At 45.5% G+C, this 138748-nt stretch overlaps 14 protein-coding genes across 26 annotated transcripts in view; 7 read left to right on the forward strand and 7 right to left on the reverse strand.

Moving 5' to 3' along the window:
* Positions 1-622: 622 nt before the first annotated feature.
* Positions 623-3799, reverse strand: LOC118240647 (ribosome biogenesis protein NSA2 homolog). The gene is made up of 4 exons (XM_035521718.1): positions 3794-3799; positions 3048-3227; positions 2554-2746; positions 623-1476 (listed from the first exon to the last, which is right to left on the reverse strand). Exons 1-4 carry the CDS (start codon positions 3797-3799, stop codon positions 1409-1411), a joined length of 447 nt encoding a protein of 148 aa, XP_035377611.1. The 3' UTR covers positions 623-1408.
* A 1633-nt stretch (positions 3800-5432) lies between these two features.
* Positions 5433-10612, forward strand: LOC113590040 (torsin-1A-like). Its single transcript, XM_035521719.1, has 6 exons — positions 5433-5441; positions 6685-6757; positions 7016-7281; positions 7419-7594; positions 8277-8404; positions 8794-10612. Exons 1-6 carry the CDS (start codon positions 5433-5435, stop codon positions 9039-9041), a joined length of 900 nt encoding a protein of 299 aa, XP_035377612.1. The 3' UTR covers positions 9042-10612.
* Positions 10613-11770: 1158 nt separating this feature from the next.
* On the reverse strand, positions 11771-14808 carry LOC118240648 (ribosome biogenesis protein NSA2 homolog). Its single transcript, XM_035521720.1, has 4 exons — positions 14803-14808; positions 14057-14236; positions 13562-13754; positions 11771-12628 (listed from the first exon to the last, which is right to left on the reverse strand). The coding sequence occupies exons 1-4, from the start codon at positions 14806-14808 to the stop codon at positions 12561-12563; spliced, it is 447 nt and encodes a 148-aa protein (XP_035377613.1). The 3' UTR covers positions 11771-12560.
* A 1632-nt stretch (positions 14809-16440) lies between these two features.
* On the forward strand, positions 16441-21568 carry LOC118240649 (torsin-1A-like). The gene is made up of 6 exons (XM_035521721.1): positions 16441-16449; positions 17692-17764; positions 18023-18288; positions 18426-18601; positions 19284-19411; positions 19749-21568. The coding sequence occupies exons 1-6, from the start codon at positions 16441-16443 to the stop codon at positions 19994-19996; spliced, it is 900 nt and encodes a 299-aa protein (XP_035377614.1). The 3' UTR covers positions 19997-21568.
* A 1162-nt stretch (positions 21569-22730) lies between these two features.
* Positions 22731-25752, reverse strand: LOC118240650 (ribosome biogenesis protein NSA2 homolog). Its single transcript, XM_035521722.1, has 4 exons — positions 25747-25752; positions 25001-25180; positions 24506-24698; positions 22731-23572 (listed from the first exon to the last, which is right to left on the reverse strand). The coding sequence occupies exons 1-4, from the start codon at positions 25750-25752 to the stop codon at positions 23505-23507; spliced, it is 447 nt and encodes a 148-aa protein (XP_035377615.1). The 3' UTR covers positions 22731-23504.
* Positions 25753-28184: 2432 nt separating this feature from the next.
* On the forward strand, positions 28185-32566 carry LOC118240079 (torsin-1A-like). 2 transcript variants are annotated; one of them, XM_035521447.1, is made up of 5 exons: positions 28185-28453; positions 28974-29239; positions 29377-29552; positions 30235-30362; positions 30756-32566. In XM_035521447.1, exons 1-5 carry the CDS (start codon positions 28273-28275, stop codon positions 31001-31003), a joined length of 999 nt encoding a protein of 332 aa, XP_035377340.1. In that variant the 5' UTR covers positions 28185-28272; the 3' UTR covers positions 31004-32566. The 2 variants fall into 2 exon arrangements, with proteins under 2 accessions (XP_035377340.1, XP_035377341.1); XM_035521448.1 differs by having other exon boundaries at positions 30783-32566.
* Positions 32567-34057: 1491 nt separating this feature from the next.
* Positions 34058-38652, reverse strand: LOC113590041 (NSA2 ribosome biogenesis homolog (S. cerevisiae)). Its single transcript, XM_027029994.2, has 6 exons — positions 38496-38652; positions 36927-37114; positions 36378-36528; positions 36020-36199; positions 35524-35716; positions 34058-34590 (listed from the first exon to the last, which is right to left on the reverse strand). The coding sequence occupies exons 1-6, from the start codon at positions 38496-38498 to the stop codon at positions 34523-34525; spliced, it is 783 nt and encodes a 260-aa protein (XP_026885795.1). The 5' UTR covers positions 38499-38652; the 3' UTR covers positions 34058-34522.
* A 194-nt stretch (positions 38653-38846) lies between these two features.
* spout1 (SPOUT domain containing methyltransferase 1) lies at positions 38847-43006 on the forward strand. The gene is made up of 12 exons (XM_027029986.2): positions 38847-38939; positions 39148-39187; positions 39681-39800; positions 40097-40256; positions 40386-40475; positions 40800-40849; positions 40947-41077; positions 41414-41483; positions 41654-41752; positions 41993-42095; positions 42238-42385; positions 42914-43006. Exons 1-12 carry the CDS (start codon positions 38892-38894, stop codon positions 42983-42985), a joined length of 1131 nt encoding a protein of 376 aa, XP_026885787.1. The 5' UTR covers positions 38847-38891; the 3' UTR covers positions 42986-43006.
* A 78-nt stretch (positions 43007-43084) lies between these two features.
* st6galnac6 (ST6 (alpha-N-acetyl-neuraminyl-2,3-beta-galactosyl-1,3)-N-acetylgalactosaminide alpha-2,6-sialyltransferase 6) lies at positions 43085-54730 on the reverse strand. 3 transcript variants are annotated; one of them, XM_027029988.2, is made up of 7 exons: positions 54472-54730; positions 53596-53657; positions 52928-53122; positions 47451-47860; positions 46606-46713; positions 46170-46352; positions 43085-43165 (listed from the first exon to the last, which is right to left on the reverse strand). In XM_027029988.2, exons 2-7 carry the CDS (start codon positions 53617-53619, stop codon positions 43135-43137), a joined length of 951 nt encoding a protein of 316 aa, XP_026885789.2. In that variant the 5' UTR covers positions 53620-53657; positions 54472-54730; the 3' UTR covers positions 43085-43134. The 3 variants fall into 3 exon arrangements, with proteins under 3 accessions (XP_026885789.2, XP_026885790.2, XP_026885791.2); XM_027029989.2 differs by lacking the exon at positions 54472-54730 and adding an exon at positions 54043-54462; XM_027029990.2 differs by lacking the exon at positions 43085-43165 and having other exon boundaries at positions 45747-46352; positions 54472-54727.
* Positions 54731-56917: 2187 nt separating this feature from the next.
* st6galnac4 (ST6 (alpha-N-acetyl-neuraminyl-2,3-beta-galactosyl-1,3)-N-acetylgalactosaminide alpha-2,6-sialyltransferase 4) lies at positions 56918-60015 on the reverse strand. Of its 2 annotated transcripts, none has more exons than XM_027029991.2 (5): positions 59489-60015; positions 59106-59246; positions 58486-58895; positions 57996-58103; positions 56918-57641 (listed from the first exon to the last, which is right to left on the reverse strand). In XM_027029991.2, the coding sequence occupies exons 1-5, from the start codon at positions 59504-59506 to the stop codon at positions 57443-57445; spliced, it is 876 nt and encodes a 291-aa protein (XP_026885792.2). In that variant the 5' UTR covers positions 59507-60015; the 3' UTR covers positions 56918-57442. The 2 variants fall into 2 exon arrangements, with proteins under 2 accessions (XP_026885792.2, XP_026885793.2); XM_027029992.2 differs by having other exon boundaries at positions 59373-60015.
* A 172-nt stretch (positions 60016-60187) lies between these two features.
* Positions 60188-72474, forward strand: miga2 (mitoguardin 2). Of its 5 annotated transcripts, XM_027030001.2 has the most exons (16): positions 60200-60718; positions 61046-61363; positions 62730-62940; positions 63104-63210; positions 63314-63434; positions 63852-63970; positions 64143-64260; positions 64380-64486; positions 65365-65477; positions 66019-66091; positions 66353-66439; positions 66596-66694; positions 67157-67291; positions 67495-67548; positions 67920-68036; positions 68811-72474. In XM_027030001.2, the coding sequence occupies exons 2-16, from the start codon at positions 61268-61270 to the stop codon at positions 69033-69035; spliced, it is 1782 nt and encodes a 593-aa protein (XP_026885802.2). In that variant the 5' UTR covers positions 60200-60718; positions 61046-61267; the 3' UTR covers positions 69036-72474. The 5 variants fall into 5 exon arrangements, with proteins under 5 accessions (XP_035377318.1, XP_026885802.2, XP_035377316.1 ...); XM_035521425.1 differs by having other exon boundaries at positions 60188-60269; positions 67495-68036; positions 68811-68898; XM_035521423.1 differs by having other exon boundaries at positions 67495-68036; positions 68811-68898.
* A 1237-nt stretch (positions 72475-73711) lies between these two features.
* Positions 73712-82042, forward strand: dolpp1 (dolichyldiphosphatase 1). 2 transcript variants are annotated; one of them, XR_004775495.1, is made up of 9 exons: positions 73712-73861; positions 77414-77514; positions 77975-78059; positions 78644-78743; positions 78842-78940; positions 79029-79157; positions 79260-79349; positions 79441-80604; positions 80713-82042. XR_004775495.1 is itself a non-coding variant. In XM_027029983.2 (8 exons), the coding sequence occupies exons 1-8, from the start codon at positions 73759-73761 to the stop codon at positions 79475-79477; spliced, it is 744 nt and encodes a 247-aa protein (XP_026885784.2). In that variant the 5' UTR covers positions 73712-73758; the 3' UTR covers positions 79478-82042. The 2 variants fall into 2 exon arrangements, 1 of the variants encoding a protein (XP_026885784.2); XM_027029983.2 differs by having other exon boundaries at positions 79441-82042.
* A 3821-nt stretch (positions 82043-85863) lies between these two features.
* setx (senataxin) lies at positions 85864-105273 on the forward strand. Of its 4 annotated transcripts, none has more exons than XM_035521387.1 (25): positions 85864-85975; positions 87622-87810; positions 89400-89607; positions 90034-90143; positions 91734-91947; positions 92278-92397; positions 93188-93362; positions 93517-93610; positions 94193-97804; positions 97950-98046; positions 98170-98343; positions 98655-98878; positions 99162-99344; positions 99971-100112; positions 100560-100661; positions 100868-100980; positions 101489-101560; positions 101973-102122; positions 102227-102334; positions 102588-102754; positions 102994-103086; positions 103656-103805; positions 103960-104055; positions 104140-104227; positions 104334-105273. In XM_035521387.1, exons 2-25 carry the CDS (start codon positions 87628-87630, stop codon positions 104892-104894), a joined length of 7236 nt encoding a protein of 2411 aa, XP_035377280.1. In that variant the 5' UTR covers positions 85864-85975; positions 87622-87627; the 3' UTR covers positions 104895-105273. The 4 variants fall into 4 exon arrangements, with proteins under 4 accessions (XP_035377280.1, XP_035377282.1, XP_035377283.1 ...); XM_035521389.1 differs by having other exon boundaries at positions 93191-93362; XM_035521388.1 differs by lacking the exon at positions 85864-85975 and adding an exon at positions 86489-86943.
* Positions 105274-111924: 6651 nt separating this feature from the next.
* Positions 111925-138748, reverse strand: part of LOC113568351 (netrin-G2) — a 71642-nt gene continuing 44818 nt past the window's right edge. Inside the window, exons 6-8 of the mRNA XM_035521429.1 lie at positions 118932-119099; positions 117694-117828; positions 111925-114338 (exon numbers count right to left, since the gene is read on the reverse strand). Of these exons, the coding sequence (XP_035377322.1) occupies positions 114115-114338; positions 117694-117828; positions 118932-119099 (527 nt within the window). The 3' untranslated portion in view covers positions 111925-114114. The remainder of the gene's footprint in view (positions 114339-117693; positions 117829-118931; positions 119100-138748) is intronic.

Genomic DNA, 138748 nt, shown 5'->3' on the forward strand with positions numbered 1-138748 from the left:
CATTTAATCCCAAATGTGTGTTCATTTTCTTACCTCCACTAAATATGTGAAGGTTACAGTCCAGCCACCTAAATCCTCTGCCCAGCTCCACTTATACTACATAACATGTATTGGCCTTAAATGGAGATTTATTGAAGATTCCATGCGGTCAGAACTTTACAGAGCACGGTTGCCAGCTCTCGCTAACCATGCATAATTGTTTTCTCTCTACTTCTCAGCCTTTTATTTTTATTTTCACCATTTGCTGGGTGATATTTATACTTTTTCATTCTTTCGTTTTACATCTTTGCTGGATTATTTGGGTTGTTACACAAATTAAAGGGAGTGAAAACATCAAAGGCCCAAAAATGGGCAGCGATGAAAGAAGCCCCACCGATGCCCAGACGACTGACGGGCAGCACTGACGTCCAGACGACTGACGGGCAGCACTGATGCATACGACTGACAGGCAGCACAGACGTCCAGACGACTGACAGGCAGCACTGACGTCCAGCACTGACACATACGACTGACAGGCAGCACTGACGTCCAGCACCAACATCCTTTAATATCTTTGCCAGTGGAAAATAATCAACTTGGTGTTTATTTTATGTATTTAAGATTTATGAACGAAGATTCAACCTAAAGATCTAAAGGCTTTTATATTTATTATATTGCTGTTTTCATATTACATTGTTTCATAAGTGATCATTAATGAAACCTTGAAAACATTAAACGAATATTATAATATTAAATTATAACATCGTAAATTCTCTACATCGTAATTACTTGCTATGTCTCAGCCACTCATATTGGCTTTAGTGAATTACCTCGTCAAATTTGGGCTTATTATTTTTAATGATTGTATAAAAATCTTAATGTACATCCCCAACTCCTGCTTAAATGTGTCGTTAGTTCTGGATTCCCGGCAGAAAGCAGCAGGCTGAAACTGGACAGACGCATGAATCCCACCCGGTGAAAACGTGTTTTATTGAACCCGCTGCTGTTTTAAACTGACGCGCGCGCACACACCGGTGTAAAGCCCAGGGTCTCTCAGGCCCGTCCTGCAGGGTTTAGTGTCTGCCCTGCTTCAGACAGACGGCAGGCTGAACCAGGCAGCCACTGCAGGAGAAACACTAAACAGTGTGTTTCAGGACCCACAGCTCTAAAACACTGATAACGTTTGTGTTATCCATCCATTCATCCATCCACCCACGCACATGTTATCCATCCATCCATCCATCCATCCATCCAACACACACACACACACACACACACACACACACACACACACACAAAATCCCAAGTTCCAAAGTATCCCAACTCAGGTCCAGGAGTGCAGGGCTTCCGTATGCTGGATGGGAATGCCGATATTCTGTGTGGTCTGGCCCAAGGCTGTGATCAGTACATTAGGTGGTGCAGAGTTCTGTTATACCAGCAGCACTGCGTTAATACAGCCATCGTTCTCCGGGTTGTTTGTCACCTGGGCGTATTTCCCTGGAACAGGCACAAAGGTACACCAGCATGTTACCAGCACACACTCTGTATGTCTTTCTGAATACTTTTTCATTGTTTTTTTTAAAAACATATTTGCTGTACTATTTAGGTTGTTACTTGTTTTATGTCAGTCCAAACATGAAGCCCCGCTGACATCCGGCACTGACACCCAGACGACTGAAATCCAGCTGACTGATGCCCATGGTTAGCCAGATTTACTTTTTTGAGCCAAACTAGTTTTTTAATATTTTAATTCCAGTGGTATTCAAACGCGGACCTCAAATCCAAATTCAGTCCTGGATTCTGTAATCCCTTGTAATTGATCAACGTATGTGTTTGGGCACTTTGTTGAAACACTGACTCCTAGGGAGGGTGGAAACCCTATAGGTCCTGGACCTTGAGGACGGGGAGCTATTGAACACCTCTGATCTACACCATCAGTAACTCTCAATGCAACATCACAGGACACTGCCCCTGGACTGACATCATCTCAGTGAAAAAAAGTTCAATGAAAAGCTCAGGTGATCCTCAACACTCCAGCCAATCAGACGAAACATACTTTGCATATGAGACTTTTGACACAATTACTACTTTACTTTGTAGTTTTTGCTACACCCTTCTACTTCTGGGTAGCACTCAACAACATTACTAGCCCTTCCCTTGGGGTTCATCCAGATCAACATGGTCTTCTGACAGGACTAAACATTTAGCTCAGATCAGGGCTGGAACTAAACTCTGCAGAGACTGCATTACTGCTCCTTCGCTCAGAGACCTTCAGAAGTCAAGCCTGGTCCCTGAATCCGAATCCACTCAGCAGTTGACTCCTCTGACTGTCCATTTTGTCATCACACCTGACCAAGTCAGGGCTGGAACTAAACTCTGCAGAGACTGCATTACTGCTCCTTCGCTCAGAGACCTTCAGAAGTCAAGCCTGGTCCCTGAATCCGAATCCACTCAGCAATTGACTCCTCTGACTGTCCATTTTGTCATCACACCTGACCAAGTCAGCATGGAAAACCAGGAACATTTGAGCCCGTGTGTGTGTTCGTGTGTGTGCGTAACAAGTCACTCACTCACCCCAGATGACTTTGCCGCCCTGGGTGACCAGGCCAAGCTCGCTGACGTTGACCTCGATGACCGTTCCCTTGGTGATGACCCCGAGGGTGGTGTAGAGAGGGGAGGAGGGGTTCTTTTTCACGCCCAGAATGGGCAGGCAGAATGTGGCCTTCAGCTCAGGGTGAGTGACGTGTGCCTTCTTGAACCTCAAACCCTAAAGGCCGAGAGAGGAGGCGAGCAGCAGCACATTAAATCCCTACTACTCCCTTACAGATGCTGAACAGGTTAACCCTAAACCCTAAACGCAAATCCCTAACCCCTAAAACCTAACCCCTGACCCCTTAGTTCAGCACACGCAATTTTAAGTGGAGAAGAGTGCCGATGAGAAAAAGCATGTGCGCTAGAGCAGAAAACCCTCCTCAGCGGGAACCACTCTGGTTTAAGTGAAGCTGTGTTAGACATTTTAAGTCGAATAGATTCCCCCCCCCCCATCCCGTGAGCATGCTCTGCCTCACCATGGGTCTGATGAAGCGCTCGTATTTGGGCGGTTTGCGCGTGAAGCCATCTCCGACGAAGCAGACTTTGGTGACCATCCTCTTCCAGGCCTTCTTCTGCCTCTTCCCCGTGCGAACCACCTTCAGCACCTCCGTCTCGCCCTGAGCACGCACCTTTGGTACGGGCACCTCCCACTTCCCCTAATACCCAATCAAAAGCAAGCACTCTAATTGTTAGATGGAGAGGAAGGAATAGCTTTCAAATCAGGTGAAGGGGCACAACGAGCCTTCTCTTTTAAAAGTGGATTCATGAAGGACTGTGCGTGCCTAACTCCTTCTTTTTAAGGAGGATCCAGGTGCAGTAAGTAATTGCAGGTAGTGTGAAACAGTTAAAAATACATTAGTTATTTTTAATGACCTTGAGAAATGAATGGTCATGCAGAGATGATGACCAGATTGTCTTTTTGTTGCTGCTGTTAAACATTTCATCGGTGTTAGCAGAATTTGTGTCTAAATAGAAAATACAACACAATGCCATATAGTGTCAAATATACATGCCAACTTGGGATGACCTTTTTAATTTTTTTAGAAATCTTTTTATAATTTTATGAACCAGGGCTCTGAGTCATCACCTCAACAGATACGTTGTCATGTGATTCCAACCAATGATCATTAAATGAAGATCAACCATGGACCAAATGATGGAGACTCACCTACATCACTTTTTGTTTTCTGGTAGCACTGCAAAAGAATCTAGTAAAAGTTGCCTGCATGGCGTTTTCCCATGCAGAGACGATGCTCAAATCACTGCAGAGTTTGTAATGATCGTTTTTTGTTGTATGAAAGTGATATATAACTGTCAAAAACAGGTTTTATGAAAATGCTTTTGATTCATTTAGGGTGGACTGGTGAAATCTACTCACACTAAACACTGATATTTATGGGCAACTCCAAGCATTTAAATCAGATCTCCATTTAATCCCCAAAACATTTATGGACTTCCTGTAGATGTAACTGCCAACCTTTTTAAAGGAGTGGTTCACAAAAAATCCAATGTAAACAATTTTCTTTTTGTGTTTATGGATTAGTGAGGCCACGTTTACTATCCAATGTTTCCTTTGTTTGGGACTGGATTTATGAAGTTAATCTAAGCAATTCTCCCAAATCTGATGTGTCCTGTTAAGTAATGTCACACAGACTTAACATTGTGATTTAGGACACAGTCTGACTTTGTATGATTTTCTGTAAAAATACACAACTACACAGAAGAGGTGAAAGCTATAATCATATCAGTAATGGACATCTAGAATCAATTTTATTAAGTTCCTGGTATCTTACAAAATTATTTTAAAATGAAATCACAGTTTTATAATATCAATGGAAATAAATATAGGGAGTTTTGATTAAAATGATTTACACCACTTGCTAGCTACACTAGCCTAGTAGCCCCAGCCTCAAGCTGAGGAAGGAAACATCGGACACCAAACAAGTGCATTTGGTGTACAGTTGATAAAGCCCAAATTAAACTAGCAAGTAAAAAATTATTAAATTGTGTGAGCAGCACTGTGGGTTGGACTGACGAGGTCAACTGAAGTATGAAGAGACCAAGAATCGCAGCTGTAGAATAAAAGATTTAATTTATGCGCAGTTTGCTGGCTCATGCTTTGAAAATCATAGACTGAAAATTAATGTTTCTTGGGGTACATGAATAGAGAAACTACAGAAATCTATCATAATACACTAACATTAGAAATGGTTGCTTGACAACAGCTTCAGGCGAAACATGACATTTTTCTGATAACGGAACCAAAAAAGCAGGTAGTCCTTTTGGTGTCATCACATACTCATGGAAATTCTGCTGAGAAGCTCATCAAAAAGGGGTCGTAACAGGAGATGTAAATGTGCTGGTAGATGTACCACAAAGGACAGATGGGGGTGTTGGACTTTCCATTGAATACTGTGGCTGCCCTTGTGGATTTTCTGAGGAATATGATTTCTCTGATTTGGTCAGGTTGTTTAGCCACACTAGTTTCAGTAGAGCACTTTTTACGAGTGTTGGTGTGTGTCACTAGTTTCACTATAACACGTCCTACTTGTGTTACTGTGGGTCACTAGTTTGTTGTAAAAACAAGTTAATTGCAAAAAGTCTTTCAGAGGGATGCAGCACTCTTAAAATTGCTATGATATTGTGGTATGATCACAAAACCATCAAGTGCTTTGTTGCAAATAGTCAACAGGGTCACAAGAAACATGTTGAGAAAAAAAGATGCAAATTAACTGTCAAAGATTTGAGAAGAATCAAACGTGAAGTGACCATGAACCCATTAAGCTCCAGTGCTATCATATTCCAGAACTGCAATCCTACTTGGAGTGCCCAAAAATACAAGTTGTTCAGTACTCAGAGACATGGCCATGGTAAGGAAGGCTAAACCTGACCACCAGTGAACAAGACAAATAAGGTGAAATGTCAAAACTGGGCCAAGAAATATCTAAAGACAGATTTTTCAAAGGTTTTATGGACCAATAAGACAAGAGTGACTCTTGATGGATCAGCTGCATGGGCACAGAGCTCCACTTCGACTCAGACACCAGCAAGGTGGAGGTGGAGTATTGCTATGGACTGGTATTATTAAAGATGAACTAGGTGGACCTTTTCGGGTTGAAGATGGACTCAAAATCAACTCCCAAACCTATTGCCAGTTTTAGAGGGCTTTTTTTTTAAAAGCAGTGGTACAGGGAAAAGTCTGCATCTTTCAAAAAGACCATGATTTTATGCAGGACAATGTTCCAATGCATGCATCAAAGAAAAACAACTTTGTAGCCCGATCACTGTAGACTAGCCTACGTATTGAAAGCCTGTCGGCCTTTATCCTTTTAGATTTCGCTAACCACTGCGTATTTTAACGTTACATGTTTACCCAAACGTTGGAACATTTTACTTGCGGTTAGATCAGCTAAGCGCTGCTGGCGTTGAAGAATGTTTAGGGCTAAAGTGATCGGGGTTAGATGGCATGATTTGGGTATTTATGGTCTAATGAAGGTTCTGGATTTAGAGATGTTGTGGCTTGAATTTATTGGGCATTCCGGGCACACGAACTGGACATTTAAACAATTCATATAACTGTTGTTCAACTCTGAAACATTGATCCCACCCCGGTTCTTGTTTCTGCGCGTCGCAGGAAACTCGCGTCACTCTCTAGCGAGATCTTCAGGAAGTGCCGGTAGTTGAAGCCACTCACTGTTGTTTATATGGTTTCATTAAATGTAAACATACACCTGTGACTTAAGTTTAAAATGAAAGAAACGTTCTCAGCGTTGTTCCATTTTATACTGATATCGAGTGTTGTCGTGCATGCTTTTGAACCAATTTCTACAACCATTGTTGCCGGACTTGGCACCTTAGGAAAGAAATTGTACAATTATTTATTTGAAACGTGTGATGACAACTGGATCGGTTTTAACGCAACCGGTGAGCGAATCCTCCAAGTCGGGGATTATGAATGCGAACACGTTGGTGTCGATTAGTGAGCTTTACGTCTGGGAGCCAGTGGCTGCACTTGCCTGAACTACTCAGTTTACTTTCGTTTCAGGTTCCTCTGGATTTCAGCTAGCTAACGCTCCCGATGCTGCACAGCCATTAAACTAAACAGCATTGTAGAGGTTTCGGTTCATCACTGCTTTATTTGTAGCTGCTGCTTCGCCTTTTAAGGATACATTTTGTGAAAGCGAAGGTATTAGGTGGATTTGCCTGTTATTAAGGCCTCTTGTTATGTGTATGTGAATATGCATTATTACACCGTTCATAACAAAATGCGAACAATTTAGCGCCTCGCATGACAATCTCAAGATTTCCAGCGAATCATTGGTGCCCTAAAATCAGTTTTCTGTCTTATCCATTTATTGTCTTCAGCGCGACTTGTTTGTGCAGAAATTTTATGTGCTTGTCCCACGCGACCTGTTTGTGCAGTAATTCTCTGCTTCTCTTGCAGGTCTCCAGGAGGACCTGGAGGAAAAGCTGTTCGGCCAGCACGTGGCTTCGCGGGTCATCCTCAAAGCAGTGACTGGGTTTATGAACAGCGAGAACCCCAAGAAACCGCTAGTTCTATCCCTGCACGGCTGGACTGGCACGGGGAAAAACTTTGTGAGTCAACTGATTGCGGAGAATATTTACCAGAAAGGAATGGCCAGTGGGTTCGTGCATCTCTTCACAGCTACGGCACACTCTCCCCATAAGGTGCATTTAGAAACATACAAGGTAGGCGGTGCCATCAAAGTTAATCCTCAAACTGCTTTGTCAAAAAGAATTCATTGCCACACATAAAACTCATAACTGTTCTGCTTTCTGTGAGTGAAGATGCTAATGCCCCTGTCTACGTGCGCTGTCTTTCTCAGGCACAATTGCAGCAATGGATAAAAGGCAATGTGACAAATTGCCCACGTTCCATGTTCATATTTGATGAGATGGATAAGATGCACCCCGGCCTGATTGATGGCATAAAACCATATCTGGACTTCTATGAGAGACTGGACGGAGTGTCCTACAGACAGGCCATCTTCATCTTCCTCAGGTGTGTAGTGTCACTGGGAAATACATTAATGCAGGGTAGGTTAAATTAGGAAACATTCCAGACCTGTGTTGACATTGAGATTAGTGGTATGCTGTACTGTCATTTGCATGTTGTTTGTTTTTCAGAAAAATCTTGAATATTTTATATTGGCATTTAGAAGGATAAGAGGGTTTCACATGTGCAGTTGTATGATCAGGTGTTTCCTAACCTGTTCCTCATGCTAATCTGTACAGCATATCTGTTTATAACTGAGTGGTCCCTCATGTTCAGCATTCCCATTTAAAGTCCCACCCCTTTATACACACACACACACACACACACACACACACACTCTCAAAGGTATCGATCTACACTCTTGGAACTGTAGAACCCCATGGAATGAATGTTTAGGGGGGCAGTGATAGCTCAGTGGTTACGGTACTTGACTAGCGATCAGAAGGTTGCCGGTCCAAGCCCAACCAAGTTGTCACCATTGGGCCCCAGAGCAAGGTCCTTAACCCTCAGTTGCTCAAACTGTGTTCATTTGGGAAAAAATGTTGGCTAAATGCTGTAAATTTAGCATATATTTGGGTATCACCTTTCTACTGAACTAGGGATGAGGTCATCAGCCTTACAAATCACCAACACACTGGTAGTGTGTCTCAGTCTCTTACTCTGTGTGTTCGTGCGTGTTTCACCATAGTAATGCCGGAGCTGAGGAGATTGTGCATGTGGCTCTGGATTTCTGGACGTCGGGAAGAGAACGAGAGGAGATCGAGCTGAAGGATCTGGAGATGGCTCTGTCCCTGTCTGTCTTCAACAACAAGAACAGTGAGTATCAGGCACATGTAATGGTCAGTAAGGACAGTGAGTAGCAGGCGTGTGTAATGGTCATCAGCCCCTTCTCCATCTCCAAAGGAACTTGTCTTATGAGAGAAATTCCTGTGATGTTGACTGTGGAAATTCTCTGGGTGTACTTTGTGTATAATGTGAAAGAGTTCAAAGTTAAAACTGTATCACAATAGAAGTGTACGATGCATGTGAATCTATAAGCGTCTTACACTCTTTCCTTTCCCCTTCTATTAAGCCATTTTTCTCCATTTATTGCTCATCTATCTATCTATCTATCTATCTATCTATCTATCTATCTATCTATCTATCTATCTATCTATCTATCTATCTATCTATCTATCTATCTATCTATCTATCTATCTATCTATGTGGTCTCTGGCACTCCAATTTAATAGATAAGAACTTGGTGGACTTCTTTGTGCCTTTCCTGCCGCTGGAGTTCAAGCACGTGGTTCAGTGTGGCATGGCAGAGATGGCTGCCAAAGGCCTCACCCCCGACGCTGCCGTGGTGGACCACATGGCGCGGGACATCAACTACTTCCCCAAGGACGAGCGTGTCTTCTCCATGAAGGGCTGCAAGGTGATCTCCAACCGGCTGGACTTCTACATCGACTGAGATGCGCCACTTTCCCCTAAAATGCAGCCCCCAAATATACTTCTAACACTACTGCTGTCCTCGAGGGGTTGTGGACTATTTTGACGGAGTCACTTGTGTTTATATGGAGTGGCAGGAATAGCTTTCAAATCAGGTGAAAGGGCACAACGAGCCTTCTCTTTTAAAAGTGGATTCACTGGGCGTGCCTAACTCCTTGTTTTTAAGGAGGATCTTTACTTTTTATAAATCTTTATATAATTTTATGAACCAGGGTTCTGAGTCATCACCTCAGCAGATACATTGTTATGTGATTTCAACCAATGATCATTAAATGAAGATCAACCATGGACCAAATGATGGAAACTCACTGACATTTGTTTTCTGGTAGCACTGCAAAAGAATCTAGTAAAAGTTGCCTGCATGGCATTTTCCCATGCAGAGGTGATGCTCAAATCACTGCAGTTTGTAATGATCATTTTTCTTTTATGAAAGTTGTCAAAAACTGGTTTTATGAAAATGATTTTAAATTATTTAGGGTGGACTCACACTACTCGTACTAAACACTGATTTATATGGGCAACTCCAAGCATTTAAATCAAGTGTCCATTTAATCCCAAAAACATTTATGGTCTTCCTGTAAATTTAAGTGCCAACCTTTTTAAAGGAATGGTTCGCAAAAAAAAAAAAAAAAAAAAAAAAAAATCCAATTTGCACAATTTTCTTTTTGTGGATTAGTGAAGCCACGTTTACTGTCCAATTTGTTTGGGACTGGATTTATGAGGTTAATCTAAGCAATTCTCCCAAATCTGATGTGTCCTGTTAAGTAATGTTACACAGACTTAACATTGTGGTTTAGGACACAATCTGACTTTGTATGATTTTCTGTAAAAATGCACAACTACACAGAAGAGGTGAAAGCTATAATCTTAGCTGTAATGGACATGTAACAGGACTCACGCTCGTTCCATGCTGACAAACAGCACAGTGATAATGCAGCCAGTACATGTAGTTGTCTTACATTTTTCAGGGTGGCCATCTATAGAGGGAATTGCTAAATTAATGAATATGTGTGTATATATGTTTATTGTAATAAGGTAAAGGGAGTTTGAGTCCAAAGAGTACAACTACCTGTTTTATCCAGCTGTCGTAAGGGTGATGAGGGGATTTTCCAAGTAAAAAGGGGAGGACAAAATCCTCTGTGTTTGGATATGTTTTTTTATTTTAATAAGGACATTTTGGATAATGGGAAACTGTTTTAAATAAGCTTTTATTTTGAACAATAGGGAGGAAATGTTATGAACTTCATAATTTAAGTACCAGAAATGGTCTGGTCCATGGGACGAACAGTATATATAAGAAGTGGGCTTAGGCAGAGGTGTGGAGGTAGCCAGTAGATACGTGCTGATATACTGGTGCAATTGGAATGCACATGGAGTTACATTTATTTGTTTTGTTGTTGTTGTTGTTGACTGATTTTATTTCCTTCCTTTGGTAGTTTTCTTTGAAATGCTATTTATTCTTTGTCTGCTTATGGTATCATGTGCCTGTCACTGGACTTTTGGGAAAATAAATCACCATCATTTGCAAATCTACTACCTGTATTGCTCTGTTTGATCTCCCCGCACTGTCCTGTTACAGGAATCACTTTCTTTGAGTTCCTGGTATCTTACAAAATTATTAAAAAATTTAATTACAGTTTTATATCAATGGAAGGAAGTATATGGAGTTTTGATTGTAATGATTTACACTACTTGTTAGCTACACTAGCCTAGTAGCCCTAGCACCAAGCTAATAAAGGAAATGTTGGACACCAGATGGATTTGGTGTACGGTTGATAAAGCCCAAATTAGCAGCACTGTGGGTTGGACTGACGAGGTCAACTGAAGCATGAAGAGACCAAGAGAAGAGACCAAGAATCGCAGCTGTAGAATAACAGTTTGTTGGCTCGTGCTTTGAAAATCAGTGATCGATGAGGATCACTAGTTTCACTATAACACATCCTACTAGTGTTGGTGTGGGTCACTAGTTTCACTATAACACATCCTACTAGTGTTGGTGTGGGTCACCAGTTTCACTATAACACATCCTACTTGTGTTGGTGTGGGTCACTAGTTTCACTTATGTAACTCATGATGTCATTTAATCCCAAATGTGTGTTCATTTTCTTACCTCCACTAAATATGTGAAGGTTACAGTCCAGCCACCTAAATCCTCTGCCCAGCTCCACTTATACTACATAACATGTATTGGCCTTAAATGGAGATTTATTGAAGATTCCATGCGGTCAGAACTTTACAGAGCACGGTTGCCAGCTCTCGCTAACCATGCATAATTGTTTTCTCTCTACTTCTCAGCCTTTTATTTTTATTTTCACCATTTGCTGGGTGATATTTATACTTTTTCATTCTTTCGTTTTACATCTTTGCTGGATTATTTGGGTTGTTACACAAATTAAAGGGAGTGAAAACATCAAAGGCCCAAAAATGGGCAGCGATGAAAGAAGCCCCACCGATGCCCAGACGACTGACGGGCAGCACTGACGTCCAGACGACTGACGGGCAGCACTGATGCATACGACTGACAGGCAGCACAGACGACTGACAGGCAGCACTGACGTCCAGCACTGACACATACGACTGACAGGCAGCACTGACGTCCAGCACCAACATCCTTTAATATCTTTGCCAGTGGAAAATAATCAACTTGGTGTTTATTTTATGTATTTAAGATTTATGAACGAAGATTCAACCTAAAGATCTAAAGGCTTTTATATTTATTATATTGCTGTTTTCATATTACATTGTTTCATAAGTGATCATTAATGAAACCTTGAAAACATTAAACGAATATTATAATATTAAATTATAACATCGTAAATTCTCTACATCGTAATTACTTGCTATGTCTCAGCCACTCATATTGGCTTTAGTGAATTACCTCGTCAAATTTGGGCTTATTATTTTTAATGATTGTATAAAAATCTTAATGTACATCCCCAACTCCTGCTTAAATGTGTCGTTAGTTCTGGATTCCCGGCAGAAAGCAGCAGGCTGAAACTGGACAGACGCATGAATCCCACCCGGTGAAAACGTGTTTTATTGAACCCGCTGCTGTTTTAAACTGACGCGCGCGCACACACCGGTGTAAAGCCCAGGGTCTCTCAGGCCCGTCCTGCAGGGTTTAGTGTCTGCCCTGCTTCAGACAGACGGCAGGCTGAACCAGGCAGCCACTGCAGGAGAAACACTAAACAGTGTGTTTCAGGACCCACAGCTCTAAAACACTGATAACGTTTGTGTTATCCATCCATTCATCCATCCACCCACGCACGTGTTATCCATCCATCCATCCATCCATCCATCCAACACACACACACACACACACACACACACACACACACACACACACACAAAATCCCAAGTTCCAAAGTATCCCAACTCAGGTCCAGGAGTGCAGGGCTTCCGTATGCTGGATGGGAATGCCGATATTCTGTGTGGTCTGGCCCAAGGCTGTGATCAGTACATTAGGTGGTGCAGAGTTCTGTTATACCAGCAGCACTGCGTTAATACAGCCATCGTTCTCCGGGTTGTTTGTCACCTGGGCGTATTTCCCTGGAACAGGCACAAAGGTACACCAGCATGTTACCAGCACACACTCTGTATGTCTTTCTGAATACTTTTTCATTGTTTTTTTTAAAAACATATTTGCTGTACTATTTAGGTTGTTACTTGTTTTATGTCAGTCCAAACATGAAGCCCCGCTGACATCCGGCACTGACACCCAGACGACTGAAATCCAGCTGACTGATGCCCATGGTTAGCCAGATTTACTTTTTTGAGCCAAACTAGTTTTTTAATATTTTAATTCCAGTGGTATTCAAACGCGGACCTCAAATCCAAATTCAGTCCTGGATTCTGTAATCCCTTGTAATTGATCAACGTATGTGTTTGGGCACTTTGTTGAAACACTGACTCCTAGGGAGGGTGGAAACCCTATAGGTCCTGGACCTTGAGGACGGGGAGCTATTGAACACCTCTGATCTACACCATCAGTAACTCTCAATGCAACATCACAGGACACTGCCCCTGGACTGACATCATCTCAGTGAAAAAAAGTTCAATGAAAAGCTCAGGTGATCCTCAACACTCCAGCCAATCAGACGAAACATACTTTGCATATGAGACTTTTGACACAATTACTACTTTACTTTGTAGTTTTTGCTACACCCTTCTACTTCTGGGTAGCACTCAACAACATTACTAGCCCTTCCCTTGGGGTTCATCCAGATCAACATGGTCTTCTGACAGGACTAAACGTTTAGCTCAGATCAGGGCTGGAACTAAACTCTGCAGAGACTGCATTACTGCTCCTTCGCTCAGAGACCTTCAGAAGTCAAGCCTGGTCCCTGAATCCGAATCCACTCAGCAGTTGACTCCTCTGACTGTCCATTTTGTCATCACACCTGACCAAGTCAGCATGGAAAACCAGGAACATTTGAGCCCGTGTGTGTGTTCGTGTGTGTGCGTAACAAGTCACTCACTCACCCCAGATGACTTTGCCGCCCTGGGTGAACAGGCCAAGCTCGCTGACGTTGACCTCGATGACCGTTCCCTTGGTGATGACCCCGAGGGTGGTGTAGAGAGGGGAGGAGGGGTTCTTTTTCACGCCCAGAATGGGCAGGCAGAATGTGGCCTTCAGCTCAGGGTGAGTGACGTGTGCCTTCTTGAACCTCAAACCCTAAAGGCCGAGAGAGGAGGCGAGCAGCAGCACATTAAATCCCTACTACTCCCTTACAGATGCTGAACAGGTTAACCCTAAACCCTAAACGCAAATCCCTAACCCCTAAAACCTAACCCCTGACCCCTTATTTCAGCACACGCAATTTTAAGTGGAGAAGAGTGCCGATGAGAAAAAGCATGTGCGCTAGAGCAGAAAACCCTCCTCAGCGGGAACCACTCTGGTTTAAGTGAAGCTGTGTTAGACATTTTAAGTCGAATAGATTCCCCCCCCCCCCATCCCGTGAGCATGCTCTGCCTCACCATGGGTCTGATGAAGCGCTCGTATTTGGGCGGTTTGCGCGTGAAGCCATCTCCGACGAAGCAGACTTTGGTGACCATCCTCTTCCAGGCCTTCTTCTGCCTCTTCCCCGTGCGAACCACCTTCAGCACCTCCGTCTCGCCCTGAGCACGCACCTTTGGTACGGGCACCTCCCACTTCCCCTAATACCCAATCAAAAGCAAGCACTCTAATTGTTAGATGGAGAGGAAGGAATAGCTTTCAAATCAGGTGAAGGGGCACAACGAGCCTTCTCTTTTAAAAGTGGATTCATGAAGGACTGTGCGTGCCTAACTCCTTCTTTTTAAGGAGGATCCAGGTGCAGTAAGTAATTGCAGGTAGTGTGAAACAGTTAAAAATACATTAGTTATTTTTAATGACCTTGAGAAATGAATGGTCATGCAGAGATGATGACCAGATTGTCTTTTTGTTGCTGCTGTTAAACATTTCATCGGTGTTAGCAGAATTTGTGTCTAAATAGAAAATACAACACAATGCCATATAGTGTCAAATATACATGCCAACTTGGGATGACCTTTTTAATTTTTTTAGAAATCTTTTTATAATTTTATGAACCAGGGCTCTGAGTCATCACCTCAACAGATACGTTGTCATGTGATTCCAACCAATGATCATTAAATGAAGATCAACCATGGACCAAATGATGGAGACTCACCTACATCACTTTTTGTTTTCTGGTAGCACTGCAAAAGAATCTAGTAAAAGTTGCCTGCATGGCGTTTTCCCATGCAGAGACGATGCTCAAATCACTGCAGAGTTTGTAATGATCGTTTTTTGTTGTATGAAAGTGATATATAACTGTCAAAAACAGGTTTTATGAAAATGCTTTTGATTCATTTAGGGTGGACTGGTGAAATCTACTCACACTAAACACTGATATTTATGGGCAACTCCAAGCATTTAAATCAGATCTCCATTTAATCCCCAAAACATTTATGGACTTCCTGTAGATGTAACTGCCAACCTTTTTAAAGGAGTGGTTCACAAAAAATCCAATGTAAACAATTTTCTTTTTGTGTTTATGGATTAGTGAGGCCACGTTTACTATCCAATGTTTCCTTTGTTTGGGACTGGATTTATGAAGTTAATCTAAGCAATTCTCCCAAATCTGATGTGTCCTGTTAAGTAATGTCACACAGACTTAACATTGTGATTTAGGACACAGTCTGACTTTGTATGATTTTCTGTAAAAATACACAACTACACAGAAGAGGTGAAAGCTATAATCATATCAGTAATGGACATCTAGAATCAATTTTATTAAGTTCCTGGTATCTTACAAAATTATTTTAAAATGAAATCACAGTTTTATAATATCAATGGAAATAAATATAGGGAGTTTTGATTAAAATGATTTACACCACTTGCTAGCTACACTAGCCTAGTAGCCCCAGCCTCAAGCTAAGGAAGGAAACATCGGACACCAAACAAGTGCATTTGGTGTACAGTTGATAAAGCCCAAATTAAACTAGCAAGTAAAAAATTATTAAATTGTGTGAGCAGCACTGTGGGTTGGACTGACGAGGTCAACTGAAGTATGAAGAGACCAAGAATCGCAGCTGTAGAATAAAAGATTTAATTTATGCGCAGTTTGCTGGCTCATGCTTTGAAAATCATAGACTGAAAATTAATGTTTCTTGGGGTACATGAATAGAGAAACTACAGAAAACTATCATAATACACTAACATTAGAAATGGTTGCTTGACAACAGCTTCAGGCGAAACATTACATTTTTCTGATAACGGAACCAAAAAAGCAGGTAGTCCTTTTGGTGTCATCACATACTCATGGAAATTCTGCTGAGAAGCTCATCAAAAAGGGGTCGTAACAGGAGATGTAAATGTGCTGGTAGATGTACCACAAAGGACAGATGGGGGTGTTGGACTTTCCATTGAATACTGTGGCTGCCCTTGTGGATTTTCTGAGGAATATGATTTCTCTGATTTGGTCAGGTTGTTTAGCCACACTAGTTTCAGTAGAGCACTTTTTACGAGTGTTGGTGTGTGTCACTAGTTTCACTATAACACGTCCTACTTGTGTTACTGTGGGTCACTAGTTTGTTGTAAAAACAAGTTAATTGCAAAAAGTCTTTCAGAGGGATGCAGCACTCTTAAAATTGCTATGATATTGTGGTATGATCACAAAACCATCAAGTGCTTTGTTGCAAATAGTCAACAGGGTCACAAGAAACATGTTGAGAAAAAAAGATGCAAATTAACTGTCAAAGATTTGAGAAGAATCAAACGTGAAGTGACCATGAACCCATTAAGCTCCAGTGCTATCATATTCCAGAACTGCAACCTACTTGGAGTGCCCAAAAATACAAGTTGTTCAGTACTCAGAGACATGGCCATGGTAAGGAAGGCTAAACCTGACCACCAGTGAACAAGACAAATAAGGTGAAATGTCAAAACTGGGCCAAGAAATATCTAAAGACAGATTTTTCAAAGGTTTTATGGACCAATAAGACAAGAGTGACTCTTGATGGATCAGCTGCATGGGCACAGAGCTCCACTTCGACTCAGACACCAGCAAGGTGGAGGTGGAGTATTGCTATGGACTGGTATTATTAAAGATGAACTAGGTGGACCTTTTCGGGTTGAAGATGGACTCAAAATCAACTCCCAAACCTATTGCCAGTTTTAGAGGGCTTTTTTTTAAAAAGCAGTGGTACAGGGAAAAGTCTGCATCTTTCAAAAAGACCATGATTTTATGCAGGACAATGTTCCAATGCATGCATCAAAGAAAAACAACTTTGTAGCCCGATCACTGTAGACTAGCCTACGTATTGAAAGCCTGTCGGCCTTTATCCTTTTAGATTTCGCTAACCACTGCGTATTTTAACGTTACATGTTTACCCAAACGTTGGAACATTTTACTTGCGGTTAGATCAGCTAAGCGCTGCTGGCGTTGAAGAATGTTTAGGGCTAAAGTGATCGGGGTTAGATGGCATGATTTGGGTATTTATGGTCTAATGAAGGTTCTGGATTTAGAGATGTTGTGGCTTGAATTTATTGGGCATTCCGGGCACACGAACTGGACATTTAAACAATTCATATAACTGTTGTTCAACTCTGAAACATTGATCCCACCCCGGTTCTTGTTTCTGCGCGTCGCAGGAAACTCGCGTCACTCTCTAGCGAGATCTTCAGGAAGTGCCGGTAGTTGAAGCCACTCACTGTTGTTTATATGGTTTCATTAAATGTAAACATACACCTGTGACTTAAGTTTAAAATGAAAGAAACGTTCTCAGCGTTGTTCCATTTTATACTGATATCGAGTGTTGTCGTGCATGCTTTTGAACCAATTTCTACAACCATTGTTGCCGGACTTGGCACCTTAGGAAAGAAATTGTACAATTATTTATTTGAAACGTGTGATGACAACTGGATCGGTTTTAACGCAACCGGTGAGCGAATCCTCCAAGTCGGGATTATGAATGCGAACACGTTGGTGTCGATTAGTGAGCTTTACGTCTGGGAGCCAGTGGCTGCACTTGCCTGAACTACTCAGTTTACTTTCGTTTCAGGTTCCTCTGGATTTCAGCTAGCTAACGCTCCCGATGCTGCACAGCCATTAAACTAAACAGCATTGTAGAGGTTTCGGTTCATCACTGCTTTATTTGTAGCTGCTGCTTCGCCTTTTAAGGATACATTTTGTGAAAGCGAAGGTATTAGGTGGATTTGCCTGTTATTAAGGCCTCTTGTTATGTGTATGTGAATATGCATTATTACACCGTTCATAACAAAATGCGAACAATTTAGCGCCTCGCATGACAATCTCAAGATTTCCAGCGAATCATTGGTGCCCTAAAATCAGTTTTCTGTCTTATCCATTTATTGTCTTCAGCGCGACTTGTTTGTGCAGAAATTCTATGTGCTTGTCCCACGCGACCTGTTTGTGCAGTAATTCTCTGCTTCTCTTGCAGGTCTCCAGGAGGACCTGGAGGAAAAGCTGTTCGGCCAGCACGTGGCTTCGCGGGTCATCCTCAAAGCAGTGACTGGGTTTATGAACAGCGAGAACCCCAAGAAACCGCTAGTTCTATCCCTGCACGGCTGGACTGGCACGGGGAAAAACTTTGTGAGTCAACTGATTGCGGAGAATATTTACCAGAAAGGAATGGCCAGTGGGTTCGTGCATCTCTTCACAGCTACGGCACACTCTCCCCATAAGGTGCATTTAGAAACATACAAGGTAGGCGGTGCCATCAAAGTTAATCCTCAAACTGCTTTGTCAAAAAGAATTCATTGCCACACATAAAACTCATAACTGTTCTGCTTTCTGTGAGTGCAGATGCTAATGCCCCTGTCTACGTGCGCTGTCTTTCTCAGGCACAATTGCAGCAATGGATAAAAGGCAATGTGACAAATTGCCCACGTTCCATGTTCATATTTGATGAGATGGATAAGATGCACCCCGGCCTGATTGATGGCATAAAACCATATCTGGACTTCTATGAGAGACTGGACGGAGTGTCCTACAGACAGGCCATCTTCATCTTCCTCAGGTGTGTAGTGTCACTGGGAAATACATTAATGCAGGGTAGGTTAAATTAGGAAACATTCCAGACCTGTGTTGACATTGAGATTAGTGGTATGCTGTACTGTCATTTGCATGTTGTTTGTTTTTCAGAAAAATCTTGAATATTTTATATTGGCATTTAGAAGGATAAGAGGGTTTCACATGTGCAGTTGTATGATCAGGTGTTTCCTAACCTGTTCCTCATGCTAATCTGTACAGCATATCTGTTTATAACTGAGTGGTCCCTCATGTTCAGCATTCCCATTTAAAGTCCCACCCCTTTATACACACACACACACACACACACACACACACACTCTCAAAGGTATCGATCTACACTCTTGGAACTGTAGAACCCCATGGAATGAATGTTTAGGGGGGCAGTGATAGCTCAGTGGTTACGGTACTTGACTAGCGATCAGAAGGTTGCCGGTCCAAGCCCAACCAAGTTGTCACCATTGGGCCCCAGAGCAAGGTCCTTAACCCTCAGTTGCTCAAACTGTGTTCATTTGGGAAAAAATGTTGGCTAAATGCTGTAAATTTAGCATATATTTGGGTATCACCTTTCTACTGAACTAGGGATGAGGTCATCAGCCTTACAAATCACCAACACACTGGTAGTGTGTCTCAGTCTCTTACTCTGTGTGTTCGTGCGTGTTTCACCATAGTAATGCCGGAGCTGAGGAGATTGTGCATGTGGCTCTGGATTTCTGGACGTCGGGAAGAGAACGAGAGGAGATCGAGCTGAAGGATCTGGAGATGGCTCTGTCCCTGTCTGTCTTCAACAACAAGAACAGTGAGTATCAGGCACATGTAATGGTCAGTAAGGACAGTGAGTAGCAGGCGTGTGTAACGGTCATCAGCCCCTTCTCCATCTCCAAAGGAACTTGTCTTATGAGAGAAATTCCTGTGATGTTGACTGTGGAAATTCTCTGGGTGTACTTTGTGTATAATGTGAAAGAGTTCAAAGTTAAAACTGTATCACAATAGAAGTGTACGATGCATGTGAATCTATAAGCGTCTTACACTCTTTCCTTTCCCCTTCTATTAAGCCATTTTTCTCCATTTATTGCTCATCTATCTATCTATCTATCTATCTATCTATCTATCTATCTATCTATCTATCTATCTATGTGGTCTCTGGCACTCCAATTTAATAGATAAGAACTTGGTGGACTTCTTTGTGCCTTTCCTGCCGCTGGAGTTCAAGCACGTGGTTCAGTGTGGCATGGCAGAGATGGCTGCCAAAGGCCTCACCCCCGACGCTGCCGTGGTGGACCACATGGCGCGGGACATGAACTACTTCCCCAAGGACGAGCGTGTCTTCTCCCTGCACGGCTGCAAGGTGATCTCCATCCGGCTGGACTTCTACATCGACTGAGATGCGCCACTTTCCCCTAAAATGCAGCCCCCAAATATACTTCTAACACTACTGCTGTCCTCGAGGGGTTGTGGACTATTTTGACGGAGTCACTTGTGTTTATATGGAGTGGCAGGAATAGCTTTCAAATCAGGTGAAAGGGCACAACGAGCCTTCTCTTTTAAAAGTGGATTCACTGGGCGTGCCTAACTCCTTGTTTTTAAGGAGGATCTTTACTTTTTATAAATCTTTATATAATTTTATGAACCAGGGTTCTGAGTCATCACCTCAGCAGATACATTGTTATGTGATTTCAACCAATGATCATTAAATGAAGATCAACCATGGACCAAATGATGGAAACTCACTGACATTTGTTTTCTGGTAGCACTGCGAAAGAATCTAGTAAAAGTTGCCTGCATGGCATTTTCCCATGCAGAGGTGATGCTCAAATCACTGCAGTTTGTAATGATCATTTTTCTTTTATGAAAGTTGTCAAAAACTGGTTTTATGAAAATGATTTTAAATTATTTAGGGTGGACTCACACTACTCGTACTAAACACTGATTTATATGGGCAACTCCAAGCATTTAAGTCAAGTGTCCATTTAATCCCAAAAACATTTATGGTCTTCCTGTAAATTTAAGTGCCAACCTTTTTAAAGGAATGGTTCGCAAAAAAAAAAAAAAAAAAAAAAAAAAAATCCAATTTGCACAATTTTCTTTTTGTGGATTAGTGAAGCCACGTTTACTGTCCAATTTGTTTGGGACTGGATTTATGAGGTTAATCTAAGCAATTCTCCCAAATCTGATGTGTCCTGTTAAGTAATGTTACACAGACTTAACATTGTGGTTTAGGACACAATCTGACTTTGTATGATTTTCTGTAAAAATGCACAACTACACAGAAGAGGTGAAAGCTATAATCTTAGCTGTAATGGACATGTAACAGGACTCACGCTCGTTCCATGCTGACAAACAGCACAGTGATAATGCAGCCAGTACATGTAGTTGTCTTACATTTTTCAGGGTGGCCATCTATAGAGGGAATTGCTAAATTAATGAATATGTGTGTATATATGTTTATTGTAATAAGGTAAAGGGAGTTTGAGTCCAAAGAGTACAACTACCTGTTTTATCCAGCTGTCGTAAGGGTGATGAGGGGATTTTCCAAGTAAAAAGGGGAGGACAAAATCCTCTGTGTTTGGATATGTTTTTTTATTTTAATAAGGACATTTTGGATAATGGGAAACTGTTTTAAATAAGCTTTTATTTTGAACAATAGGGAGGAAATGTTATGAACTTCATAATTTAAGTACCAGAAATGGTCTGGTCCATGGGACGAACAGTATATATAAGAAGTGGGTTTAAGCAGAGGTGTGGAGGTAGCCAGTAGATACGTGCTGATATACTGGTGCAATTGGAATGCACATGGAGTTACATTTATTTGTTTTGTTGTTGTTGTTGTTGACTGATTTTATTTCCTTCCTTTGGTAGTTTTCTTTGAAATGCTATTTATTCTTTGTCTGCTTATGGTATCATGTGCCTGTCACTGGACTTTTGGGAAAATAAATCACCATCATTTGCAAATCTACTACCTGTATTGCTCTGTTTGATCTCCCCGCACTGTCCTGTTACAGGAATCACTTTCTTTGAGTTCCTGGTATCTTACAAAATTATTAAAAAATTTAATTACAGTTTTATATCAATGGAAGGAAGTATATGGAGTTTTGATTGTAATGATTTACACTACTTGTTAGCTACACTAGCCTAGTAGCCCTAGCACCAAGCTAATAAAGGAAATGTTGGACACCAAACAGATGGATTTGGTGTACGGTTGATAAAGCCCAAATTAGCAGCACTGTGGGTTGGACTGACGAGGTCAACTGAAGCATGAAGAGACCAAGAGAAGAGACCAAGAATCGCAGCTGTAGAATAACAGTTTGTTGGCTCGTGCTTTGAAAATCAGTGATCGATGAGGATCACTAGTTTCACTATAACACATCCTACTAGTGTTGGTGTGGGTCACTAGTTTCACTATAACACATCCTACTAGTGTTGGTGTGGGTCACCAGTTTCACTATAACACATCCTACTTGTGTTGGTGTGGGTCACTAGTTTCACTTATGTAACTCATGATGTCATTTAATCCCAAATGTGTGTTCATTTTCTTACCTCCACTAAATATGTGAAGGTTACAGTCCAGCCACCTAAATCCTCTGCCCAGCTCCACTTATACTACATAACATGTATTGGCCTTAAATGGAGATTTATTGAAGATTCCATGCGGTCAGAACTTTACAGAGCACGGTTGCCAGCTCTCGCTAACCATGCATAATTGTTTTCTCTCTACTTCTCAGCCTTTTATTTTTATTTTCACCATTTGCTGGGTGATATTTATACTTTTTCATTCTTTCGTTTTACATCTTTGCTGGATTATTTGGGTTGTTACACAAATTAAAGGGAGTGAAAACATCAAAGGCCCAAAAATGGGCAGCGATGAAAGAAGCCCCACCGATGCCCAGACGACTGACGGGCAGCACTGACGTCCAGACGACTGACGGGCAGCACTGATGCATACGACTGACAGGCAGCACAGACGACTGACAGGCAGCACTGACGTCCAGCACTGACACATACGACTGACAGGCAGCACTGACGTCCAGCACCAACATCCTTTAATATCTTTGCCAGTGGAAAATAATCAACTTGGTGTTTATTTTATGTATTTAAGATTTATGAACGAAGATTCAACCTAAAGATCTAAAGGCTTTTATATTTATTATATTGCTGTTTTCATATTACATTGTTTCATAAGTGATCATTAATGAAACCTTGAAAACATTAAACGAATATTATAATATTAAATTATAACATCGTAAATTCTCTACATCGTAATTACTTGCTATGTCTCAGCCACTCATATTGGCTTTAGTGAATTACCTCGTCAAATTTGGGCTTATTATTTTTAATGATTGTATAAAAATCTTAACGTACATCCCCAACTCCTGCTTAAATGTGTCGTTAGTTCTGGATTCCCGGCAGAAAGCAGCAGGCTGAAACTGGACAGACGCATGAATCCCACCCGGTGAAAACGTGTTTTATTGAACCCGCTGCTGTTTTAAACTGACGCGCGCGCACACACCGGTGTAAAGCCCAGGGTCTCTCAGGCCCGTCCTGCAGGGTTTAGTGTCTGCCCTGCTTCAGACAGACGGCAGGCTGAACCAGGCAGCCACTGCAGGAGAAACACTAAACAGTGTGTTTCAGGACCCACAGCTCTAAAACACTGATAACGTTTGTGTTATCCATCCATTCATCCATCCACCCACGCACGTGTTATCCATCCATCCATCCATCCATCCATCCAACACACACACACACACACACACACACACACAAAATCCCAAGTTCCAAAGTATCCCAACTCAGGTCCAGGAGTGCAGGGCTTCCGTATGCTGGATGGGAATGCCGATATTCTGTGTGGTCTGGCCCAAGGCTGTGATCAGTACATTAGGTGGTGCAGAGTTCTGTTATACCAGCAGCACTGCGTTAATACAGCCATCGTTCTCCGGGTTGTTTGTCACCTGGGCGTATTTCCCTGGAACAGGCACAAAGGTACACCAGCATGTTACCAGCACACACTCTGTATGTCTTTCTGAATACTTTTTCATTGTTTTTTTTAAAAACATATTTGCTGTACTATTTAGGTTGTTACTTGTTTTATGTCAGTCCAAACATGAAGCTCCGCTGACATCCGGCACTGACACCCAGACGACTGAAATCCAGCTGACTGATGCCCATGGTTAGCCAGATTTACTTTTTTGAGCCAAACTAGTTTTTTAATATTTTAATTCCAGTGGTATTCAAACGCGGACCTCAAATCCAAATTCAGTCCTGGATTCTGTAATCCCTTGTAATTGATCAACGTATGTGTTTGGGCACTTTGTTGAAACACTGACTCCTAGGGAGGGTGGAAACCCTATAGGTCCTGGACCTTGAGGACGGGGAGCTATTGAACACCTCTGATCTACACCATCAGTAACTCTCAATGCAACATCACAGGACACTGCCCCTGGACTGACATCATCTCAGTGAAAAAAAGTTCAATGAAAAGCTCAGGTGATCCTCAACACTCCAGCCAATCAGACGAAACATACTTTGCATATGAGACTTTTGACACAATTACTACTTTACTTTGTAGTTTTTGCTACACCCTTCTACTTCTGGGTAGCACTCAACAACATTACTAGCCCTTCCCTTGGGGTTCATCCAGATCAACATGGTCTTCTGACAGGACTAAACGTTTAGCTCAGATCAGGGCTGGAACTAAACTCTGCAGAGACTGCATTACTGCTCCTTCGCTCAGAGACCTTCAGAAGTCAAGCCTGGTCCCTGAATCCGAATCCACTCAGCAGTTGACTCCTCTGACTGTCCATTTTGTCATCACACCTGACCAAGTCAGCATGGAAAACCAGGAACATTTGAGCCCGTGTGTGTGTTCGTGTGTGTGCGTAACAAGTCACTCACTCACCCCAGATGACTTTGCCGCCCTGGGTGACCAGGCCAAGCTCGCTGACGTTGACCTCGATGACCGTTCCCTTGGTGATGACCCCGAGGGTGGTGTAGAGAGGGGAGGAGGGGTTCTTTTTCACGCCCAGAATGGGCAGGCAGAATGTGGCCTTCAGCTCAGGGTGAGTGACGTGTGCCTTCTTGAACCTCAAACCCTAAAGGCCGAGAGAGGAGGCGAGCAGCAGCACATTAAATCCCTACTACTCCCTTACAGATGCTGAACAGGTTAACCCTAAACCCTAAACGCAAATCCCTAACCCCTAAAACCTAACCCCTGACCCCTTAGTTCAGCACACGCAATTTTAAGTGGAGAAGAGTGCCGATGAGAAAAAGCATGTGCGCTAGAGCAGAAAACCCTCCTCAGCGGGAACCACTCTGGTTTAAGTGAAGCTGTGTTAGACATTTTAAGTCGAATAGATTCCCCCCCCCCCCATCCCGTGAGCATGCTCTGCCTCACCATGGGTCTGATGAAGCGCTCGTATTTGGGCGGTTTGCGCGTGAAGCCATCTCCGACGAAGCAGACTTTGGTGACCATCCTCTTCCAGGCCTTCTTCTGCCTCTTCCCCGTGCGAACCACCTTCAGCACCTCCGTCTCGCCCTGAGCACGCACCTTTGGTACGGGCACCTCCCACTTCCCCTAATACCCAATCAAAAGCAAGCACTCTAATTGTTAGATGGAGAGGAAGGAATAGCTTTCAAATCAGGTGAAGGGGCACAACGAGCCTTCTCTTTTAAAAGTGGATTCATGAAGGACTGTGCGTGCCTAACTCCTTCTTTTTAAGGAGGATCCAGGTGCAGTAAGTAATTGCAGGTAGTGTGAAACAGTTAAAAATACATTAGTTATTTTTAATGACCTTGAGAAATGAATGGTCATGCAGAGATGATGACCAGATTGTCTTTTTGTTGCTGCTGTTAAACATTTCATCGGTGTTAGCAGAATTTGTGTCTAAATAGAAAATACAACACAATGCCATATAGTGTCAAATATACATGCCAACTTGGGATGACCTTTTTAATTTTTTTAGAAATCTTTTTATAATTTTATGAACCAGGGCTCTGAGTCATCACCTCAACAGATACGTTGTCATGTGATTCCAACCAATGATCATTAAATGAAGATCAACCATGGACCAAATGATGGAGACTCACCTACATCACTTTTTGTTTTCTGGTAGCACTGCAAAAGAATCTAGTAAAAGTTGCCTGCATGGCGTTTTCCCATGCAGAGACGATGCTCAAATCACTGCAGAGTTTGTAATGATCGTTTTTTGTTGTATGAAAGTGATATATAACTGTCAAAAACAGGTTTTATGAAAATGCTTTTGATTCATTTAGGGTGGACTGGTGAAATCTACTCACACTAAACACTGATATTTATGGGCAACTCCAAGCATTTAAATCAGATCTCTATTTAATCCCCAAAACATTTATGGACTTCCTGTAGATGTAACTGCCAACCTTTTTAAAGGAGTGGTTCACAAAAAATCCAATGTAAACAATTTTCTTTTTGTGTTTATGGATTAGTGAGGCCACGTTTACTATCCAATGTTTCCTTTGTTTGGGACTGGATTTATGAAGTTAATCTAAGCAATTCTCCCAAATCTGATGTGTCCTGTTAAGTAATGTCACACAGACTTAACATTGTGATTTAGGACACAGTCTGACTTTGTATGATTTTCTGTAAAAATACACAACTACACAGAAGAGGTGAAAGCTATAATCATATCAGTAATGGACATCTAGAATCAATTTTATTAAGTTCCTGGTATCTTACAAAATTATTTTAAAATGAAATCACAGTTTTATAATATCAATGGAAATAAATATAGGGAGTTTTGATTAAAATGATTTACACCACTTGCTAGCTACACTAGCCTAGTAGCCCCAGCCTCAAGCTAAGGAAGGAAACATCGGACACCAAACAAGTGCATTTGGTGTACAGTTGATAAAGCCCAAATTAAACTAGCAAGTAAAAAATTATTAAATTGTGTGAGCAGCACTGTGGGTTGGACTGACGAGGTCAACTGAAGTATGAAGAGACCAAGAATCGCAGCTGTAGAATAAAAGATTTAATTTATGCGCAGTTTGCTGGCTCATGCTTTGAAAATCATAGACTGAAAATTAATGTTTCTTGGGGTACATGAATAGAGAAACTACAGAAAACTATCATAATACACTAACATTAGAAATGGTTGCTTGACAACAGCTTCAGGCGAAACATTACATTTTTCTGATAACGGAACCAAAAAAGCAGGTAGTCCTTTTGGTGTCATCACATACTCATGGAAATTCTGCTGAGAAGCTCATCAAAAAGGGGTCGTAACAGGAGATGTAAATGTGCTGGTAGATGTACCACAAAGGACAGATGGGGGTGTTGGACTTTCCATTGAATACTGTGGCTGCCCTTGTGGATTTTCTGAGGAATATGATTTCTCTGATTTGGTCAGGTTGTTTAGCCACACTAGTTTCAGTAGAGCACTTTTTACGAGTGTTGGTGTGTGTCACTAGTTTCACTATAACACGTCCTACTTGTGTTACTGTGGGTCACTAGTTTGTTGTAAAAACAAGTTAATTGCAAAAAGTCTTTCAGAGGGATGCAGCACTCTTAAAATTGCTATGATATTGTGGTATGATCACAAAACCATCAAGTGCTTTGTTGCAAATAGTCAACAGGGTCACAAGAAACATGTTGAGAAAAAAAGATGCAAATTAACTGTCAAAGATTTGAGAAGAATCAAACGTGAAGTGACCATGAACCCATTAAGCTCCAGTGCTATCATATTCCAGAACTGCAACCTACTTGGAGTGCCCAAAAATACAAGTTGTTCAGTACTCAGAGACATGGCCATGGTAAGGAAGGCTAAACCTGACCACCAGTGAACAAGACAAATAAGGTGAAATGTCAAAACTGGGCCAAGAAATATCTAAAGACAGATTTTTCAAAGGTTTTATGGACCAATAAGACAAGAGTGACTCTTGATGGATCAGCTGCATGGGCACAGAGCTCCACTTCGACTCAGACACCAGCAAGGTGGAGGTGGAGTATTGCTATGGACTGGTATTATTAAAGATGAACTAGGTGGACCTTTTCGGGTTGAAGATGGACTCAAAATCAACTCCCAAACCTATTGCCAGTTTTAGAGGGCTTTTTTTTAAAAAGCAGTGGTACAGGGAAAAGTCTGCATCTTTCAAAAAGACCATGATTTTATGCAGGACAATGTTCCAATGCATGCATCAAAGAAAAACAACTTTGTAGCCCGATCACTGTAGACTAGCCTACGTATTGAAAGCCTGTCGGCCTTTATCCTTTTAGATTTCGCTAACCACTGCGTATTTTAACGTTACATGTTTACCCAAACGTTGGAACATTTTACTTGCGGTTAGATCAGCTAAGCGCTGCTGGCGTTGAAGAATGTTTAGGGCTAAAGTGATCGGGGTTAGATGGCATGATTTGGGTATTTATGGTCTAATGAAGGTTCTGGATTTAGAGATGTTGTGGCTTGAATTTATTGGGCATTCCGGGCACACGAACTGGACATTTAAACAATTCATATAACTGTTGTTCAACTCTGAAACATTGATCCCACCCCGGTTCTTGTTTCTGCGCGTCGCAGGAAACTCGCGTCACTCTCTAGCGAGATCTTCAGGAAGTGCCGGTAGTTGAAGCCACTCACTGTTGTTTATATGGTTTCATTAAATGTAAACATACACCTGTGACTTAAGTTTAAAATGAAAGAAACGTTCTCAGCGTTGTTCCATTTTATACTGATATCGAGTGTTGTCGTGCATGCTTTTGAACCAATTTCTACAACCATTGTTGCCGGACTTGGCGCAGCCGCCTTAGGAAAGAAATTGTACAATTATTTATTTGAAACGTGTGATGACAACTGGATCGGTTTTAACGCAACCGGTGAGCGAATCCTCCAAGTCGGGGATTATGAATGCGAACACGTTGGTGTCGATTAGTGAGCTTTACGTCTGGGAGCCAGTGGCTGCACTTGCCTGAACTACTCAGTTTACTTTCGTTTCAGGTTCCTCTGGATTTCAGCTAGCTAACGCTCCCGATGCTGCACAGCCATTAAACTAAACAGCATTGTAGAGGTTTCGGTTCATCACTGCTTTATTTGTAGCTGCTGCTTCGCCTTTTAAGGATACATTTTGTGAAAGCGAAGGTATTAGGTGGATTTGCCTGTTATTAAGGCCTCTTGTTATGTGTATGTGAATATGCATTATTACACCGTTCATAACAAAATGCGAACAATTTAGCGCCTCGCATGACAATCTCAAGATTTCCAGCGAATCATTGGTGCCCTAAAATCAGTTTTCTGTCTTATCCATTTATTGTCTTCAGCGCGACTTGTTTGTGCAGAAATTTTATGTGCTTGTCCCACGCGACCTGTTTGTGCAGTAATTCTCTGCTTCTCTTGCAGGTCTCCAGGAGGACCTGGAGGAAAAGCTGTTCGGCCAGCACGTGGCTTCGCGGGTCATCCTCAAAGCAGTGACTGGGTTTATGAACAGCGAGAACCCCAAGAAACCGCTAGTTCTATCCCTGCACGGCTGGACTGGCACGGGGAAAATCTTTGTGAGTCAACTGATTGCGGAGAATATTTACCAGAAAGGAATGGCCAGTGGGTTCGTGCATCTCTTCCTAGCTACGGAACACTTTCCCCATGAGGTGCATTTAGAAACATACAAGGTAGGCGGTGCCATCAAAGTTAATCCTCAAACTGCTTTGTCAAAAAGAATTCATTGCCACACATAAAACTCATAACTGTTCTGCTTTCTGTGAGTGCAGATGCTAATGCCCCTGTCTACGTGCGCTGTCTTTCTCAGGCACAATTGCAGCAATGGATAAAAGGCAATGTGACAAATTGCCCACGTTCCATGTTCATATTTGATGAGATGGATAAGATGCACCCCGGCCTGATTGATGGCATAAAACCATATCTGGACTTCTATGAGAGACTGGACGGAGTGTCCTACAGACAGGCCATCTTCATCTTCCTCAGGTGTGTAGTATCACTGGGAAATACATTAATGCAGGGTAGGTTAAATTAGGAAACATTCCAGACCTGTGTTGACATTGAGATTAGTGGTATGCTGTACTGTCATTTGCATGTTGTTTGTTTTTCAGAAAAATCTTGAATATTTTATATTGGCATTTAGAAGGATAAGAGGGTTTCACATGTGCAGTTGTATGATCAGGTGTTTCCTAACCTGTTCCTCATGCTAATCTGTACAGCATATCTGTTTATAACTGAGTGGTCCCTCATGTTCAGCATTTCCATTTAAAGTCCCACCCCTTTATACACACACACACACACACACACACACACACACTCTCAAAGGTATCGATCTACACTCTTGGAACTGTAGAACCCCATGGAATGAATGTTTAGGGGGGCAGTGATAGCTCAGTGGTTACGGTACTTGACTAGCGATCAGAAGGTTGCCGGTCCAAGCCCAACCAAGTTGTCACCATTGGGCCCCAGAGCAAGGTCCTTAACCCTCTGTTGCTCAAACTGTGTTCATTTGGGAAAAAATGTTGGCTAAATGCTGTAAATTTAGCATATATTTGGGTATCACCTTTCTACTGAACTAGGGATGAGGTCATCAGCCTTACAAATCACCAACACACTGGTAGTGTGTCTCAGTCTCTTACTCTGTGTGTTCGTGCGTGTTTCACCATAGTAATGCCGGAGGTGAGGAGATTGTGCATGTGGCTCTGGATTTCTGGACGTCGGGAAGAGAACGAGAGGAGATCAAGCTGAAGGATCTGGAGATGGCTCTGTCCCTTTCTGTCTTCAACAACAAGAACAGTGAGTATCAGGCACATGTAATGGTCAGTAAGGACAGTGAGTAGCAGGCGTGTGTAACGGTCATCAGCCCCTTCTCCATCTCCAAAGGAACTTGTCTTATGAGAGAAATTCCTGTGATGTTGACTGTGGAAATTCTCTGGGTGTACTTTGTGTATAATGTGAAAGAGTTCAAAGTTAAAACTGTATCACAATAGAAGTGTACGATGCATGTGAATCTATAAGCGTCTTACACTCTTTCCTTTCCCCTTCTATTAAGCCATTTTTCTCCATTTATTGCTCATCTATCTATCTATCTATCTATCTATCTATCTATCTATCTATCTATCTATCTATCTATCTATCTATCTATCTATCTATCTATCTATCTATCTATCTATCTATCTATCTATCTAGGTGGTCTCTGGCACTCCAATTTAATAGATAAGAACTTGGTGGACTTCTTTGTGCCTTTCCTGCCGCTGGAGTTCAAGCACGTGGTTCAGTGTGGCATGGCAGAGATGGCTGACAAAGGCCTCACCCCCGATGCTGCCGTGGTGGACCACATGGCGCGGGACATGAACTACTTCCCCAAGGACGAGCGTGTCTTCTCCATTAAGGGCTGCAAGGTGATCTCCAGCCGGCTGGACTTCTACATCGACTGAGATGCGCCACTTTCCCCTAAAATGCAGCCCCCAAATATACTTCTAACACTACTGCTGTCCTCGAGGGGTTGTGGACTATTTTGACGGAGTCACTTGTGTTTATATGGAGTGGCAGGAATAGCTTTCAAATCAGGTGAAAGGGCACAACGAGCCTTCTCTTTTAAAAGTGGATTCACTGGGCGTGCCTAACTCCGTTTTTAAGGAGGATCTTTACTTTTTATAAATCTTTATATAATTTTATGAACCAGGGTTCTGAGTCATCACCTCAGCAGATACATTGTTATGTGATTTCAACCAATGATCATTAAATGAAGATCAACCATGGACCAAATGATGGAAACTCACTGACATTTGTTTTCTGGTAGCACTGCAAAAGAATCTAGTAAAAGTTGCCTGCATGGCATTTTCCCATGCAGAGGTGATGCTCAAATCACTGCAGTTTGTAATGATCATTTTTCTTTTATGAAAGTTGTCAAAAACTGGTTTTATGAAAATGATTTTAAATTATTTAGGGTGGACTCACACTACTCGTACTAAACACTGATTTATATGGGCAACTCCAAGCATTTAAGTCAAGTGTCCATTTAATCCCAAAAACATTTATGGTCTTCCTGTAAATTTAAGTGCCAACCTTTTTAAAGGAATGGTTCGCAAAAAAAAAAAAAAAAAAAAATCCAATTTGCACAATTTTCTTTTTGTGGATTAGTGAAACCATGTTTACTGTCCAATTTGTTTGGGACTGGATTTATGAGGTTAATCTAAGCAATTCTCCCAAATCTGATGTGTCCTGTTAAGTAATGTTACACAGACTTAACATTGTGGTTTAGGACACAATCTGACTTTGTATGATTTTCTGTAAAAATGCACAACTACACAGAAGAGGTGAAAGCTATAATCTTAGCTGTAATGGACATGTAACAGGACTCACGCTCGTTCCATGCTGACAAACAGCACAGTGATAATGCAGCCAGTACATGTAGTTGTCTTACATTTTTCAGGGTGGCCATCTATAGAGGGAATTGCTAAATTAATGAATATGTGTGTATATATGTTTATTGTAATAAGGTAAAGGGAGTTTGAGTCCAAAGAGTACAACTACCTGTTTTATCCAGCTGTCGTAAGGGTGATGAGGGGATTTTCCAAGTAAAAAGGGGAGGACAAAATCCTCTGTGTTTGGATATGTTTTTTTATTTTAATAAGGACATTTTGGATAATGGGAAACTGTTTTAAATAAGCTTTTATTTTGAACAATAGGGAGGAAATGTTATGAACTTCATAATTTAAGTACCAGAAATGGTCTGGTCCATGGGACGAACAGTATATATAAGAAGTGGGTTTAAGCAGAGGTGTGGAGGTAGCCAGTAGATACGTGCTGATATACTGGTGCAATTGGAATGCACATGGAGTTACATTTATTTGTTTTGTTGTTGTTGTTGTTGACTGATTTTATTTCCTTCCTTTGGTAGTTTTCTTTGAAATGCTATTTATTCTTTGTCTGCTTATGGTATCATGTGCCTGTCACTGGACTTTTGGGAAAATAAATCACCATCATTTGCAAATCTACTACCTGTATTGCTCTGTTTGATCTCCCCGCACTGTCCTGTTACAGGAATCACTTTCTTTGAGTTCCTGGTATCTTACAAAATTATTAAAAAATTTAATTACAGTTTTATATCAATGGAAGGAAGTATATGGAGTTTTGATTGTAATGATTTACACTACTTGTTAGCTACACTAGCCTAGTAGCCCTAGCACCAAGCTAATAAAGGAAATGTTGGACACCAGATGGATTTGGTGTACGGTTGATAAAGCCCAAATTAGCAGCACTGTGGGTTGGACTGACGAGGTCAACTGAAGCATGAAGAGACCAAGAGAAGAGACCAAGAATCGCAGCTGTAGAATAACAGTTTGTTGGCTCGTGCTTTGAAAATCAGTGATCGATGAGGATCACTAGTTTCACTATAACACATCCTACTAGTGTTGGTGTGGGTCACTAGTTTCACTATAACACATCCTACTAGTGTTGGTGTGGGTCACCAGTTTCACTATAACACATCCTACTTGTGTTGGTGTGGGTCACTAGTTTCACTTATGTAACTCATGATGTGTCATTTAATCCCAAATGTGTGTTCATTTTCTTACCTCCACTAAATATGTGAAGGTTACAGTCCAGCCACCTAAATCCTCTGCCCAGCTCCACTTATACTACATAACATGTATTGGCCTTAAATGGAGATTTATTGAAGATTCCATGCGGTCAGAACTTTACAGAGCACGGTTGCCAGCTCTCGCTAACCATGCATAATTGTTTTCTCTCTACTTCTCAGCCTTTTATTTTTATTTTCACCATTTGCTGGGTGATATTTATACTTTTTCATTCTTTCGTTTTACATCTTTGCTGGATTATTTGGGTTGTTACACAAATTAAAGGGAGTGAAAACATCAAAGGCCCAAAAATGGGCAGCGATGAAAGAAGCCCCACCGATGCCCAGACGACTGACGGGCAGCACTGACGTCCAGACGACTGACGGGCAGCACTGATGCATACGACTGACAGGCAGCACAGACGTCCAGACGACTGACAGGCAGCACTGACGTCCAGCACTGACACATACGACTGACAGGCAGCACTGACGTCCAGCACCAACATCCTTTAATATCTTTGCCAGTGGAAAATAATCAACTTGGTGTTTATTTTATGTATTTAAGATTTATGAACGAAGATTCAACCTAAAGATCTAAAGGCTTTTATATTTATTATATTGCTGTTTTCATATTACATTGTTTCATAAGTGATCATTAATGAAACCTTGAAAACATTAAACGAATATTATAATATTAAATTATAACATCGTAAATTCTCTACATCGTAATTACTTGCTATGTCTCAGCCACTCATATTGGCTTTAGTGAATTACCTCGTCAAATTTGGGCTTATTATTTTTAATGATTGTATAAAAATCTTAATGTACATCCCCAACTCCTGCTTAAATGTGTCGTTAGTTCTGGATTCCCGGCAGAAAGCAGCAGGCTGAAACTGGACAGACGCATGAATCCCACCCGGTGAAAACGTGTTTTATTGAACCCGCTGCTGTTTTAAACTGACGCGCGCGCACACACCGGTGTAAAGCCCAGGGTCTCTCAGGCCCGTCCTGCAGGGTTTAGTGTCTGCCCTGCTTCAGACAGACGGCAGGCTGAACCAGGCAGCCACTGCAGGAGAAACACTAAACAGTGTGTTTCAGGACCCACAGCTCTAAAACACTGATAACGTTTGTGTTATCCATCCATTCATCCATCCACCCACGCACGTGTTATCCATCCATCCATCCATCCATCCATCCAACACACACACACACACACACACACACACACACACACACACACACAAAATCCCAAGTTCCAAAGTATCCCAACTCAGGTCCAGGAGTGCAGGGCTTCCGTATGCTGGATGGGAATGCCGATATTCTGTGTGGTCTGGCCCAAGGCTGTGATCAGTACATTAGGTGGTGCAGAGTTCTGTTATACCAGCAGCACTGCGTTAATACAGCCATCGTTCTCCGGGTTGTTTGTCACCTGGGCGTATTTCCCTGGAACAGGCACAAAGGTACACCAGCATGTTACCAGCACACACTCTGTATGTCTTTCTGAATACTTTTTCATTGTTTTTTTTAAAAACATATTTGCTGTACTATTTAGGTTGTTACTTGTTTTATGTCAGTCCAAACATGAAGCCCCGCTGACATCCGGCACTGACACCCAGACGACTGAAATCCAGCTGACTGATGCCCATGGTTAGCCAGATTTACTTTTTTGAGCCAAACTAGTTTTTTAATATTTTAATTCCAGTGGTATTCAAACGCGGACCTCAAATCCAAATTCAGTCCTGGATTCTGTAATCCCTTGTAATTGATCAACGTATGTGTTTGGGCACTTTGTTGAAACACTGACTCCTAGGGAGGGTGGAAACCCTATAGGTCCTGGACCTTGAGGACGGGGAGCTATTGAACACCTCTGATCTACACCATCAGTAACTCTCAATGCAACATCACAGGACACTGCCCCTGGACTGACATCATCTCAGTGAAAAAAAGTTCAATGAAAAGCTCAGGTGATCCTCAACACTCCAGCCAATCAGACGAAACATACTTTGCATATGAGACTTTTGACACAATTACTACTTTACTTTGTAGTTTTTGCTACACCCTTCTACTTCTGGGTAGCACTCAACAACATTACTAGCCCTTCCCTTGGGGTTCATCCAGATCAACATGGTCTTCTGACAGGACTAAACGTTTAGCTCAGATCAGGGCTGGAACTAAACTCTGCAGAGACTGCATTACTGCTCCTTTGCTCAGAGACCTTCAGAAGTCAAGCCTGGTCCCTGAATCCGAATCCACTCAGCAGTTGACTCCTCTGACTGTCCATTTTGTCATCACACCTGACCAAGTCAGCATGGAAAACCAGGAACATTTGAGCCCGTGTGTGTGTTCGTGTGTGTGCGTAACAAGTCACTCACTCACCCCAGATGACTTTGCCGCCCTGGGTGACCAGGCCAAGCTCGCTGACGTTGACCTCGATGACCGTTCCCTTGGTGATGACCCCGAGGGTGGTGTAGAGAGGGGAGGAGGGGTTCTTTTTCACGCCCAGAATGGGCAGGCAGAATGTGGCCTTCAGCTCAGGGTGAGTGACGTGTGCCTTCTTGAACCTCAAACCCTAAAGGCCGAGAGAGGAGGCGAGCAGCAGCACATTAAATCCCTACTACTCCCTTACAGATGCTGAACAGGTTAACCCTAAACCCTAAACGCAAATCCCTAACCCCTAAAACCTAACCCCTGACCCCTTAGTTCAGCACACGCAATTTTAAGTGGAGAAGAGTGCCGATGAGAAAAAGCATGTGCGCTAGAGCAGAAAACCCTCCTCAGCGGGAACCACTCTGGTTTAAGTGAAGCTGTGTTAGACATTTTAAGTCGAATAGATTCCCCCCCCCCCCCATCCCGTGAGCATGCTCTGCCTCACCATGGGTCTGATGAAGCGCTCGTATTTGGGCGGTTTGCGCGTGAAGCCATCTCCGACGAAGCAGACTTTGGTGACCATCCTCTTCCAGGCCTTCTTCTGCCTCTTCCCCGTGCGAACCACCTTCAGCACCTCCGTCTCGCCCTGAGCACGCACCTTTGGTACGGGCACCTCCCACTTCCCCTAATACCCAATCAAAAGCAAGCACTCTAATTGTTAGGGCTAGATAATCAGATATGAACGAGGCTAGGCACAGATCTGAAAAACCACAGCAATAGTAAATAGTTTGGATTCTATTTGAATGCAAGACCCTGATTGGGCAAAAGGTTTCTTGGTAATCATGCGATTGGACAGGACTTACAGCCTTTTCCTTCCTCTTCTGTTTGATCATGTTGGAGAGAACCTTGGCACGTGATTGGCCCTCTCTGTCCAGCAGGTATGCTGGCACAGCTCCATCTGGGGTCTTGTCGTCGTCTTTCTGTTTGGTTCTTCTCTGTTCGTGCATCTTAATGCTACAAACACACAGAAAACCTGCATCAGCATTACACACACACACTATTGCTGCCCTTACTGTCATGTGAAGGGAGAAGTGTTCTACACAGTGTAGTGTACAGATGACCAGACATTCCCCACCATTATGCAGGGAACACAGACCCAACATTCCCAAACACATGCATTCTAATGTAACTCTGTTCATCTGATTATATGTATACTAAAAAAAGACCCGTCCTGTCCCAAACAGTCTAGCAATGTTCTAAACCTTCCTAACCAATCACATCCCAGCACTTCAGGTTCACTGTTAGATGCTGAAACAAGGTCCCCAGGCTTTTTATGCTTTGCCTGCTCCATTTCTCATGTTTCTATGGCACCTGTGCCAGAAACCGCTACAGCTGCGGCAGCACGCACTTACGTTTTCTTCATCTGGATCTTCTCGGCGTGCCTCTGTTTGTGGTAGAGCTTGGCTTTCAGGCCAATCAGCTTCTTGGCTTTGTGTGAGCGCTCATGCGCCTCACGACTCTCCTTCTTCCTCTTCCTCTCATGGTGGTCGAGCCGGTAACCATGGCGCTTACGGTGTAGCTCAATGTGCTCGTTCTGTGGCTGTGGAAAACATCCAAAAACACAGTGAAGACTACCGAACACGCGTTACTATACTGACCATATACACAGTGAAGACTACCGAACACGCGTCACTATACCGATTATATACACAGTGAAGACTACGGAACACGCGTCACTATACCAACCATATACACAGTGAAGACTACCGAACATGGGTCACTATACCGACCATATACACAGTGAAGACTACCGAACACGCTTCACTATACCGACCATATACACAGTGAAGACTACCAAACACGCTTCACTCTACTGACCATATACACAGTGAAGACTACCGAACGCGCACAAAGTCCAACATATGACAAAACAACATTAGAGCTGTTCGCAGCGTTAAGATCTTTAGATCTTTATATGAATACAGGTACTCAAAAGTATAAACTAAAATCCCCAAGATCATACCGCCTTTACTGAGTCTGTGGCCTCACTAATCAGCTTCTCAATTATTCATAAATGTGGAAAATGCAACCCATTCACTTGTTCATCATGAACATATTAACCATCTTTGTTAAACCGTCATCAACTGATCTAAATATTCACAAACGAATACCTCCATTAAAACTGCAAGACCAAGGGAGCTTCCAGTACTCAGTAGCCAGTATAAGACCGTATACGACTTTCAGGACCGTTAGCCAAGCTGGGAGCATCCAGTACTCAGTAGCCAGTATAAGACCGTATACGCCTTTCAGGACCGTTAGCCAAGCTGGGAGCATCCAGTACTCAGTAGCCAGTATAAGACCGTATACGCCTTTCAGGACCGTTAGCCAAGCTGGGAGCATCCAGTACTCAGTAGCCAGTATAAGACCGTATACGCCTTTCAGGACCGTTAGCCAAGCTGGGAGCATCCAGTACTCAGTAGCCAGTATAAGACCGTATACGCCTTTCAGGACCGTTAGCCAAGCTGGGAGCATCCAGTACTCAGTAGCCAGTATAAGACCGTATACGCCTTTCAGGACCGTTAGCCAAGCTGGGAGCATCCAGTACTCAGTAGCCAGTATAAGACCGTATACGCCTTTCAGGACCGTTAGCCAAGCTGGGAGCATCCAGTACTCAGTAGCCAGTATAAGACCGTATACGCCTTTCAGGACCGTTAGCCAAGCTGGGAGCATCCAGTACTCAGTAGCCAGTATAAGACCGTATACGCCTTTCAGGACCGTTAGCCAAGCTGGGAGCATCCAGTACTCAGTAGCCAGTATAAGACCGTATACGCCTTTCAGGACCGTTAGCCAAGCTGGGAGCATCCAGTACTCAGTAGCCAGTGTCCGCCATGCCGTGACGCTACCGCATGTGCTACCTGTTAGCATACAACAACAAGGTTCTGTCGCTGTTCGTAAAACGAAGACACTCGTTGGCTCCTTACCATTTTGGGAGTTGGTGTTCACGTGTTTAAAATGTAGAAATGCTCAATGAATGGATTCCTGTTGTTATAAAAAGGGGGTTTCAGGGCTTATTTTCTGTGAGGCGTGGGGGTTTCGATGTTATGTTCCCACAGCCCGGGGCTGAAAGGAAGTTCGCAGTCCAAAGTCGTCCGTGTGCATGCGTCTGCAGAACAGGACAGGAAGATTTTTTAAAATCATATACACAGGATCCGTTCTCATAAAATAAGTAATTTCAATATTTTTATTATTCACACAGTTTTTTTTCTTAGTTTGTATTGTTTTAAACAAATATGTCTAAAGCTGTTTACTCACTGGAACAAAATATCACACACTCACGTTGCCTAAGGAACCATTTGGATGAGACACGTAACGTGAACATGTCGGGAAGTCCAGCGGCTAAGAAGAGTAAACTCTCTTTGAGAGAGGTGTGTTTGTGTGTATGAGTGAGAGTGTGAGATGATACTGTGTGTGTGTTTGTTTGTTTTCTTTGCTGTTTTATAATTTCGTAGCAGTCGTGGGTCTCGAGCTCTTTACTAGCTCGTGGTGATGCTCGCGTGAGCAGAGCCAGCGCGCTGAAGCCTCTCGCGGTGTTTTTGTGTGAGTAACTCAGTTTGAACACAACTTTCATTTCAGACCGAGGGGAAAATCGACTGGAGGAGACGGAAGGCACAGAGTAAGTGAAAGCAGGGGTTTATTGTGGGTGATTTGGGGCCGTTAGCTAACGAATGAAGATGGTTGCTGTGGTCAACACGCTCACGGCGCGCGGGGTCGCGCGCTAGACTAGGAATCGCATGCATGACATCCGTTTCTTAAATGACGAGAAAACACTTTATGCTCATGCAAACTGTCAAGTTATATTAGTTGATTGTTTGATAAGAAAATGAATGCGCACGTGCCTTTTATCTGTAGATGACAATAGCGTAAGTGTGAATAATGAAGGGGTAAGTTGGCCATGCCAGCAGTTACTCAGGGAGGAAGCCAGTATGCTGTCGGTCACTGCTGCTAGGGAGTCTGATCTGAGGCGTGTTGGTATGACAGTACTGCAGACTGCCAGAGAGGAGTGGTGAAGATGTGATTTAACGACACTCCGCAGAGGTCAGACAGTGACCACTATATGTGCCGGTGTGTGTACGTAACTGAGAACGTGTGTGCGTCCGGTCACGTAGAAAAGGAGCAGAAGAAGAGATGGAAGGAAGACAAGCTGATACGGCAGCTGGAGAAACGAAGCAGAGTGGTGGAGGTGGAGGAGGGGAGAGCGAAGGTGGAGCAGCAGATGGAGGCCAAAGGTATCGGCATGCCCCCACACCGGCCCCGGGGCAGCTTACAGCAGCACCAGCTGGAGCCCAGCTACATAGTTCTGGAAATGCGCAGAGTTAGACTGAGGAGATCTGAACCTGGTTTATGTGTGCACCGTAAATTGCGATGTAGTGTGTAAGCCAACTGAATATGAATTGGTTGTTGGGTATAAATGTGGTATAGGAACATTAAATGTAACATTGGAGCATGGGTGGAGTACGGGTGGAGTACAGGTGGAGCATGCTGGCCAGGGGAGCGGGATGAGAGTCGTGTCGTCCGCCGGCAGGTCGCCAGTACACGTTGAGCATCGCCCTTCCCGGCTCGGTGCTGGACAACGCGCAGTCGCCCGAGCTCCGCACGTACCTGGCCGGACAAGTGGCGCGTGCCTGCGCCGTGTTCTGCGTCGACGAGGTCGTCGTCTTCGACGAATCCGGTGAAGACGCCAGGTGAGCAGGGGGCGGGGCTGGGGAGAATGGGCGGGGCAGATCAGGAGGCAGGGGGAACAGGTGAATGAGGTGTGTGTGTCTTTGTGTCTACTTCTCTAACTTTGGCTCGGTGCTGCGGGACTGTGGCAGGACTGTAGAGGGGGAGTTCAAAGGCATCGGGAAAAAAGGTCAGGCCTGCGTCCAGCTGGCCAGGATCCTGCAGTACCTGGAGTGTCCACAGTGAGTGCCGCTTCATTATATGTATTGACGCTAGACTGTGGTTTAATGGCTTGGTGAGGGATGCTGATTTTACCACACACAAGAGGCCACCAATTAGCATGATGGTATTTGCATAATGACAACTAGTGGCTGATCCATTAACACTGAACCACTGAGACACCCTGTTGTTCGACAGCTACCGCCCTCTGATTCTGACATGCAGGACTGAGCTGGCCGAAGCCTCCAGGGGCGTGAGCCGGGCGTGCTGGGAGCAGGTTTAGGAGATGTGACGTGTGTGTCTCTCTCTCTCTCTCTCTCTCTCTCTCTCTCTCTCTCTCTCTGTAGGTACCTGCGGAAGGCGTTCTTTCCCAAGCACCATGACCTTCAGTTTGCTGGTGGGCCTCTGTGTGTTTATTTTTTAAGACTCTCAGAAAATCGCTTTCTCTCGCTCTCTGAGTTGTGTGTGTGTGTGTGTGTGTGTGTGTGTTCCAGGTTTATTGAACCCTCTGGACAGCCCCCATCACATGCGTATGGATGAGGAGGTGGAGTTTAGGGAGGGAGTTGTGGTTGACCGACCGTGCAAAGCGGGAAACGGTTCTTTCGTCAACTGTGGGATGAGGAAGGTGCGTCCTCACATGTGCGTGCCCTTGGGATCGTGCGTAGGGGATTATCACCGACTGTAATCTGCACGGTCAGACTGTCTCTGCCCGTCACGTCTGCATATCAGTGACACTGAAGGTCCGTTGCTGAGATCTTCAGGCTCAAAGAGAGCAGCAGTTTACTGCTTTTCTCCAAAGTATTTGAAGAAATAAAGTGGCGGGCTAATGAGTGACGGTGGCGAGAGAGACCTGACAGCTGATCTTGTGCTCAGGGGAAAGCCACAGGAAGTAGCATCACTGCAATATTAGGAGCAGATCATGCGGAAAGCAGGATATGACCACGTTGTTTTCGTTGTGCAGGAAGTTCAAGTTGATAAGCAGCTTCAGCCTGGTCTGAGAGTGACTGTACGAATAAAGAGCCAGAACACTGGTGAATTGAACACACACACGCGTGTGCACACACACTTTGTAACTTAATTTCATTCCGTATTCAATAAAATGTGTTCATATATGTATGTGTGTGTTTGTATGCATACATGTGTACACGTGTGTGTGTGTGTGTGTGTGTGTGTGTGTGTGTGTGTGTGTGTGTGTGTGCAGAGAGCCGGGTGCATAAAGGAGTGGTGGTGGCCCCCCATGTGCCCAGGACAGAAGGGGGCCTTTACTGGGGCTACAGTGTTCGCCTGGCGTCCTGCCTCAGTGAGTCTACCTCTCCCACCCCCCGACCAGCCACCCTCTGCCTTTAACTATATCCAGGTTTCCAGAGAAACGGGAGGTTTTGGACACAGCTGATGAAGGACCTCCAGGACCTCTGTCCGATCGTCCTGTTTCTCCGGCAACCTTGTGTACTTCACCATAATTTTGACTCACTCTGCTTCCCTCTCTCTCTCTCTCCCTTGTATGTGTGAATGTGTGTGCGGGAGCCTGCGCATTTCCCAGGTGCTGTGATAACAGAGTGTCCGTTCAAAGACGGCTATGATTTGACCATAGGGACGTCTGAAAAGGGCAATAATGCTGACCATGCTCATCTGCCCCCTTTCAGGTGAGCGATGGTGCATGTGTGCGTGTTCGAATGCTGGGTCTCTGTCCGTTTGCCCCTTGGTGTCTGTGCAGATGTTCTTTTCTGAATTTTGCACCTCATGTAGTGGAGAACTGATATCTCTTCCTGCCCACTCTCCCATCAGGCACACGCTGGTGGTGTTTGGAGGTCTGCAGGGTCTCGAGGCGAGCGTCGACGCCGATGTAAACCTGGACGTGACTGACCCCGGCGCGCTCTTTGACCTCTACCTGAACACGTGCCCCACCCAGGGCAGCCGCACCATCCGCACAGAGGTGTGGGGGGGTGGAGCAAAAGGCAGCGGAGGGCAAATTGGCATGGGCGGAGCTTTCTGCTGTGCACTGCCTAGGGAGCAGAAGCCATTAATAAGCCTTTATTTCTCACCTTGTGTAGTGCACTTGTATGTGGAGTAGGGAGCCATTGGGGACTCAGCCTAGTTCTGTAGCACATTAGGAGTTTCCAAACTGACGTCTTTGGCCAGTTTGTTAGGTGCAGATGAAGTGCCTGTTCACGCGGTGTTCCACGAACCACAGGTCTCGGTTTGGCTTTTACTGACTGCGGCATATGAGCGCGACTCCTCGATTGTTAAAGTGGTTGTAAAAGTTGAATGTCGTTGCATCATAAAGGGAAGTCGGCCTTGGGTGATTTTCCAGACAGTGCAGCGCGGTCGTGTTCTGAACCAAGGGGTGGGAATGAGAGTGCAGTGGACCAAAAAGAGCTAGTCAGGTGTGTGAGTGAGCAAAGGGTAGCCTCATTATACCTCCCAGGTTCCAAACTCGCCAACTCGTTCTTTCTCTCCACAGGAGGCTATTTTGATCTCCCTGTCATCGTTACGGCAGAAAATCGCAGCAGTTTTCTCCGAGCAGACTCAGTGACGACTGCAGCCAGTGACATTTCCACTGTCTCAGAATGCTACAAGAACCAAGTTTCCTATGTACGACAGGGCCAAAGCCTACACACCCGTGTCTTTTACTGAATGTTTTGTAACATGTATATAGCAGTGTAATGTTTGGTGTCATCGTATCTATAAAATCTCTGCAACGATGCCTCCGACCCTGGGGGGGGATGAAAAAAGAAAGAGGTGTGTGGGTTTTTTTTCTCAACATGTATATATTTGAAGACACACAATGCAGAGGACATTCGAGATCGTCAAACACAACACACAGGTGTTGTCATAAAGGTTCCGTCAGAATATGCAAGACCGTCTTGGATCGTGTCTCATTCCTCCTCCCAGGCCTGGTCCCTCTGGCCTCCTTGCATAGCCCCTACCACAGAGCCCCCTGCTCTTATAAGAGTGCTGGAGTCAGTTGACTGTTGTCCAATCCCCACTCAGCAACTAACCCCCAGCAGGGAGGTAAAGGGCCCCTACACCAAGGGAGCAGGGAGACATTGCGGACAGGGCCCCTTTCTATGCTGTGCAATGCACTGGAATCCGCTTTAATTAATAAATCCCTGATCTTCAGCCAACAGGCTGACCGAAGATCAGAGTCTTAGTGTTTTACTGAATTGAAGTGGGTCATGTGAGCAGTATTTCCGCACATTTAAATGGGACCAATGGCCTGCCCCACAGCGGTAGTTCATTTCAGAGCAACATCGCAGAGATTCTTTGTCACTCTAACGCGAGTCATTCAGTTCATCGGTCAGCGTAGATGACCCCCTTGCGCCGCCCTGCGTGAGAAACGCTACAGCGTGATGTCCGTCCACCCAGACTGCTTTAAGGTGCATCAGCTCCGCAACCATGCCCGGAGTATTTACACTTGAGCCAGTTCAGGGTCGAAACGTCAGAAGCTCATATAGGTCAAGGCATTATAAGCAGACAAAGGCAATGCTCACAGTGGGAGGGGTAATGAACCCCCTTTAAGCGCAGTCTCAGAAATATCACTGGCCAAACAGAGCGTTTGTGGTACTACAAGCCACCTCAAAGTGAAACAGCATACTGACATTTAAAGATATATATACACTCACTCCCTACACACATGTATATATATCAGTGCTGTACACTCAGACTCATTTGCACACCACTGATATATACATCATATATCATATATGCCATAACAAATAAGCGCATGAACAAAATTAACATAATTCATAAAGTCAAATAAAAACTACAACAAAAAATCCGCCTATTTATATAGGCTACTTTACATATTCGTGGTTACTACGAGACACATTTCTGTCCAATAGTGGTACTAAACCAAACTGCTCATTAGTAAGGCTGCTGGAACTCATTGCACATGCATGATATGCAATTTATGCACTACATGTCACTGATGGGGAAACTCTCTCTCTCTTATATATATATATATATATATATATATATATATCTGTGTGTGTGTGTGTGTGTGTGTGTGTGTGTGTGTGTGTGTGTTTATATAGAAGGCTACTGCAGAAAAGCCCTGCTTTAAACTGCAGGCTCAGTACTAAACGTGCTGTTAGTTTCTGCCTTTGGAAATCAGATCACAGGAGAAAACACACACCCTCCAGATCCATGACCAGCCCCCCGGGCTGTGCTCAAGCCGTCGGCCTTGCTACAGTTTGTCCCTGCCGTGCGAACCGGCCAGGCGCAGAGAGTGACTCTCGAGTCCCAGAATCCTGAAGTGCTTGGTCAGGGAGCTGCTCTGGTTCTGCTGTCCTCTCTAGACAGTCCATGAGCGCGGGCAGTGATGTCCATGAGCGTGGGCAGTGATTGTGTTTTTGGCACAGACAATGGACTCTGAGTCATTACCCCCTGCTTCTAACCAATAGATTCGGAGCACCGACAGCCCGCTCAAGCTGGAGCAATTTTCCCAAATGTCAGCGTGCGGTCGTTGGCACTGAAACTGCCCCACTTTACTATCAACTCCTCTCCTCCCCCTTCGCAGGCTATAGAAGTGATCTCATGGTGAGACTGTAACGAGACTACCACTTTCTAATAACGCCCCCAGGAGACGGTATCGATCCTGTTTTGGAAAAAACAGCCCTGATCTGTTCTAGAGGACACCACCACAAGCACTTCAGAAAATGCTCAAAATCGAGTTGATGTTTGGTGGAAAGTTTTTGGACTTGCAGATACAAATACTGCATGATGTTTTCTATAATGTGGTTTAAAAAGTTATTTGTACTTACAGATAAATATTATGTGTAGTTTTCTATGGTTTTCTGTTTTTAAATTTGTACATTATTCTTTTGTGCCTTTGACACTTTCTTTTTAGGGCATTTCCAAAATATTATAAATGTGTAAAAATACTGTTTTCCAAAAAAAACAAATGAACAAATAGAAAGTGCTCAGCACTGTTTGCAGATTATGGCAAAATTCTAATATCTCATAAAATTCTAATATCTCATAAAATGTTTACCTATATCACACGAAACACATTTGAAATAAGATGTAATGTGTTGAAATATTTGCCAGATTTTAGAATGGCTGAACTGCAAATATAACAAACACATTAACACCTCGATAATGAAATGCAGCTCAGACCTGTTTGTGTCGGTGTGGTTGGTCACTGGTGTCTGGAACACAGGCTTATCTAAGTTAGCGCAATTCTTCAGCTTGGCCGTTTCTGGAGATTCTGTTTGTTTTCGACAAAATTTTAAAATTCACTGTTAGACTGACAAAAATGTGTATGACAAAAATCCAAAAACAGTGTTTTAAAAAAAAAAAATTAAATAGTGTTTCCTTTCTACCTCACAGAAAGGTGTACTGTCCACCCTCCTATTACTACACCTTTGGGCTCCTTGGTGATTTAGCTGTTTACTTTACAGGCTATGTGAAACCAGTGGCCATTTTGGATCAATGTCTGAGCTGATGATGTATGTGTAACCAGCAGACATTTTGGATCAGTGCCTCAGCTGAGGAAACCGTAACTATTTTGGATGAATCTCTCTTTAGACTCAGGGCATTAAAGAAAACTCATCGGCCTGGACAGGCAAGACGGTCGGATGTTTGGTTGGGCTTAAACTTAAATTGAGCGTCACAGTTTCCCACTATGCTGTGAGGGAAGCTGGTGGCCATTTCGGCTTGATTTCTCACGAGAACTCGAGAGCAGGGCTGGCAGCCACGCTGGCTCAGTTTCTCACCAGGTGGGGTGTGCGAAAGTGATGTTGTAGAGTTTGGCCCAGCGAGCGAACACTTGTTTCTCCGTGATGAAGCGGTGGTGGTTTCCACGGCGACCCTTCTCGTTCTGCAGATAGGTGACACACTCGTCCGGCCCTCTGGGCTTGTAGTAGTGGTACGGCATGCGCTTGGGCTGGGGACGCCTCCTGTAGCCAGCGGAACACAACTGTCACGTGACATTCTAGAACACATTCAATTCTGTGACACTGTAGAACACATTATATTCTGTGACATTCTAGAACAGGTGCTTAGATTCTACTATAACCCCCTGACATTCAAACTCAGTTTTTAATTCTCAGGAAGGTAAACAGCATGTATAATGGACAGGAGAAACAACACATGGAACACAATCTCTGCAGTGCATTCTCGCGCTATTCAGAAAGCAAGAAAACGTCTTACCCACAGTAGTTGGGAGGCACCATCCCATAAACCTTGATATTGTCACATATCTCTATGGCGATCACCATGGTGAACCAACCGGTACTCAACCACGACTGAGACTTCTGTCTAAGAATACGGGAAACAGGCTTGACATAAATCTTGCAAATTTTACTGGTGAACAAATAGAGGGGATTTTTTATTCCAGTATACATATACCATATAGTCTTAATGTATAGCAGTGGTTCCCGAAGGCAAATGAGGTACAGTATGGAAAAGCAGTACTAAGGAAATTGGAGCCCCTCCATCCTGCCAGACTACTGCTAGACACTGAAGAGGCCTGAGACCAAATAAAGGCACAAATCATGCACCTATACATTTTAGACTATGTTTGTACATATTTGAAGTGTAATAACGAATATAGAATAAATGTACATTTAATTGCCCTTACAAAAACAGTGAGAAAAATTCTAAAAACAGATTTGAATTCACTGTAAAAACACAAGGAAATCCACCTTAGGAGATCCACCGTGAAACAAAATTAAGTTACAATCCTGTTGCTCGGTGAACTTGGTGTTTAACTTGTTCTAATTTCCATGTGGTATTCTGTTTATATTTAATTTACTTTCCAGGAGGTTTTTTGTTAGCTTCTCATACCAGTGCAATGCTACAGCTTCTCATACCAGTGCAGTGGGTCTGAGCATTAGACTGTGTGCTGTTGCAAAATGGAAACAACTAAACCAGTTCTGATCTTAGCTATCTTGTCTATGAGATACTTCACCACCACCGCTCACGGAATGAGCTGAATCAGACACTAGCGGAACAGAATCTCAGAGACACGCGTCACGGCTGGAAGAGGATGCTACCTGTCTCTGCCAGTCTCCTTCTGGAAGAGGGCGTCGAACTTGCGCATCTTGCCCGGGGAGATGGTGAAGGAGGAGACATTGCTGTAGGTGGCGCTGACACGCTGGATCAGCCGGAACAGCGGCCCCTTGGCGTCCCGCCCCATCTTGGTGGGCGGGCCCCAGAAGATGACGGACAGGCTCTCGGAGCGGTTAAGGAACTCCTGCGGCTTGCGGACGACACGGAACACGCTGGAGTGGGCCACCACGCGCAGGCTGGTCCGCGTGCCCACGTCCGGCTGGAAGCCCGAGGTGGGCGCGTCGTTCATGCGGATGACGCACTCGGAGCGGTCGATCTCCTCCCCCGCCCCGCTGCCCAGGATGTGGCTGGAGCTGGTCACCAGCGCACAGCGATGACAGTGCAGGGTCATGCTCTGACACGCACACGCAAACAACACACGCAAACAACACAGTCGGAATTTCAGTAGTGATTTCTTACTGTTGTCTTATATTATGTTCTGAACCTCCAATACAGTTCCCAGTGTGGGAATCTACTGGGAAAACGAACATAATGGAAATGATTAAACGTTAACATGCACACGGTTAAAGCATGTTAAAGGATGGTGGTTACACTTTAGGACCGGAACTTCAAGGGTTTTGATGAACTGTTTGTGTGATCAGAAAATCCAGGTGAAAAATTCTACAGTGATATAACAGGTGTATTCCATAGTAGTAACACGCAGTGACATTTACCTTATGTTTCTTTCAGTTTTCTATTTTCTCGCTGTGTTTCAAGTTTGGTTTATTTGTCACATACATAATCATACACAGTATAACTCGCAGTGAAATGGTTTACAGATGTTATAGTGTAAACTTTCTCCAGTATATAATGTACCACAACAAACTTCTGTTCTTGAGACTTGCTGGATTCTGTGAACACTGACTGCTGGGTAAAAAGAATCTCCATTCAGTGGCTCACATTTTGGTGGATCTCTTCTCATCCAGGAGTTGTGCGAAGTCAGCGCTCAGTCAGAGTGGAGGGAGAATCAGATTGGATGGAAGCAGCAGTAGAACTGGCCAGAGAATTTAGGATTAAAAGGTATTCCAAACGATAATTATGAAAGCCGCTAAGGGAGTAACCTGGATTCACACAGACAATGCAAATATTCCCAGAACTGCAGCTGGGTGTCATGGGACCCTACACTCCTACACTCCTACACTCCAAGACCCCGCTGACATCACACGTTCGGGCCATCACTATCGCTCACTAGTTCGCTCTATTGATTCCACCTCAGTTCTACTCAGACCTGCTTGTTCTTTCATTACGGTGGGAGGTATTGCCACATTTATCAACATTACTGCCACATTGTGCTTACCGAGTGTTCCTTCTATTTTGACTGGCCTGCTCTTCTCGACCCTTTTCATGGTATATTGTTTCGGGATTCCTGGCCATTTGGATCTGCTTGTGTATTTGTCTTTTTGGATCGGACCCCCAGCCTGTAATCCTTTTACCAGTTTTGAACGCTCCTTCGTCATTTAAATCAGCAGGACAAGTGCAGACATGTGAACCAAACCGTGAAGAGGTCTTATCGAAGTGAGAGCAGCAGGAGAAGAGATTAGCACAACTATTAAAGAGCCGTTCAGAAGCTGGACTGCTAGCGGAAACAAGGAGTCACCCCTCCGAAGCGTGAATGCTGTCCTAACGCTGCTGTTCTACAAATGGTACTCAGACTCAGCCAACTGCTTATTTTAGTACACAGCTTGATAAAGTGGAGCAAGGAATGTCCCCATGGTACCTAGGTGCAACAGCAGACATTGTTTACACTTATGAGGAAGCAGGCGCAATTACGATGGGGTGCAAAGTTGAATGACACCGGTCATGTACTGCACGTGCTACCGGCTGGGTGATCCTGCAAGAACAAGCCTGCAGTTATGACAACGCTGCGTTGGAGGCAGAGGGCCTGATGCTGGAGAAGTCGCACGAGTCTGCTGATTACACCAGGCTCTCTACTGGCCACTGGTTCAGGGGCGTGGGAGGTAGGGAAGGGGGTCAGTGCCTGCTGGTGCCGCCTGCTGGTTTGGCCATATGGACGCTGGCGGAAGACCGCCGGGACTGGCAGGTTATTTTCCGACGGTTACGAACGGTCCTTTGGTAGGGTGAAAAAAAAGACTTCTCCATTTATCTCCCCAGAGTATTCCCTACTGTGCAGAGTATGGAGTCTGGATCCGTTGTGTAGGGACCAAGATTTGCCTTTCCAGCAATCCCCTGAGCAGTTATCCGAGAACGTTTCCTCCGAGCAGTTATCCAAGAACGTTTTCTTGGACTCCCAGATAGCAACTTGACCTCCATCTTTCCCGTTAACTGCCATTTCTTTTTTGATAAACATATATTTATTGGTTTTCAGAAATTAATCTATAGTAAAATTTGTGGTATCTATGGTGGCTTTCCAGTGGGAAGTCATTAGCAATCTGTGTTAACCAAATATTAGGAGATGGAATATCTGAAGAAACATATTCACATGTACATTGTGTGTATATACACACATTATACATATACTGTACATACATGGTTATATATTTTTTGTGTTTTTGTATATATATATATATATATATATATATATATATATATATATATATATATATATATATATTTATTTATTTATTTATTTATTTATTTATTTAATTTTTTCCTAATGCACCCCTAACTCTTTCCTCAGTTTGGACAGAGCACTCACAAAACCATTTCACTGCGAGTTATACCATGTATGACTATGTACATGACAAATAAACCAAACTGAAACTAGTAGATTGTCAGAACATTTTCAGAACTGTGCATTTAGCAGATTTCCATTAGGGCATAATGGTGATACTGGGAATACTTGCTTATATTTGCTTGCACACAACATTTTATTTAAAGTGGAATGTTGTAGTTTTACTAATGTAATGCTGCACTAAGAGGAATTTCTACAAGCTATTCATAAGACATCTTTTACACTTTGCTTGCACAGCTGATGATGGGCCTCTGAAACCCAGTTTACTTGACTACAATTTTGAATATTTTATATATATATATATATACAGAGAGAGAGAGAGAGAGAGAGAGAGAGAGAGAGAGAGAGAGAGAGAGGGGTTCAAAATTGTAGTCTGTCAGCAGCTGTGCAAGCAAAGTGTAAAACATGTCTTTATGAATAGTTTGTATAAATTCCTCTTAGCGCCGCACTGCAGTAGTAAAACTAGTCCATCCAGTGCGCTGTGAGTCTAGATAATGACATCAGGAAAACGCCAGAACTCCAAATATCTGTGGTAAAGCCAGTCACATCTGATAAATGACCTTGTAGGTGGTTGTAAACCTTGCTGTAAAGGTTCGGTAGGGCCAAACTGGAAATGTAGTGTCGAGAGGGTAGGGCGTACCGTGAACCTAACAGCACCTAAAAATGATGAAAACCTGTATTTTCAACCACAGCGATAGGTTGGTCATCCAAAGTGAGGTCAGAGGTCATCCTCTCTTTTTGGCCGTGTGACTGTCTGAAGAAAACGTCTCTCTTTTCAATGTTTCTAGCACGTGTTGCCTTTGCCTGGGTAACCTGAGTAAACTCCCTGTATTCTGCTGCGTGTTTCTTTTTTAAGTATCAAATTGGTAGTATCGAACGCAGCTCTGTTACTATCACCTCGCGATTACAAACAAAGCACGTGGCTGTCCTCTTTATACACTGCAGACATTTGATCTGCATCGCGCCATGAACTGCGACCTCCTCTTACGACGCCTGTGTGACCGCTGACCTCAAACAAACGGTCGGTCTTAAGTTCGTGCTCAGTAAAGCCGATACCAGTAGTTTAAAAGAAATGCCTTGATCGCCCCCGGTACCAATCTCTGACATTGGCTCGGGACGTCATTTATTTAACACCACACGGGTTTACTACAGTTTCTGTGTTCGCTCCAAGGACCCAGCAGAAGAAACTCGCCCATGCTAGTATTTCAAAGCAGGTCAACCACACAGAATGCTAATGCATACATGTTCAGGCTAGCCACTTAGAACCATTTACCCTACCAACAACATATATTAGCCCAAAAAAGAACCATGCACAATTCTGCCCCGACTAGCAATCAAAGTTGCTGGGCTGTGCACTTTTAATTCAGTGTGTGGCCCAGTACCACAGGTAGGCTACTGCTGAAACCTCTCCGGTCGCCCCGCCAACCTCCTCCTGCTGCGCAGCCTTCGGTTATCTTAATGTTCTATCTTTGCTCTGAGTCCATCTCCACGGGTGGTCGGGAGAGGGTTTGAGGAGTCAGATGTTTCTAAAGCTTTGACATTTGCATCACCTTTCATCCTCATCCTATCGATGACTGGGAACAAGCCGCAGCTATGACGAGCTCATCGAGTGCCTGAGACCTCAGTAAAGTTTATCCGAGAGCTCAAATCACAAAAACATTGCTCTAATCTTGCTTAAGGATTAAGGACATTTCATCTTTAACTTTATGCATTTTGTAGAGAAGTTCATCTCCTACTCCTTTAACTATTCACAGTAAAAGATGTTTCATTCACACATATATGAAAATTGAAGAAGACGGGAGACCATGAAAGAGACCATATTTGTTACACACACAGCAAAATCGCATCCTCAAACTCCAGGGCCGCTGGTAGAAAACGTACTTCAATAGCACAATGGATGAAACACCTCTGTCTGAAACCTCTTGTTTCTATGGAAACTTGTGTACTTCACTCAAATGTTTAGTACTTATATAAAAAATAAAATGTCCTGTCTCAGCCTTCCTGTGGGTGGTGATGTCTCTTTCCTCGCACTCAGTTCTTCTAACGCTGCCCTGGGAGTTTGGGGTGTGGTGAAGTATGTATACACACACACACACACACACATATATATATGAATACGTATTCATATATATTCATATATATATATATATATATATGTATACATTGCCATGGGAGTTTGGGGTGTGGTGTAGTATTTTTTCTGTTCCTGGATTGCCTCTTTCTGGACTGAGATTGATGATGTCATTCCTGGGGCGTGTTGGAGCCACTCCTCCAGTTGAGGGGTCACAACCCCAAGTGCCTCCATCACCACTGGGTCAGCCTTGTTAACCCTCCACGTTCTCTCCATTTTTCCCATTCGTCATATTCCTTTCTTTGGCCGTTTCCATCAGGTGGGACTGCCACATGTGTTATCTTTCATCTGTCATCTTGTCCAGTGTCTGGTTGGTTGGTTGCTTATGTGTCTGGATCTGGAGGTCCCACAGGATCTCAGCCCTGTTCATCTCTACCACCCTAACATGTCTTGCATATGTTCCTGTATCTGACTCCTGACCCCTGGTTGTCTTTCTGTGTATGATTTCTCTGCCTTGCTCAATCAACAGTACAATGAAAGAGTTTAATAAAGAAAATTCCTTATTTTTTAGAAATATGAACCCTTGCTGTTTCCATAACCTCTCCTTCCACTCTTGCTTGCTGCCTCCGTGACCCTTCACCCCGGCCCCTAGGCCTTACCTTGTTTCCGTAGACAGGGATGTATCCCTCTTTGCCGGCCCATTTCTTCAGGTTGGTGTTTCTGATGGTCTCGCTGAACGTCCCCACCCTCAAAGAGCCATACAGCTCATTCCCGCTGTTGGAGCTGTAGAGGATGAGGAGGGTGGTGATGATGAACACTGCGCCGAAGATCGCCATGCGCTGGCTGTGATGCCCCTGTAACAGAGGGGAAGGCGCACCGGAAAGGTCTGAGTGAAGTTTGCTCAACGCACTGGAGCACCCTTCTGTACTCTAGTGTTTATTACTTACTTATGACACTCGGAACTAATTATATTGCATATCTTTGTCCTATTGGCTGTTAAGTATAATGATCTATATTTTAAAATGGCATCTTGTGAGAACACTGCAATATCACTGCCTGAAAAGATGACAACTTTAAGATTATACAGTAAACTCAGAAAGTCGTCCGTTCTGTCATTTTATGAACTGTTTAGAAATGGACAATAAAATACATTTAAATTTCCAGTCTCTATTTTAATATTCAGTGTGGGTCTTATTAATAATAATTGTCGTTTAAAGAAGTGTGACTGTTTCTAAAAGCAAGGTGCTGCCAACATCCTTTTGACTGGTGCGATTTTAGCGGAGCGAATGTCCAAAGCGTCGGCGGAGCTGTGTAAATACGCCCTCACCTTTTCCGCAAATCGCAGCGCCATTCTTCGGCCTCCCGACCTTCAGTCACATGGCTTCATACCTACAGCAAGATAGAAGGTACGTCCCAACACGTCAGCCCCGAGGTCTCCGTACTCTGATCCACATGTACATTTTCACGTCTGTGTTGGCTGCCGTCGTTAGTATAAAAGGAAGGTGGTAAAACCACAGCCTGTCACCAAGAATGTGATTCGGGAGTCGCTCCAACCCAGTAATCCGCTGGGTTGGATTTATATGTGAACTGCTATGAAATATGCCTTGCAATACAGCACAGATCTCAAAATAGACTACTCATTGATATGATATTGATAACACTGATATGCTATCACGAATATCCCCACTCACAAATATATTATTGGCACTACTATTGTTAGGCAAATAATAGCCTAAATGGCTAACAACTAATCAATAGCTACTGTTCGTCTTACTTTATTGTTGTTGTTGTTGTTGTTGTTATTGTATTTTTCGCCACATATCACTCCTGCGATTGCCCAAAATAAGATTTTTTGCAACGGCCTCTACATCCATGCAAGAATCGCACGCGTCCCGGGAGACCGCTGACCGACTGACAAACGGTACTGACTCCGCTCTCAGCAAATAAATAAATCAGCGTTTCTCCCCTATCTGGTCAACATTAGCAGATACTGAGATGTCCATTCCAAAAAGCGTTTCGAACAACCTGCTCTCAAGCGTGTTACGCTGGCGCAAAGATAGACGCGTTCCCGTAAACGCACGTCCAGGAAAGCGACCTCGAATGCTGCGCACGACCGGACAAAGGCGCTGGGAATGCGGTCGTGCGGTGGCGACCGAGCACGCCCACATCTGAGCAATGGCGCACTCCTCCCGGGGACACGTACCGACTCGACGCTGCGCTGGAGTGTGTTTGGCGCATCCTAAGCCCCTAAGAGCTCCGTGCGTCTTCGCCTCCAAAGCAGTGGTCGCGTCTGCGTCATCGAGGGGCTGCAGCCAGACGGAGCCCACCTACCGGGACAAAAAATAAAAACTGCTTAAGGGGAAAGAAAACAACATGCAATGTAATGAAAAGCAAGTTGGAAACCGACAAGCAAGCAAACACACACTGCGAAAGCAAGAGATGACAGTTACAGTAGGCCACGCACCAGTCCAACTTTTTTTTTTTTTTTTTTTTTTTTTTTTCCAAGATTTTGCAGAGCGTAAATAAAGCGGCCAACGAAAAAGCCCCGGTAGTGGAAACGACGACGGCTCGTAATAAAAGAGGTCGCGCAGTTTCATTTCCCGAAAATGTAGGCACAAACCCAAATGCAACACAGTGGCAGTAGATGGTTCACAGTGACGCTGGGATTTCAAACATTAAAATCCCAAGAGGTAAAGCACTGCGCATTTATTTTACATTACGATTTTCAAAGCACTCACTGCCATGTTAAATAAAATATGTAATGATATTCACTGTTGTACATAATCAATGCTGGGTTATACATTAAAAGTGGATAAATATGTTAAAATTGCACTTCGTGATTTAAAAGAAAATACATTGGGTTTCCAAAATGCAAGCATTCCTTCGGCTAACAGGTAAAAAGAAGTCCTGAAAAATATAAATAAAACAATTCCTTTGAGGCAGTTAAGTATGATGGAAATTCTGATTTACAAATTAAAACACTAAAATAACTACAAGAATGTATGAAGCACACACACACACACACACACACACACACACACAGACACACACAGACACACACACACACACACAATAGGAATGCGTTGTTTGATATTCTTAATCTCTGCATTTAGACTCCTGACATTTGAAACAGTTCTCCAAAAGCATATTAATTAGAAATTGACAACCCAATTTGAAAACTCAATATATTTTCTTTTAAATTACAAAGTGCTATTATAACATATTTATCCAGTATTTTTTTGTTTGTATAACCCAACATACAGTATGTATAACAGTAAATATATCAATCAATACTCCATTTAACATGACAATGAATGCTTTGAAAGTCCAGTGTTTTAATCTAAAATAAAATCCATAAATCCAGTTAATATATAACAGTGATGTAGTATGTTTGGATAGATTGTATAATGCCTTTATAATGAAACAGGTTTGTACACTTTACTTGATCTACAAGTCTAACTCATTAGTTCCATACCTGTAGTGCTCAAAGACACATCATTTGTAGATCACAGAAGCTGCTCTGTGCATGCTGTGTTGCAGCTGTTGAGACATGACGAATGTCTTTCATTTATTAGAGCCTGAGGCAAGAGAGCAAGAAAACATGACTTGCCGGGGGGAGTAGCAGCATGGAAGCGTGACTTTCAGCGCAGAACAGCAGTGGTGACTTCACGTGAACATGAAGATTATCAGCAATCATCTTATCCTGCATTTAAAACTAAAAAACAAACACACTGAACGCAACATTGTGTAGCCTGATGTATCCTCGCAATACAGCTATCAACCCCACGTAACTCGAAATATTATTACAATCCTACATGCTGCCTCACAAGCTCACGCAACGTGCCGTAATACTACGCAACTTTGCGCAACGTCAAGTAACCTCATCGCAGAACGTTACAGAGCTTTGCATAACCTTGCGGGTTCCTCACAAAACATGATCTAACTGCTCTTAGCTTCAGATAACACCCTTCACACAACTTCTTACTACCTCACATGACCTTGAGTAACTTCACTTCATGAAGTGTAATGTCACATATGATGGGCTTAAGTCCCCTCAGCCGGCTATAACCCTAACCCTTCGTAACATGTAACTGCACACTACCGTGCGGACCCTCACATAACGCTACGTAGCCTTATGCTGTCTCACACGACTTCTGACCACCTCATGCCTCCTCTCAGGCAGGGTCACTGACAGGTGCACGACCCAACCTCTACCCTTCTGACCCTACGCATCACAGGTTGCTCTTCAGAAAAAAGGCAGGTTTGACTTGGTGCTTCCACAGAAAATAGTACCCTACAAACAAGAAGAGTGTCATAAGCCTTCTTAAAAGCAGTTTCCATGGACACCAGGGATGCCATTGAGAAAGAAGAAACGGTGAAATGGTTGCCGCAGCAACCGAACCAAAATCTGTGATGATTTACATTTTAAGCAGGTTACTGGTCGAGAGGTTGTCTGAGCAGTGGGCGAAGTCTAGTTCTCATCAGCTTGAATCAGGATTAATGGTTGGCCAATTAATCAGTCAGCCAAATAACTGCCACTTGGAGATAATCGGTGTCAGACGATTTTTTTCGCACAGCCTTGGCTGATTTTTAAAATTTTTTTTACATTTAAATATACGAAATGTAGAATTTTTAACTACTTGTGGACATTTAGTTCATACATTTTTATTTAAAATAAGTGCACTGCAGAGATTGCAGATCTACTTAACAAACAAGAGAAAATTGAGATATTGCAGGTTTAAATAAATGTTCATTTAAAACAGAGGCAATGCAAATAATGTTGAATGTTCATTTAAGTTAGCAGTTTTGTGTATTATATGTTATTAATAAATTGTTGTATTTTGTAAGATGCAAACAAACAAACAAACAAACATGATATAATTGCTATACATCAGCCATTGACCTCTCAACTCTTTAATAACAATCTCTACCTGAATGGCCATGAAGGGCTTAATCTCCCAACTTCTTCAGTCACAAAGCTGTTCAGAGGGAACTGAACACCCACTTGCTTTTTACGTCTCTTTTTCAGGCTGAACCAATGTTACGAGGGCTGGTCCATTTCTGGTGGCCTCATAGCAGTCTGCCCGGACCAGACACGGGGGTGAGACCAGCGGTCCCAGAGCGCCACAAGGTCTCCGGCCAATCCGAAGAACTGCCATACTGAGCGGGCAGGGTCAGGATTGCTGCTGACGCACCCAGGTGGGGTATGGGAAATGTAGTTTTCCCTGCAGGGCCCAGCGTCGGTAGATGTGCTTCTCAGTGATGAAGCGATGGCCCCCTCTCTGGGCAAGCTCGTGAAGCCTGTACATGGCACACTCGTCCAGGTGGTACATCTCGTAGTAGTGATATGGCACTGATGAATGGTTGGCAAGGCTGCGCGCACACACAGACACATACAAACACACACATCAGGGAAGTTAAAGTCAAAAAGGGGATTTTACTGGATTACTTAAACATCAAATTTGGGTGATTTCCCAGCTCAAAACACACCTGACTCAACTATACCAGTTCATTAGCAGGTTTAGTAAGAGTGTTAGAGCAGGAAAATCACCAGACTGTGTGGATCTGTGGCCTTGCAGAAGCAGAGATGGGAACTCTTGGTATAACCTGTACACTGGAGACGTTCCACGACCAGTTTCCATGTGTGTTATGAGGACTGATACACACAAAGGCATGATCAGCTTGCCCTCATTATCAGGGCTGTTATCAGGATGTTCCTTTACTCACCTGCAGTAAGAACCATCCATCATCCCATAAACATCAACACTGTCGCACACTTCCAGGGCCAGAATCAAAGTGAAGAACCCAGTGCTGAGAAAAGCACCCGACTTCATCCTGAGAAAGAGAGAGAGATCCATTTGATAATAAAATATCTTTAGTATTAGTATCTGTTTTTGCCAGTAAAAAGCCATCCATTCTGAAATCCTTTGATTAATGATTAACAGCTGATCCATAAAGCTGCCAAATACCATCTGTGGTTGTGAAACAGTTGATGTTTTATTTATTTCTCTTTTTCAATAATTAATAATAACAAAAAACAACAGGCAAGCTAAATCTTTGGACACTGCTGATGTGCGCATTTCAATTGTATATTGATGTTTTAGCACTCTTTATATTCATAATTTATGCACATTCATGTTTTATATGACTATGCATCAGCACCTTCATATAAATGCATATTCATGTTTTTTGTGAGCATGCACGGGTGTCACATCACCTGTCCTTGCCTGTCTCCTCCTGGAACACGCGGTCACAGTACAGCACCTTTTCTCTGCTCACAGCGTACAGGTGCGCAGGTGGGTGTCTCCGGGCCAGGGCGGCGAGCGCGTTGAACACTTGGCCCTTACCGTCCTGCCTCATGTTCCGCTCGGGACCCCACACCACGTAGCGCGTATCGGCGTCGTGGCCGAAAAAGAGCGGCTCCCCGCGCAGCAGGTGGGGCACGCTGGTGTGCGAGACCATGCGCACGCTGGTGCGGTTGCCCACGTCGGCCTCGAAGCCCTGCGTCGGAGCCGCGTTCATGCGGATCACGCACTCATGGGCATTGATCTTCGAGCCACAGCCGCTGCCGCGCATGTGGCCAGAGCTGGAGACCACGGCGCAGGTTCCGCAGCGCAGCGTCAGGGACTGAGGAGACACCACGCACGCACACACCCCACGGCAACACGTGAACAGGCAAGACTAGTTCTAATAAAATGAAAGAACACATATCCCTTTATAACCCGCCTACTCCTGCAGCCACATAGATATGACTTTTCGATTATTGTTTGTGCAGCTATTGAATAGGACTAATAATTAAATAATAACCCTGGAATGTATGAGGTTAAAATGACACACCTGGGAACCGGATGTGCCGGTCGGCTGAATTCTTAGGTAGCCGCGGAGGCCCAGGTTGCCAGTGCCACCTCCTGATCTGAGCAAACGGATGCACCACAGCACCACACCGAAAATGACGAAAGCTAAGAGCCAGCGCAGCTTCTGAACGTGGGAACAAGACGTACAAGACACCTTTTACTCAACTAGCACTAGACACCGGAGGCGTGACACAATGTCGCCAAAAGCAGCTCAAGGACAGTGAAATCAGCTAAAACAGACAACACGTGCCAATATCGACATTTGATTTTGCTGCTCCGCGTTTCATGACATGTTCAGGTTATCCACATCCCCGAACCCCTGGCGCACAGGCCGTAACTGGGTCGGACGCAGCGAGACCACCATACCAGAGACTTCATGTCCATTCATGTCTTCGGCCCAGACACACCAGCACAGGCTCACACGCCGTGAGGTAGCACAGCTGGGTTATCCGCCTAGATAAACCAGACACTGGACATGTGTCACCTATGATGATAACGGCCATACAAGGTAGATAACTTAGGTTCGCTAGCTGGGAGCGTAACGGATGCGTTTGGATTAAGGTTTTACGTCAAACCGAGAGGGGATCTAAACTAACATCACAGGAAATATATAACACATGATGTATCATGATGATACATATTTAAAAACGTTAACCGTTATAAATCAATACACGTTTAATGACAAGGTAAGATAACGTTCTAGTAGCTGCTCGGTACGCTGATATTTATATTCCGTAGTAAAGCGTGGCCGAGATACTTAGTTCCGTGGTCAATATACGTTCATCTGTCTCAGTAACATCAGAGCTACCCATGTTGAATATTAACAATAAAAAAGAACTAAACTAAAATATGTTTTAAAAAATAATTTTGTAAACAGTTAATTGTGAGTTTTCGCGTCTGGTTTCCCAAAAGTGGTGATTGGACAGTCGAATCAATGCCCACGTCCATGTTTCTACGCGACTGGGCAACCTTTATCAAGTCCACGCAGCGGTTGGTTTGTGCAGCTGTCAGTTAACTCCATATCACTCCCGATTGGTTTACGTAGCTGTCAGTCAAATCCACCCCGCCCCAAACAAATCCACGGGTTAGTGTGTGAAATGCGGCGTCGGGAATGTCCTTCTGCACCGTTACCCGAGCGGGAGTGCGAGTACGTGATTGAGCTGGTTTTCTTTTGGTCTCACGTTTTCAACAACCGCCATCTGATTTTTGCTGTAAATACTACAGCACTTCCTTAGTTTCATGCATTTCCGTGGGCGGCAGCTATCGTAGCTCGGACGCTATCAGTCTCGCTGGGGTGGCCAGGCTCGTTGACTTTGCTAGCGGGTGAAGATGTGGACAGGACGCGGGGCGAGATGACCGCTCACTGCCTACACGGGACACAAACGCAGCTTGTGAGTTAGCTGACGGCCAAACCAGCCAGACAGCTTCATAAGGCCCCAGAAGCGAGAGCTCTCCTGCGAGCCTGCACACATCCTCCTCTGGGGTCTCCGTTCCTTCACAGGGCTTCGCTCGCTGGTCGGAGTTGTTGGCACAGTTGCTCGTATGTGGGACTGCGTTGAGCAGCGTGCTGTACAAGTGCTTGGCATAGAAATTCGGGTTGGTTTAAACATTGCTATCTTAGCTGAGTTAGTTTCGGAAGTAGATGTGCCCGGGTTTAGTGCTGTGACCGTATAGGTTGGATGCACAGTCACTATAATGAATAAAGTCTAAGCAACTTTTGTTTTTTTGTCCTACGCAAAGGGCGTGGGAAGTGTTGGAGAAACGCAGCGACGTTTGCTTTGTAAGCGTGTCTTGCCAAGCCAGTTTTTTTTTCTGTCTTAAAATGTGTGTCATAAGACTGGAGTAGGTTTTAGGCTTGTTTATTTAAGCACATGTATTAATGGGGACCGTCAGCTGGATAAGAACTTTGCTCTTGTCTCCTAGGTAACGAACATGATGCACCAGGGAAGCCTGACTCCGGATCAGTTCTAACCCGCCGTTATTAGTCCTGCAGCACTGAACTGATCAAACTGATCTTTGGTCAGTTTGAAAGCTGGGCCCACGAGCAGAGCCGTTGCCCTGGCTGCCTGCACCTGATCCTGGATCAGAGGGTGGGAATCTGGATGCAAAAGCCTGCGCTGTGTAGCACGGAGGGGTAGAGCTAAGATGTCCGTTAGCAGAGCAGAGAGTATGTCCATCGTGCAGGCTTTGGCCATGACCGTGGCCGAGATACCCGTGTTCCTGTATTCCACGTTTGGCCAGGTACCCATATGCGTCTGCCATTCTCACCTTACCACACACACAAAAGGACACCTTTACAAACATCCCTATTTGACAGCAACACACACACACACACACACACACGAATACTTTTACAAACATCCCTATTTGACTGCAACGCACACACACCCTTACACCATCCTTATATGATTGCAACACCCCCCACACACGCGCGTACATGCGCATATGACCTGAGTTTATCCAAGGTACTTGTGCCACTGTGTGCCAATTGCAGTGTTCAAACAGATGAAAAGATTAACAATTGTAATAGTATAATTAAATATTAACAATTGTAATAGTTTAACAAATGATCAAATGTAATTGTTAAGTTGTTGTCTGTTTGTTAAATGACAATTTTACATGAACTATTTTGAGATCGGGAAGATGGCTGTCCTCTAAATGGCTGGATGGCTTGCTGATATTAGTTTCTTTGCACACACTTCTGATCTCATGTTACTAAGTACAATAATGAACCCAGAGGTGTCTTGCCAGCCAGCGAATGTTATGGCCCTTGTCACGTAGGTTCTGTTTGTTTTGCAATGCTGGACTGGCACTGGACTCTGCCATTGTTTGAAACATTAAAGGAAAATTAATCATAAAGTTTTAATAAATCATAGTAAGCCATGTAGAGAATGACATCTGAGGAACCTGCCCTTTTTTAACTTCTTTAAACAATATTTAAAACAACTTTTTGATGTTTTATTGTAAGCGGGTGATTACAAAAATGGCAGAGATGCCAAAATGAATTGCACAACCTATCAGAGCGGGGTTGCTAGACAAAGTCCAGTGTTTTTAGGAAAAGAAAGTGAAAGGTCAAAGTTTTAAGTTTTTAAATTGATTTGCATCTCACAGCTGTAAGATTCGCGCCGTCTTCCGTGTTGACAGTTATGTTGGGCTCTGTGTCATGCTGCTGGTCAAGTGGACCTTGTGCAGATCAGTGGTGTCACGGTTTCTCCACAGTGCCAGGACTTTTTGGCAAAACCCTGCATGTCGTTGACGGGTGACCGGAGACTTGGCGTGTGACCCGCGTCGAGGTCATATTAGGCATGTGCACCTGGTAGTTGAACACGTTTCATGTGTGCGATGTCGGTCCATAACAGCTCGTCCTTTTAATTCTCTTTTTGTAATTCTTCATATTTATACCAGGGTCTCCACTAATTACAGGGTCCTCTGTGTGATTGCACACCAAAAGAACAATATTTGTTTGATTGTGTGACTTCAGACATACGTCAGTTTCGTCTGATCACGGATCAGTTCATTTGACCGTTATATGGCTCTCCAAAAGGAAATCTGTGATTTCTGTGATTTCCCATTTCATTCCTCCTCTCTTCCTTTCTCTCTCTCTCAGTCCATTTTCTCTCAGCTGCGGTTGAGTCCGAGCTTGAAGAAGGTGCTGTTTGCCACGGCGCTGGGTAGCGTGGCCCTGGCGCTCACCGCCCACCACCTGAAGCGGCGCGGCAGGAAGCGGAAGCAGGTGGCAGACAAGTCTGAGCCGAAGCCCGGCGGTGTTCCCGAACAGCTGCTGCTGCGTGCGGGAAGACCGGCGTCATTAAAGAAAGGTGGGAACAGGCTCATAAAGGAATACTGCAGCGTTAAATCCTTTTTTATGCAGCCTGACGTGTAGGCTGAGTACAAAAAAAAAAAAAAAAAAATGTCAGGAACAATGTTCCACTGAGCTTCTGCAGGGTGGCTTTGCCTAACTGTGATTTTGTGTGTTTGCAGGTCCGTATCTAGGACGACAGGTGGTGGGTCCGGGTACTGCCAGCAGTGACGTGATGAGTGGAATCTCCCTGGCTGCCAGCAAACACTCTTCCCACAGCATCACTTCAGTAAGACTGATGACACACACACACGCATGCACACAGTCCAGCTCCTCTGTTACCGTTCCGTGCACCAGGTTGCACCGTCATTGGCTGGAACTGTCTGTTGCAGGCACGACTCCCGCCCTCTCCCAACCAGTCAGCTAGTGGGGGCGGTCCTTGGGAGGCGGAGCCTGTGTCCGGGGAGGCTGGCGTAATAGAAGACACGGATGCGGAGAACCTTTACCTCATGGGTAACTCCAGCAAGTTCACGTCGCCTCATGACTTCATGTTTGTTAGGCTCTGTCGCCCCCTGTGGGTGTGGAGTTGTAAGGTCATGTATAGGTGTTGACGGATTGATAGTTTTCAACCTGGACCCAGCCCCCGGCTCAACTGATTAGGTGTTCCTGGTTGCTGGTTGAGTGTAGGGAGGTGAGACAGACCGTAAATGTGGACGGTTTATTGGGTCTTGAGATCTGGTTTAAATAATGTTACCCTATGGAAGATTGAGATGAGATTATACTGCCCCCGTGTGGCAACAGAGAAGTACTGATAGTTTTACAGTGATGTTATGATTTAAATTCTTTGTCCAATTAAAGAGAAAAGTGCCCTGTAGATGGAGCTCTGAACTGGTCTTTAGATGCTGTGGTGCTCATTACTACCCCCTATAGGTATGGAGCTGTTTGAAGAGGCGCTACAGAAGTGGGAGCAAGCTCTGAACATCCGACACCAAGCACGGTCCGGCGCTTCTGCCAGTAACAGCCTCGCCCAGCAGGGGGTGTCACACATGGTAAAGGCCATCCCATCAACACACAGTGGCTGTGTGAGAGATGCTTCCAAGTGTAATTTAATTCACTCTTAATAGTATTAGTTTTGCCACCTACTGGTGGATTATGAAATGACACCTTAAACCTCGTTCCTGGGGAGAGGGCCATAACACCCTCACCCTGTGATCCCGGCAGCCGGAAGGTCGCAATCGGAAGCTTGCCGAAAAGCTTGAATGTCTTCTGCACCGGGCGTATCACCTGCAGGAAGACTTTGGGACCAGTATCCCTCCTGAAAGCCTGCTCACAGAGCTGGGTGAGTTTATGCTAAGGCTCGAATAAAGTTCATGGACCTGAGTTCACACTTGCAGTATTTTTCCTAATGGCTGTGTGTGTGTGCGTGCGTGCATGTGTGTGTGTGTGTGTGCAATGTAGAGAGTGAAGGGACGCTGATCTTGCCCACTGTGGGGAGCTCTCGCAGGCCACAGGACGACGATGCAACAACCATCACCTCTGACAACTCCTTCTTTTCCGCAGCGGAGGTGAGGATGGGCACGCGTGCACACACACGCTGAAGTAATAAAACGTTTGCAGGTAGCAAGGTTTAAACACCGAGTTAGAAATGATTCCTTGTGAAGTGTGTTTGGAGTAAAGCCCTCTAAACACATCTGTGTGAGTCGCATCATCAGAGTGGACCAGAGAAAGCGTTTTAGCAGCGCACACTCGATGGTACGGGATGAAGCCATGTTTATGGTTAAAAGGGGAAGTCTTTTGTTTTTGTTACCAGACTGCTCTAGAAATCACATTTACTGGCCCTGTACCGCGGGGAACATTTAGACCCACACGGCGGGGCGTCGTGCAAATTGAGATCCAATAATGTGGAAGTTACCCATCACTGTAAAAGCTGAAGCGCGACACCATTGTGTCTCACTGGGAGATTTTCCTTTGGCTAAACAAAGATGATCTGCAAACGTCATCTTGCAGATGTTTCATGTCAGCTTCACCCTGCCCTTGTGGCAAGATAACGAAGCACAGGACTCTCAATGAGGCTTTCCAAGTCTTTTAAAAACAATCTTCCCCAGTACTTATGACATTATCTCTCACGGGAACAGTCCAGTGAGCTACCTTAGACTCCCACGGAGGCCTCTGATCTGCACTTACAGACCCTGACCTTAAGATACCCCAGTAACATTATTCATCTTTATGCTTTCATGGTCTTGCACCACTCTGCACCTGTGACAGAGCTTCAAAATCTTTATAATGAGATCGCATATTACCTTGTGAAAATACAGAATACCGTTTGGCTTTTCCTTCACCCCACAACAGTTTATTACCTCAACATATATACACACACACACACACACACACACACACACACACACACACACACATATATGTGCTCTCTCTCTCTCTGCTGTAGCTGTTTGACGTGTTCCCTGAGGACGAGGTGTATCAGCCGATAAAGTCAGCAGCTCTGTATGAAGAGGCGTCGAGTTTAGTGAGGGATGGAAAAATAGCCTGCAGAACTCTCAGGTAATACACGCGAGTGCCCCGCACACCAGCGCCCTGAATCGATCCCCAAGGACACAGTAAACATTAAACACATTACACATGGTCACCCTGCACGCTGCATGTTTTTAATGCAGATTTAGAGAGGTGGGAGTGTCTACTGATCACTCCTGTAGTACACTCTAGCACCCCATACCTAGTAGTACACGTGGTGTGACGACCAAACCCTGAACAACAGGGTCGCGTTAACCCTCTGTGGTCTGCAGAAGCTTCCTGTGACGTAGACTGACTCATTGTGGTTAGGACGCTGCAGAGAACAAGCTGTTTATCAGATGGTTTCTCTTCCTTGTTGTTTGAGCGGAAGAGCTGATGTCAGAAATGAATGTAGCTTGACTTTACACCCCTGAAGAGTGTTTCCTGAGGACAGCCTTACCAGAACTGAGCTGCATTTTTTTTTTGGTGGAGTAACTTGTAGTTAGTTTGTGTGTGTGTGTGTGTGTGTGTGTGTGTGTGTGTGTGTGTGTGTGTGTGTGTGTGCGTGTGCGTGCCTGCGCTTGCTCTACAGGACGGATCTACTGGAGTGTTACAGTGATCAAGACTTTCTGGCTAAGCTGCACTGCGTTCGACAGGCGTTCTATGTCAGTGCACACACACACACACACACACACACACACACACAGAAATAACTCCACACGCAAAAGTAACCTTGTGCTCGCTCTCTGCCTCTTGCTGTCTTTCTTTTGCTCTTGCGCGCTGTCTCTCTCTTTTTTTTTTTTGTTCTACCTCTCTCTCTGCTCACCCACCCACTCACACATTCTTCTGACTTGATTGCTGTCTTGCTCACTGCCTGTATTCTTACTGTGGTACTCACTAGGGTGTGTGGGTGTGGGTGTGTGTAGGTACTGCTGTTAGATGAGACGCACAGAGCCTTCTTTATGGAGACTGGCAAACAGATGATCACTGGGCTCATGATCAAAGCCGGCAAGGTACCAAATCCCTAAACAGCCCCTGACCCAGCGTCTGCTGCCCTCGTTGGAATAAATGTGATGTTTATTCTCCCTATGGATACCCTGCTTGGCTTTTGTGTTTTTTAAATTGGTTTTCTTTTTCCTCTGTTTGTACACGTGCGTGCGTGTGTGTAGAGTCCGAAGGCGTTTTTGGAGAGCTATCGGGACATGTTGCTGTACACTCAGCGAGAGGAGACCTGGCCCATCACCAAGATGGAGCTTGAAGGACGAGGGGCATGTCTCTCTATGTGTCTCTCTACGTGTCTGGCTGCCTGTCTGTCTCTCTGCATGTGTCTCTCTACCTATCTCTCTGTGTCTCGCTGCCTGTCTCTCTATCTCTCTGCGTGTATCGCTGTCTCGCCACCTGTCTCTCTACATCTTTCGCCACCTGTCTCGCTGCATGTCGGTCTACGTGTCTCACTACATGTCTGTGTCTCTACTTGTCTGCCTGTCTCTCTCTCTTTCTGTAGATCTGTGTGTCTTTCTCCAATTTCCTCTTTTTTTCACTTTTGTTTATTAAACCTATTTAATCTCTTCATATTTATTTCTACTTTTCAGATAAACATGTTTGAATTAAAATGCTTTCCTACCATGAACCTCCTGTCTGCCTTTGACCTCGATCTGACTAATCTTACACATGAATCAGGTAAAATGATAGGTGCTATCGCTGACCTTTACCCTTTGACCTCTGTGTAGGTGGTATGTATGAACTTCTTCGACATCGTGCTAGACTTCATTCTCATGGACGCGTTTGAGGACCTGGAGTACCCTCCCACCTCCGTCGTAGCCGTCTTGCGGAACCGATGGCTGTCGGATAGTTTCAAAGAGACGGTGCGTAAAAATCCGAAACCGTTTCCCCGTGCGGCTTTCCTGCCGTGGCTCCCAGGCTCGGTCGGAGCCGTCCCCCTCCTCCGGGCGTGTTGGAGAAGACGCCACCGTTCGTGTATTCTGCCGTCTTTGTGTCTTCTAGTCAGATTCTCTCTCGTTCTCTTTCTTTCCATGTTTGTTTGTCCTGCCCCTCTTTCCCCCCACAGGCATTAGCTACGGCTTGTTGGTCAGTGTTGAAAGCAAAGAGAAGGTTACTGATGGTACGTTTCTGTAAATCTTCTTACATACATTGTGTCGTCACATCTGTCATCAAAACACACACACTCGCTGGTTTTCCCTCAAGGCACAGTGGTGGACCAAAACCTGTTCATTCTGAAATTGCACATTGCTCAAAAATAGCAGGCAGGAAAAAACGAGCTTGTTACTGCAGCTCCGTGGTGGTCTCCTGTTCTCCACGCTGTAGCTCAGTATTAGTTTTTGTTATTCATATAACCGATCATTTTTATAACAGCACGTGTGTGTGTGTGTGTGTGTGTGTGTGTGTGTATGTATGCACGCGCACATATCCCCGTATTATTGTACTGAGGAGGCAGATGGTTAGCCACGTTTCTCACTCTTGTGCGTCTCTCAGGTTCCAGACGGGTTCATATCCCATTTCTACACCATCTCGGAGCACGTCAGTCCCGTGCTGGCGTTCGGCTTCCTGGGGCCCCGGCTGCACCTGACTGAGGTGTGCACCACCTTCAAGGTAAGAACCATAGCTAGGCTGCTGTCAGACGCATCGTCTGACGCCACGGCCGTAAGCACTGGGGCATGCTGGTCATGTCCTTCGGCCTACAGACAGTGTCCACCTTTTAAAAGTGACGCACTTGAATATCGGCCTTTTTAATGTGAGGTGGGTGGTTGAGTAGGTGGGGTGGGGTTATATAGACGTGCTTAACGGTTTAGCTTCAGGTTTCTTCTGGAGCCGGTGCTCCAGACCACGCATCACGGTGTCAGCATCCTGCATTCTGATCGTTCAGACAGGGAGTTTCGAGTGGGTCTGTTTGGAGTCCCACGTTTCCATGTCCTGCCGGACGGCAGGAACCTGGAATCAAAACGAGGCATTGGAGCTCCCGCAAAATGATGACGCTCCATCTTTTGCGTCTTATGAAAGTATGGGTGGCTTCTGAATGAGTCGTGCCTGCTGTCCTGCAGATTGGAACTCAGGCACGCTCTTAAACCACATCCACCTTTCATGTGAAGTCGTCACCTCCCACCGCCGTCTGATCGCTCTGCTTCTGCTTCGAAAACTGTTTGGCAGTAAACGTGCCCTAGAGTTGTTCATTCCTTTTTTTTAAAACTACGTGCCAAATTCTTATGATGACTGTGCGTTTCTTGAAAGAGTGTTAAAAGCACATTTGGACTGGATGTGTGAGTAAATGTTGTTGTTCTTTTTGTTTTCCTTATAGACCTTCACTTGGGGAATATAACCTAACTGGCGTGTGTGTGTGTGTGTGTGTGTGTGTGTGTGTGTGTGTAGCTACAAATAGTGCAGTACCTGAAGGACATGTTTGACCAGGACAAGGTGCGCTTCACCTCAGCCCAGTCCCTGGCCGAGGACATCCTCAGCTTGTCGCACAGGCGTGCGGACATTCTCCTCGGCTACTTGGGCGCCAACAGCCTTCCGGAGACCAACGGCGTGGCGCTCTCTAGCCCGTGCCAGGCGGACGATGCCCCCCGGCTGCCCACGGGACAGGAGGACTGAGCCGCCGCTGTGGTGGAGCTCCGGAACGTTCTAGAACGGCTCAGGCAAAAGGAGATTACAACTGAGCTGTTTGAAGTTCCCCGGTTTCGTGCCGACTTTTATGGAGAAAAAAAAATCTAGAATCAATTCAGATGGAATTCTACAGGTGGAATTCTTTTAATTACTGAGATTGAAAGGCCTATTCTCAATCAGTGGGAACGCTTTCAACAGTTACAATTAGCAGACAGGAAACTACATCACCAGAGATTATAATTCACTTAAAATAAATGAGGAAAATGACTGTACTGGAACACATGGCAGTGGTTGATCAGCCGCATCCGATCCTGGTTTGCCATAACCATGGAGACTAGCGGGTACCCAGCCGTGTTGTCTGTGTGTGTGGGTGTGGGTTGGGCACACTTTGGAAGCGTGTACTGAATGGGATTTTGTTGAGATTATCCCACTATCCGGCCGGGTCTCCTGAGGGAGGCTGTGGAATCTTTGCTGCTTTCTGTGGAACCTGATTGACCCCGGGAGAACACCAGGAGGAATCGTAACAACTCAAATCCCAAAAATAACACTGAACCCAGTTTGTTTTTGCTGCTCTCACTGTTTATATATAAACTGTTACACATGGTCCCAACCTGGCGCACGCTTACACAAACTTGTACACACCTTAAGTTATGTTGAATCTCTTTTTTTTTTTTTTTTTTTTTTTTTTGGCAGTCTTTGGGTATTTGCATACCAGTTGTGTGCATTACTGCTTGATTTATGAAAGATGAGAGAGAGAGAGAGAGAGAGAGAATGAATGAATTAATTAATTAATGAATGAATGAGTTTGGTCTCTTCGTGTTGCTTTCATGGTTGGACTATAAACCTCAGTGCCAGTCGTGAATAAGCACTGGAAACTTGGGTCTGGATTTAGACTTAATCCAAGTCTGGGAAATCGACCTTTTGGGTTTAATCTAGTGCATAGTTGAGTTGAGATCAACCGGCTTTTAAATTCAGATCAACAATGATTTGAAATGGAACCTTTTAGTGGCCAACCTGCGTGTCGTTTTTTCCTAATCCGGGTTATGTTAGCACTGTGGTTCCTAACCCAAGTCATCTATAAACGCTTAAAATGGCTAACGCGAATGAAAAACGGTGGAGGTAAATTAGCGTCTCATAAACTGGTTTATGATAACCGGTTGGTGCTGCTACCAGTTTCCATCACTATTAATGCCGTTGGTTAGGAGAACCTACAGGAACCACACAGACAGGCTAACCTCTAGTATAGGACTCCCGTAATCCCCGTGGCACATATAAACCATCGTTTAAGTCTTAAACTAGAATGTAGGTGTATAGTGTTTTTCTCTGGCCAGGAACTTCCAGGGTCGCTGTACTGACGGGTCATGAAATATGGGATTTGTAACAGAGATTTGTGAATTTATGCCTTGCGCTCCACGTTTTGCCCCCAGTCCCACAAAACCTGTAATCTGGTGGATCTGCCTTCGTTTGCTGCTTTGCACTTTACTATGAAATGAGAGAGATTTGTTTATTGGGAGGTGGAGGTCTACCTTTTAATCTTTTTATGGCAGTTCAGAATAGTCAGGTATGCTGCGTCTAAATCCTTGCCTGTGTTTTTATTGATGGGTTTGCACTAGTGAACTTGCCATCGTTTAAGAGCAGCAGAATGAGTGTATGCACAGAAGGACTTCATAAGGCATGTGTTCACGGTTCCCCTGTGAACCAAGACATTTGTCGTGTATGAGATTGCTGAAATGTACCTTAATCAGAACCAGAGGGAGGAGGTCCAGGGACTGCACTGCACACTACAGTATTGTGTATCTGTTTGCATGTGCGTTTGTAGGCTACGATTAGGACATTTTCGAGCTGAATCACGGGTAAGATAAGTCTTGTCCTCCTGTGGGTATATTAGTAAAATAGCTTTATAGTGCAAGTTAACTGTAGATCGGTGATGTCCATTTTTGAACTAAACATAACAGAAAAATCTCATGAGTTCAACAAAGAGAATTCTTTTTTTTCCTCAAATGTACTAATTGGCGCCATCTCCTTCCGTTTGGCTCAGCAGCTAGTCCTAAAATGAACTGTGAACTCCATTTTTGTTTATTTTATTGGGATCTTTTTCTCCCTTGCCATTGCACCAGCATTCACAGAGCGCGCGGGGTGAAGCGTCGTCACGCTGAGATGAAGGAATGCTTTGATGTTGGGCGCGCCTGTGCGTGTTGTCCTAAGATCAGGGCGGCGTCTTGACTGATGGCTGTAGCAAAGCAAGCCGTATTATCTTAGCGATTATGGTTTTAATGCTACAAAAGGGAATTTTTAAAAACTAAACTGCGGGTGGGGGTGGTGGTGTCGATCGGTGAGAATCTGCTTGAAATGATATCGGTGTCTCCCGTACTGTGTGTTAATGCGTTATGAAACATCCGTGACAACCAGAACAGCTCAAATTATAACCTGTTCCTGGAATGTCCGGTGGTAGCTGTTGAATTCCAAAAGTCTGTAGTGGAGATGGGAGAAATCTTATTGGGATATCATTCCGACCTTAACGGTCATCCATTAATGTGCCATCAGAGGCAGACAGGTTCTCCAAACCATGAAAGCACGTGTGTCCCCCATCTGGTCATCTGGTTGTACTTCTGTAACACAAAGAAATTGGTTACAGTTGAGGAAGGGTTGTGAAATCTGGTCATGGTTTGATTCTTTGCTTGTGCACGGCCTTGTTGTGAATGTGTCTGTGTATGTTAAACCTCACTGCTCTAGGAGAACGGCCAGCCTGTCACAGTGCTTTTCAGAAGCTTTTACTGTTATTTTTCATTGTGCAAATGCCTTTCGAAAGTCATTACTGTTTTTAAAAGTTTAAAAATGTCACGAGAGTGCCCATCAGAGCAGCTAGTGGATCAGAATTCGGTGTAGGCCAGCGTTTGCTGGGCATTTTCACTGTATATATTTTAAGGACTATGGCAATGTTTAAATATTTTCTTATGTCATAACAGAGTTATAGCTTTATCGTGTAGGCCCTATTAATGCTAACCAAGTGCTCTAAATTGTGAAACAAACAAAAAAAAGTATTATTCTTGTTGTTGTTGTTGTTGTCTTGTATACAAAAGTCTCCCACAGCCTTCGTATGGTTAGAGTGTAGGTCATGTACCAGCTGCAGGTTACCCACTGTGTTGTAACTGCATCAATTGCACTGGGCGTTTCTTTACAAAATGACTGCTTTCTGATTCATGAATGAGTTTTGGACTTTGGCATGAGATTGTCTAAACTGTAAAAGTTTGAATCATTTGTATACGTGTGGCCAAACTGAAGGAACTAGAGCTGATGTTGAGGTTGGACAAGAGGTCTTTTGTTCCTTACTTAGGATTTTCCTCTGCCTGTATTTTTTAAGAGTAAAAGTAAACACAAATAGTAATAGTACTTATTTCCCAGCCAAACATAAACAATCTTCATTTTTCTTGCTTGTCTTCTCTGGTCATTTCCATTTGTCTGACTCCATACTGCAGTTTTTCATTAGAATTAACATGCTCTACTTCATTTGTAATTCAGATCTGTTTCTTTACATGTAATGACTAACAGCTGTTCATATATTAGTTACAGTGTTCAAGAAGTGTGTGAGAGTCTGCTCTGGTGCCGCAGTTTCGTGTTCACGTTTTCCGAAAATTGGGCATTTGTAAGCAGAAGGTTGCTGGTTCAAGTCCCACCACTGCCAAGTTGCTGCGGTTGGGCCTCTGAGCAAGACCCTTAACCCTCAATTGCTACAGTTGTACTCAGTCATAATTGTAAGTTGCTTTAGATAAAAGTGTCAGCTAAATGTGGTAAATGTAAATTCCTAGTGTAGTCAACCCTCAAAACGAAGAAATGACAGCACTGTTTTGAAACAGACCCTTGTTGAAAAGGGTGATCCTGTAGACTCATTTAGTTTAATTTAACAAAAAGTTCAAACAAAAAAAGATATTTCATTCATCCCGAAGTAAATTGCAGAAAATTATAAAATGAATTTCTATTATTAACATGACAAAGGTACTCTGATGTCATGTTTAATTTGAAATGTTATTTAATAGTGGCGCATTGTTTAATTAGAAATGCCAGAAACGTTCATAAAGGGTATTTAATAAACGTACAGCCACCGCCTCTTTTGCGATCGTCAGCGGCACTGCGCCATCACCCCGCATTTGTCCTGCAGCGCACAATATTACATTCAGCTGGAGAAAACGAGTCTGATGTGACATTACTGTACACAGCACATGGCAGAGCAGCACACAACTACGCATAGAACAAGGGGGGGGGGGCGTAAACATATTCATATTTCTTTTGCTAACAGCACGCCTAACCTTAAGACATGTTTCAGACACTCGAGGAAGTCTTGCATTTATTGAAAACACCGTGTCAGCATGGCCGTGCACCAGCGCGTGTCCCCATTCACTTATTCTTTCCTTTCATTTGAATAAACCCAATTTTCACATGTCCGGTCGAGCGCCCTCTGATTGGACGACAGCCGTCAGGCGCACGACTCCGATTGGACGACGTCCGTCAGGCGCACGACTCCGATTGGACGTTTGTTCCCGTGCAGATTTTTTCCTTTGAGGGTCCGGCTCGTGAATGGCCGATTACCGCAGACGTGCCCGTTGAACGTGATAGGCAAAAGACGATGGGTACTTCCACCCTGATTGGCTAAAGACGCTCAGTACGTCCATCCTGATTGGCTGAAGACTCTCGGTGGCTCCAACGTGATTGGGCAATGCTCGACGCCCGGTGTCCGGGTAAGATGGCGTCGGGAGAGCAGTGCTCGGCACCACCTCGATGGCAGTCGATATCTTTAACACACGTAGAGTATCCGACTGGTGAGTGTTTTTGAATTTCTTGGTTTTATCTAAAATAACTCGCGTCGTGGCACAGCGTTTTGGTCCTCCCGTGACTGCTGCGGGCTGTTTACAACTGAATGGACGCGACTAGCTGTTGTTGCCACATAGTGATACCATTGGAAACCGTGCATGCTTCGCTCCGCAGGGAACTTAACGCGCCCTGCCAAATAGTGTGCGTGATGCGCATGCGCATGTGCCCTGCACCCTCCCCACGCTGACTGGGACCAGTGGACGTGTCGGCGGGTTACCTGCAACGCTGACGTGTAACTGGGACCGGTGGACGTGCAGGCGCGTTACCTGTAACTCTGACTTGTGACTGGGACCGGTGGACGTGCAGGCGCGTTACCTGTAACTCTGACGTGTGACTGGGACCGGTGGACGTGCAGGCGCGTTACCTGTAACTCTGACGTGTGACTGGGACCGGTGGACGTGCAGGCGCGTTACCTGTAACTCTGACGTGTGACTGGGACCGGTGGACGTGCAGGCGCGTTACCTGTAACTCTGACGTGTGACTGGGACCGGTGGACGTGCAGGCGCGTTACCTGTAACTCTGACGTGTGACTGGGACCGGTGGACGTGCAGGCGCGTTACCTGTAACTCTGACGTGTGACTGGGACCGGTGGACGTGCAGGCGCGTTACCTGTAACTCTGACGTGTGACTGGGACCGGTGGACGTGCAGGCGCGTTACCTGTAACTCTGACGTGTGACTGGGACCGGTGGACGTGCAGGCGCGTTACCTGTAACTCTGACGTGTGACTGGGACCGGTGGACGTGCAGGCGCGTTACCTGTAACTCTGACGTGTGACTGGGACCGGTGGACGTGCAGGCGCGTTACCTGTAACTCTGACGTGTGACTGGGACCGGTGGACGTGCAGGCGCGTTACCTGTAACTCTGACGTGTGACTGGGACCGGTGGACGTGCAGGCGCGTTACCTGTAACTCTGACGTGTGACTGGGACCGGTGGACGTGCAGGCGCGTTACCTGTAACTCTGACGTGTGACTGGGACCGGTGGACGTGCAGGCGCGTTACCTGTAACTCTGACGTGTGACTGGGACCGGTGGACGTGCAGGCGCGTTACCTGTAACTCTGACGTGTGACTGGGACCGGTGGACGTGCAGGCGCGTTACCTGTAACTCTGACGTGTGACTGGGACCGGTGGACGTGCAGGCGCGTTACCTGTAACTCTGACGTGTGACTGGGACCGGTGGACGTGCCGGCGCGTTACCTGTAACTCTGACGTGTGACTGGGACCGGTGGACGTGCCGGCGCGTTACCTGTAACTCTGACGTGTGACTGGGACCGGTGGACGTGCCGGCGCGTTACCTGTAACTCTGACGTGTGACTGGGACCGGTGGACGTGCCGGCGCGTTACCTGTAACTCTGACGTGTGACTGGGACCGGTGGACGTGCAGGCGCGTTACCTGTAACTCTGACGTGTGACTGGGACCGGTGGACGTGCAGGCGCGTTACCTGTAACTCTGACGTGTGACTGGGACCGGTGGACGTGCCGGCGCGTTACCTGTAACTCTGACGTGTGACTGGGACCGGTGGACGTGCAGGCGCGTTACCTGTAACTCTGACGTGTGACTGGGACCGGTGGACGTGCAGGCGCGTTACCTGTAACTCTGACGTGTGACTGGGACCGGTGGACGTGCCGGCGCGTTACCTGTAACTCTGACGTGTGACTGGGACCGGTGGACGTGCCGGCGCGTTACCTGTAACTCTGACGTGTGACTGGGACCGGTGGACGTGCCGGCGCGTTACCTGTAACTCTGACGTGTGACTGGGACCGGTGGACGTGCCGGCGCGTTACCTGTAACTCTGACGTGTGACTGGGACCGGTGGACGTGCCGGCGCGTTACCTGTAACTCTGACGTGTGACTGGGACCGGTGGACGTGCCGGCGCGTTACCTGTAACTCTGACGTGTGACTGGGACCGGTGGACGTGCCGGCGCGTTACCTGTAACTCTGACGTGTGACTGGGACCGGTGGACGTGCCGGCCCGTTACCTGTAACTCTGACGTGGCCGAAAGCGAACGTCACAGCTCGGTGCCTCGCGGGAGTGCTCGCGCTCGCTCGGTTTTTGGTTTGTGGAGTTCTTTGCGTTTCGGAGCGCTTAAAGCCTCCACGTTTAAGGAGCAGCCAAACGGCGCCCTTGCTAAGCTAAGCTAAGCTAAGCTAAAGCTAGCATTGCTGTCAGTAGCCCAGCGTCAGTGAAGGCTGCACGAGCCTTTTTGGTGATGCACGTGCGACGCGCGCGCGCGGACGGTCGAGGCGAGCGGTCGGCGCTCCGCTGCCCCGCGCTGCCCTGCCCTCGGTGACCCCGCCTGACGCTCGTGTCTGGGCGTGTGTCGGTCTCCGCATTGAAATGGCTCGTTGTGGCTGTGTCGGATCAAGTCGAGCTGGGCCGCAAAGCAAATGTTTCGGGTGCACGTTGTTTGCATTTAAGCTTGGGTTGAGAGAGCGACGCATTCGCGCGTCTCTTTTCAGCGATCGCGTCCGCAGGTTTTTATTTTCAGATTCTTCCTGAGGCAGGTGTGGTCGGCGTGCGCGTGCAGTACGGGGGGGGTTGCCTCGTGGACGTTTTCTTTAGTGTAGTCTACTCCACCGCTGCGTTGGAATAAAGCAACCCGCTGGCCAGTCCTACTTATGTTCAAGGTTATATTAAGGTTATTTTAAGCCACTGATCTCCCTCGCTGAAATAAAAAAAGAAAGTTCTCCCAGGCTCTGTAAAAAGCGAATGTCGTGGGACGCAAAACCAGGACACAGAGCAAAGGGATCAGTATTCTGTGGTCTCTGTCTCGCATTGCTAGACAATGCAGAACTCTACCTCTTTCAGGAAATTTGATGGGCCAGTTTTTAGGCATGTGGCCTGTACACTGGATCTGTGTGGTATTTTGTGATGCCTTTGGTTACAGTAGTCCTTTCAGATTTTTATTTATTTATTTTTGTTTTATAGATTTTTTTTTTTAAAGTATGCTAAGTGCTGTGCAAGGACAAACTTGCAAGCACAGTCAGAAAACGGTGCTTAAGTGATTCTTGAGTGTGGAAAACTGCACAGATGCACCATGTGACTCAGGTCTGAACCTTAGCTGTGCCTTATGCTGTCTGGAATTCAGACAAGGTCACAGTGTTTGTTTTCCTCCAAGCCGATGCCTCTCCTTCCATTCTGAACCACTTCCAGGACCTGAGTTGCAAGTGTCTGATAGCTAAAAACAAAACCAATAAAAAACTTTATTTTTGTAATGTAACTGCATAGCTGTACAGAAGCCTCATGCTTCCGTGTGCAGTGTTTTTTGTAGTGTTTGATGGATTCACCTAATTTTGCACAGTCATGTAATGTGAGGTTAATAATGCTCCTGAATGTATGGTGTTGCTAAAATGAATGTATGGTGTTGCTAAACTTGGTCCTGTACATCTAAAGAGCCTATGTAGTACAATGCACACATTTTGTGTGTGTGTGTGTGTGTGTGTGTGTGTGTGTGTGTGTGTGTGTGTGTGTGTGTGTGTGTGTGTGCGTGCGCACAGGTGATCTGACAGGACAGATACTGGCCTACAGCAGTCTGTTGCCTATGGCGATCCTTGTTGGCTTTGTCACGCTCATCGTCTTCAAGAGGGAATTACACACGGTGAGTCACCTGACCTTGACCTCTGACCTTGGCTAAGTTCCCCAGGGATCTGCTACCCTGTGGCATTTAACCGCGGTTCGCATCTGACACCTGGTCCAGCGCGTCAGGCCGTGCTGGCGTACTTAGTCAGCGCCTGCGGGAGCGCTGGTGTTTTAGAGTCTGGTGATGGACAGGCCTGGCCCTTGCAGGCTGCTCCATGCTCCCTGTTTCTGTGAGGGAGCTTTGCCACATGCATGTGTGATCTGTACTCCAGAAGGTCTTGGGACTAGCTGTAAAGTTCTCTCTCGCAGCATTGCAGGGCCTAGTGGCTGGCAAGCTGCATGCTAAACATCTGGCAGCATCAGGTCTAAGGTTTTCGGATGCACTCAGAAGAGCAACATGGAGTGGGTGAACAAGGGTGTGTGCACAGCGACTGCTGAGTGCTGAATTCCAGCACTGGTTCTGTCGTCCTCTCTTCCAGATCTCCTTCTTTGGTGGTTTGGTGATAAACGAAGGGCTGAACTGGGTACTGAAGCACATAGTCCAGGAGCCCCGCCCATGCGGAGGTAGGCTCCTCCCACCTGCGATGCCACCCACTCTCTTGAACTAATCTGCTCGTTTCATTCTTAGCCTTGATTGGCTGGCTTCCCACTGAGACACGCCGACGTGTTGTCCCATTGACCACAAGCATATTAACACACTTGCCATGACATTCAGTTAGAATCAGACAGTGTTTTGGTTTTTATTTTGGGTTTTGGTGTCACTGTTGTTTTGTTTTTAATACTCAGGAACTCCCACCGGTCCGCATTTTCCCTATCCCAACTCCCAGTGCACCTGAACTACATCGCTAACAGTGAATACCTTGTGCAGGTGTATTAGGAGCTGGGTTGGAGCAAAAACATGCACTGGCTGGCCAGTCTTGGGATTGGGATGAGTTTTGGCGATTGTACAGTAATCTGCGTGACGGTACACACAAAAAAAAAATCATCCTCCCTGTTGTGGCGGGGCAGGGCTGCCCTTCACGACACGCATGTGTCTAGCCAGTGAGCTGTGTTTGAGCAAGAGAAAATCTCATAAGACTGGCCGGGCTGTTTGCTGAGCTAGAGAAAGAAGCTTTAGGGGTTTTGTGTGATTCTGTCCAATTCGGCAGGAGAGCACAGCGCTGTGACGACAGAGTATGGAATGCCTTCCAGCCACTCCCAATTCATCTGGTTCTTCATCGTTTACTTCCTCCTCTTCCTCTATTTGAGGTGGGTGTGGCTTCCTGCTGGCTCCACTGAGCATGACCATTTGAGACGTGAAAGGGAAGCTTTTTTTTTCCCTTCTTTCTTTCTTCCCCGGCTCACAGAATGCATCAGACAAACAACGCCAGGTGTGTGGAGTTGTTATGGAGACATGTGCTGTCAGTCATCCTACTGGGCGTGGCTTTGTCCGTGTCGTATAGCAGGTGAGGCGTGCGTGTCTGTGCGTGCGTGTCTGTGGGTGCGTGTCTGTGGTGCGTGTGCGCTAAGTGCAGCTTGTGCTTGTTTTTGCAGAGTTTACCTGCTCTACCACACCTGGAGGCAGGTGGTCTATGGGGGTGTGGCTGGAATGGTGGTGGGAGTGGTCTGGTTTTTCATCACACAGGAAGTGCTGACGCCGATCTTCCCCAAGATTGCAGCCTGGTACACGCACGCACAGTCTTCCTATCCTTTTCAAACCATAGCAGTCATTTCATGGTAGAGCCCCCGTTCACTTTGTGTGTTCTCTCTTTCGCACTCTCTCAGGCCCATATCAGAGTTTTTCCTCATAAGGGATACAAGTCTCATTCCAAATATTCTCTGGTTTGAGTACACGGTCACCAGATCAGAAGCCAGGTAACAGTAATGCGCACAGTGCAGTGTGTGCGTGTGTGCGCGCGCACAGTGTGGGTCAGCTGTGTTTAAGGCTTGTTCTCCTCTTCTGCAGAAACAGACAACGAAAACTGGGAACCAAACTTCAGTGATCTGCGGTCTGCTAGTTCACACTGACGAAAAGGACCCCAGACACACACAAACACACGCATGCACACACACTCACTCTCCCTCTCTCTCTCTCTCTCCTCTCTCTCTCTCTCGCTTTCGTTCATGTGCACACAAACATGCACTCACACACATGCGTGCGCACACATACCCCTACCAACAAACCTACATTCTTTAACACACTGGAGATTTTAGCACCTGGACTGTTACGATCGAGTTTTGAGGGCAGGACCTTTTTCAGGTGGACCAAAGGAGAGAGGTCAGCCCTGACCATCATCAGAATTCTGCCCCCCCTCACCACGGCCCAAACTGGATCTGTGTTCCTAATGCATGCCGACCATGCAAGAAGCAAAGCTATGTCGTGAGAAATGTAATATATATTTTAACCATTAACGCACGTGGGCAAAAACAAACACTAAAACAAACGTATGTTGAGTGAAGGGGGAGGGGCCGGAAGGGGTGATTGAAGAGCTGGTGACTAGCAATGCCGCAGCATGACATTAGTGAACTGCGCTTGTTTTTGTATTTCATAACTGTTGTTGGAGTGGGAAGGCTTTCTTGCAGCACGGTGGGGATAGCTGGCCTACTAGAATGGGTGGGTAGTAGTAGTGACCCTTTTTTGTATGTTTTTGTTTTCTAAAACCTGTCCTTGTGTTTTCATACTTGTGTAATATGTAATATCAAGCAAGATGATTTGCACTTTGTGAATTTGAACGAAATGCTAAACTTTTTGTTATGTTTATTAACACTAGTTACGTCGAATGCGCTCTCTCTCTGTCGGGGCTTTATTTAGTAGGCTGTACTCTGCTGTTTGTGGCGGGCACAGCTGCCCCTTTGGAGCCCTTGTTCCTTGCGAGTGGAGCTCCATGCGGCCGTCCCCAGGGACCGGGCTCTGTGGCCAAGCTTGGTGCCCTGCTCTGGTTCAGGCCGGGGTCCCCAGACCCAACGCCCGTCTTCCTGTGGACCCCTGGCGCTTCAGAAGTAGGGTTATTGGAGGTGCTGCGGATGGATTCTCCTAGACTGGCTCAGGCCCCTGCTTCAGTTGGTATGACCTGTCCTGACCCGACCTGACCTAACCTGACCCGATCTGATAGGCACTACCCCTTGAAAGGTAAGCCGCGTAGCCCAGGCAGGGAAACGCCTGATCCGTGTAAAAGGATGAGGAGGACCTCACACTGACTGCCTCTCTCTCTCTCTCTCTCTCTCTCTCTCCTCCCAGCTCCCCTCACACTGACACTCTCTCTCTCTCTCTTCTCTCTCTCTCTCCCAGCTGCTGTCTCTAGCTCTTTGCATTGCACAGTGGGGACCAAGGAAGTACAGGCATGTTTCAGCGTCTGTATGCTTTCCCCTTTCAGAATGCATTCGACCCCCCTCTAACATGGGGAGGTGGTTTTAAACAGGACCCGCCATGCATAATCCCAGTAGAGGTCCCTCCCTGCATAATCCCAGCATTCCGAGATGTGCTGGATAAGGTCCCCGACACCAGCATGCTGCAGGGATTCTCCGTGGAACACCATTGCACTCCGTCATCACATAAACCTTTTAAACAGTGGGGCGGAAGTAGGCCAGCGTGTTGGAATTCAGAGAGGAAATGCCATCTGGCTTTTTTTTTTTTTTTCTTTTTTTTTTTTACAGCCCCCCCCCCCCCCCGTTTTATTTTTATTTTCCCCATTCCTTTTGTCCGTCGTGTCGCTGCACGTCCGTTCAAACCTTCTGCTCGCGGAGGTTCAGCTTCCAGAGGCTGAACGAGGGGCTGGGGGTGAGGGATGCGGGGGGGGGGCGGAGCCTCCGCAACCCAAAGCTCAGGGGAAACCTTCATCACGCGGCAATGGTGATGCCGAAGAGGATGGTGGAGTTGTCCTGTCGCCCTGCCTGTGGAGAGAGTCGTCGGGACGGGACACTCGTACAGGGAAGGCACAATACTGCATAGCTCTTTTAGATTATTATTTTTTTTTTTATTTTGTTATATTTTATTGTGTAATTCATATCAGGCTGAATAAAAAAAGAAGAATATCTTTTGTCTCTCAGTTTGGGATCCTTACGCAGAAGTTGCCAAATGTACTGTTTTCAACTGCTGGCAACACAACGAAAGGTATCGACAGTTAATTAAACATTTATCAAACGTAATAAACAATTTAGAGAACATGTGCCTATAAACCCTTTGATTACATGAATCCCCCCCCGTTTGATGTCCTCGTCCACTTTCCGGCAACCCTGCCGCTCGTCTGATGAGAGACGCAAGACATAGTGGCACGTGGTAATAACACTAACAGATTTTGTCCCATGCAAAAAATACCTGTTTGTGTGTGTTTGCACGCGGAATCCAAATTTGGTTTAAGAATTTGTGTGTCGGCTCTTTAGCTCTACTTGTGCATGTATATTTTTTGCGTAATATGGAAGAGGTACTATGCAAAGTGCCCTCTGTGGAGAGGGGTGCTCCCGAGGCCAAATGTAGATGAAATCATACATCTGTATGTTAGAAAACTACATTTCTATATATGCTAAGTGTTATAACATCCTAGTTTATCAATAAAATTCTATATACTTATTGTAAATTGTAATTACTCTGTCACTTAAAAAATCCAGCTTCTAAAAATAATTGTTTTAGGATAATTATAGAAAACTGATCTGAGTTCAGTTTAACACGTACAATAAGGTCCACGTTTTAGTTTGGGGGACCAAAAAACGTTAGCGCTTTCCCGTCCAGCAGGATGGGCAAAAAAAACTAAATGGTTTTTGATAATTTCATGTACGGAATGCTCTGGTTAACAGTTGTAAAGGTCACCTCTCAGGACTGAACGGCGGGTCTACAGGCAGAGGTCAGAGTTCCTGCTGATGTACACCCAAATTGAAGCATGCAAAAAAAAAAAAAAATCAAAATATCAGACTGGTTTGCAGGCTGAAGCAGAAATCTGAAGAGGTCCTGTGTTCCTTATGAAGTGATCTGCGTGCGGAGTGGAGGTCCGTACAGCAGATCCCGTGCAGGGGACCACCAAGACGCTGAGCACGTGAAAGGCGGATCGTTCCGGTAGTGGGCGTAAAGGATACGACGATATCAGCACTGGAGGGTCCGAGGTAAGACCATCTTTGTTAAAGAACTGAAAGCTCTCTTGGGACTCTCTGTGGATCTTTGTTCATTATCTCCCCAACCGAGGACAGAGTAATACGAAGAAAAAGGCTTTATTGTACAGGTCCCGCGTGCTGTGATGGCGTCAGACTTCAGCTTGCATAATACTGGGCTGCAATTTGCATATACATAATGTATGTTTGGATATAGTGGTGGAGATTTCAGACACTAGTATGTAAAGAAAGTGGGCAATTGTGTAATCACCCCTGAAAAACGATCAAAATGTGAGTTTGTGTGCTAGTCTGACATTCCCTGGAGGGAACCTCAATAATGCTTAACGTTAACCTGCAATAAAGAAGGATACCTGCTATTCTCTTCCACTAATTCTTAAGTCTGCATCTTTGTTAGTACCATAGTATGCAAATATAGGATATGTTATAAAATGTGAGGACCTCGAACTATATGAACTTAATATAACTACATATAATCGCCTATGAAACCATGTGTAATCATAAGTTGAGATTGCACGTGTGTATTAATGAGATACAATTATCTACGTGCATCAACGTTAAAAAGAGGGAATACAGGAGAGAATGTTACACATATTAGTTGGATATGGAGCTCACAGGCAATTCCATGGGACTGACTACAGGTGTGATGTTCCCAATAAGTATAACTACAGTAAATCTTATCAAAGTGTAATCATAATATAACCAGATAAACAGAACAAGGAGGCAGAAAGAAGGAAGAAATTAGAAACACTGGTCATATAAAACCTAAAAAGGGTCAAACACTGAATTAGAAATACTGATCATATAAAACTGAAGTGGTAAACATGTAGAACTAAAGAGATTCTGCATTCCTTCAGAAGTACAGAGTAAAGGCCTCTGAACAAGAAAGCACTTAGCATTACACATACTCAGTGGTGTGAGAAGATCATTTAAAAATGTTTTTTAAAAAGGCAAGTCCTTCACTGGGATGTAATGGTAACAAACTGACTTTGATGATAATGGATTTCAATTAGCGTAATATTGAATAATTAATGGTTTGGATATAGTGGTGAGATTTGACAGGCGTTCTACACAGGGTGTCTCGGTAAAGTGTGCCTACTGTAATCTGCGATAAAGAATGAGACCAGCTATTCTCATCCATTAATTCTGGAGTGAAATGTTTTTAGGCAGAAGAGGGTTGAAATATTGAGTGAGATATTACGCAGTATTTTCATAAATTGAGCTGTGTATGAAACAGAGACCTCAGTGTAATGACCCTTGAAGGCCACTGTAGGCTTGCCAGAGTAAGAGTAATAACTTTCATAAGTAATGATGTTGGGTAATGTCTTTTTTTTTTATAGAGAAGCTTTACTCATGGTAAATAAGTAAATGATAGCAAAATCAATATCGCATTTTACATTTGTAGGTGAGTTAATTGGATATAATGGTGGGAACCTCAATGCATGGAAGGCAAAAAGAAGGAAAAGTGTACAAAAATGCCATTTTTTGTGTCCTTCAGTGCACAGAGGCAACACAGCGACACAGAGGTCTCTGTAGGGGCCTTTTCAGACTTCTACAAAGGATTCTGGGTAAGCCTATGCAGACTTCTGTGTAAGGCACATCATCCCTCCAACAAGTACAGGATGGTACAGAACCCCCCTATGTAAAAAAGGCGGGACAATTATATAATCACTCTTAAAGTGTATAAAAATTCAGCTCCTGTCTACGCCTCAGACATTCTCCGGAGGATGCCTCAAATGCGGATGATCTTGGTGCCAGACCTCGAGACACGGAGGACCAGCGCGGGGCTGTACCTGAAAAATATGTGGAGACAAACCAAGAGGAGACCTAGTGTCCCAACACACCATAGCCAGCCCAGGCTGGTCTCTGATGTGCTCTATGGCAGGGTCAGTGCATACTGCAAAATCATAACTGCTTTTCCTACGCTTTCGGGAACTGCCCATCATCTTAGACACGCCCCCTTTTCCTTAGTAGGAGATTCTGTGGGGCGTTTTTTGTCACAGTAACCTTTTCTGTGGTAATGGCTTGAAATGTCAGAGATGCGGAGTTAGCCTGAGACAGGGTGGCGATTCAAGACTGCTGAATCTCTGGGCAGGGATCGTTTAAACTGGCCTGTTTCCTGCTGGATCACGTGGGCAGTGTCAACATGGTGTGACACTGGGCTAACGGCAGAGGAGCCTCAGGCCAAAGTTCACATCATGACAAGGGAGGTTATAAGATAATCAGAACTGTCTGTGCCATTAGGGTTTCCACTCCATCGTGCAAAGTGGTAGTCTGCAACAGTTTATTGCTGAGGGGACACATCATTCTCTGCTGCTAGGTGCAATTTGCCATTAACTAGTCCTACGCCTTGGACTGATTTTATTCAAATGATTATTTACATTTCTCATATATTGCCCTGTTTCAGCTAGCTTATCTTATTTGTATATGTTGATCTACCACTTGTAGCATACATCTTACATTATTCTTGTCTTAAAGGTATAAATTATTAGTATTTCTAAGACTATTTCGTCCTGATGGACTTTTTTTTTATTATTAAATCGTAATTTCTAATATATTCATTATTAATACTAATTCACTGATTAATAGGTTAACAACTTGCACAGTAATAACGGTCTGCTATATTGCTAATGTGTGGCCGCGTTCTCATCCTTGTAAGGTGTAGCTTGCCTACACCCGTGAGGTGAGTAGCAACATGTCAGAGTTACAGTATGAGCGGGTCCTGCTTCTGCACACCACGTGAAATCATGTCTGAACATACACTAAAACTGAATACGATTTTTAAAATGTGTTGATCGGAAATAAAGGTATGCGAAAGGTATCGCTTAAGAGGATATTAGTAAACAGTGGTGTTTTTCCTTGAAGAGATACATAAGAGAGAGAGCCTTGAGTGGACGGATGGCACTTGTCTGGGAGAGAAGAATAAAGACAAAAGAAGACCCCAGAATGAAAGGTGTTAGGTGCTCTGGGGGCAAAGCAGTGATCGTATACCTTATTGGTGTCAGTCAAGATCATCATCTGATTTTGTCTAGCACCCTGGATACCGGCTGTCATCGCCTGCTGAGAACTCAGACTTTTTGCACAAGTGGAAACGATATTTTAAAGCTTATTGCTAATATATGCCAGGGTGCGTGCGTGCGTGTGTGTGTGTCTCATTAACGTTAACTCATGTCGCGCTGATTAGTTGCGGTCGCGGCGCCTACAAATTGAACTGGTCCCAGTCATCGCGAGAACACGCTCAGAGTAACGTCACTGCGGCGACGTCACTTCCTCGCGACCGCAAGGGGGACGTTTGAGGACAGCACGAGCGTGAACGGGCGCGCGACGTGAGGAGTGGCGAGCGTGCTGCGCGCGTCGAGGCCTGAAGAAGGACATGAAGTGACGCGAAGTCGTCGTGAAAGTCGGTAAGCGAGGCGACGTTTTCTGCAGCGGCAGCTGTGGTCTTTGTTTTTGTTTAAACCGCGCAGCCCGTGTGCTGTTTATTAGCTTAGCTGTCAGCTAGGAGTCGTGTTTATAGAGACTAGAGCTGCGCGTGTCGTGTTTATAGAGACTAGAGCTGCGCGTGTCGTGTTTATAGAGACTAGAGCGGCGCGTGTCGTGTTTATAGAGACTAGAGCGGCGCGTGTCGTGTTTATAGAGACTAGAGCTGCGCGTGTCGTGTTTCTAGAGCCTAGAGCTGCGCGTGTCGTGTTTATAGAGACTAGAGCGGCGCGTGTCGTGTTTATAGAGACTAGAGCGGCGCGTGTCGTGTTTATAGAGACTAGAGCTGCGCGTGTCGTGTTTATAGAGACTAGAGCTGCGCGTGTCGTGTTTATAGAGACTAGAGCTGCGCGTGTCGTGTTTATAGAGACTAGAGCGGCGCGTGTCGTGTTTATAGAGACTAGAGCTGCGCGTGTCGTGTTTTATAGAGACTAGAGCTGCGCGTGTCGTGTTTATAGAGACTAGAGCGGCGCGTGTCGTGTTTATAGAGACTAGAGCGGCGCGTGTCGTGTTTATAGAGACTAGAGCGGCGCGTGTCGTGTTTATAGAGACTAGAGCGGCGCGTTTATCCCCAGCTTATCCAGGAAAGCTAGCTAGTGGACTACAAAGTTAAGGCTACCAGAGAGCCAGCAGGCAGACTAAATTAATGGTCTGTTGTTACTAATGCTTCTCCATATTAACAACAGAGCACGATAACAGTATTTTGTCTCCTGCGTGGAGCAGACCTCTGAGTATTTGGAGAATGCTCAGTTGTCGATGCTTCATGTGCCATTCAGAGCGAGACCCCATTCTTCATGGAGCCTACACCTTATGAAATGAAGTACATTTGTATCAGTGGAACTCTAAAACAAACACAACCCCGGACGTTGCAGACCATTTGCATCAGCATCAGGTGGAAATTTTGGTTCTACATTTTTAAACTGCACTGCTCACTCATTCAGAGCATAGTTATGTAAATGCTAGCAGCAGCTTTTCATAGATTTGAAAACAGCAGAACATATGATTTGCTAGGAAGCTTGAATTTAAAGAGACCATTTTAACTTGCTAAAGTGTCTGAAGACCTCTGACCCAAAACGTGAAAAATCAGAGCATGTGGGAGGTAGTGAGTGAACATTCAGGAAGGTGGAGAAATGCAGTTTTATTGGCACCAACACGTTTTGGGTCTTATCCTTATTGTCACTCCTCCAGTCATGACCCTGTCTTATCGTCTCTCATCTTACTGTTTTAAAAATTAGGCCACAGGCTTTGAACTTCTAATTTATAATCTTGGGCTTCTTTGTTCTGTTTTAATGTCTGTTCAGACATGGTCTCGCCTGGGCTATGAAAAGGGTGTTGGCAAGCTGTACTGGACAGAGATGAATAAATGTGTCCACGTAATTTGAAAAGGTTCTATGAAAAAAATGCCACAGAACAAAAGGTGTCTTTTTTGAAATTCATACGTCATTTCCTATGAGACAACAAAAACAGAATCAGTTCGGGAAGAAGTAATCAGATTGCTGTTCGTGCAATTTTTTGTTGTGGCTTTTTAAAACTAAGTTCTGAGGCGTGAGTACATTTGTGTGCTTTTCAGACAGTGATGGAGACGTGTCTGTGGTGTAGCGCGGAGAGTGATGAGGTTGTCACGGTGACGCTTCAACGCTACTGCACCGACAGGATGTCGCCCCAGGAAATGCAGAGCGCGAATGACGACCTCATCCACTGTGGCGAGTGCGTGGTGAAATACCACGGTGTACGAGATGGAGTTCCTCATCTGCACAAGGTAAACCCACGTACACGCGCAGAGTCGCGCCAGTATTTTTGTGCCTACACACATGCATACACATACCCATTATTGTAGTTATTGTACTGCACAAGCCAAACCCTCAGGTACGTGCCCCCACAAAGCCCAGATTCCCCACCCTGGAGTGCTGGCAAGTGCACACTCGCGCAGTAATTAGCTGGGCGAGGACAGGGACTCGTGCGTGTTTACGTTACGAGTTTGGAAACTGAAACTGTCGTAGATTTGTCTTTGTTTGTCATCTACAAAACGTCCAATGTTTATCACGCACGAATATACGGTCGATGAGTAGTTCGGCGCGTTTTATACGGGAAGCCCTGATCATCTAGTCCTAACGGTCATAAAGGGAAGCGGAGAAGAGGATTTTGAGACCTGTTGATTTTCCTAGAGTTAAACCTGGTGGAGGTGCGACAGTGGCTCGGACTCTGAGAGAGCACTGGGTACACACAGGCGTGGCCGGAGGCGGAGGGGACGCGTTTTGTACGTGCGAGCTGACTTTACTTGACTATCAAGTAATCGGGATGGAACTGCTTTGTTTTGAAAATTACTTTCATCATTGACTGCTATTGGAGAACAGTCTGACAAGACTGAGTCTGTGTGGGAGTATTTGTGATGCATTCTGCAGTGATGGGTAACTTCCGCATTATTGGATCTCAGTTTGCATATACTGAATATTGTATGTTTGGGTATAATGGTGGAGACTTCAAATACTAGTATGTTAAGAAGGTGGGGTGATTATGTAAATCACTTCTGATAACTGTATAAAATCTGGGTTCTTTGTGTGATTTGAGACCTTCTCTGGAGGTGCCTCAGTAATGCTTGTTAACATTGACCTGCAATAAAGACCAAAACCTACCATTCGCTTCTACTAATTCTAGAGTCTTTGAAACCCTCTAACTGGGGGTTTAGGCGTGACATTGGTAGGCTCTTGGTCTCGTAAGATGATGGCTCTGAGTTTTTCCTGAGGGAGGGGGACAGACGGGCAAAGCCCCAGGGAGCGTTTTCTCCGAACCTCACTCCCCCCCCCAAACCCTCCAGCCCCAGACCCTGACTTCAGTCTCATCTTCACCAAGACCAGGGTTTACCACCACTGACCAATCACAACTAACCATCTACTGGTGTAAACCCCTCCCCCTGCACAATAGCCATAGGAACCGACTCCTGGTACAACACAGTGCTGAATAACGACTGACCATTGGTGCTGGGGTAGTACCAATGTGAACCATAGTGATGAGACCACAGACATGCACAGCAGTGGGGGTAGTTGAAAAACAAGCCTTATAGACCAGTGTTTAGCCTACAATTCTCTAATGTAATGCAGTGTGATAATTTGGTTAGTGTTTTGGGTTGCAAAGGGTGTGATCTGTTAGGACTTTGGGTTTTGGTGTTTGCGATTTGGGTTGGTTTAGTTCGGCACTGCTGTGTGATTGACGCAGTTTGACGCAGCTGTATGCTCACCCCTCTAATGGGAGCCCCCTGCTAAAATAGTAGCTGGCTTGCCACATGGGGCGCTCTGAGCCGTTCAGTCTGGACATGCGCACATTTCACCCTTCCCCCGCTTTCTACCCCAGCGTCTGTGGGAGCTCGAGACGAGTCGGCTGCTGAAGGTGTACCAGAAGCTGCTGGACGTGAAGCTGGAGGAAGCCGACGTCTACGTGGTGGATGATGGTCACGAGCGCCCTGTTCTGGAGTTCTCCCCGGAGGAGTTCATCGTCCGCTTACGCTTCCCCATCATGGAGGTGCTGAAGTACCCGTACCTGCTGTGCAACAGGGATCTGTGTAAGTACAGCGTTTCCAGCGTCGAATCCAGTACATCTTTTACTGTGCTTGACTCTTCACTTACCGGATTACTTGTCCTCGGTGAAGCTTCACTATGGTCTCTGAGGGACTGGATCAAAACGAAGGTTTGTGTGTGCCCTCCAGCAAGTCATTGAAATCTTGTTGAGATGTTTTAAAAACAATGGGACCTGTAAACATACTAGCGGTCTGCGTGACGAGTACTTTCAGAACACGGCGGTTCAAATCCGATGGGGACACGACGGTCCCAGTCCCCACACGTACCGTACCTGAAGGTGCATGAACCAAAGTCAATGGAAGCAGGAAGAACGTTGATTAGAGGAAAAGCGCCCTGGGCTTGGGTTTGAGATCAAAGTGGTCTCGAGTGCTGTACCTGAGGTGGGTCCTTCTCTGCTTGTCCCATTTCAGGTAATGTGCTCGTCAAGGTGATCTGCAAAATGCAGGAGATGGAGAACCCAGTGCCCGTGACGGGTAAATATCAGGGCATCTACCTTCTGATGGTCCACCCCAACGAGATGGTATGTTCATTGTTTTGTGCCTGGGGTTCTTCTGTATTGTAACACTTGTTTGTCTGAGATTCCTAGAATGTTATTTGGAGTGTTTATGAAGGTGTTATTATGCTGAGGTGGCACAACAGAGAAGTAGCCACTCAATCCTAAGGAGACAGAGTTCCTTCCTTGCTGATTGGCTAGGAGGAAGCAAGCTGTCATGTGACCAGGAATAATTACCTGATGGGTGGGAATTATCTATGACTAAACTACAGAGGAACCCCCCCCCCCCCAAAAAAAAAAAAAAACAGTACAAGTGAAAAATTTTAGCTTTAATAACATGGACAATACACTTTTTTTTTTTTTTACTTTTTAAATATTTAATTACATTAAGTGATGCCAAACCAAGTGTGAATTTACAACATGAAACTGGAATGAAGCAAATCCGGGGAGCAATTTCTTAGAGGACGGATAAGTTTTGCCTGAGGTGTACAACAGATGGGCAAACCCGAACATTCCTGAAAAGGAAACATCCTAGTGTGGACTGAATATTCTGCACCGTCACGGTAATTAAATTCCACCCCTGTGCTGGGCTCCGTGACAATGTGTGGTTCAGCAGTGCAGTCCGAATTGATACTGGTTTGGCAGAACAAGCAAATCTACATGCTAACCTTACCATTTCCAAAAGACTGAAGCACTAGTACCGATGACCATTAGAATATGCTAAGCCAAATCAGTTTGTTCTAGACATATTTAGCAGACTACATCCAAAAAATAAACAAACAAAAAGCAGTGTTAAATGACGGGCTGTAGCAAATAATTTACAAACCACAAACTAAGTTTAAGCTGTTTGATTCATTTCTCAATGAATCAAATAAGGTTGCGGGTTGTTTTTTTAGCTCTAACTCTAAGTGTTAATATTACCCTGGTGATTTACAATTAAAATAACAATGCAGGATTCTTTTTTAGTTAATTATGAAGTAATAAGTTTGTTTTTTGTTTGCAGGAGGAAAGGGTTAGAAATTAGAAACACTAATCATATAAAACCTAAGAAAGGGTCAAACACTGAATTAGGAATACCGATCATATAAAACTGAAGTGGTAAACATGTAGAACTGAAGAGATTCTGCATTCCTTCTGAAGTACAGAGTAAAGGCCTCTGAACAAGATGCACCATCCCTGTAAGAGGCACAGAATGGTACAGAAAAACGCGTCTAGCGTTACAGGTACTCGGTGATGCGAGAAGATCATTTAAAAATGTTTTTTAAAAAGGTAAGTCCTTCACTGGAATCTAATGGTACCAAACTGACTTTTACGATATTGGATTTCAATTAGCATAATATTGAATAAGGAATGGTTTGGACATAGTGGAGGGATTTGACAGGTTGGGATGTAAAAGAAGGTTTGATTACCTGATCGTTCCTGGAACACCATATAAATACTGAGCTCTTTTGTGTTCTTCAGAAGTTCTCCGCAGGGTGTGTCTGTAACATGTGAATACTGTAACCTGCAGTTTCTCTAAGGCTATAGTATTAGTTTACCAGCAAACTGAAGAATTTATCCACCACAGCAACGTCCTGTAACGCGAGGCAAACCCGTGACGTGTTGCTGCTGTCTCAGGTTCGGCGCTGGGCGATAGCCACAGCCAGGTCGCTGGGCAGAGTGGACAGGGACATGTATTACGAGCTGGAAGAGATCTTCTCCTGCATGTTCTACATCGTCGAGCTGGGAATCTCGCTGGACTTTCCTGAACTAGATGACTACTGCTCCGGCAAAATCCAGATGCTGCCCTCGCATCTCTACGACTCCAAGAACAAAAAGAACTACTGGCTAGGTGTGGTTTCCTCGTTCCGTCTCCCAGTTCAGATTTGGTGGGGAAGAATTATGTATTTGTCTTGTGTATTATGGGTTTCTAGTTTAAGTTCATACTTCAATACCAAAGCTAAATGACTGACTCTGACGGGGCGAAAACCCCAAAATTCACCAAACCTTTATTAACAAAACAAAGGCCCTTTGTATACTTTTTGTTCCAAAAAGCTAATGGTTCTGTAGAGCCGATGGGGCTGCGGCGCACTCTACAGACAGAGTGGCGGTGGTGGTGGTGGTACCTCGAGCCGCCGGCAGGCAGACGGCCCGTACCTTCAGCTGTGCTCCTGTGTTGCAGGTGTCTGCATGCTGCTGATGCAGCTGGATTCCCAGGCTATGGACTCCTTGTTCATGGGCCCTGAAAAGTGCACCAACATCCTGCAGTGCATCCTGAACACCATGACCGACCGCCAGGAAGGTAAATTGCACGCGGACGCTCTGGTGCTACGCAGCTGTAAAAACTCGCACCCCAGTGGCACTTGCTTGAAACTTTTAATCGTAGCCGCTTCAACACGTGTTGTTTGTTCCAAAGCACCCATGATGTCTGAAGTGACTTCAGCACCCATGATGTCTGAGGTGATGTCTGGTGGTTCAGTGGTTAAGGTACTTGACTTGTAATCGGAAGGTTGCTGGTTCAAGTCCCACCACTGCCTAGGTGACTAGGCCCTTAAACCTCAATTGCTCAAGTTGTACTCAGTCAGAATTGTATATGTAGGTACAGTGTAATTCCTTTCTGCATGTATAAAAAATGGTAAATTGCTGTTTTGTAGAAATGAATAGGAATATGAAATGCTGTCTCTGGCACCATGCGCTGCTATGAACATGCCTTACAATGGTGGCGTCTAGTTGTCCTTGTATGTTGGTGTCATGTTAATTATTTTGTCTTCGGGGAAAAATGGAAATTTAAATGCAAGTCAGTCCTTCATATTTGCAAGTTAATGAAAATGGTATGCTTTTGGATCAAATGTTTTCTGTGTAGTTCAGTGTAAAGTTGTAATAATGGCACAAAAATAGAATAAATTTTAAAAGAATTAACTTCTGACACATTTACCTGTGGCTGGCTAATGTTCCAGCTGTACTAGTTTCATTTGGCAAGCGTTCTTCACTAAAGCTGCTCGATTGACTTCACGCTGTCCCAGCGCTGTTTTAGTTTTTTTTTTAATTTTGGTCTTGGTGTTGTCAGAACTTTTGAATTTTCTGCTTTTCAGAAGAAGATGGAGCCTCTGACCCATTCTGGCCAGCCCTGCAGTGTTTCATGGTCATCTTGGACCGGCTGGGATCCCAGGTTTGGAGTCGGATAGAGCCCACGGATGCTTTTCAGGCCGTCACTCTCGCTCCCAGCTACGTAGATGAAATTCAGAATATCCGCCAGAAAACCACAGGGTACGAGGCAGTTGTCTGAGGCGCTCTCATGAACTGTCACCACACTGTAATCCTCCTCTATGTATAGTGGATGCAGTTGTTGTTGTTGTTACTAATGAATGATAATTAATTAATCAGTTCCCTTTGCCTGGTTTGCCCTTCTGTTGATGATCAGGACAAGAGTAAAGTTGGAGCATAAGGACGATGAAGACATGGTGTCATGCAGTCAGATGGTGTATGACTGTTATTCTGCAGAACAAGGAAATGGGGTAAGGAAATGCTGTGATTGGGGGAGGGGTGTCATTACGCTTGTTTTAGAGGGGCTATAGCTCCCTTTTAAATGTTCTTTAGCCCCCAACTAAGCATGCATTATTGGTTGATATCATTGATGGTTCTAATTCATTCTATCTTATTCAAATGTGTCAATGTGTCTCCCAATTCACAATGTACTGAGATAAAGGAGCCCTCGGACCTTGGAGAGGTTCTACTGCCATACAACAGCCCTGAATCCTGAACCACAATTTGAGTCTGAAAGATTTGTTTGGGCGAACTGTGACACCGTTACCGATCGCTCTGTACTGCTCTGCTAAATTTCAGTTTGTCACGCTTTGTGTCCTGAGACCATTGTTGAAGACTGTGTAACTTCAAGATAAAAGTAAAGAAAATACAGAATTTGGATGTCCCAGTTGTCTGAAATGGTCACGTTGACCTGCTATTGAGAATGCCGTTAAGATAACAGGAAACTGATTAATAACATGACTGATTAATAACAATGCTAATGTAAGTTCCTTAAAAAGCAAACTAAAACGACTTCTGTTTAATATCTCCCCCTCGTTCCATGTGTATTTCAGTGGTCAGACTGGCCTTCTGACAGAACTGGGAGCAGCACTGCTGTTATTTTTGAAGAGATGAGCTGTCTAGTCAACATCTTGCAGTCAGAGATCGGGCAAGACATGCGTGTGTATGGAAGCACGTTTCTCTGGTTCATTCCCTTCGTCCGCTCCGTCATGGAGCTTCCGGAACTTGGCATCGTCTTCCTCGTTATCCACTACCTGTGCGATAAAATAAACATGGATGTACTGTCTGGACATGCGCACACCTGTGATAAGGTCACAGAGTTTTTTGTCCGCGTTCTTGTTGATGTCATAGAACTGCATCTGAGTAAAGACTGCATGAGCGTGCTTGAGCCCTGCACTCGCGAGTGGGTGATGGTGATAGTTCTATCTGCCATGCTCTCGGGTGAAGCCTGTGTCAATGTGACTTCAGATAGGAAAGGTAGATCACACAGAGTCACCTCCACTTCCTCCCACGCATCGGTAACCGGAGTTGGTGCAATGAGCCAGGCTTGTATGAAGTTGATTCTTGCCCTCTTGAAGAAGGGGAGACGGATGGGCACAGATCCAGACGCCACCCGGTTTCTGAACCTCCTCAACGTTCACCTGCGCGAGGTCCCGTCCAGAGGGTGGAACCTTACGAAATCGGAGTGCGACGATCTGCAGAACTGCTTGGGCAAGCTTGCGAAGGCGATCGGCAGTAGGTCAGCTGCCTCGGCGGTTCCATCTGTTCTGCCAACACCACCAGCAGGTCCACCAGGAAGTTTAATTTCTCTGAATTCCACATCCCCTCATTCTCCACAGCAGCCCCAGTGCAAAGATGCAGAAACGTGTACCCGAGCCGCATTCAGTGTCGTTAAAGAGGAACCACAGTGGGAATGTGCGGAAACACAAGATTTTTGCAGTGGCCTTGAGACTATTGGCGTGAAAAAGGAACCTCGAAGCCCCGTATTGATCTCAGAGATTAAGGCTGAGTTGAAGCCAGATTTTGGGAAAATGGAGGAAATCCGGTCCAAACTCAATGATGGTCAGAACTTGGTGAAGATCCAAGCCATTGCAATGAGGAGGTCTGATTCTGGACGGGGACTAAATGAATGCCACAACTTGGAAGATGCAGGATGTGTATCAGGAAACACTTATCCTGCACCCTCAGGCTCTGCCAAGCAGACTGAGCACTCTAAAAATAATTGGAATGAGGATTCTGATGAGGACGCATCACTCGTCCGAAGGCGTTGTCGGAAAATGTCACTTGGAGGGTTGTCCAGTGATTCCGAACATGATGCATGTGATTCTCGGAACATGTCCACACAGCCCTTTAGAAGTGCAATGGAGGATGCGCACTCTAACATAATCGTCATTTCAGATGACGAGGTTGATGCGAGTGATGAGAAGTTGGTGGGAGAAGGTCCTTGCAGTGAGGCAAGCAAAACAAAAAGTGTCTTGGACAAGAGTCCAGGACGTGATTATGACGATCAGAGTGAATCGCAGGTGTTTGAGTTTGAAACCCAAGAAAATATACCATCTGCCTGGGATAACTTGTCTCTTGATGGTCCGGCCATGACCAAGAAGCACAAACGTCACACGACATCTGAAGCTTGTACCAGTTGTGATGCTGCAGAACCTTTGTCAAGTTGGGCTAGCAAGACTCAACCTGTTACCGATGAAGACATCGAGAAAGCCTGTCAGCAGGTGGAGGAGCAGATCAGTAAACAGCAGCAGCTATGGGAACCATTTGCCTCAAGCACATTGGCACCAGCCAAGCCAAGTGATTCCCCTGAAATGCAGGATCATTTTATCCAACCCAAACCTAGGGCCCCCAAAACTCCCACTAAGAAGTCTGCCATGGCTGACGCGAAAGGGAAACCGTGTCGGAACAAAAAAGCCGTTCTTATTCAACCACTGAGTAAAAAGCTGAATCGCGGGTCACACTCTGCCTCAGCTCAGGAGTCAGAGAAACCTCCCCCTTCCATGACTCCATCTTCTGAGCCTCCCGTCTCCGTTTACCCTTTGACGAGCTCCTCTGTCACATGCCAGATGTCCTCCCCTGCCATAGTCCCACCAAAGAAGGTTCGCAAACATGTTGAGTCGGAATCTGCAGCGGAGCGTCTGGGGTTAAAGAAGAAGCAGAGGAAGGCGTTTGAACTTTCACAGCGGTCCTTGGACTGTGTGGGTGAGCTTCGGTCCTACGGCCAGAACGTGCATGTGGAGCCGCAGCAGAAATCAAAAAGAATTCGTGGAAAGGGGAAGCCCCAGCCGAAGCTGATGGGGAAAGGCAGGAAGAAGTTGCTTGCATTCCAAGAAGTACAGTGTTGCATGCAGAGCCGAAGGAAGTGCCAGAGGTTGAAGCCAACCTCTGCTGCACCGCAGAAACCAGCAGAGAGTCCTGTAACCGAGACCCTATCCAAGCCAACATGCACACCTGGAAGCACTGGGGCACCAGAAAGGGGGGAGGAGGAGGAGGAGGAAGACGACTACAGTTTCCTTCCATGCTCTCAGCCTGATCCTGACCAAAAGACAGACTCTAAGAAGGCAGCCAAACGAGTCAAACTTGCCATGCCAGAGGAATTCGATAAATGGAGAAGTGAACAGATTTCGCATGCGTTGTTGTCAGATTCCCGTTCTCTTGAGAGCAGTAAGGGCACCGATGGAAGTGCTAGCTCAACGACTGAATGTACAGAAAGGGTAAATGAGGGTGGTCTTGACAACGAAGACGAATGGAGGTCCCTTACACAGAACGAAGCCACGGACATGGAGTTATGCTCTCAGGTGGATGAAATGGAGCAGTACGGTTTCTGGACCCAGCGAGACCCTGTCCATATGGATATCGACACAGCTGAACCTGATACAACTTTGGGAGGTGCAGGTGCAGCTCCTAATTGTTTATCTACCTCTGTGTCTGAGAGAGCCACGCCTGCTGTTCCTGCTCAGAGCTCTATAAATGACGGTCTGTTCCTAAAGCCTGGATTGCCCCCTGTAACTCATAAAGCAAAGCCTTCCACAGCCAAAATCTATGCCTCCATTTCGCGCAGTGCCTCTTTGGCCAAAGAAATGGAAAAAGCATCTAAGCATGTGCCCACTGCCTGCGTGGCTAAGGCTAAGGCTGCACATTCCTCACCCCTTGTCCTGCCTCTACCCAATCCTGCGAGGGTTCCACCTGCACCACAACCTCCTCCGAAGCCGTTCATTCCTCCCCAACCCCCCATGGGTTCTCTAAACCAGGCTGCCAAGGCTGTGCCATCCAAACTTGCCCAGCCCCCTGCAAACCAAGCTAACAAGGCTGTACCTCACAGATCCATCCTGCATCCTTCAAACCCCTTCCCCAAGTCCACAGATCCTCTTCCTAATATATCTCAGGCTTCCCAACTACGTTCCTATAATACCCGCCCAAGACCAGCAGCACCGGTCTCTGTGCCAGCAGCAACGATGGACCTGCCGCAGACCTTGGACCAGTCCTATTTGACACAGGCGGTTCTGAAGTGGGAGCACCGCATGTTTGACAACTACAAAACCTTTGGGCCGCCAGATGACTTGCATCCCCTGCCCCTGAAGAAGGTGCCAACTATGTTCTCCAGCTACCCGGATTACTTCAGCGTCTTGTTCCCCCTGCTGCTTCTGAATGCATTTGAGGAGGTGGGCTTGCTAGATCATGGTTTCTCCCCCCCCCCCCCCCCCCCCCCCCCCCCCCCCCATTTGCCATAAATCCCTTCCAGTTCATGTATCACTGTACTAAGGGATTTTAGGTTGACATTGAATTTGTACTTTTCTTTTACTGAAGCTGGCTACTGAGTGGCATAGTGGTAGCAAGATTGAACTTGACCTCAAAGTCCAAGGAATTGAATACTGCAATCGTACTGCCAGTGCCAGTTTCACAGGTATGTCTGTCCAATACTGAAGATGTTCACAAAGCATTGTGGGGGGGGGGGGGGGGGGGAGAAATTGTCAGCGCGCATTGCCTTAACAAAAGTGTTTTTCTTCTTGCCCCATTTTCTGTGCAGCGAGCCTGAACTCTCAGCAGGATATGAAGCAGTTGTACCCTAAAGAAGAAGACCTTGTGTTTCTGTGGCTCCCGGAAAACACTGGAGCATACACCAGTGACGAACCGGAGATTCATGACTCGCTTCCCTGTGTGGGCTTTGTGTCCCGCTCAGTGGTGTACAGCAAGGGAGGAGGTGTGTGTGTGTGCGCGCGCGCGCGCATTTGTTTGTTTGGAAAAAGAATCAGGGAGCCTAGTTAGTGTAGCAACTTGGAATAGCACTAACTTTTTTTTTTTTTTTTTTTTCTTTTTTTTCCCCCCTTTTCATTTTAATGTTGGAAGTATCAGACGCATAATGGGCAGGCACAATAAGGTGTGTGTGTGTGTGTGTGTGTGTGTGTGTGTGTGTGTGTGTGTGTGTGTGTGTGTGTGTGTGTGTGTGTGTGTGTGTGTGTGTGTGTGTGTGTGTGTGTGTGTGCGTCCGTGGTCCGCCGCCTTCATATGTAGGTCAGCCCTCAACGTTGAACCTGACGATTCAGACACGCGGGAACGTGTCGTCTGTCAGTAACAAGCCCGTGCGCTGCAAGGTGATTGGCTCGTTGGTCACCACGCTGCGGGAGTTCCGCGCGCTGTGTGAGCTGAAGCTGGGCATGATGAAGAAGGCCATCCTCTCGCGGCACGTCGCATACCTCACACCCTGCCAAGAAGACCAGCGTCAGCGGGGCACGCCGGTGAGTAGCGCAGCTTTACAACTCCAGACCCAGCTCCGTCTACGAGTGAGATCCACTCAAACACAGCACGTGTAGTGTGGTACATGTGGATACCAACACACGTTCTGATGGACACTTGTCCAGGGCCCTTAATGCAGGTTTGTAAAATCGTGTGTGACTCTTCTGACTTTTGCCTCTAGGTTGTTCACTAATATTTGACCCTTGCATGACCAGAATTCATGACTTTGATGTTTTTCTCAAAGCATGTTTGTGGTCCCCCCCCCCCCCCCGCCCCCGCCCCCAGACCTTTTATCTGCAGGAGAGCGTTGGGGATGTGTATAACGAAGACCAGGAGAAGGCGATTGGCTATGGTGTTGCAATGGTGAAAAGGTCCCAGAAGATGCCAAAGATCCTGTTGATACATGGCCCTCCAGGAACTGGCAAGAGCAAGACCATAGTTGGTCTGCTTTATAAACTTCTTATAGATGTAAGTGTGTGTGTGTGTGTTTGTGTGTGTGTGTGTGTGTGTAAGGTCAAACTGAAATCAAAATGTACTTCTAATAAACAATGCCCTTTGTCATATTTATAGCTCACAAAATTTAATTGACTAAAGATTTTAGATAAACAAATTTTGTCTAAGTGCAGTGACTTCTACTGACCTCTGGCATTTTGCTACATTACTGTGTGCTGAACGTGGGTGAAAATGTGAACCAGTGTCACAAAGGCACGCCACGGTCATGGGTCCTGGAGAACACCAGATTACGGTCGAGGACTTTGAGCTGCGATTCTTTTAAGGAAGCGAATCCTTCTGTATACAAGATGCCCTTTGGCCGTGCTTGGGCCCCCTGCATCACTCTTACTAAACTAATGCTCTCCACCACACTGCGTACCGTTTAACTTTGTAATGTTCATTATCCTCCATGAGTGTGTGTGTGCAGGCTGGTGTTCAGGCTTGACTCTTCTGAACAATCAGTCGCTCACGTCCCACCCATCCATGTCGGCTTCGCTCAGAGGGGAAGCAGAATGTTTTGATTTCTCAGGTCGACTAATATTTAGTTGGTTAGACTCCTAAACGGGGTGGGTGTGTGTTTGTGTGTGTGTGTGGCTCTTCAGGACCGTGCGAGTACATCGGTAAGTCACCAGGGCAAGTGTAGCCGGATGAGGATTCTGGTGTGTGCACCTTCCAATGCTGCCATCGACAACCTGATGAAGAAAATGATCCCCACCTTCAAAGAGAAGAGTAACTGCCCCCAAGGTGCTGCTCCATCACAGGCCCACGCCTGGTTGTCTGTCTGTTGTTGTTTGTTTTTTTTATGTTTGTGTGCTGTTTTTAGGGTTTTTAGTAGACTACCTCTCCTCGACAGGGTCGTCCTTTGAGTCGCGTGCAGCCAATCGCTGTGTCTGTGTTTTTTTTTGTTTTGTTTTTTTCTCTTTCCCTCAAGGCACATGTAACCAATTGCCATGTCTTTTCGAGCTGCTGCTCATGCAGTGTCAGCGAGCCGAGTAACGCCGTCCACCCCTTTCTGACATGAGAGCTCGCAGACGTCTGTGATTGAGAGGGGAGAGAGTGTGTGCCACAGCCGACGCTCGCTCTCGGCTCCCGCCCACAGGCTGTGGTACCATCAGGGTGCGCCCCTCGCAGTGAGGCAAACGTTTCCTCACAAGGCAGCGGCTGTAAGTTGTGCTGACGCTTTTCCCACAGGGAACTGTGGGGACATTAATCTGGTGCGGCTGGGAAGTGAGAAGACCATCTCGGCAGTGCTGCACCCCTTCAGCCTGGACCGCCAGACCAAGGCCCGAACACGTGAGTAGAACACCTGAGTCAGCAGGAGGGAGGGGCTGGCAACCCCAGCGACACGCACACGGTCATAATGAATATGCAGGTTGCTCTGTAGAAGAGTGCCTGCCAAATACCATGAATGTCCATATAGAACCTGTATGTGTGCATTCAGACTGTCGTTGACAGCTGTGTGTGTGTGTGTGTGTGTGTGTGTGTGTGTGTGGCGCCAGTGAAAGCCCAGCAGGCGTCTGATTCTGATATACAGAGGCAGAAGGAGGAGCTAGAACAGCGTATTGAGAATATCTCTCAGCAGTGTGCCAGGACTCTCAAAAAATCAGACGAGGTAATGCCTTTGTCACCCACTAGAGGGTGATGTTTGAGCCGTGCTTATGTGGTGCAATGCCCAGTCTCCGCTCTTGATGCGCACGTTCCCCAGGGTTGAAGGGCTGTCTAAACCAGCAGTCCGTCCAGACCATAATGTGGGTAACGCGCACGTTTTGCGAGCATACACCTGCGTGGGGGTGCAGACTTGCACAGGCCTTGTTTGTGGAATTACCCAAACACGCATGACAACACTAATGAAAAGGTTTATCATAGATTTTCATTTAAATTCATTTGGCATATGTTACATAAAGGATTATGGGTGTGTTATAAAATCAACACTTAAAATTTTACTTATGATCTTTGAGCTGATGGCTTAAGTAAACATCACAGAGCTCGGGTCCAGCATCTGTGAAACCAGTCTCCACACACACACACACGCATGCACGCTGGAGCTTTACACTGGGCAAAAATCACATCTCTCGCATGCTCTGTCTGTGTGTTCTCTCCTGACATTGGCCGATTTGCAGTTTGTGCAGCTGATGGCCCAGAAGTCTCATTATCTAAAGGAGCGTGAGAAGCTGGGCAGACAGCTGAAAGAGGTAGGACCACCCCCCCCCCCCCGTGTCCTGTAACTACCCTGCTGAGGGAGGTAGGAACCCCCCCCCCCCCCCCGTGTCCTGTAACTACCCTGCTGAGGGAGGTAGGAACCCCCCCCCCCCCCCCCCCGTGTCCTGTAACTACCCTGCTGAGGGAGGTAGGAACCCCCCCATGTCCTGTAACTACCCTGATGAGGGAGGTAGGAAACCCCCCCCCCCCCGTGTCCTGTAACTACGCTGCAGGGCATGGCGATGGTGTAATTGTGTGGTGTTTGGGGGCGGTGTGAGATTTGAAAGCTCCACCCTTGTCAGCAGCATCAGGGGTCCTGTTTTAACCCTTCCACCGCTGTTAGTTTTCACCTCCCTCATTTCACTTCCTTTCTTTTGTCTTCTCTACACTTCTCTGCCCCCCCAGAACCGCCGTAAGCGTCAGGAGGTGCAGGCGCGCCTGCTGCAGGAAGCTAACGTGATCTGCTCCACCCTGAGCACAAGCGGGAGCGTCGTCCTGGAATCTGCCTTCCGCCGCCTTGGCCGGGAACCCTTCAGCTGCGTCATCGTGGATGAGGTCTGCCCACACACTGCCGCGCCTTGCCGGCATTCACCATGTGCTTCAACAAGGGATATGAGTGTTAAGCAAGAGTTTGTTTGCGTGTTCGCCTGTGTGTGTAGGCGGGGCAGGCTAAAGAAACTGAGACCTTGATTCCATTCCTGTATCGATGCCCCTCCCTTATCTTGGTGGGTGATCCTGAGCAGCTCCCACCTACTGTCGTCTCCCAGGTAACGCATGCTAACGTATGACTGCTGTCGACTCTCGGGTAACGCGTGCTAGCGTACGACCGTTGTCTGCCTCTCTCTATTGATTGAGTAAATCCAAAGAGATTTCAGTTTAGACAACTCCAGCTTTAATAAAGCCAGAATTATCCATACAGGGTTAACAGATGTAGCTGGTCACTCACGGCAGGACCAGTTACAAGTTCTCATGTAAAAGCTTGTATAGAACATAGTCGTGTGTGTGTGTGTGTGTGACCAGAACGCGAAGAAACTGGGCTATGACCAGTCCCTGATGGCGCGCTTAATGGTGAGCCTTCATCCCCTGCAGTCTGCCAGCGTCTTCCTCAGCATGCAGTACCGCATGCACCCCGACATCTGCGAGTTTCCCTCCAAGTACATCTACAGCAAGAAACTGAAGACCCACTGGTACTCCTCTCCACCCTCCACGTCTGTTCTGCGGCAGTACACACAGATCCCCGAAGTCATTCCTTCTCCTTTAGTGTGTAGTGACCCCCGTGTGAGGTCGAGATGCTTTCGCCTCCGGGCGGTTTCGGCCATCGGTTTGGTGGTGTTCTCCAGTGGGATAGAGATGAGACCTGACTGGAGTGTGTGTGTGTGTGTGTGTGTGTGTGTGTGTGTGTGCTTGTGTGCTTTTCCTTCTCCAGCAGGACTGCGGAGAAGAGGTGTTCCCTGAACTGGCCCTTTGAACCCTACCGAGTATTCGACGTGACGGATGGAAGGGAGAGCAGAGTGAGAGAGTAAGGGTCTCGCTCGGCTCCACCGGCGTGGTTCATGTTGGAATCCCGCAAGGCCGTCTTCACGCCTGTCCTGAACGCTGTTGTCCTCAGCCGACCCGGGATCGTTTGAGGGAGGGGGCCCGCTGGGGCGTGTGCTTGCTGCATGTCGGCCACTAGGCTTGTCTGTTCGCTGCTCTCTTTGGACATAAACACTCGGGTGTTAAACTAAGGGGCGGGACATGATCTCAGGCAGGTTAGCAGAGACGTGCAGACATGAGCTAATAAGCAGACGCTTATTAGATGAGTCGAAGCAGTCATGTTACAAAATGAACCAGTCATGCAACATCCAGACCGCCAGGGGCAGCGAGCTCCCAAACCTGCTGCAGACCGCACCGCTAGAAGTGCCAAAAAATGGCTCTCGTGCTTGACCATACGTACCAAACTCACAGAGCAAACGAACCTGGCTCCGGGTGGGTGGGGGGTGGGGGGTGGAGAGAGATTCTAGTGTGGAAATGCCCCGAGGTGTCGGTTTGAGGCGTCTCCTGCGCTGTTAACCTGATGAGCATCCTGCTTCCTCCCTGTCCGGTCAGGTCCTTCTACAACCTGAAGGAGGTGCAGCTGGTGCTGCTCCTGCTCAGCCTGGTTCGGGAGGAGCAGGTGGTTCGCGTGGGTGTCATCACACCCTACAACGCCCAGAAGCAGCACATCCTGGAGGCACTGAAGGACAGCAGAAGCCCCTCGTAAGTGTCTGCCTGCCCCCCCCCCCCCCCCCCCGAGACCCCCGTTAGAACTTTGAGCACACACCACGCTAAACCTAATTGTATTAGTTTTTCATTAAAGGACTGTTGATTTTAAAACTAGTTATGGAGGGGTGTGTGTGTGTGTGTGTGTCAGGGTGGAAGTGAACACTGTGGATGGGTTCCAAGGCAGAGACATGGACTGCATTATTGTGTCCTGTGTAAGAGCCGGTAGTAAAATGGGATCTATCGGGTAAGTGTGTGTGTGGGTGATGTTTACGGTGGGAGGGCATGTGTGTTACGTTTTTACGTTGTTTTTACTTTCCTTTCCTTGCAGGTTTGTTGGAAATCGACAAAGAATGAATGTGACCATAACCAGAGCCAAATTCAGCCTGTTCATATTGGGACACCTTTGCACATTGAGGGTAAAGAGGAAGAACACGCGCACGCACACCTGTGTAGAACATCCTGTCTCTCTGGACACCATGTTTCACTACTGTCCACACGTTTCTTCTCTCTCTGCATCTGCAGGAGCAGAGTGACTGGGGCGCATTGATCGAAGATGCCGCCAGACGAGGAACCATCATCAAAACTCAAGAGCGAGACTTTCACGAGGCCACGAGGAAGGTCCTGAAGCGGGACCTGCTGTCCCGCAATCCCTCTTACCCACATACAGGCGGGCTCGTCCCCGCCCGCCGTCCCTCCGAGCCGTCCCACAGCCGCTCGCCTACAGTTTCCTCGTCGACCGGCGGCTGGTCACGGCGAGCGTCCCTACCCCCAACCCATGCTGACCGTCCCAGAGATCCTCGACTGTCCTCCAGACCTTCAGACGCTCGACTGGTCGAGGCCCAGCCAATCAGAGAGCTGGACAGAAGCAGGCAGAGCCTGCTGCATCCGAAGCAACCGGTCAGAGAGCCGGACAGAGACTGGCGGCGCTCGTGTCCGAGGCAACCGGTCAGAGACGGGCAGAGCCTGCTGGATACGAGACAACGGGCACACGGGGAGGCCCACCATCATGACGAGGATCCCCATGTACGCACAGACCCCGCCCACTCGTCTCCGTGGTTGTCACATCGGAAGCGCAGGAGATGAGTCCCTGTTTTAGTTTTGTTCGATTTTATTAAACCCTGGGTCTAAGATGCAAGACTAAGACTGATCCTTTCACCTCCCAAAATGGGAGCAGCTTTACTTACATTGGAAAGAAAATCTGGAGAACAGAATCTGGAAAACTCCCAAATCCAGCAATTCCTTGTTCGAAGGCTCGATTCAGCCTAATAGTGCCAATTTTAGCCTCATGTGCCTGTCAAAATCATTTTCTCAAAACCAAAAAAACACAAAAAAACTGCTCTGCACTTCCACCTTGGTTTCTTTATATAAAAAAAAAAAAAGTCTAAAGTATTGTTTGTAAATGATTACATTTTTTATGGGAAATACTTTTATTCTGTAAACATTGACCTATGGTGTGAACTGACAGGCCCGTGTCCCTGTGCTTGTGTTGGCCTTGTGTTGTTTGAAGTGGTTGTGGAGCCAGATTGGTGGCTTAGCTCGAGCTGCTGCCTCTGAGGCTACCGTGCCGTGGGCTCGTCTGACCGGTTTACCAGGCCTTTGATTTACATGGCCGTACCTCCAGAAGACCGCTGAGGCAGACGTACAGCTCGCACGGGCTAACTATAGCTAAGGTAGCTTTAGGCCTAGTCCACGCTACCACAGGTAAATTGGGCAACACGTATGAAATCGGATATTTTGCCTTTTCATACCAATAGCGTTGACTCCTCTAAACGGATATTTTTCAAATTCAGTCTCCCAATTGTGCAATTCTGTTCTGTGGACAAGGGTAAATGCAGCTTTTAGAAAACGCTTACCTAAGTGTGATGTCCTCCCTAATTCCAAAATGGCAGAAGCGACAGTTTGGCGTGGGTAGGCGTTTTTATGTAATGTTTAGATGCTTGACTATCAGGCCAGAGAACGGCGCTGTCTCCTTACCATTTTCTGTACATGTCGGCGGCTGCTTCAGCATGGAAACAAAGCTGTGTGGCGGACGTGACATGGGGGCAGAAGTCAGACGCTCCAGCGTGCTCACCTTTTCCATAGTGTGGGGCTGGGAACACAAAAGTGTTTTGTAGTTCAGCTGTGTTGGTGTGGACTAGGCCTTAGTCACCTCAGCTACTCACTAGTGTTACGGCAGCCTACGGACCAACCTGAAACAGGTTTCAGCTGAGCTGCTGTCTGTGGATGGCACTCAAGGTTGACATCGCTTGCCAAACACTCGTATGTCTATCCGCTACAGAGGTGAAGGACTGAACAAAGCATACAAGAGTAGACAAGAACCCCTTGTTGAATGACTGACTGTAGAATTATGGTACAGATGCTGAGATTTCCTCACTCCTAGAATTTCTGGTCCAGTCCCAGAGAGAGGGCAGGGCCATGACCCATATTTGAAGTTGAAGGGGGGGGGGAGGGGGGGGGGGGGGGGGGGGGGGGGGGGGGGGGGGGGGGGGGGGGGGGGGGGGAAACAAAAAACCCTAAGGAAATATTTGTGCCCCCAGTCTTAGAAAAGTTCCCTCCTGCTCTGCTGGTGCGCCAAGAAGCTTTTCAGTTTGTGGAATGAACTTAACAAATGTAGAGATGTCTGCAGTTGTATTTGAGCAACTGCATGCACAGACTCCACCGGTTAATTGGAATGCACGAATATGCAACGAAATATTCAAATGCACGCAAGTTCAAGAATTATGCCAAAATACGTACTTTTTATACGTTTAACAATGACGCTTATAAATTAATGATTGTGAATATGCAAAACCGTTTTCCACAAATTATTTCTATTGTGCAAGTATTGAAGTATAAGTTTTTTCCCCAAGTGTGCCAGTATAAACCTACGCACATATTACTAGCAGGTTGCAGTACGAGCGGGGAAGCCCACAGCGTCACACCAAGTCCCGCCTTCAATAAAAAGAACCAATCGCCTTGCTGGTGAAGGAGAGTGACTGTGAAACTGGGCCTATGATAAGCTTGGTGTGCAGACGCGTAGGCGCCGCAATAACTCGAGGTGGTTGCGTGTTGTTAAAGCAAAAGGACGCCGTTTTAAATGCCATTATTTCCAGCTTGTACCAGTGATTTGAAATATGTCTTTAAAACTATACTCTAAACCGGTAGCTGAAATGTAGGCCTCTCCCCATTCAAAAATATTGCCAACGTAGTGTAACTACCCCCGCCTCGGGGACGACCGCGTCCAAAAGCTTTGAGTGACATCCGCCGCTCAGTGTCGTGATTGGATAAGTCAAACGGCCTCTGATCGGACCAAGAATAGTTGGCAAACCAAGCGGAGATGTGTAGGGTGTATTTATACTGTCACAGTTGACAACAGACACATTCACAGTAAGTAATTTCAACAAATAATTTATTCAAGCAGTTTTTGCATATTTGTGAAATTCAATTTATTTCTATTTTTTTTTTCAGATGTGCACATTTCAGTGCATGTGGGAGTTTTGTTTACATGTATATAAATGCTCAAATCCAGCTGCATGTTTCGTTACATTTGAGAACATGGTTCCACAAACTTAACATCTTTTTTGACCTTTTTTTGACTCCATAAGTTAGTAAGTGCTCGGTGCAGTGAAGTAACTGTGTTAATGCACAGCAAGGACTCAGAAAGTGGTTACATTACACACACGGACATCTGGAACATTCTTAGACAAATCGGCTTTCTGTCTGACCCGTTAAGACTGATGAAAAGATAGATACGTGGTTTAATCCTTTTTGAGAAGTTGGACTACCATGTCAGCGGACATGGTCGAACTGAAATATTGTTTCTTTTTTGGGGGTTTATTTGGTTTTCTACTGTGTTCCTGTTTCTGCATTGTTCTGTGTGCGAGTCTTTTTAAAGACTATGCTTGAATCAAAACTTATCTGAAGCAGAAGCGATACTCCTTTGTCTTCCATGCCAACCCTACAATACGTTGATTAGCCGCTAGAGGGCGCTCGGACCCCATTCTGAGACGCCAGTGCTTTCCTGATGAGAAAAGACTTGATGCTTATTTATTGAAGCATGTGTGTGTAGAAGTCAGATACGCAGTCCGTTAAACTGCCTAAAATTGCCGTAAAACCTCTAAAGTGACGCTTTGTCTTTTGTGAAGGCTGAATAAGAGCTTTTGAAAGTCGTAGTTTGCTTTGGCATTAGCAGGTCAGGGCCACGTTGCACTAGTTATGTCACGTACTGGCGTGGCAGATCGTCACCGCGGTCGCGCCATCCACACTGATGCTTTAAGTGCGCGCCTACGTTTAGTATTACGGTAGCCAGTTCGTGAACCGATGTAGGGGGAAAGTTTATCGCACTTTTAGTGCAGACATTGAAAATCTAAAAGAAATGTCTTCTTCTTATTAATTAAACATCTCACCGAGGTCTAATGCATCGAAAGAAAATGTGTTCAAATATATGTAGAAAAGTCTAATTTAAAAAAAGGTTAGCAGTTCACTCCTCTATATTCTTGAAGAACACTTTCCAGAATATTCAGAATATGATGAAGTGTTTTACTGTAGGACTTTGGAGTCATGGGAAGGCAAAATCCTCTTAAATGTCTGTTCGGTTCACTGTATATCACTACTGGAAGGTCTATAAAATGCATAAATCAAATTGTTATTAGAGGCCTCCACTATATTATTGAAGTACACTTACTCCTGTACCCATGGCATGGGTATCCCTGCCCCGGGACAGATGTTGTGTTTACCAGTCTCCTGGCGCCCACACTAAGAGATGTTACCAGCCATGGTTGCCTTAGCAACCTGATCTATATGACCTGACCTGAAGAAGACCTTGGTGGAGCAAAATGAAAATGTTAAAACTACAGACAGCAAGCTTCTAGTTTCCACAAAAAATCCCCCACACAACAAATGCAACAAAAAATGTCTGATGGCTTGCAGTTAGCGCTCTTCCAGGTGATATCTAGTATAAAAAGTGAATAAACATAAATTTGCCATCACATTATTCCAAACGTCTACAGTAAAAGTAACTGAGCCATAGATGAGCTGTAGAATACAGATGAGCGATCTGATAAGTTTGTTATTTTATTTTATAGAGCTTCAAATGTTGCATATATGGAACCAAATGGCCATTTAATAGGAATTTCTACCCCATGACTCCAAATTCCTACAGTAAAAATGACTGAAAGTCATACCATGGGTACGTGATTAAGTGTTTTTAAAGAATTAAGTGAAGTGATCTGATGATGATTTGATTTGTCTAGTTTATTGAGCTTCAAATATTGCATATATGGAGCATTTAAGAGGATTTTGCTATCCTATTACTACAAATTCATACAGTAACAACATTAGAAAATCATACCATGAGTATGAGCCAAAGTGTATTTAAAGAATTGAATGAAGTGAACTGATAATTTGATTACTTTATTTTATAGCTTCAAATATTGACTAGAAGGAACCAAATAAGGATTTGTTTTAGTATTATACCATGGGTATAGGAGTAAGTGTCCTTCAAGAATATAGTGGATGGATCTGATCATTTGATTTGTGTATTTTATAGAACTTCAGGTAGTGATATATAGTGAAACAAATAGACATTTAATAGGAGTTTGCTATCCTGTGACTCCAAATTCCCACAGTAAAACACTTGAAACTTGTACAATGGGTACATGAGAGTACATTTAAACAATATAATGGGGTGATCGGATAAAAATGTGATTTATTTTATAGAACTTAAAATATTGCACACATGAAACAGAACAGACATCTAATAGGATTTTGCTACCAAATTCCTACAGTAAAAATGACTAAATCATGCCATGGGTACAAGAGTATGTTTACTTCAAGCATCTTAGATACACAATTTGATTTGTGTATTTTATAGAGCTTCAAGTAGTGATATATAGTAAACCAAAGAGACATTTAATAGGATTTTGTAATCCCATGACTCCAAAGTTCTACAGTAAAACACTTCAACATCATATTCAGAATATTCTGGAAAGTGTTCTCCAAGAATATAGAGGAGTGAATTGCTAATTTGATTTGTGTATTCTATGCTATTTTAAAATATACTCTGGTGAAATGATTATACATTTGCATTTGCTATATTTCTCAACCTTCTCACAGTAAAAACATAAGGAAATCTTATCATGAGTAGCTAAGAAGGTGATCTTTAGAAATATAGTGGATTTAACTGAAAAGAAAGATTTTAACTGGGAAGATTGACTTTTCCACATATATTTGAACACATTTTCTTTCGATGCATTAGACCTCGGTGAGATATGTTTAATTAATAAGAAGAAGACATTTCTTTTAGATTTTCAATGTCTGCACTAAAAGTGCGATAAACTTTCCCCCTACATCGGTTCACGAACTGGCTACCGTAATACTAAACGTAGGCGCGCACTTAAAGCATCAGTGTGGATGGCGCGACCGCGGTGACGATCTGCGGGTGTTGCGTCCACTTAAAATAACGGCGCAGGTGCTACAAAGCGAGCTCACAGAGGCCCTTTTAAAACAGCCCCGCTCAAACGAGCTAGTTCACAAAAAGTCTAAAGAATCCAAAGAAGCAGCCGCTTGTCTTTTCTATTGCCGAGACGCAAGCGCTCACACGGCTATATGAAGAACACCTGCAGGGGTAACAGAACGAGCGGGGCAGCAACCAAATGCACGAACGCGTTAGTGCGTTTACGCGCAGTGCTCGATCGGTCTCCTCTCGTGATCCGGTGCGTGTCGGCGCGTAACGGGCGGCTGCGGGACGCCGGCTGAACACCCACCCGCTCGCTTCACGGAGAACGTCGCTTTCTCTTCTCTACCGACTTTCTGCCGTTACTGTCGGACGCCACGAAAGCGCTTTTGGTGCATTTGTGAGTCAACAGGCTCCTGCTTTTTCACGCGTGCACTTTTCCTTTTTTTTTTTTTTAACATGAAAATTAAAAGTCATGCTTCACTCATCTTACTGTGTGTGTTTTCACATACAAAATTCTAGTGATGATGGAACTCTGCTTTGAAGGAGCAGAATGTTTTTTTTTTTATTCAACAAATAAAACAGTTTCTGCCGTGGTCCCCATTTACGCGGTCTAAGTTTCCAGTATGAACATGCCCTCCTCCTTATGCCCTGATCCCCCCCCCCAAAGCCCTAATGCTCCTCACCCCCCTCCTCCCTAACGTTCTGCCCCCACCCCCTCCTCCCTAACGTTCTGCCCTCACTCCCTCCTCCCTAACGTTCTGCCCTCACCCCCTCCTCCCTAACGTTCTGCCCTCACCCCCTCCTCCCTAACGTTCTGCCCTCACTCCCTCCTCCCTAACGTTCTACCCTCACCCCCTCCTCCCTAACGTTCTACCCTCACTCCCTCCTCCCTAACGTTCTGCCCTCACTCCCTCCTCCCTAACGTTCTGCCCTCACTCCCTCCTCCCTAACGTTCTGCCCTCACTCCCTCCTCCCTAACGTTCTGCCCTCACTCCCTCCTCCCTAACGTTCTGCCCTCACTCCCTCCTCCCTAACGTTCTGCCCTCACTCCCTCCTCCCTAACGTTCTGCCCTCACTCCCTCCTCCCTAACGTTCTGCCCTCACCCCCTCCTCCCTAACGTTCTACCCTCACCCCCTCCTCCCTAACGTTCTACCCTCACTCCCTCCTCCCTAACGTTCTGCCCTCACTCCCTCCTCCCTAACGTTCTGCCCTCACTCCCTCCTCCCTAACGTTCTGCCCTCACTCCCTCCTCCCTAACGTTCTGCCCTCACCCCCTCCTCCCTAACGTTCTACCCCCACCCCCTCCTCCCTAACGTTCTGCCCCCACCCCCTCCTCCCTAACGTTCTGCCCCCACTCCCTCCTCCCTAACGTTCTGCCCCCACCCCCCTCCTCCCTAACGTTCTGCCCCCACCCCCCTCCTCCCTAACGTTCTGCCCTCACTCCCTCCTCCCTAACGTTCTGCCCTCACACCCTCCTCCCTAACGTTCTGCCCTCACTCCCTCCTCCCTAACGTTCTGCCCTCACCCCCTCCTCCCTAACGTTCTGCCCTCACCCCCTCCTCCCTAACGTTCTGCCCTCACTCCCTCCTCCCTAACGTTCTACCCTCACCCCCTCCTCCCTAACGTTCTGCCCTCACCCCCTCCTCCCTAACGTTCTGCCCTCACCCCCTCCTCCCTAACGTTCTGCCCTCACTCCCTACTCCCTAAGGCCTACACATGACAAGCTTCTGCATTTCAGAGTCCAGTGTCCAAGTGTTTGTTGTTCAGGAGCAGTTCTGCTAAGGGGCCATGGCCGAATACTAGTTGCTAATTGTTTTAATGATTTATAAATGAGCTCATTTGTTCTTCCTCATCTAGGGGCTCAGGTAAGAATCAGACCCATCCTTGTTCTCTTTCTCCGTGTCTGCTAAATGCACCAATGTTGAAGGTGAACGGAAAATCATTAATATTCCCCCGCACGACAGAGGCAGGGAGGGCCTCTGACTGTGAGGGAATGTAAAAAGATCGATGTCGGAGCGTTAAATAGTTGAAATCTGATATTCTATATCCTATATTCTCCCCTTTAAGGTGGAATAAACAGTCGGCTAGACAGTTGTGCTTGCCGGCGCTTTCACAAGCCAGCAGCAGGCCTGCTCATGTGCGCGGGGACTGGACAACCGCCGCTGCTTGGAATTCATGCTTGCGTTGCTCTTCAGTCCCGAGTAATCCATCCCAGCTCCCCGAGGTGATTTGCTCCGATTCCTCCAGGTGTATTCACTCGCCTGCCCGGGCCTGGCTGTGCTGGTGTCATCGTGTCACGGAAGTTTTATGAGCCTTCCTCTCATTAGGGCTCTTCTATTCTTAAACGCGCTGACACGGCAGACACCAGAGTTCTTCCGTTTTATGGACTTTGTTTTGGTGGTGTTCGGGTCTTCCTTCTATCATAATTTGCTTTTGCGTCATGCCATTGTTCGTACTGTCATTAAAGAAAAGGTTTAAGGAACTCCGTGTGTCTACGGTGCAAGAAAGTAAATAATACATTGTCTTTCATTATAGCTGTTGTCCTTATTCTGCCATTCTGCCTACACGCATGCACGCGACTGAACGGTCCATCTATTCTGCTGTAACGCTACCGCTAAAGTGAACTGGAACTTAATTCTGCCTTAGTTTTTTTAAACACTTAAAAATGGGTTAATAGCGAAGTTATTGATCAGCGGTGTGATGGTGTTTTGTGCGTGTAGTGCATGTTTACAGTGTCGCGGTGCAGCGTGTGCGGCGTGGGTGATGGGAGAACGGAGCTGACGAGGCCGAGGAGCAGAGACCACGGCCGCCTGCAGGAGAAGCAGGAACAGTCGTGTTTACTGTCAATTTTACAGCGTCGTAAAGTCACATCTTTCCTAACACGTGCCACACGCGCAGTCCCTCCGAAACAGATGCTGCACGTCTGGGAAGGTTTACAGTAGTCATTTCCGTGAACCTGGTGGTGGTCTCTCCCTTCCCAGCGAGGACTCTCTTCTGTTTTCCCGTTTTATTGAACAAGGTTACACCTAATCTGCGACCATAAAACCTCTTTTCAGTTTTATAGAATGATCTGTAATATCTCACGTACATAGTGCAACATCTTCGGTCCTAGAACACTTACAGTCGCGCTACTATGACAGATGTCCGCGTTACAGTGAAGTAAAACCTTCCCGGTACGTATAGCTCTAAATCCAAACTGAAAATAAACTCTACCAGAAAAAAAAACAGAGGTGAAAGACATCGGTATGTAACTGTTAGATCTGACGTCGATGTCTTCAGTAGTGTCTTTCTAACTGTGTTCGAAAACATTCCTAAAACATCCAGCAGAATAGTGCCTAAGAGTTAATACTTCTCATCTTACAAATATTACGGTACAGAGACTTTTAGTCTCTGCGACTACCAGAGCTCATAATATATGTGGTAATATCAAAACAGCAGCAGGAAATGAGGTGTGGGCGGAGCTTATTACCATTCCTATTACAGATGGGTGTTTAGCGTGAAGACACACCCCTTCTGGCTCAGCTCAGACAGTCGGAGAGTTTGAAAGAGTCTCTAGTTGAGCTCACAGCTGCGGTGCAGGAAGTGAGTGCCCTCTAACACTGCCTCTTCCTGTCAAACAGTCTCCTCATTGGTGGGGTGAGTGAATGTTTATTTGTTATTGTGTTTATGATTTTTTTTTTTGTATATGTGGGAAAATATATATACATTTTTGGTATGATCTTCTTTCAGCTTTTGATGGGACAGAAGTCTCTCGGAAGTCTTTCTGCTTCTTTGATTTTCTTCACTGTTCTTTTGTGGTTTGCCCCCTCCGCCCGGGGGTGTAACGTAGCAGTGGGGTAGGGGCAGAAGGAGCGGTGGGTGGTGGGTCAGGGGGCGCAGCCCAGCAGCAGGGCGCCCGACAGGCCGAGGAGCAGGGCCAAGCTGAGGGCAGCAGCTGCAGAAGCGGAGGCGTGGTCACACATGGACCCACCCTCACAGCGGGCGTGCTGGCACAGCACGCCCTGGAAGTGGGCGGGGCAAAGGCAACGCTGGTTCTGCTCGCACGTGCCGCCATTCTGACAAACCAGCAGCTCCTCATCACACACGTTCACTACAGAGAGAGAGAGAGAGAGAGAGAGAGGGAGGGAAGGAGGGAGAGAGGGAGGGAAGGAGGGAGAGAGGGAGGGAGGGAGAGTGGGAGAGAGTTTACTGCTGAACTTCGTCCTCCAGATTTTTTCCTCGCTGCTCCTCTGCCCCAAGACATAATTTTAAACAACAACTTTGATAACAAATCTCACAATATCCCGAATCCTTTCAGTTTTCAGCCCAGGCACTGGAAGCTGTGGAGTCAGTGTTGGGCCACTGGCTATAGTTGGACACTAGCTACGCTGGCTGTGGTGGGCAGCGCCCCCTACAGGTGTTGGGCCACTGGCTATAGTTGGACACTAGCTACGCTGGTTGTGGTGGGCAGCACCCCTACAGGTGTTGGGCCACTGGCTATAGTTGGACACTAGCTACACTGGCTGTGGTGGGCAGCGCCCCTACAGGTGTTGGGCCACTGGCTATAGTTGGACACTAGCTACGCTGGTTGTGGTGGGCAGCACCCCTACAGGTGTTGGGCCACTGGCTATAGTTGGACACTAGCTACACTGGCTGTGGTGGGCAGCGCCCCTACAGGTGTTGGGCCACTGGCTATAGTTGGACACTAGCTACGCTGGTTGTGGTGGGCAGCACCCCTACAGGTGTTGGGCCACTGGCTATAGTTGGACACTAGCTACGCTGGCTGTGGTGGGCAGCACCCCTACAGGTGTTGGGCCAGTGGCTATAGTTGGACACTAGCTACACTGGCTGTGGTGGGCAGCGCCCCTACAGGTGTTGGGCCACTGGCTATAGTTGGACACTAGCTACGCTGGCTGTGGTGGGCAGCACCCCTACAGGTGTTGGGCCACTGGCTATAGTTGGACACTAGCTACGCTGGCTGTGGTGGGCAGCACCCCTACAGGTGTTGGGCCAGTGGCTATAGTTGGACACTAGCTACGCTGGCTGTGGTGGGCAGCGCCCCTACAGGTGTTGGGCCACTGGCTATAGTTGGACACTAGCTACGCTGGTTGTGGTGGGCAGCGCCCCTACAGGTGTTGGGCCACTGGCTATAGTTGGACACTAGCTACGCTGGCTGTGGTGGGCAGCGCCCCTACAGGTGTTGGGCCACTGGCTATAGTTGGACACTAGCTACGCTGGCTGTGGTGGGCAGCGCCCCTACAGGTGTTGGGCCACTGGCTATAGTTGGACACTAGCTACGCTGGCTGTGGTGGGCAGCGCCCCTACAGGTGTTGGGCCACTGGCTATAGTTGGACACTAGCTACGCTGGCTGTGGTGGGCAGCGCCCCCTACAGGTGTGGGGCCACTGGCTATAGTTGGACACTAGCTACGCTGGCTGTGGTGGGCAGCGCCCCCTACAGGTGTGGGGCCACTGGCTATAGTTGGACACTAGCTACGCTGGCTGTGGTGGGCAGTGCCCCTACAGGTGTTGGGCCACTGGCTATAGTTGGACACTAGCTACGCTGGCTGTGGTGGGCAGCGCCCCCTACAGGTGTTGGGCCACTGGCTATAGTTGGACACTAGCTACGCTGGCTGTGGTGGGCAGTGCCCCTACAGGTGTTGGGCCACTGGCTATAGTTGGACACTAGCTACGCTGGCTGTGGTGGGCAGCGCCCCCTACAGGTCTCGGCACCTCTCTGAGGAACTTCTCCTACTGCCAGGAAGTGCAATCCTGTCATGTACAGCTGCATTTCATGAAATGTCTCAGCCTGCGTATATGGTGGAGAGGAGGTGGGGGCTACATTGGCTTCACGAGGGCGGGTGTTGGGAGGTCCTCTCTGTGCATGCTGTCAAACTGGTGGAGGCAGGCAGACAAGGGCTGGAGACGCAGGTCTCGGATGTGTGTGAGTGTGGGTGGTGTGTGTAACCAGAAGTGGTGTGGGTGGTGTGTGTAACCAATATTTAACAGTACACAGCACGCTCAACGATATAAGGTGAAGAGCGTCATGTCTGCGTCTATTTCGGACAGCCTGAAGATCAAAGACACTAACGAAGACGCATTCTTGCAGCTCCACCAACGTTCCGTGAAACACTACCGCTGTCGATCGCACTCATGGTCCACTTTGACAGCGGATCATATTAATCTGTGTTTGGATCAGGGATTTAATTAGCATGGAACAGCTTCACTTTTTGGAATTGATCTATGGATATTTGACACAGACAACATATTGGTCTCCCACCACTGGAAAACACTTCACTATCTAATGAGAAATGTATTTGCATGAGCGCGCAGTACACATGTTAAATATCTGCCTTCGTGTTACAATGAAATAAAATGACATACACGCGCCTACATGCGTACAAGCGTAGTGCAAGCGTCCGTATATGCAAGTGTAACTTACTGAACGTAAATGTAGCGCATATGTAGAGTATAGCTTTCGTGTATCATGAAAGCATGAAAGTGCTGCTTCTGATGCGAAGACACCAACAAGAAGCTCTGAGGGTTTCCTTTAGGCTTTGCCAATATGGACTGGACTCGGCGCAAGGGGTCAGGGGTCAAGGTGAAGTGTCAAGGGTCAGGGTAAGGGATGTAAGTGCATGTGGAGGATTCTGTACAATGGGTGTAAATGAGGAGACCAGAGAGAAAGGAACATTCAGAGACTGTGTGTGTGTGTGTGTGTGTGTGTGTGTGTGTGTGTGTGTGTGTGTGTGTGTGTGCGTGCGTGCGTGTGTGTGTGTGCGTGCGTGCGTGCGTGTGTGTGCATCCCCGGGCGCATGTCTTGACACCAGCAGAGCGGAGCTGGTACCGCTATGAAATCCAGTTAATCCCATGCGATTTGAACCTCTGAAGAGAACATGGAACAACTGGACTGAGAACAACTCCCAGGACACCACACCTCCACTATTCACCAACACACACAGCGGGGAGGACGAGTCCGCGCGTGGGCGTGCACCTGTCTGCTTCATCTTAAAGATGAATTACAGGGGGAACCCAGCGCGCGAGGCTCCCCCGAACTGCCGGGGAATCGGAAGCTTCTGTACTCGCACATGCAAATTGGAAAAAAACCCAACAAAAAACGCTTTGGAAGGATAAACGCGAGCACTCGTCCTCCGTTGTTCAGCCTTCGGGGGCTCGGAAGGAATTACGGGGCCCGAGACACAAACGCCAGCAGGCCAAGCAGACCAATGAGGTGTCTAATGACTTCTGAGTGCTGGGAAGTTGGTGCACTGTGCATTAATCAAGAAGATGCACTCGCAGAAATAACAAAGCTGCATTACACTTAACAGAACTTTTCCCCCCTTGTTTTTTCAGGCTTTATTGGTCTAGGGATCAACGGGATACAACAGTATCTCTTAACAACGGAGCAGACCTTGGTGTGTGTGTGTGTGTGTGTGTGTGTGTGTGTGTGTGTGTGTGTCCCACTTACGCTGGCAGCCCTGTCTCCAGTGGTAACCGGGCAGACACTCGTCACACTTGGCACCTGCAGCGCCCTTTTTACACTGGCAGAATCCGGTACTGTTGCAGCGGTCATGCAGAGAGCCCATCTGGTGACAGCCGCACTCTGGGGGGGAGGAGTGAGAGAAAACCACATGGCACAGGTCAAAACGCCTTCAGGGCGGGGGAGGAACGTCTCCGAATTCCGTGGCTGTGACCTTCGGCCGTAGGAACCGGTGATTTTGGGGAGCAATTAGAAGTGAACGCAAGAGCGCCACCATCCACCGATAGCAAAGCCTGACCCCCCCCTGTGCAAAGAGGTGGGAATTCTGTGCCGGCGTAAAGGCGTGGCATTCCCTCTGGGCCCTTTGGCTCTCCGTAGGGAGCACGGAGTCTGCGCCAGATGCAGGGCTGCCCGAGGCCGGCCGGCGTGCGATCGAAGACGCTTCCCTTTCCTGGTCGTCAGGGCGTCTGTTACCGCCGCGCCCGTTACCACGGCCGCAGGTCGAGAGTGCTTTATTTTTGCTGTAGCCACGCTCCCACTGCCTTGGGGATGTTCCATGCTGGAGGCGCTTCTCTGACACACCATGCTCACTCTTACCTTTCACTCACCTTCACAAAGTTCAGCAACTCACTTCTGCATGCTCTCCCAAGCTCTCTCTCTCTCTCTCTCTCTCTCTCTCTCTCTCTCTCCCTCTTCCTCCTTTTCTCTCTCCCTCCCCCCGGCTTCTTAAAGAAATTTCAGCAAAACGCAACATTGAAGGCCAAATCCCCGTCTGATAAATAAATAACACCGGAGTCCAGAATAGCTGAATGTCCCTGGTTGCAGCTCGTTAAAGTTCAGCGAGTGACCCCGTCGTCTCGCGGGTGCGAAGGTAGTTGGTCAGGCCGCGTCTCTTTTCTCAGGCCAGAAGCCTGCACAAACAAGCGTGGAGGACTGTGGGTCCTTACTGCTGAGGCCGTGGTTTGAATCCCAGTCAGACGCAGAGCTGCTCCTGGACCCCGCCGTCCCGCAAGTTTTGCTTCCACCCACCCATAAGCGCTGGACAGTCCAACTGAACCTACTTGGGATGAACCGGAACGCTGCTTTTGGAGTAATGCCAACGTCTACCTGCTCAGCTTCAACTGCAGGACGCTTCAGGACCCCCGAGGTGTCACTGCAGGACGCTTGTTCGCTTGGTTTCTCTCATTACCGAGCGCACACGCACAAACACACACACCCATCCTCACCTACACACACGCTCTCGTCGTCCAGCTCCACAGAGACGTTGCGGTAGAAGCCCCAACGACAGTGCTGGCAGTTCTGGCCTCTCGTGTTGTGCTTGCAGCTCACACACGTGATGATGTTCAGGTAGTCGATGTAGCTACAGCGGTTCGAGTGGCCATAGCACTCACAGTCTGAGGGGGAGCGAGAGAGAGAAGGAGATGTTTAGGTAGTTATAGGTAGTTTAGGTAGATATAGCTAGAGCCATTCGAGTGCCCATAACACTCTTAGTCTGAGAGAGAGAGAGAGAGATACACAGTAAGACACACAGGTGTTAAGTAATGGAGAGGAAGTGCAGCTCTGTTTGCTGTGACCTCACTGTGACCGCATGGCTAATCTGATGGAGCAGCCGGTGGAGCGAGAGGAACCCAACGATGAGGGAGGAGGAGAGGAGGAGTGAAGAGATGAAGGGAGGAGTGGAGGAGGAGTGAAGAGATGAAGGGAGGAGAGGAGGAGAAAAGAGATGAAGGGAGGAGAGGAGAGAAGAGATGAAGGGAGGAGAGGAGAGAAGAGATGAAGGGAGGAGGAGGAGGAGTGAAGAGATGGAGGAGTGGAGGAGGAGTGAAGAGATGAAGGGAGGAGAGGAGGAGAAAAGAGATGAAGGGAGGAGGAGTGAAGAGATGAAGGGAGGAGAGGAGAGAAGAGATGAAGGGAGGAGGAGTGAAGAGATGAAGGGAGGAGGAGAGGAGGAGTGAAGGGAGGAGGAGAGGAGGAGTGAAGAGATGAAGGGAGGAGGAGAGAAGATATGAAGGGAGGAGGAGAGAAGATATGAAGGGAGGAAGGGAGGAGGAGAGAAGATATGAAGGGAGGAGGAGAGAAGATATGAGGGGAGGAGGAGAGAAGATATGAAGGGAGGAGGAGAGAAGATATGAGGGGAGGAGGAGAGGAGGAGTGAAGAGTCAGAGAGACAAAAGACCAGATGTGCACACCTAACAGGGCAGAGAAGGCCATGGACCACTCAGGATAGCATGGGAGAGTGTGTGTGTGTGTGTGTGTGTGTGTGTGTGTGTGTGTGTGTGTGTGTGTGTTGGGATTCTGAATCGATAGACTGTACGCCCCTTTCATCTCAATCTCCTTGCCCTTAGCGGGTGCCTATGCGTTTGTTTCTGTGTGTGTGTGTGTGTGTGTGCTGACAGAGCAATTCTGTTCACGCTGTAGACATATTCACCCTTTCTGGTAGCGTGTGCGTGTGTTTCAACTTTTGATGAAAGCAGTTCTTACACTCTGCCAAATCCAGTTTCCTGCCCCTCCAGTGATCTGTTCTCAATCACCAAGTGAACCAACCACGGATTTGAATCGCTGGAGTGAATCTCTAATCGCGGCTGAACCTCGGGGAACGTCACACTCGTGCGCCTCTGCTGGAGTGAGACTATTGATCTCCAAACAAGTGTGTGTGCGCGTGTGTGCGTGCGTGCGTGTGTGTGTGTGTGCGTGCGTGTGTGTGTGTGTGTGTGAGTACTGTGCAGCACACACTGAGCTTGGGATAGCCAAGCCTGCTTCCGACACACACTAACCAAGCCCACAGGGAGGTGGAGGGTGAGAAACTGCCTGTGGTGGAGCAGATGAGCATTTGGGGCAGGAGGGCAGCTGACCGGCAGTGGGCCGTGTGTGTGTGTGTGTGTGTGTGTGAAAGGGAAGTTGGCGAAGGTAAAGCCAGCACCAAAAATTCTTCAGAAGTGCTAACTGGCTTGTGTATGTGTATATACGCGCGCGTGTGTGTGTATATATACGCGCGTGTGTGTGTATATACGCGCGTGTGCGTGTGTGTATATACGCGCGTGTGCGTGTGTGTGTATATACGCGCGCATGTGTGTATGTGTATATACGCGTGTGTGTGTGTGTGTGTGTGTGTGTGTGTATATATACGCGCGCGTGTGCGTGTGTGTTTTGTGTGAAATATTTATTTGCTGTTCTAGAAAGAGGATTTAAAGAGGGGGTCTCTTAGCATACGCCAACAGGCGTGGTAATGAAATATAAATGACCAGTGCCCCCCCTCCCCCAATAGTCCTGTCCACCCCCTCTCCAAACAGACACGCTGTCACCCTGAAGCATCCACCCACACAGTCACCTAGAAACGTGCTCACACACTCATTTGCACCTGCAAGAACACATGGACTGTCCAACGTCCAGGGCACAGAGCACTTACACATCACACAGTGGGAGGGACCCAAGACAAATGTGGAAGAAAACACACAAACAAAGAGCAACATGAGTACAAGCCCACCCTCCTTCATGGTTTCATATCCCTACTGGGTCGTTTCTTTGGCTGCTGCTCTAGTGGGTCTAGTCAGCACACAGTGTGTCAAACCAGTAGCGACCAGTGAGGAAATGTGAAACAGGACTGTGGGAAGATAACACACTCAGACCAGGTGACCGACGATGAAACACCTGGGTGTCCATCCGTCCATCCATCCATCCATCCATCCATCCATCCATCCATCCATCCATCCATGTCTCACCTTTAAAGTCCTGGTACATGAAGCCCTTTGGTCTGGTGGCTTGAGCTCCTCCAGAGAGCAGAAGCTTCAGCAGAGCTTAAGAGATGAAGGTTATTTCAAACACTTGCCTCAGTGCACACACTCAACCCTAATCTGCACCCAGATGAAAGCGCCTCAGTGCACACACTCAACCCTAATCTGCACCCAGATGAAAGTGCCTCAGTGCACACACTCAACCCTAATCTGCACCCAGATGAAAGCGCCTCTGTGCACACACTGAGCCCTAATCTGCACCCAGATGAAAATGCCTCACCCAATCATATCAGACATCCTAAAATTAAGGGATGGCTGGCAGAAGTCAGCAGGAATAATCGTTTTAATTTTTAACACCACAGATCCAAAGTACAAGCACACCCTCACACACACACACACACACACACACATACACTTACACACACACTCACACACACCCACTCACACACACCGACGCAGAGCAGTGGGCAAGTCTCACTATTTCAAGGTAAAGCACCATAAAGAAGTATTTAGCCCCCTTTAAAGTCATCTGATGATCCTGGATTGATGTCCTGCTGAGAGATGAAGGTAATATCTATACTGCTGCTGATGGCACTGGAGGTGGGACATTACGATTCACTTCACTTCACTTCAGATCAGTTCAGTTCAGTTGACTTCATTTCAGATCAGTTCAGTTCACTTCACTTCATTTCAGATCAGTTCAGTTCAGTTCACTTCACTTCAGTTCACTTCAGATCAGTTCAGTTCAGATCAGTTCAGTTCAGTTCCCTTCAGTTCAGTTCACTTCAGATCAGTTCAGATCACTTCAGCTTATTTCTATTCAGATCACTTCAGTTCATTTCAGTTCAGTTCAGATCACTTCAGTTCAGTTCCCTTCAGATCAGTTCAGTTCAGTTCACTTCAGATCAGTTCAGTTCAGTTCAATTCAGATAAGTTCATTTCAATTCAGTTCAGATCGCTTCAGTTAATTTCTATTCAGATCAGTTCAGTTCAGTGTGGCACAATGCGATTACCAACTGTTCCTCAAGGTCTGTTTTTGATTTGTATACATGATTTTTTCCCCCTACCTCTTTAAGCACTTGCTGTGTTAAAAGCTCAATATTATCATCAGGAGGAATGCGGGTGTCCCGGAACGCTCTCCTCCCCACTGCTCGAGTGGTACGGCCTGCTGCATGCTCGTTTGTAACCGCACCCATGTGGAGCACGCGCCTGCACCTGGTCTAGTCTCGTGTCTGTCTGTATTGAATCCGCTGTAGGTGTGTGCTTAGTTGTCTGTCCTTGCCCGTATTCCTGTTCATTTTTGATGTTGCGCGCGAGTGCCGATTGTCTTTATTGTTTGTTTAATAAACGTGTGTCTGTGGGGAGAATCTGGGTGGCTGTGTGCTTGATTTTACACACCTGTGGAAATGGGACTGAATGAAACACCTGAACCCAGTGATTAGAGGTGGATCCCAATACGTTAGTCCATATACGTATGATACGTATGTATTGGTGTGGGAAATCTCATTGTCTTGTTTTCAAATGTGGATTGAAGACACCCCTCTTGAAAATGTTCTCTGCTAACTAGCAAACTAAGATGTCATTTTAGTAAAAAATCAACCCTTGTTTGAACAACTCTAGCAACTGCTCTCATTCTGCCAACATTTAGTTTCGCAACCCAGTTAAACTAAACGGGCTTGTAAATGAAAGAGTTGGTTAGAACAGCTAGATCTGTGTTAGCGTAGGCCGCAACAATACAAAAGAAAACAGCTTAGCAGCAGTCTGGATCAGGCACTTAGCTAAGCAACAGCGTGCTGGATAAGACAAACGTGACGTGATAAATCCTTAAGAACCTTGTTCTTTCAAACACTTTAAAGGTGAAAGGCTGCAGTCTTGTGTTGTTAGCATGTCCTGATTCCTATCAAACCTAAAACCGCAGTGCAAGGTAGACATATTTGTCAACTATGCCAGTTAACCCCCCACCACACACACACACGAGCCAGTTAACCCGCACCCCACCCCACACACACACGAGCCAGTTAAAGCCCCCTCTACCACACACACACACAAGCCAGTTAACCCGCACCCCACCCCACACACACACAGGAGCCAGTTAACCCCCCCCACACACACAGGAGTCGGTTAACCCCCCCCCCCCCCCACACGCACAGGAGTCGGTTAACCCGCACCCCCACACACACACACACACGAGCCAGTTAACCCGCACCCCACCCCACACACACAGGACCCAGTTAACCCCCCACCCCACACATACACGAGCCAGTTAAAGCCCCCCCCCACACACACACAGGAGCCAGTTAAACATTGGTGTGAGTGAATCAATGCTGTACCAGCCATGTTCTTTCAAGTTCATGAGGTGCTTTGTGTCAACAATTTTATTCCCAAGCTTGTGCGAAATGCTGATTATGCGAGTTTGTGCACTGATGCAGAATAATGATCTAATAATTTTTTCATACCCCTAATTTCTATGAGTGTGGTGACGTGTGTTTGAGTAGAATCTAGAAACAACATCTACTGTTTAGCATACGCATTAATATACTAGACAAACCACAATACACTCTGAAGCCCTAGAGAGACCGTCAACTGTTTAGCATACACATTAATATACTACACTACCCACAATACACTCTGAAGACCTAGAGACAGCGTCGACTGTTTAGCATACGCATTAATATACTACGCTACCCACAATACACTCTGAAGCCATACTCAAGCTGGATTCGTTTTACCGGAGGGCATGCTGTATTATATGTGATTCCTGAGAGATTCATGAATTTACTCTGGTATGAGTCTGCACTGTCAGTCATTATCACAAGTCTGAAAAGCAATAACTGAAAAGTGAACTCCCCTCTGTATTTTGCTGAAGCTGGAGCTCTCTGAGGAAAAGCAGTGCTCTTTAAATTGACTTAACGCTAATGTAATAGCTGAGAAGCAGCAAGAAGACATTTTGGATACTACTAAAAAAGGAGGACACGATTTGAAAGAGGTTCTTTATACTCAACACAGGCCTACTGTAAGCTGTGAGGCCTAAATAAGAGTAGGAGCACATTAGTGAAAGCACTATTCATGAGATGACACGGTTTCTGCCTTATTGGCTAGCATGCGGAGCTGTGGGCTACCCCACTTCACGAGCCTCGTGCACTAACGGACGTGCATGACTCAGAAGGTAGCCGAGCATGACCTTTCAGTCCGCGAGGGGTAATCTTGGTAATCAAATCAGTCAGATTCCTTACAAAATTTCCATTAGGGCAAACTTTCCCTGGCAAAACCAATCCAGCTCCGGTTGGTGTTCCCGAGTGCCTTGCGGACTGTTACCTTTCTTATTCTCCGGGTTGTTCTCCTCTGTTTTGCCTGCTTGCTTTGCCTCCATTTCTGCCGGGTTTCCAGGGACCTCTTTTCCAGAGAACCGATCATTCTCTTGTTTTTCAGAGGGTCCATCTCTCTCTTCCGCTCTTTCGGTAGGTCGTCTTTTCCCTTCCTGTTTTTCAGAGGACCTTTGCTTCTCCCGCTCTTTTTCCGGGGTTCTCTCAATCTTTTTGTCTCCGTTGGAAGCTGGTCTTCGGCCGTTCTCTCTTGAGGAGGGCAGTTCTTCCTCTGCTTCTTTTACGGATGGAATCTTTCGCTCTCCTTCGCTTGTAGGTTGGCTCCTGTGTTCTTCTCCCTCTTCCTCTTTTGCAGAAGCCATTTCTGTCTCTCGCTCTTTTTTGGAGGGTCCTTTGCTCTCTTCTCTCTCAGAAGGCCGCCCTCCCCACCTCACTCTTTCTTTTTCCTCTTCTTCTTTCTCCTGCCGCTCCTCTGTGCTTTCTGAAGGTCACAACAGCAAACTGAGAAGTTTAGAAGTAGTGAGATCTTGGGAAGGAGGCTTCACAAACATCAGTCCTGGTGGTTTACTGCCGTCAGGGTCGACCCATGATGGGCAAAGAGCATTTTCATCATCTCTTAATAGAGGGTTGGTGAAAACATTTTTAAAATAATCCATTTAGAGAATGTGCACATTTCTAGATATTTCTACGCAAACAAAGATATACAATTTTACACAATTGTCCATATATTCTACATTCTAAACACGGCGGGTATGTATCAGTACCTAGTGAGCTGAATTACTTCCTGTGCTGAAGGCTGAGGACAGCAAGCGCACATACCCAAGTCTTGTGGGTAGCAAGCATGTGCTCTGAATGCCGGAGCCCGTTCACCTTGAGAGGGTGACGGTCTTCATCACGCTGCCTTCGCCTTCAGGGAGCATAGCCCTGTGCTTCACACACTCTACGCTCCCACCCTTCGACCTGGCTCACGCCCATGCCCCTCACCGGGGCTTCACACAGGGCATTCCCCCAGGCTGGGGCTGCCACACCCGCTCTCAGTAAACATGTGCTCTGACCAACAGACCAATCAGCTCTCTGATCCAGCAGCATACATGGGCAGCTGGTCTGGTATGAACCTTTTTTTTTTTTAATAACCAAAATGGAACCTTATCAACCAGATTATCCAGACACTAGTTAGAGAGCTATTACACTGCCAGTAGCAGTAGATTTTGGCCTACTATGAAGGCTTGGTTCATTTGTGAAGACCGTCTGAATAGCCAGACAGCTCACTAGAGACAAGTACATTAAAGGACCCAAGATTTTAATTATCCAAAAAACAACGCAATAAGTGATTAGCTAAAGTTACGCTCAAGAAGAGGACTGTAATACCCTAGCTATCTTAGATAACAAGTAGACAGAATACTTATATACTGTCCTAAAACTTTGCCAAGACAAGATATCTTAATAGGGAGCATATTTCAGTTATCTAAGACCTCAGACAGCCTTCATGTCTTCAAAGTGCTGTCCATACGGACAGCTCACTAGGTGCTGAGACACAGCATTGATCTCTGTGCCATGGACACAGGAAGGTTGTGTTGGGTGCACACTACTGCAAGGTCAGCTCCTAGCTGTGCAAGGCCGGCTCCTAGCTGTGCAAGGCCGGCTCCTAGCTGTGCAAGGCCGGCTCCTAGCTGAGCAAGGTCACCTCCTAGCTGAGCAAGGTCACCTCCTAGCTGTGCAAGGTCACCTCCTAGCTGAGCAAGGTCACCTGCTAGGTGCGCAGAGCAATGTCCTTCTCACCAAGGACGTCACTTGCGGCACTCCAGATAAGTGCCGTGGCGAGAAGGTGGACTGATCTACTGCACAGGATACTGAGGAAGACTACAGGGAAAAGGGTCTTCATCACCTCTTCATACCTTCTGTCTCTGTCTCTCCTCCTCCCTTCCACATTGCTCTTGTCTCCTCTCCACATTCCTCCACTCTGTGGTCTTCTCCTTCACCCTCCTCTCCACCCTCCCCCCCTCCTCCACCTTCCTCTCCTTCACCCTCCTCTCCACCCTTCCCCCCTCCTCCACCTTCCTCTCCTCCACCTTTCCCCCCTCCTCCACCCTCCTCTCCACCTTTCTCCCCTCCTCCACCCTCCCCTCCACCTTTTCCCCCTCCTCCACCCTCCCCTCCACCTTTCTCCCCTCCTCCACCCTCCTCTCCACCTTTCCCCCCTCCTCCACCCTCTCCTCCACCTTTCCCCCCTCCTCCACCCTCCCCTCCACCTTTCCCCCCTCCTCCAACCTCCCCTCCACCTTCCTCTCCTCCACCCTCCCCTCCACCTTTCCCCTCTCCTCCACCTTTCCCCTCTCCTCCACCCTCCCCTCCACCTTTCCCCTCTCCTCCACCTTCCTCTCCTCCACCCTCCCCTCCACCTTTCCCCTCTCCTCCACCTTTCCCCCCTCCTCCACCCTCCCCTCCACCTTTCACCCCTCCTCCACCCTCCCCTCCACCTTTCCCCTCTCCTCTGTCTTCCACCCCCCCTCTTCTCTTTCCATCCACTTCCTTCCCTTCCTTCTCCTCTCCACGCTCTTCTTCTTCTCCTCCTTCTTCTGAGGGTTTCTCGCCCTCCTTTTCAGTGGCTCCCTCCGGTGGGTCACTTGTTATGGTCACTGGTTTTGGGACGAGAGATTAGGTTTTGATTTTATTGTCTTTCACTGTTTTGGCCCAAGGAAAATATTTGATTGCATTATGATCAGTACATTGTGAAATGAGAAATTTGGCTTTATCGCTTAATATCCAAGTCTCCTAAAGTCTAAATTTTGTTCTCTTTAGGTTCTTTAGGCTTTCTATGGCGATGGGTGAAAATCTTTCTTCCAGACTGATATTTAAGATTTACAATCCATGATAAAATATATACACTACTTTGAAATTAGCCACACTATCACAAGAGGGTATGAACTTCTAAAATGTTTGCCGCTGAAGTAGGAACACGCTTTCTCTCTGGCGAAGGGGCTGAGACAATATCATAACATGAATAAGAAAAGCGGTCAGAGACAGGTGAGAGTCCCGCACACTCCAGCATGTCCCGCACACTCCAGCGTGTCCCACACACTCCAGCGAGTCCCACACACTCCAGCGTGTCCCGCACACTCCAGCGTGTCCCGCACACTCCAGCGAGTCCCACACACTCCAGCGAGTCCCACACACTCCAGCATGTCCCACACACTCCAGCGATTCCCACACACTCCAGCATGTCCCACACACTCCAGCATGTCCCGCACACTCCAGCGAGCCCCGCACACTCCAGCGAGTCCCACACACTCCAGCGAGTCCCACACACTCCAGCATGTCCCACACACTCCAGCGAGCCCCACACACTCCAGCGAGCCCCACACACTCCAGCGTGTCCCGCACACTCCAGCGTGTCCCGCACACTCCAGCGAGTCCCACACACTCCAGCGTGTCCCGCACACTCCAGCGTGTCCCGCACACTCCAGCGAGTCCCGCACACTCCAGCGAGTCCCACACACTCCAGCGAGTCCCACACACTCCAGCGCCTGAGGCGTATTTCCTTTTATGGTAGAACTGAAATGAGTCAGCAACAGGGAGTTGTGCTTTCTGACACACACAGCAGCTTTTGTTATTGTTTTTGTTTATATTTGTGTTGGTTTGTTGTCATGTTTGTTTGCACTGCATAGCCTGCTCACACTTGTGATTCTGTATGAATTTCCGCTGCGGCGCCACCACAGCGTTTCCCTCAGTCATCGTGGGCCGTGAGTGAGTGTTCAGTCAGCCATGAAACATCGGCACATGGCACTTGATGTGCCGTCACGGGGCTGCCTTTATCCTGGTTCTCACTCGCTTTCAGTTCAACACTCTCGTCTTCATTTATTCCTCCTGCTATCCCAGAGGGCTACTCACCCTTCCCAGAATCCTCTGGTAGAAGGTGTTAGAACAGCATGGAGGCAATGGAGAGTTTATGGTGATGACGAAAATAACCACACACACACATACACCCACACACAGATGTTGTATATGCCCTCAACAGACCACCGCTGTGCAAGAACAATTCTGCCATAGAGACCATTGCTGAAATACTACTTTCCCCACTAATTCCCACAATGCAATCTTCCACGTCTTTTCTCCCATTCTTCCCTACTGACGTTCCGTGGCATCCTCTCTCCTGCTCCTACTGTGGCATCCTCGTCGGTCCTGAAAGGTCGTGTTTTCCTTTTTGCTGCAGAGCACCCGTACACACTCCACATGCGGGTGTAGAGAGAAAGTTGACCCACGCACACACCTCAGCAACTATGCCTGTGGAAGGGCTGATTTGGGGTCTGTTGTTGCTTTTTGTCACCTAAAGCATATGAGTGCAGGGACTGGGGAGGAGCTAATCTTTGGCCAACAAACACCCATTTACACACTTTCATAAATAATATATAATAACACCCTGTAGTCCAGACTGGATCTAAGGAACTAGATCACGACCATAGTACACCGCTACTCCTGTTCTCTTACAGCCCAGTTAGCACCCGGAGCTAGCAGGCCCCGCCCATGCTTCTCCTGGTACCTTTTGAGCAGGTTTAGGTTTGGTTATAGGTTTGGGTTTATGTATGGGATTAGGTTTGGGTTTAGGTATGGGATTAGGTTTAGGTTAGGTTCGGGTTTAGGTATGGGATTATGTTTAGGTTTAGTTTGGGTTTAGGTATGGGATTAGGTATGGGTTTAATTTTGGTTTAGGTTAGGTTTGGGTTTAGGTATGGGATTAAGTTCAGGTTTAGGTATAGGATTAGGTTTAGGTTTAATTTGGGTTTAGGTATGGTATTAGGTATGAGTTAGGTATGGATTTAGTTTGGGTTTAGGTTTCGGTTAGGTTGTGGTTTAGGTATTGGATTAGGTTTAGGTTTAGTTTGGGTTTAGGTATGGGATTAGGTATGGATTTAGGTATGGGTTTAGGTTTAGTTAGGGTTTAAAAGCAACAGAATTTAAAAGATTTATTGTCACTGTGTAAGAACAATGACATTTATTTTGCAAATGTACCAAACCTGTTGTTTAGGTTTGGATTTAAGTATGTTTTTTTTTTTTTGGTTTGGGTGTAGCTGTAGATCTAGGTTTGGGTGTAGATATGGAACTAGGTTTGGGTGTAGATATAGATCTAGGTTTGGGTGTAGATATGGAGCTAGACTTGGGTGTAGATATGGAACTAGGTTTGGGTGTAGATATGGAACTAGGTTTTGGTGTAGCTATAGATCTAGGTTTGGGTGTAGATATGGAGCTAGGTTTGGATGTAGCTGTAGATCTAGGTTTGGGTGTAGACATAGATCTAGGTTTGGGTGTAGATATAGATCTAGGTTTGGGTGTAGATACAGGTTTAAGTATGTTCTAGATTTGGGTGCAGATGTGAGTTTAGGGTTTGGTTTGGTGGGAAAGCAAGACAACAATTTAATGGTAAATTTATTAATAGCAAATCCTTTAATTGTGAATTTATTAATAGCAAATTATTTATCTGATATATTTCTGGTCACAGATCTTTTTCTCTGATCCATTGGTTGGTACTTCTCAACATCTATGTGGTTATTTTATTTATTTAATTTGATAATAAAGGTTTTTGAAGTTGTAGATTCCAAATATGCCACGAAATGCTTTGAAATCCTAAAACAGATTAATACAAAACCTCAAAGCCAAAATGCAGTCTAAGAGTTAAAGGCTGTATTCTCATGTTAATGCAGTACTCAAAAACAAACAACACCAGCAACTGTTTGCATAACAATATATGCACATAATCATGCACACCTTTTCTCCATGACACACACACACACACACACACACACACACACACACTCCCTCGCTCTCATTCTGTTCTGTTCTTTCTCTCTGTGCCTTAAGCCTACACACCTCATACAAGCTGAAGTTTGACTCATTTGCCTTCTTGAAATATTCTACTTCATGTGTATGCTAGTTTTCATCAGTGAGTTTCATTGTGTGTGTTTGCTCGGGCACATGTGTGTGTTCAGTGAGTTTGTATTTGATGTGTGTGTTTGCTGTACCCAGACCTAAACTCACAGCAATGTGCTGCTCATGCCAAACAAACAGACCAAAACAGTCATCTGATTTTAGCTGTTATTTCATTCAGAAGTACAATCTGAATTTGGCATTTCTATACCAAAGAAATTGGTGTGGCACCAAGCACTTAGATAGACAGACCAGATATCAGTAAAACTATACTATACACAGACTAGAGATTAGTAAAACTATACTATACACAGACTAGAGATCAGTAAAACTAAAGGCAGACTAGATATCAGTAAAACCATAGACTAGATATCAGTAAAACCATAGACTAGATATCAGTAAAACCAGACTAGATATCAGTAAAACTATAGACTAGATATCAGTGAAACCATAGACTAGATATCAGTGAAACCATAGACTAGATATCAGTAAAGCCACAGACTAGATAACAGTAAAACTAGACTAGATATCAGTAAAACCACAGACTAGATATCAGTAAAACCAGACTAGATATCAGTACAACTATAGACTAGATATAAGTAAAACTATAGTCCTCTCTCTTTCTACTTTGTTTTTTAACACGTCATGGGTCCACGTATGACTCCACAAACATCTCACAAAAGAGCAGCTTTAAATCAATTAATGCAAACAATAACAACAACAACAGAAATTCTGACAAATCTTTCCAGCCAAGTCACATTACATCTACACTGTCCACACTGTCTGGCTTTTTTTGTATGTTTGATTTTTGAACAGGCAGGTGCTGAGCCACCTTTGTAGAGCCGTAGCTTCCCACAGGTTTTCACGTAAAAAAGCCTGAGGCAGCTGCTACGAAGGCCACTGAATCGTGGAATACTCGTGTGTGTACTTGCCTTGTCCTGCAGGCAAAACATACTACCGGCTAAAAGGCGTCGGCCTCGGAAATGTGCAAGAGTATTCCACGATTCAGTGGCCATGCAGTGCTGGTTCGCTTTTCCCACCCAGTTTAATACGCGTTATAAGATGATGGAGCAAGTTTGTTTGTTGTGCTGTTATGATTGTATGCTGACTAAATCTGGCCCTAATGACCATACAGTCACACCATACGGTAAATACAATCACGGGGATAAGCTGCTCCTCTGGGAGCATGGTTATAGGAGTCTTCTCAGCGTAAGGAAGAGGAGGGGGCATGGCTAGGGGCAGGGCTTTTCTTGTGGTAGGTGTAGGAGCTTTTCATTGAGTCATAGTGAGTGTGTCTTTGACTGCGATTGGTAGACGGTATGTAAAGGGAGGTTTAGTGTGTGGGGCAGAAGGTGTTGTGGGAGGATCTTGAGGAAAGGACATGAGAAGTTAACATGAAATCCAATTTCAAAATAAGCACTGCTGACTGTAATAAAACTGCGTTAAACCATCACCACTGTGTTCTTGCAATACCGCCAGTTGCCACTGGGGGGGGGGGGCAATTTGGTTGCCTTGATCCTGACTGTGGTCACATATACATTTCAAACGAATTTTTTTTTAAAGAAATTTGCTTTAGCACTTATATTTGGCAATATAAGATATTGTTCTAACATTTTAAGATAGAATTTTAATGATTTCTGCTTCTGTTATCTCTATTGACAGACATTTTTAAGAGCTATAGCAATTTTCATAAAAAATCACTTAAGTGGAAATGTAGCTAATTTTGTCTTTTTTGGGACTTATTCAGCAATACAGGCCAAGTTTATTAACACAGGAATCATATGTACCTGTGTTTCTTTAATGAGACCTTTAGGTTTGAATCAGACTTAGCTGTATTTTTATAATCAGATCTTTAGCTTTGTGGAGTTGAGGCACACTGCAATATTCAGTACTACACTAGACACCACGTGTTCAGAGGACTATAGTACTGTAACAGAACTATACTACAGTATATACAGTACTGTAACAGAACTATATAACAGTATATACAGTACTGTTAACAGAATTATACCACAGTATATACAGTACTGTTAACTATTCTATAGTATATACAGTACTGTAACAGGACTATACTACAGTATATACAGTACTGTTAACAGAATTATACTACAGTATATACAGTACTGTTAACATAACTATTCTATAGTATATACAGTACTGTAACAGAACTATATTACAGTATATACAGTACTGGAATATTAGACTACTGTATATACAGTACTGTTAACATAACTATTCTACAGTATATACAGTTCTGTAAGAGAACTATATAACAGTATAAACAGTACTGTTAACAGAATTATACTACAGTATATACAGTACTGTAACAATTATACTACAGTATATACAGTACTGTAACAGAACTATACTACAGTATATACAGTACTGTAACAATTATACTACAGTATTTACAGTACTGTAACATAACTATACTACAGTATATACAGTACTGTAACATAACTATACTACAATATTTACAGTACTGTAACAATTATACTACAGTATTTACAGTACTGTAACAGAACTATACTACAATATTTACAGTACTGTAACAATTATACTACAGTATTTACAGTACTGTAACAGAACTATACTACAGTATTTACAGTACTGTAACAGAACTATACTACAGTATATACAGTACTGTAACAATTATACTACAGTATATACAGTACTGTAACAGAACTATACTACAATATTTACAGTACTGTAACAATTATACTACAGTATTTACAGTACTGTAACAGAACTATACTACATCTATGCCCTTTAACTAGACTGAACTGGAGCTTCTTACACAAAGTTCACTATCTGGCCTGATAAGGGTGTAAGTGTAGCAGCGGTGCTAACGGATCTACTGGGCTCTCCCAGGTTGAGAGAGTGTACACATGCAGCTTATGAGAACTATGCCCTATGAGGCTGTGATGGACTATGAGTGAGACTGGCCTCCACACCTACAGCTGTGCTACAGCATCCTGTGAGGGTCATTCTGTCCCACCGGGCCCCAGAGTGGTGGTCTTGCTGTGTGCTGCAGTGGGTGCTGGAACTGTAGGGACTCAACAGAACAACACCACCTACACGCACCCAGATGCAGGTACATCCATTTGTTGGAAAAAACACGGCTAAGTATCTCCACACACACGGGAAAACACGGGTAAGTATCTCCACACACACGGGAAAACACGGGTAAGTATCTCCACACACACACACACATGCGGGAAAACACGGGTATCTCCACACACACACACACACACACACACACACGGGACAACACGGGTATCTCCACACACACACACACACACACACACAGGAAAACACGGGTATCTCCACACACACACGGGAAAATAGAGGTAAGTATCTCCACACACACGGGAAAACACGGGTATCTCCACACACACACACACGGGAAAACACGGGTAAGTATCTCCACACACACACACGGGAAAACACGGGTAAGTATCTCCACACAAACACACACGGGAAAACACGGGTAAGTATCTCCACACAAACACACACACACGGGAAAACACGGGTAAGTATCTCCACACACACACACGGGAAAACACAGGTAAGTATCTCCACACACACACACACACACGGGAAAACACGGGTAAGTATCTCCACACACACACACACACGAGAAAACACGGGTAAGTATCTCCACACACACACACACACACACACACACACACACACACGGGAAAACACGGGTATCTCCACACACACACACACACACACACACACACACTATACTATACACTCTACTATAGCTCACCTTACATAACAACTTTGTCTTTGTGACAGTGATGATAGCTTGAGAATGTCTTAAGTTGATGAAAGTGTGTGTGTGTGAATGCAAATGTCCTCCAGCACACACTGATAGACACATTATCATCTTATTCTTCCTCTGTCTCTCTTTGTGTATCTCTCTTACACACACACACACACACACACAAAAGGTATCAAAGAGTAGTTGAATGTAGGTATGTGCAAGTAATGAAAGAAGTTCATGTACAAGTGTAAAATGTGCATGTATGTCTGTGTATTTGTTCCTGTGTGTATGATTGTATGTGTATGAGTGTCTGTGCTTCAGAGTTATATGTATATGGCTGCGTTTGTGTGTGTGTGTGTGTGTGTGTGTGTTTATTTGGTGTGGAGTAGGGCCTGAACACCTTTATTATGGGGAGAAGGAAGTAGATGATTTATGAGTTTGGCTTCACAGAAATATGAACTGTAAAGAGCTGTAAACACACACACACACACACACACACACACACACGCAGCCATGGGCGCACCTACACACAAGGAACAAATGTATGCACGAACACACACACACACACACACACACACACACACACACAATCTAATCACTGTAATTAATCAGTTTTTATCCATTTTCTGTTTCTCTTTATAATGGTAGTGTTCTAACATATTAAAATGTATTAACACTAATGTTAGTTATTACAGCACTGTTAGTAAAGGGCAGTATTCCATCCTAAATGTTCACTTTCCTGCCTCAGGGTGTGTCCCAATACTAATACTAACTGGTTTTTGTATATGCAGTATGAAGTATAGTAGAGTATACTCAAAAATCCACAATGCATACTCAGGATGCATTTTTTGAGTGTGGTTTTGTTGGACACTATTGTCTCTATAATGCAATGCGAAACAAAGGGCGTAGCTACTCACGTGTGGAAAATGTTGAAAAAATGTCTGACAATGGCAGGTTTAGCAGCGATTGTGGCAGGAGAATGGATGTGATTACACTTTCCATTTATTTTGGCATAAGAGACATAAATGATAAATGGTTAGCAAGAAAGCTGTGTGAAACATGTTAATCTGTGTAATGAAGCTCTCTGTGGTAGCCACCCAGCTCAGGGTTTGGCCTTTGTAAGCAAGCTAACTGGCTACTTAACTAGCTGAGGCAGCTAAATATAGCTAACTCATTCACATTTGTAAATGAGGCAGAATATCAGGGGTGACTATTTTAGGTTTAATGCCCACGTCGAAACTAAGTCGCCATGTTCAATTACGCTTGTTGGCATAGCAACGTGTTATCACTTCCTGTTAGTATGGAGTAGTAACGGAGTAGTATGTTAATTTTTTGTGCACTCACCTGCTAAGCCCATATTAAGATCAGTATATATTACATATCTTGTAGTATTGGTGTGTACTGCACATCCTTGGTTTCACTATACAATTTTGTCACCATGGTTATGTCACCAAAATGTTTATTTTTCTTCAGAATACACTAGGTCATATACACCAACAGCTGCTTGTGATGTAGCATTGACTGTGTGTGTGTGTGTGTGTGTGTGTGTGTTAGTGTGTGTCTCAATAAATGTGAGGGAGAGACACAAGAGCAGTTTTAAGAGCAATATAGTTACACAAACACACAAATGTTCTTAAATTGCTGTCATCACAACTCTGGAGGCTCTGCCTCTCAGAATGCCCGTTGGAGCACACCCTGTTATACCGCCTGTCTCAAATCGGACCACACGCTGTTTCCATGGTGATGAAAACCTGTTATTGCTTTTCCTACCCTTGAGGCAACCACTTTTAGATGACTAGGATGTGCATGATAAGAGTGTGCTGTTGTTACTGAATTAAGCTGGGGTTTGCTTCTGATATGAATTTTTGATGACTTGTTAGGTCTTTTTTATAAGATATGTCCCCTGGTAAAGAAACAAGGTATGGGAGCAGGGGGCAGGTGTGCCCTCCTGTAATCTAACATGTTTAAGCATGTACATTAGAATTATATCACCAAGAGCTTGTTATAATAATAATAATAACAACAACAACAAAAACAACAATAGTAATAATAACAATAAAAACACAATGTTAGAATTATATGTAAGAGATAGTTATGTGAGCTGTTATGCTCATGGGTGCCTATTTCTTAAGAATGTTGTTTTAAGACACTTCTGTGGCTATTCGAAAATTAGGGCACTTTTTAATGAATGATAAACTAGGATTCTTCTGGAATGTTCTTTTAATAATGGTGATATAATTCAAATGTACATAGACATTCAGTATTATTATTATTATTATTATTATTTTATTATCTTATGATTATTATATTATTATAATTATATTATTATTAATGTTATTAATGTTATTATTAACATTATATTATTATTATTATTATTATTATTATCATTATTTTATTATTATTATTATTATCACCAAGAGAAGGACCTTCATCAGCTGTCCAAGCAAAGTGCACGCACACGCACAAGCGCGCACACACATATGCCGAGTGTTATTAAATGTGTTCTGATGAATTAACTACTTGAGTATCTTTTTAACAGATTTTTTTTTTAACTTTCTTACTTTTGCTTAAGTTATAAATTAAATGACTACTACTTTTACTTGTAAGGAACAGTACTTTTACCTGTACTTGAGTAATTACTGCTTTAAACGAACAGTACTTGTACATCTACTTGGGTAATTATTGTTTTAAAGGAACATTACTTTTACTTCTGCTTGGGTAATTATTGTTTTAAAGGAACAGTACTTGTACATCTACTTGGGTAATTATTGTCTTAAAGTAACAGTACTTTTACTGGACTACTCTACTCCACCTTCCACTGCCTATGAGGCACAGTGGCCATGGCAACCACTGTTGTGGTGTTTGCTGTGGTAACCATCTCCATGGCAATCAACACTGATAGAGTTGCATCAGCTGAGGGAAATCTTGCCTGTGAATGGCTACAGTGAATATTTAACATTGGAAAGCAGACATACTGTGTGTGTGCTATGAATTTTGGTTAAGTACTGTTTTAATTTAACAGTACTTTTACTTGTACTTGGGTAATTACTGTTTTAAAGGAACAGTACTTGTACATCTACTTGGGTAATTATTGTTTTAAAGGAACAGTACTTGTACATCTACTTGGGTAATTATTGTCTTAAAGTAAAAGTACTTTTACTTCTGATTGGGTAATTACTGTTTTAAAGGAAGTGTACTTTTACTTGTACTTGGGTAATTACTGTTTTAAAGGAACAGTACTGGTACTTGGGTAATTAATGGTTTAAAGGAACAGTACTTTTACTTTTAAAGGAACAGTACTTTTATTTATACTTGGGTAATTATTGTTTAAAAGGAGCAGTACTTTTACTTCTACTTGGGGAATTATTTTTTTAAAGGAACAGTACTTTTACTTATACTTGGGTAATTATTGTTTTAAAGGAACAATATTTTTACTTGTACTTGGGTAATTACTGTTTTAAAGGAAGTGTACTTGTACTTGGGTAATTATTGTTTTAAAGGAACAGTACTTTTACTTGTACTTGGGCAATTACTGTTTGAAAGGAACAGTACTTTTACTTCTGCTTTGGTAATTATTGTTTTAAAGGAACAGTCCTTTTACTTGTACTTGGGTAATTACTGTTTTAAAGGAACAGTACTTTTACTTGTACGTGGGTAATTACTGCTTTAAACGAACAGTACTTGTACATCTACTTGGGTAATTATTGTTTTAACGGAACAGTACTTTTACTTCTACTTGAGTAATTATTGTCTTAAAGGAACAGTATTTTTACTTGTACTTGGGTAATTATTGTTTTAAAGGAACAGTACTTTTACTTCTGATTGGGTAATTACTGTTTTAAAGGAAGTGTACTTTTACTTGTACTTGGGTAATTACTGTTTTAAAGGAACAGTACTTTTACTTTTAAAGGAACAGTACTTTTATTTATACTTGGGTAATTACTGTTTTAAAGGAACAGTACTTGTACTTGGGTAATTAATGGTTTAAAGGAACAGTACTTTTACTTTTAAAGGAACAGTACTTTTATTTATACTTGGGTAATTATTGTTTTAAAGGAACAGTACTTTTACTTCTACTTGGGGAATTATTTTTTTAAAGGAACAGTACTTTTACTTATACTTGGGGAATTATTGTTTTAAAGGAACAATATTTTTACTTGTACTTGGGTAATTACTGTTTTAAAGGAAGTGTACTTGTACTTGGGTAATTATTGTTTTAAAGGAACAGTACTTTTACTTGTACTTGGGCAATTACTGTTTGAAAGGAACAGTACTTTTACTTCTGCTTTGGTAATTAT

This window comes from Electrophorus electricus, chromosome 22 (assembly GCF_013358815.1).
Source record: "Electrophorus electricus isolate fEleEle1 chromosome 22, fEleEle1.pri, whole genome shotgun sequence".
NCBI classification, from domain to species: Eukaryota; Metazoa; Chordata; class Actinopteri; order Gymnotiformes; family Gymnotidae; genus Electrophorus; species Electrophorus electricus.

Coding starts and splice junctions, on each gene's coding strand:
- LOC118240647 (XM_035521718.1), bottom strand. Junction 2,747..3,047: donor AGCGCTTCATCAGACCCATG/GTGAGGCAGAGC, acceptor CTCGGCCTTTAG/GGTTTGAGGTTCAAGAAGGC. Junction 1,477..2,553: donor GGGCGGCAAAGTCATCTGGG/GTGAGTGAGTGA, acceptor TGCCTGTTCCAG/GGAAATACGCCCAGGTGACA.
- LOC113590040 (XM_035521719.1), top strand. Junction 6,758..7,015: donor TACATTTTGTGAAAGCGAAG/GTATTAGGTGGA, acceptor CTTCTCTTGCAG/GTCTCCAGGAGGACCTGGAG. Junction 7,282..7,418: donor TGCATTTAGAAACATACAAG/GTAGGCGGTGCC, acceptor TGTCTTTCTCAG/GCACAATTGCAGCAATGGAT.
- LOC118240648 (XM_035521720.1), bottom strand. Junction 13,755..14,056: donor AGCGCTTCATCAGACCCATG/GTGAGGCAGAGC, acceptor CTCGGCCTTTAG/GGTTTGAGGTTCAAGAAGGC. Junction 12,629..13,561: donor GGGCGGCAAAGTCATCTGGG/GTGAGTGAGTGA, acceptor TGCCTGTTCCAG/GGAAATACGCCCAGGTGACA.
- LOC118240649 (XM_035521721.1), top strand. Junction 17,765..18,022: donor TACATTTTGTGAAAGCGAAG/GTATTAGGTGGA, acceptor CTTCTCTTGCAG/GTCTCCAGGAGGACCTGGAG. Junction 19,412..19,748: donor TGTCTTCAACAACAAGAACA/GTGAGTATCAGG, acceptor CTATCTATCTAT/GTGGTCTCTGGCACTCCAAT.
- LOC118240650 (XM_035521722.1), bottom strand. Junction 24,699..25,000: donor AGCGCTTCATCAGACCCATG/GTGAGGCAGAGC, acceptor CTCGGCCTTTAG/GGTTTGAGGTTCAAGAAGGC. Junction 23,573..24,505: donor GGGCGGCAAAGTCATCTGGG/GTGAGTGAGTGA, acceptor TGCCTGTTCCAG/GGAAATACGCCCAGGTGACA.
- LOC118240079 (XM_035521447.1), top strand. CDS start 28,273: ATGAAAGAAACGTTCTCAGCGTTGTTCCATTTTATACTGATATCGAGT. Junction 28,454..28,973: donor GATCGGTTTTAACGCAACCG/GTGAGCGAATCC, acceptor CTTCTCTTGCAG/GTCTCCAGGAGGACCTGGAG. Junction 29,240..29,376: donor TGCATTTAGAAACATACAAG/GTAGGCGGTGCC, acceptor TGTCTTTCTCAG/GCACAATTGCAGCAATGGAT.
- LOC113590041 (XM_027029994.2), bottom strand. Junction 36,529..36,926: donor AAGATCCAGATGAAGAAAAC/GTAAGTGCGTGC, acceptor GTGTGTTTGTAG/CATTAAGATGCACGAACAGA. Junction 34,591..35,523: donor GGGCGGCAAAGTCATCTGGG/GTGAGTGAGTGA, acceptor TGCCTGTTCCAG/GGAAATACGCCCAGGTGACA.
- spout1 (XM_027029986.2), top strand. CDS start 38,892: ATGTCGGGAAGTCCAGCGGCTAAGAAGAGTAAACTCTCTTTGAGAGAG. Junction 40,257..40,385: donor GAATCCGGTGAAGACGCCAG/GTGAGCAGGGGG, acceptor GGACTGTGGCAG/GACTGTAGAGGGGGAGTTCA. Junction 40,476..40,799: donor CAGTACCTGGAGTGTCCACA/GTGAGTGCCGCT, acceptor CTCTCTCTGTAG/GTACCTGCGGAAGGCGTTCT.
- st6galnac6 (XM_027029988.2), bottom strand. CDS start 53,619: ATGGCGCTGCGATTTGCGGAAAAG. Junction 47,861..52,927: donor TCCCTGTCTACGGAAACAAG/GTAAGGCCTAGG, acceptor TGTGCGTGTCAG/AGCATGACCCTGCACTGTCA. Junction 46,714..47,450: donor AAGGAGACTGGCAGAGACAG/GTAGCATCCTCT, acceptor CCGTATTCTTAG/ACAGAAGTCTCAGTCGTGGT.
- st6galnac4 (XM_027029991.2), bottom strand. Junction 58,104..58,485: donor GAGGAGACAGGCAAGGACAG/GTGATGTGACAC, acceptor TCTCTTTCTCAG/GATGAAGTCGGGTGCTTTTC. Junction 57,642..57,995: donor ATGGATGGTTCTTACTGCAG/GTGAGTAAAGGA, acceptor GTGTGCGCGCAG/CCTTGCCAACCATTCATCAG.
- miga2 (XM_035521425.1), top strand. CDS start 61,268: ATGTCCGTTAGCAGAGCAGAGAGTATGTCCATCGTGCAGGCTTTGGCC. Junction 63,971..64,142: donor AGCAGGGGGTGTCACACATG/GTAAAGGCCATC, acceptor TGATCCCGGCAG/CCGGAAGGTCGCAATCGGAA. Junction 66,092..66,352: donor GCGTTCGACAGGCGTTCTAT/GTCAGTGCACAC, acceptor GGGTGTGTGTAG/GTACTGCTGTTAGATGAGAC.
- dolpp1 (XM_027029983.2), top strand. CDS start 73,759: ATGCTCGACGCCCGGTGTCCGGGTAAGATGGCGTCGGGAGAGCAGTGC. Junction 77,515..77,974: donor TCAAGAGGGAATTACACACG/GTGAGTCACCTG, acceptor CCTCTCTTCCAG/ATCTCCTTCTTTGGTGGTTT. Junction 78,744..78,841: donor CTCCTCTTCCTCTATTTGAG/GTGGGTGTGGCT, acceptor CCCGGCTCACAG/AATGCATCAGACAAACAACG.
- setx (XM_035521387.1), top strand. CDS start 87,628: ATGGAGACGTGTCTGTGGTGTAGCGCGGAGAGTGATGAGGTTGTCACG. Junction 102,123..102,226: donor GCTGCGTCATCGTGGATGAG/GTCTGCCCACAC, acceptor CTGTGTGTGTAG/GCGGGGCAGGCTAAAGAAAC. Junction 102,335..102,587: donor CACCTACTGTCGTCTCCCAG/GTAACGCATGCT, acceptor GTGTGTGACCAG/AACGCGAAGAAACTGGGCTA.